The sequence below is a fragment of the Passer domesticus genome, chromosome Z, assembly GCF_036417665.1.
Source record: "Passer domesticus isolate bPasDom1 chromosome Z, bPasDom1.hap1, whole genome shotgun sequence".
NCBI lineage: Eukaryota > Metazoa > Chordata > Aves > Passeriformes > Passeridae > Passer > Passer domesticus.
The window spans coordinates 48462008-48603265 of NC_087512.1; the positions used below are offsets into that span (position 1 = coordinate 48462008).

At 44.5% G+C, this 141258-nt stretch overlaps 2 protein-coding genes and 5 long non-coding RNA genes across 17 annotated transcripts; 5 read left to right on the forward strand and 2 right to left on the reverse strand.

Annotated features, from left to right (window-relative positions):
• The first annotated feature begins 4483 nt into the window (after nucleotides 1-4483).
• On the forward strand, nucleotides 4484-70813 carry LOC135289292 (mucin-17-like). 4 transcript variants are annotated; one of them, XM_064402787.1, is made up of 77 exons: nucleotides 4504-4620; nucleotides 6093-6163; nucleotides 9539-9677; nucleotides 10930-11104; nucleotides 13238-13419; nucleotides 16226-16372; nucleotides 17536-17628; nucleotides 18946-19067; nucleotides 20487-20616; nucleotides 22683-22856; nucleotides 23330-23475; nucleotides 25223-25277; nucleotides 26541-26657; nucleotides 29674-29806; nucleotides 30356-30427; nucleotides 31939-32518; nucleotides 32624-32775; nucleotides 32914-32973; nucleotides 33242-33295; nucleotides 33833-33895; nucleotides 34422-35360; nucleotides 35499-35558; nucleotides 35827-35880; nucleotides 36418-36480; nucleotides 37007-37945; nucleotides 38084-38143; nucleotides 38412-38465; nucleotides 39002-39064; nucleotides 39591-40529; nucleotides 40668-40727; nucleotides 40996-41049; nucleotides 41586-41648; nucleotides 42175-43113; nucleotides 43252-43311; nucleotides 43580-43633; nucleotides 44171-44233; nucleotides 44760-45698; nucleotides 45837-45896; nucleotides 46165-46218; nucleotides 46755-46817; nucleotides 47344-48282; nucleotides 48421-48480; nucleotides 48749-48802; nucleotides 49339-49401; nucleotides 49928-50866; nucleotides 51005-51064; nucleotides 51333-51386; nucleotides 51923-51985; nucleotides 52512-53450; nucleotides 53589-53648; nucleotides 53917-53970; nucleotides 54508-54570; nucleotides 55097-56035; nucleotides 56174-56233; nucleotides 56502-56555; nucleotides 57092-57154; nucleotides 57681-58619; nucleotides 58758-58817; nucleotides 59086-59139; nucleotides 59676-59738; nucleotides 60265-61203; nucleotides 61342-61401; nucleotides 61667-61720; nucleotides 62257-62319; nucleotides 62846-63679; nucleotides 63818-63877; nucleotides 64146-64199; nucleotides 64736-64798; nucleotides 65325-66263; nucleotides 66402-66461; nucleotides 66730-66783; nucleotides 67320-67382; nucleotides 67909-68847; nucleotides 68986-69045; nucleotides 69314-69367; nucleotides 69905-69967; nucleotides 70494-70813. In XM_064402787.1, the coding sequence occupies exons 2-77, from the start codon at nucleotides 6126-6128 to the stop codon at nucleotides 70706-70708; spliced, it is 18366 nt and encodes a 6121-aa protein (XP_064258857.1). In that variant the 5' UTR covers nucleotides 4504-4620; nucleotides 6093-6125; the 3' UTR covers nucleotides 70709-70813. The 4 variants fall into 4 exon arrangements, with proteins under 4 accessions (XP_064258856.1, XP_064258859.1, XP_064258857.1 ...); XM_064402788.1 differs by lacking the exon at nucleotides 6093-6163 and adding an exon at nucleotides 6234-6386 and having other exon boundaries at nucleotides 4554-4620; XM_064402786.1 differs by lacking the exon at nucleotides 6093-6163 and having other exon boundaries at nucleotides 4484-4620.
• Nucleotides 22822-34792, reverse strand: LOC135289294 (uncharacterized). 3 transcript variants are annotated; one of them, XR_010352080.1, is made up of 4 exons: nucleotides 32881-34792; nucleotides 30380-30505; nucleotides 29708-29879; nucleotides 22822-22927 (listed from the first exon to the last, which is right to left on the reverse strand). It is a non-coding gene; the product is annotated as an uncharacterized LOC135289294 (long non-coding RNA). The 3 variants fall into 3 exon arrangements; XR_010352081.1 differs by lacking the exon at nucleotides 22822-22927 and adding an exon at nucleotides 26649-29232; XR_010352079.1 differs by lacking the exon at nucleotides 22822-22927 and having other exon boundaries at nucleotides 26649-29879.
• Nucleotides 70814-74879: 4066 nt separating the features above from the next.
• On the reverse strand, nucleotides 74880-77644 carry LOC135291197 (uncharacterized). Its single transcript, XR_010354059.1, has 3 exons — nucleotides 77575-77644; nucleotides 76909-77073; nucleotides 74880-75574 (listed from the first exon to the last, which is right to left on the reverse strand). It is a non-coding gene; the product is annotated as an uncharacterized LOC135291197 (long non-coding RNA).
• Nucleotides 77645-99297: 21653 nt separating this feature from the next.
• Nucleotides 99298-111733, forward strand: LOC135291475 (uncharacterized). Its single transcript, XR_010354263.1, has 3 exons — nucleotides 99298-99651; nucleotides 110617-110720; nucleotides 111652-111733. It is a non-coding gene; the product is annotated as an uncharacterized LOC135291475 (long non-coding RNA).
• Nucleotides 111734-113495: 1762 nt separating this feature from the next.
• Nucleotides 113496-124606, forward strand: LOC135290512 (trichohyalin-like). 5 transcript variants are annotated; one of them, XM_064404444.1, is made up of 12 exons: nucleotides 113496-113608; nucleotides 113807-113976; nucleotides 114787-114858; nucleotides 115165-115305; nucleotides 115579-115692; nucleotides 115960-116043; nucleotides 116260-116401; nucleotides 118365-118455; nucleotides 121920-121986; nucleotides 123469-123640; nucleotides 124101-124145; nucleotides 124290-124606. In XM_064404444.1, the coding sequence occupies exons 1-10, from the start codon at nucleotides 113545-113547 to the stop codon at nucleotides 123535-123537; spliced, it is 1014 nt and encodes a 337-aa protein (XP_064260514.1). In that variant the 5' UTR covers nucleotides 113496-113544; the 3' UTR covers nucleotides 123538-123640; nucleotides 124101-124145; nucleotides 124290-124606. The 5 variants fall into 5 exon arrangements, with proteins under 5 accessions (XP_064260514.1, XP_064260513.1, XP_064260515.1 ...); XM_064404443.1 differs by having other exon boundaries at nucleotides 124285-124600; XM_064404445.1 differs by lacking the exon at nucleotides 115960-116043 and having other exon boundaries at nucleotides 124285-124599.
• An 8653-nt stretch (nucleotides 124607-133259) lies between these two features.
• On the forward strand, nucleotides 133260-135186 carry LOC135290544 (uncharacterized). Of its 2 annotated transcripts, XR_010353306.1 has the most exons (4): nucleotides 133260-133457; nucleotides 133712-133896; nucleotides 134027-134147; nucleotides 134732-135186. It is a non-coding gene; the product is annotated as an uncharacterized LOC135290544 (long non-coding RNA). The 2 variants fall into 2 exon arrangements; XR_010353305.1 differs by lacking the exon at nucleotides 133260-133457 and having other exon boundaries at nucleotides 133464-133896.
• Nucleotides 135187-135679: 493 nt separating this feature from the next.
• LOC135291133 (uncharacterized) lies at nucleotides 135680-136451 on the forward strand. The gene is made up of 2 exons (XR_010354001.1): nucleotides 135680-135784; nucleotides 136137-136451. It is a non-coding gene; the product is annotated as an uncharacterized LOC135291133 (long non-coding RNA).
• Nucleotides 136452-141258: the final 4807 nt, after the last annotated feature.

The window sequence follows — 141258 nt, forward strand, 5'->3', positions numbered from 1 at the left end:
GAAGTACTCACTCTGTATCACTCAAACAGAAACAAATCAGATAAGAATCTTCCTCACCATTAGAGAGTGTGAACTCAATGACAGTGGGCAAATGCTACTACAATGCTGATATTTAGGGGAGAGACTGCTGGAGCTGGGTCCTGCTGATCCCAAATGCAGTGGGGCGAGATTCACTGTGCCAGCCAGAGGCACATCACCTCTCCAAACTGATTCCAAAGGAGCTGGGATGAGGGGCTCAAAGCCCATCCACAGGGCCTGGGGACACCAGAGAATCCCTCTGAGCAAATCTGCTTGGAGCTGCCAGGACTGAGCCTTGCAGGTGACACAGGCACTGAGAGCACCTGGAATACAGCCCAGGGAAACACTGCAACTGCAATCTTCCTCTGCAGTAAGAAGGACAACTTCTGCCTCTCCACAGCTGCCATCAGCATGACATCTGCACTGCTGCCCTCTACCTGAGCAGAAAAATAATGAAGAACTTTCCTGAACAAAGGATCCCTTGCAAAGGTGGGCAAGACCATTCTGATGACTCATTTGGTCTGCAGGCCTCTACATACATTGGGAGCTGTCTGTGCCAGGGCTGCAGGAAGGACACTGACCTCCTGCCACAGTTACAGGAACTGCTGAGTGGTAGAATTCCCCCAACATCTTCAGCAAACTCCTGTAAATTCTTGACCATGGTTCTACCTGGGTCAATCCCTATTCAATGTCACGACCAACCATCTGAGTCCACCAATAATCCCGGCCCCCTACAGCATTCAGCAGAGAAATAGGGTGAAGCTGGCCTAATGTTCTTTGTTCACAACTGGGCCACACACTCTTGGGTTGAGTCCCCACTCAGCAGGACCTGAAGTGGACAAGCTAGCAAACCAAAAAAGCCAGAGATACAGATAGGGAAAGAAAAACCTCAAATTGCCATTTGAAATGAGCACTCATTCAATAAGAAAACAGATTACACACCCACAGCTCCACATTTCTGCAGGAGGGAAGAAGGGAAAAAACTACTGCAAAGAGCAGGAGGGATTATGCTCACCCAGCTCATCATCAGGCTCAGAGCTCCACCTCGTGGGTGCTGGCCACCAGCAGCAGCCACTGGCCAAAGGGCCTGGAGGGCACAAAATCCCTTGGGAATCTGTAGTTCAGCTGGGCTCTCAAGGCCATGGACATGCTTTCTGGTGGCCTTTCACTTATTACTTTTTAATGGCATCCACCTTGCATTTCTCAGCATTGAATGTCTCTTAATGTCCACATCACTGATGGACAAAGCTGCATGCCTGGCAGGGCTGTCTGTGAGCTTCTCCTGCTCTGTCATGGCTCAGGGCTGCTTTGTCTCAGCACACTAGTGAAGGGGAAAACATTTGTCATCTTTGAGCTGAGATGTTGCTCTGATCCTCCCAGAATCACAGCTCCTCAAGATGTGGGCCTGGCACACTGCTGGTCAAGGCACAAGTGAGTGCAGGGAGCCAGGCCAGGGCTTCATGAGCCATGGAAGATGACAAAGAAAGCCACCTGCAGGCTCAGCTGATAATTAAGAATATCTTGGAAAGGGTCCAGCTGGCTACTTTCTTTAGGGTTTGGTTGGCAGCCAGACACATCTTTGTGACGTGGTAAAATGAGAGCTCTGCTTTTGGGGAGTGTGTGAGCTTTGATGTGTGAACTTTGCTCCAGAATCTTCTCCAAATGCCCTTGTACCCACGGAAGTGTTTCCAGGTGCTGCCAGGTGAATATTTCCTAGGTGTTTGCCATTAACTTCAGTTTCAATTAGAAAACTTTAGCTTCTTCACATTTATTGGTGCTATAGAGGGATGGCTTTTTAATTTTTTAAAAATTCTTTTTTCTTCTGTAAATATTTTACCATGGATTTGTTTAAATGATCCTTAAAGAACTACAGCCATTTTACCTTGGCTGTGCTTTAAGAAAAAATACTCATTGTTCAGAGTGACAGTGTCCAGAGGATTAAATTACACCTTTTGTTTTCCAGGGTAGGGTTTCTTCACTTTGCCCATAATGCCTCCAACTCAGCAATGGTCACCACTGTCGTGTTACTGCCTTGAACATCAACTCAGCTTTTTGCACCTCTTTTCATTGAGAGATTTTCTCTGCAGAAAATGTGCATTGAGTAGTCCATGATACATGGTGTTTCTCCAGCCGCTTTCCACAGATCTCTGCCCCATTGTTATTCCTGGTGCACACATCTGATAGAGGCTCCTTCCCAGTCTCTCATGGCTTTGTCCTGGTTTTCTCTGAAGCAAAGGCTGTAGCTGATGTCCCTACAGCACCATGACATTTAGGATGGACTACTTCACAGCTGACCTATGGACAGTGCACATCTTTGGAAGGCCTGAGTCTGACCTGGTGCCTCTGGAAGGATCAGAGCAACATCTCAGCTCAAAGATGACAAATGTTTTCCCCTTCACTAGTGTGCTGAGACAAAGCAGCCCTGAGCCATGACAGAGCAGGAGAAGCTCACAGACAGCCCTGCCAGGCATGCAGCTTTGTCCATCAGTGATGTGGACATTAAGAGACATTCAATGCTGCCCCTGCTGATGAGGAAAACAAACATGACGAAACAAGGCTGAGGAAAAGAAGAACCAAAGGCCTGGTTTATGTGTTCCAAGGAGCTGTGATTGCAGTTTTGGCAGCTAAATGGCTTAGAGCTTTAGCCCAGTCTTCTTGCTCCCTTTTCACCTGGACAAAAGGGCTTAAAAGGAGGCACTGGATTTTGAATGTGTGTAGGAGATTCCAAACACAGGCATCATCTGCCAGTTTGTGGAAATGAAGGAGCTGACAGCTTTGAAGCACTCAGCTGATTTCCTAGTTAATTTCCGTGCTGCAATAATCAGTTCCATGACTGAACAGCAGAATGTTGTTTAAAAACCAAAGTCCTGGCTTTGTGGACATTTAAAAATAGGTGCAGCCAGAAACTCCTTTTCAGAAATTATGGACAAGCTGAAAGTAAAAATGTTCCACTAGTCAGTTCCACTAGCCCACAGCAAGTGCACCACTGATCTGGAGAAAGAGTCCTTGTCTGGGATGTGGATTGTGTGAAAGACTGTCCAGTATGAAAAACAAAGCATCCTTGTAGAAGGCAATATTTGAATTTACAGGAAGGCTTCATGCAGCGCAGATGGAATACCACTCACTGCACCTACATCTTGCAAAATTCAAATGGAATTCCAGTAAGATGAAAAAAAGAAGCTGAAAAAGCCCAGAGCCTGTGAGAACAATTAAATAGGCTTCAGCAAAAATTCATCACCCTGTGAGAGGGTTGACAGTGTAGGAGAATTAAATAATGCATTACATTGGAGGCATCAGGCACAATCACTTTTGAAAGAACAGGAACAACAGGTACAGGAGTTCAAACAAAAAACTAGAATTGCACTCAAGTGAAGCAGCAGATAAAAGCCAAGCCTTATATGAAACTCTAAAAGAAGACACAGAGCACATGGCCATGGACTGGACCTGACAACTTCTCTTCACAAAAGGAAATAGAAAACAACTGTGAGAAAGTCTGCATTTTATAACTCAATCTTTATTTCAAATATCCAAACTTAAACTTCACTTTTCTGTGATTTGTCCATGGAGTGGGTTTGTTGTCTTACTCTCTACATTTAATATTTTGCTAGTTTTAAAATCCCAACCTTGTGCACTAAATTCCCTTGGAAATAATTACAAAAAAATGAAACAACACACAACACACTCTTCATTCCCCCTTATTTAGTTTGGCACAATATATTTAAAATAACTACATGAGACAGAATTAGCATAACCATATCTGAAAGACATTTACAGAGATCAGGTCACAAATGAGAAATGAAGTTTTGAGACTTATCCCAGAGAGTGTGGAATGTTGTAGAGCTTCTATCTCTTGCAATTAAAACCTGCAGTCTTGAAGGACATATCCCTGGTATCCTGATGGATGTGTGCCGTAAGGCAAAACCTGAAAGAAGCTCAGGATACCGTGGCTGGTGCCAGCAAAGAGCTAAATCATCTGCACGCTAAGTATGCAGAGAGAATTTAGCAGGAACTTTAAAAACAGAGCTACAGAAAGTACAGCAGTGCTCAGAGGAGGAGAAAGTGCTTTTACAGGGTACGCTAAGGTGGGTTTTATTCAGTTGTTGTTTGACACACATGCTCACACCTGGGGCTCCAAATCTCTGGGCTTGAGAGGTTTCACAAGAACCTTTCCCTAACCCTCACTCCTTCCTCATTGAGGCAGATGTGCTCCTGTGATGCTCCCCTGCTTTGAAATCTGTCCACAGATGTTCAAATCTTTCTGTCTGTTTGTTCCTCTCCATAATCTGGTGAGGACACGCACATCTCAGCGTGTGGCTTTGGTGCCCATGTGTGCTTTTGATTTTCTGCAGCTGTATTTGACCCTCGGGAGCCCTTAAGCCTTTAAACACATCTGGGAGGCGGGAGGGGATGGGGAAGCCCCAGCAGAGCCCAGCGCTGGGTTCTGTGAACTGTGACCTCACCGTCCGTATCCAGGCAGCTGTGGAATCCTGTTCAGGGTTCCTCCTTGGTCCCAGCACTGGAATTCCTGCGGCAGTCCCAGCTTGTCATGCTGGAGGACGAGCGCCATCGGGACAGCTCCAGAATTCCGCTCCAGACCGTCGGGTGAGTCTCTGCAGCTTTGCTGCGGATTTGTCCCTCACTCCTGGCTTTGACTGTTTGAGTCAGTGCCCCTTCAGATCACGGGTGGGTTTATTCTTGAGCGGTCTCTATCACCTTCAAATGTCGTGGGACCTTCAAATGTCATCCTGTTCCATGCTCTGCCGTGGGCAGGGACACATTCCACTCTCCCAGGGTGCTGCTCCAAGCCCTGTCCAGCCTGATCCTGGACACCCCCAGGGATGGGGCAGCCACAGCTGCTCCAGGCACCCTGTGCCAGGGTCTCACCACCCCCACTGAGGAGCATTTATTCCTCACACCTAAATCAGTGGCCTATTCTGAAGTATCCAGCATATATTCAGAAGTTTGCAAGAAGAAACTGACACAGCTTTTCAGTGACACATCAAACATAATTTCCAAGCAAAACCTTCCTCTGCTGTTTTGTATTGTTAACTATGGAGTTGCCCCAAGCTGCTCTGTGGCACTGGAAGTTAAAGAACTTCTACTTTTTTAACTTAAACTTTTAACTTTTTTAAGTTAAAAAACTTCCTCTGCTGTTTTGTTTTGTTAATTATGGAGTTCCCACAAGCTGCTCTGTAACAATGGAATTTTTTTTTCCCTAAGTGAAATAGCATGCTTTTTGAATTTATCCCTTTGTGTGCTAGTAAGCTATTGATACATATTTTAACAGAGGAATATTTCATATTCAAAATCTTCAGCATTCTCAAGTGACAGTCTTCAGATTTAGTTTTTTCTTCTCCTAGATGTGACTTCAGAGTAATTTAAAGAAGTTTTAAAACTTTAGAATGATGTGGAAGTGACAGAAAACATTGTGATTCTGTAATGAAACAACAATTTTTTTCCCCTGTTCATTATGATATTTTGGTGTAAGTTGCAATAATAAAAAGAAGGATGTTATGAAAAACTATTTTCTTAGTTCTCAGGGCTACATTTTAATGCAAATATTCTGTGCAATTTGTGAAAGACTTAGCAGCCTTTAACACAGTAAGTGTTCTGTTAGGCAGGCAACCTTGGATATTTGATCTACTTAAAAAATCATAGTATTTTCATGTATCTCCCAGGGAATTGTGTAGAATTGTTTTGAAGAGAAGCAGAGTTTGTAATCTTCTTAGAATGTAGCTCAATCTACACAAACATAACATTTTCTTACTGGTATTCTGAAAACTCTGACAGTGGATATTCTACTCTATTTATATATATATTTATTTCTCTACAATAGTCAGGCTTGGAGGACTAGCAATACAATTCTATTGTCTAAAGCTGATGTCAAACAGCAGTCGTGGTAATTGTTCATGTTGGTAGCATGAGTGGTTAAAAAAAAAATCAATATTTTAGTAGGTTGACAAGTAAAGCATGTCTCTGCTAGAGGCCATGATGGTTTTATGATATAGAAGAGAATCTTTGAAGCTTATCAAGTAAAAATATATATGGTTAACTGTGTTCTTAATTCTCCACAGTTTATAGACTTAAAAAACTGCATATAGGATGCAATGAGTTCAGACAACGTCAATTCCAGAGAAGATAAACGGTGAGGTTCAGTTCTGGATTTTTAAGTCTAGCAGTTTAATTCCTGCTCTTTTGGCTTATTTATTTCCTAGATGGCTGAAATGATACAATCCAGGCTGAGGAAGAACCAGATATGGTGTCACACATGCAAGCTGTCATAGAGTGGTCAGGAGGCAGAGACAGTTTCTGCCAGCATGTAGGAGCACTGCCCAGGAGGCACAGGAGGGTTTTTCACACAAATTGAGGTGGCAGAGATTGGCTTGAAGTCTTACCATGACCCCTGCATTTTATAATTTGATAAGGGTTTGATCTTTGGCACAAACTGTTTGTCTCTCTTTAGTCTGTACAAAACTGCCAGTTGTATGGGAACAGCAAAATTCCACAAATACGGACTTTGGTTAGAAAATCAGAATGCAGTCTGCTCCCTCAGATGCAGAAGTTTAGCAAAATGACACTGCTAGGTAGTAAATGAAAGAACATTTCTCTCTGTTGCAAAACTACACTGCATTTTCTGCCAGCTGTGGAATTGAAGCTAGTGAAAAGCTGCTGTTCTGCAATGGTCAATGCTGACTGTAACCAGTGGACTTGTGAAGTGAAAACTGAGAATTTAAGTTTGGAGCTACAAAATACCTTCTGTGATGTAGAACTCAAGAGCTATTTCACCCGCTCATGTGCTTTATTGAAGATTCTTAAAGTCCTGCTAAAACTGGTGTCTTAATAAAAACGGTGTCTTATTAAAAGCTGTAGTTGGTAAAAAACATATTTTACCTCAAAACCAAGGGTTGATGAACTACTAATATATGAAAATGGAAGTAGAAAACATTCTCTGAATTTTGTTAGACTGCAAACTGTGCATGGTTTGAAATGTTTCAGGGACTTTGTGTGGTTTTGTTTTTGAGTGAATCTTCTGAGAGCTTTGTACTATTTCAAAAGATGTCTAATGCTTTTTTTGCCAGTACTTAATATTATCTTCTCTGTTTTAATGCCCTAATAGACATTTTTAATTTCCATAGCATCCTTAATTTGCTAATGCTTGTGGTGTCATACAATTTGTGTGTGGTACAATTTTGGGGTTTTTGTTCTCCCTCACAACCCCCCCCCGCCCCCCAGATTCAGTTAAGCAGAATAGTTAATTTCATAGTTAGTTTATCCTCTGAGTAAATTTTAATGTGTCGTTGCATTATGATTTTTTGTTGGTGGACATTTCATAGGAGAGCTGTAAGGAACAGATTTCTTTAACTCTGACTGCCATAGAAACAAATGTAATTTAATTAAAGCCTTAAAGGTTTTTACAAAAAGTGGTTATTCTCTTGCTTCCATTCTGTGTAGTCTCCATGAAAATGATATTAAACCTCACCAGGTTTAAAGAAGCCAAATGACTCCCCTGCTGCCTACAGACCAATTAAATGGTTACCCTTTCCATAGCTCTTGTTTCTTGGACCAGGTCTTCTCCAGTTTTCAGTTTGGGTTTTGCTTTTCCTCCTTGGTGCTGTCTGGCTTTTAGCTATTTTCAGCTGAGACTGATACTTCATTCATCATCTCTGAATGAAATTACTTGCCTTTATTTCTTCTGTGTTTTCCCCGGAAAGGGAGAAAAAAGGGTCTCTCAAACATATTATATGATGTCACAAACAAGATTTTATTCAGCTTAGAGATACTCTGGCTGTTCAGGTTATACTTATTTCCAAATCTTCTTACTGCAGGAGCTGAGTTGCACTAAAAATAGTGATTTTAGTTGTTGCTGATCTCTTGCTCTTTGAGTCATGTTGCTGGTTTTGGGTATGGCTCTGGTAGTAATTACTGAAAACTAACAATGAGCTTGTGGTTTTCTTGCAGTGCAGGCAGATTTTAATGATTCTTATCTCCTACATTTATTAAATACATAAAATGTGTTAAGAACAAGGCACCTTGTGGAACAATTTCTGATGTTTTGATCTGACAGATGACATCTGTCTTCTTTTTAAATGGGAATATACTTACTATTTATTAAATTATAAAATGTTTATGGTCTGCAGCTAAAAAAGTGAAATTTCATCCTTTAACAGTAGTAATGTCTTTAAAGGCAAGATTTAATCTAAGTTACTGATCCCCTTGTTGATAGCATTTGTGTATCTTTGGCCAGTCAAAAAAAAAATCATGAGAAAATATATGTCAGCAGGTAAATTTTTGGTCCTGAAAAAGATTAATTGTGCCTATACACAAATCTATGGGTGAAGTGGTCACTTTTTCTTTAGAAAGTTCTATTAATTAAATGACAGTACAGTGTTATTTCTGAAAAAAATACTTCATGTAGACACAGGTATGGTATTTTAGTATTTACGTGTCTGTACTATCTGATACCAGTTTAGTGCTTAATTTAATCATGTTTCTTTTATCAGTGTATTTCACATTTATTGCCCAGAAATTTTATCTGGAGAAAATAACTATTGCAGTCTTACATACTTAAAATAATGTGAAAACAAACATATCAAATAATGTGAACACTGGTAAAAAACGTATTTTTTGAAAACTGGTTTTCAAGAACTGAAATAACTTAAAAGTTTTCCAGTTTGAAGTTACTTACAATTATTTAACTGGTTAATAGATACTTTTTTAATATAACTATTTATATGTACACACATATATATGTATATGTACATATTTATGTGTGTGTATATATACAAATAAATTTATATATTCTATGTATAAATTTTTCACTTTATATATAGAAACTTGGTCTTGACTCTTTTGCTATTGTTTGTGGTCACTGAGGGCTGATTCTGCTAATTGCTAAGTAGATTTTGTTTTAACTGAAATAGTAGTGGAAATTATGATTAAACAGGGTAGTTTGGAGGACTAAATCTTCAATTTGTGTTGTGTTTGTGGTCACTTGCATGTCTGTAATTTGAATGTATGTATCTCTGAAGACAAAGTGGGTGAAAGTGGGGTTTTTCCCACATCTGTGCATTTGTTTCATGACAGAGGTGGTTTTGATATGGTAACTCATGTTAAAGAAATAAGACTTATTGTGAAGACAAAAAGCATGCCAGTTGTTTTAATTTACATAATTGGAATTATGTTTTTAAGCCTCCTGGAGGTTAATTATCAAAAATGATGGAAGTTCATTATTGAAAATGAAGATACTGAAAAATAAAAATGAATGTGTTATGCTTAAATCAACTTTGTTAATCCAAAGTGAATCTCTCTTTTAAGTTCCTGCTGCCACATCTCTCATATCTTGCAAAATAAACAATTCTATATAATTCTTTCTTCAAAGAGCAATAGTAAGATGAATCTGCACAAAATAATTTTACTTATGTGAAGGTTTAAAACTCTGGACCCATGACTGGGTAATTGAAGTAAAGAAGCATTAAAACTTCAAAGCAATGCTCATGTTTTTTCAAAACACATTTTTCAGATCAGATAATGCCATTCAAGGGTCACAGTTACCTCAGGGTATAAATCAAATAGAAATGGACACTGTTGAAGATCTGAGAAGAAAACTCCAAAGTCTGGAGAAAATAAATTTGGAATTAAACCATCAACGTGTTCAAGAGGTAAGGACTGGTTTTGTTTGTTTGTTTGCATTATTTTACCCTTGGAACAAATGTAATTTATTTCATTAAGTGCAATTTGTTTCCTTGAAATAATCTTTTCATCAGGTGAATCAAAATCGCATTCAGTACTTGGAAAATAACAAAGTAGCACTGTACAGACATCTTATGCCTGTCCATAGGAACTGATATCACTTTTAGTGTCATTGCTAATAGTTGAAGGTGTGTGTAAGAAACTTGAGCACTACACAACACTAAAGTCAGGCAGAAGTATATTTTGCACCCCCAGCTTTGGAATTCTCAATGTAAGATTTGGTTTGTTTGTTTGAGTGTTTTAATCCCAGTAATTCCAGGGATCCATTTTAGAGAATCACCCCACCACTGATGGAGCAAAGGGAACATGACAAGGGCAAGCCACTGTGTAAGAAGCAGGAATTTTTAAATAAATGGATAGGGAACAACACACTTGGATTATTGGCTGTATTTAGTAGAAAACAGATGAATGAGCACCCACACCAGCTGCCCCTAACAAACTGCTAGGAGCAGGATCGTTGCTTACAGCAGTAATAAAATTCAAACTAAAGAAAATTTTAATGAAGTATTTTCTCACTGCTACTTCATTTAGGTACTAGTTTGCCACAAGAGCATCAGGGAAAGCCCTTGTAATGGGGGTTAAATTATTTCCCATGAATGGAGCTCCTGTTGATAAGGTTGCTGCTGCTTTGTGAATGTTCTGAAGAAATGCATGTTTTACTTTCCACCTTCTTGAGTTCAAATGGCTTGAACGTGGTTTCCTGGGTCCAGTTTTTGGCAGCAGTGACTAGACTACCTTTCTTAGACCAGACAAGAACCCTTTTGAAGCCTTTCCTTTGTTTTGCTTGTTGTGTTCAATAACATTCTGCTTGACTGCTGAACATCATTGGACAGAAGTTTGTGTTACATAGTGAGTTACTAGGTGTCTGATAATCTAGTATCCCAACACAACTGCTTTTCTAGTTGTTAAATAAAATTACCAGAAAATTGCCTGTGGAATAAAATTGTAGCTTTTATTTTCTTAAGGCAGAGTATGTTTGGAAAAACAGAGAGGTATGGTTAAGGTACATGAAAATGATTTAGGAACAGGATCTGTTTGCATTTAAAAAAAAAAAAACAAAAAAAAACAAAAAAAAAAAACCTATTTAAAATGTGCAGTTTCAAATTCAGAGGGGATAAGATGGCAGCTGTGAATGCAATTTCTGAAATATTTATTTTCTAGATATTTCGCCATGAAAAAGAAATAATAAAATTAAGGCTGGAAATTCAGAGAGGAGAAGATCTTCGTAGACATCTGGAGAGTGCAATGTCGTTTGCTAGACAAGAGGCTCAAATACAGATGTATTCTACAGAGAATGAGCTGTGTGATGTAAAAAGCAAGGTTTTGGAACTTCAAGGTAACTTTCAAAAAAAGAGAGAAATCATAGACCAGAGGCTACATCAGTCCCAAGTCATTAAAACAAGAAGAGATTGCAAAAGGCTTTACAGTTACAGCCTTTTTTGAAGGTCTCTTATTTTCCCACGTCTTATTCATCTGCTTCTGTAAGCTCATAAGAGTTTACAAAACCCTTGCTGCCTCATATGAATTAAATATAACCTGCTAAGCCTATCAATACCCTTGCTCCTTACCTTCTGTTATTCCTTCCCTCAGTGTGTACAGAATTGTAATTAAGGTGTCCCTCTCTACTTCCTGCTTATCACTGTGCCAGTAATTCTTCCTTTCCATTTCAGGGGAAAAAAATAATTGAAACCTGTTCATTTGTTTTTACTTTTTTCCAAAAATTTTTTCTCTCCCCCCAGGAGTTCTCATTGTTCTGCTTTTTTCTTTCACCTTTTCAGATATTTCTAGCTTTTTGTTGCTCATAGCTGGCCTCTTCATGTCATCTTTGGTTTTGGTTTTATACAAATAACATGTGTCATCACAGTAGTGTGTGGAAAGGAAGGGTTTTACCAACACATTTTTCCCCCTACTAGTTTTGCATCAGAAACTCAAATTTTCTTAATTCTTCTCAAACAGAGAGATATTTTTCACATTTAAAAGCTGGGGAGATGCTTTTTTTTTGTTACCTCAGTAAGTATAATAGTGTTTAAATTTAGTACAGGAGATGTATTTGTGAACCTTTGGTGTTCACTGAAAAGACTGGAGCACCCCTGGAGTTTGTAACCTTACAAGGGTGGAAGGAGACTCTGAAACTTGAACGTACACCTATACTGCCAGTTTTTTTTAAAGATAATAAGAAATCTGAACTTCCATTCATTTGGAAAACACACAAATTACAAAACTCTTGATTGGTTTAAATTTCTCAAACTGTTTTTTGTTTGGTTGTGGTTTTTTGTTTTGTTTTCTTCTTTGGTTTTTTGGTTTTGGGTTGTTTTTTTTTTTTTCCCTGGTGTTGTTTTTATTGTGAAAAATACCAAAGAAGCCAAGTAGTTGTAATGTTGCTTCTCATTTCTTTTTCAGTTTTTAGCTTACTGCTTCTTCTTCCTGGTCTCTTGGAGCCTTGCTCACCTCATGTGGTGTTTTTGATACAATCTCAACTTCTTGGACAGAGCACCTCACTTCTGGCCTGTCTTTAGTATTTTCTCCAAACTCTTGTTCTGCTGTTCTTCTTGAGGCTTGACTTCCTGACATTTGACAGGTCTTCCCCATCATTGTGTCCGCTAATTCTCTGTGTTCTCCCAACACGTCTCTTCTGTTTTTTTCACCCTTCTCCGGCTAGGAAGAAACTTCAGAAGAATGGGATGAATTTGAAGTAAAAATCTGTTAGAAAGTGGTGATCACATAAATGCCAACATAGCTAGTTGTACTCAGTAACCACAAAAGCTAATACAAAATATTTTTGACTGAGTTTGTGAAATGAAGCAAAGTTCTTAGTAAAACTGCTTTTAGGAAAAGAACTCTTCCTTGGCATTTAAGCTTTTACAGAGAAGTAGATCCAGTATTTCCCTATATTGAGGCAGATGCTGGTGTGAAGATTTAAATCTCTTGAGCAGCAGTAAATTTCCCCAGAAAAGCCAAGCCTTTGCTCATTAGCCCAACCTGCCTTAGGTTTTCCTAGAGTCACTTTCATGTGACAGGTGTCTGATTTTACTGTTACTTAAACTGAGCTTAAAATTAATTGATACAGACTGAAGTATCTCATAGAAATTTGGGAATAAGCTAACCAAGTGTTGCAGAAAAATGTAATTAAGCTCCCCATGCTATAGAGGCCTCACTTGAAAGAGTTGAATTTTTATTCCTTTCCAAAGGGAGAAGAGCTTTAATTTGTAGAAATCTCCAAAGCATTTCTATGTCCTTGCATGAAAGATGCTACAGGAGCACGAAATGTGATTGTTTCTCTGTAGTGAAACTGGAAGTGTTACTGTTCCAGTGTTTCACAGGATATTGCAATACACAGAGGAACTTATGTTCATCATACTTTTTTTTTCTGAACATGCTTGTTTGCAGTGCTATTTGTCTATTTGTCTTTATATTTTTTTTGTTTTTGTTTTGTTTTTTTGTTTTGTTTTTTTGTTTTTGTAAACATCAGTACTCAGTGACAAACATCAGCAGAAAGCAGCTGAGACTGAGAAAATGGTTCAAAGTGCTCAGCGGCAGTGGGAAGAGGAGCAACAAAGATTTGCTGTGGAGAGGGATACCATCCACAAAGTACACCTATCTGAACTGGAATTCCTTTTGAAAGAAAAGGCTGGAGAAGAAATGGCTTGTCAGGTATGATGGAAAGTTCCATGAGCTGCTGGAACTGATGAAAGTTTTTTGGGTGCAAAGTGTGTGTGGGTTGGAGTTTTCGTGGTTCAAAGGGGAAAAAATCTCCCCCAGATAGGTAAATGCTGCAGAATAGTTCTGAAGATTACAGCTTTATGGAGTTACACTTAGTGTGTACTGCTGGTTTGGGGCTTTGATGGTACCTGGCTGTTTGTCATGGTGAACACGTAAGCCAAGTTATCAGTACACAGTGCTAGTGACAAACAGAGGAGCTTGTGGACAGGACCTAAGGTCCTTCTCAAAACAAGCAGAAACACAAGCCAGTTTTCATTCAAAGCTGATTCTTGTAAAGATAGGGCAGGATATAGGCTGTGAAGAAGCCTACTTTTAGACAGAGTTTTCTTTTTACGTTGCCAGGTGCAGCAGGGTAAGCTCTGAGTTCTGGCTAACAGTAAGGGGCTGAGTTAGTTTGAGGAGGCTCTGGAAGGGTATTGCCTTCTGTTGTGTACAGTGTTTTGTAGAAGCTACCTTCAGAGAGTTTAATGCTGCAGCAAAATATCAGTGTTGAAAAAGTATGTTATGCTCTGTCAAGTGATGTTTGTCCTTGAAAAAGGATAAAAAGGAGCAGTGTATGGCTCAGGACATTGTGTTCTCTGTCAGTTCCCTGGCAGTGTTCTCTGCCAGTGGCTGTAGGGGCTTTGTTGGTCAATGTATTAAAGCTACAAAATTGTAGGAAATGTAATTAACATGAGTTGACTAAGATTGCCATGAATACATCGAGCTTGTTAAACAGGTCTGAGCTGTAGGGTTTCAGAATCTTGACGTCTCTGAACTCAGAAGTCTTTCAGAACTTTCAAAACTCTCTGAAAGATTGTGAATGTAATTCACTGCTAGGTGCCAAAATGTGATTCACTGCGAGGTGCCAAACCCTAACCTGCCTTCGGTAGTTAAAATGTTAAATTTTTCCACTTTGCTTTTGTAGCCATTCCCCTGCCCATCACCCTACTCTTATGTTATGTACAGTTATAAAATTCCGGGAAATAAAAAAATCTTACATCTGGACTTGACTGCATGGAAAGCTGAATTCATTTAAACTTGTCAGATAAACATCAGAAATGTCTGGGTTTGGAAATTATGGCTTTAATGCATTGCAGTCTTCTGTGTTGTGCATTAACAAGCCTGGTTTAAATCTCCTTCAGTTATTCTGAGTTATAAAATGAAAGCTAAGGAGATTTAAATGTGGTCTTAATACGTGCAGAGAAGTGGGATTCTCTGCATGTTGGCAAATTCTGGCTGGAAAAACTGCACTTCACAAACCGTAATTCTGAACTTGGCTGTGAAAAGGCTGAGGTAGGCATGGGAGTGGAGTAATGGAGTATTGAAATGTGTCTCTGGAACACGCAGGGAAAGTCACCCTCTCTGCTTTGTGACAGGTTCGTGATGAGCTCTGTTGGGCATATCCTGGCCTGGGACAGGAGGGGTCGGATTGGATAGGGAGGGCAATGGCATCACCTCGGGGTTAGGCAGGAGATCATATCCCTTCACGGTTTTCTCCTTCGAATACTTGGGAGAGTGTGTCATTTACACATGGGTTAAGGGGAAAAAAAAAAAAAAAAGGAAAAAGAAAAACAAAGAAGAAGAAGATGAAAAAAACAACTGTGTTTTCCATGAGCAAATATTTGCAGCTGGCTACAGGGGTAGTATTGAACAGTTACACCCCCTCCGAAAAGCTCAGAAATTCTTCAAAACTCTGAAATCCTGCAGGTCATGCTGACTTGTTTAACGAGCTTGATATACCCATGACAATTTTAGTTTGCCAATGTTAATTACATTTCCAGTATAAAATGTTTTTAAACTTTTTGTAGTATTTGACAGCAAACTATCTGTTACTTACTTTACATTTCCCAGTTCACTTTTGTTAATATCTGGAAGATAAACCTGAAGAAATAAATATTTCTGTATCTTTCCAGGTATAGAGCAGAAATGTTAGAAAATGTAGAAAAATATAGCTTTGGTTTATTTATTTATTTATTTATTTATTTATTTAGCATTCTGAAGGGAAGAAACCTGTCTTGCTGGACATGCAAAGCTAGAGGACTAGCTTAAATTTAATCCAAATTCCTATGAACTATGAGGATTCTGTAGCAGTGACTTCATAGAGCTGCAGTGCCCAGTATATGTCAGTAATGCCCCCAGCCTGCAGCTTAGTTCAATTTCTGTATGCAGGAACTGAAGTGGGGACCAGATTATTTTATTCTACTGAGGACTTCATATTTCGTAGGGTTGTTTTTAAGTAATTCAGTTTCTAGATAGAAGAAAATCCTTTTCAGAATAGCAGAAATTAAAAATATGTCGTCTGTGGGCGTAACTGTTTCTAAAAACATTTGATTTGAAGTTTCAGCAATTAAAATCATAACAAGAATGAACTTTTGTCCCCATGCATAACTTTACCAAATGCACTCTGTTTCTATCATTGCCACTGAGGTGGGAGACAGATGAGATTGGAAGGGCTGTACTCTTTCTAGGGAAAGATTTCATGTGGAGATCTGGCTCTGAATTTAGTGTTACCACAGAAGGTCATGTTCACAATAATTTTTGGGCCAACACAGATTTCTTGGTGGTGAATCAAAAGCATTTCTGCTGCTGGGTAAGCACTTCTGTTGATATGTGCTGGCATTTTAGATTTTAAAATTTCTGATACCATCTTCTGATGCAGTCTCCATTCCTCTGTTGAACTCTCCACTGCAATAATTTATCTCAGAAAAAGTACCTCTTGATATATTTATTTATTCATGTACCTATTTATCTTTAGAAAACTAATGTTGCCCTGCAAAGGACAGAGAGGATGCTTAAGAATGTGGAGGCAGAGCAGCATGGCTGCAGCAAGATGCTGAAGGTCCAGGCCAGCCGTCTGGATTTCAAGGCCAAACAGCAGGAGAGGCTCATCCAAGACCTGAAGGTAAAGCTTTCTGCCTGCTGCTGGGAGTGGCAGCAAGCACTGGCACACCTGAGCAGTTTCATTTCTGAGGGGTGAAACCTCTGAGTTAGGCTATGAGTGCCTTGTATTTGATTAACAAAATGTGGAGCATCAGTTCTCAGGAAAGGTGGATTCACAGGTGGATGCTGCGAGCCTGACCTGAGACTGGTGTTTGAACTGCAGATGGGAAGAGGTTTATGTCACTGGGAAAGTACTCTTAGCAATACTAAGAGGTATAGAGGAGTATTTGTGCAGGATTTGTGAATTTTTTTATTTATTTTATTTAAGCATGTTAAGCAGATACATCTTGTGGGAGGAGGCACAGCTTAAGCCTTTTGGCTGATGCTGTTGTGGAGGAGGTTTGGTAAGCTCTGTGCTGTGACTTCTTTTTAATAGGTCTTCCAGAGATCTCTATTTCTCAATTATTTTCCTTTTGTGAATGTGTGAGCTTATACAGAATTTAAATGTATTGCCAACAACTCGTATGTTAAAATCTTTGATTTATTTATTTATTTTTCAGTTAATATTTCCCTAACTGAAGTGCTTAGAGTCAGGATTCAGTCTCACATACTTGCTACTTCGCTTTACCTGTCCAAAATTAATGACTTCCCTTGTATCTGTGTAATCTTAAGTGTCTTAAATTACTTTTAATATTAAAGACCTTTCCTTGATCTTTCTTGCATCACTTGAAGGCAGGAGTCATTTTGGGGTGTATTGTTCTTTTCAAATCAGTCATTAGTCAAAGTGAGAAGATGTTTTTGATAGGAAAGAGTGTAGTTAAAATTGCATGTGAATTTCTACTATAGCAGCTCTGTAGTTACTGCTTTTGCTAAAAGCATTTTTTCAACTGAAATACCATGTCCAGGCCTTTATGTGGAGATAGGTACCTGTGAGTATAAAAATGAGCAAGGACATAATCCTATGTCAATTTCTTTAACTAAAGAGAAAATGTTACTTTAATATTCTAGATATATAATTGTTTCCTTTTATTTATTTATTGATATGAGTTTTCACTGTTTCAAAGTGCAAGAAATTCAGGTACCAGAGGTTGGTTTTTGGAGACCTAATAAACCGAACAAATAAAGTTGTCTTTGTATGATGTTCTCATCTTTCTGGACTTAAATATTTCCAAACTGTACTTTTAGGCAGCTGCAGTGAAAATAAAGGAATTGGAGGACAATGCTGCAGCAGCAAGACTAGCACATATAGACTGTAAATACACTACAGAAATCATGCAGGTAAGCTTTTAATTAAATATTTGGTAGCTGTTTGCAGTAAAACAGGAGATGAACTTGCAAAGGTTCTGAGTGCAATCTTCCAAAAATGTTAAGACTTCCTTGCTCCAGTGAAAACACTGAGTAGATTTTTTGCAATTACTGTCAAGACTGTAAAAGGTAATAGAAAAATATCTCTTTTTTTTCAGGGAACTATCAAGTTAATAGAATCAATATTAAAATAAAATGTCACATTCTTGTGTTTGAGAATGCAAAGTAGCATTGAAACAGTGAGGGGAAAGGAAATGTTTCACAATAGTTAAACTGCTGATTTCTTCTGTCCTATATCATTGGAATGGGCACTTAGGTAATTTCGGGGGAATAGCTCATACACCCAGCTTCTCTAGGTGTGAGATATTAATGCATCCTGAGACTGCAGCTCCAAATGTAATTATTCAGAGTACATTTCAGCTATTACATCTGCTGTTACCAGAAAAGTTTGAATATGCAAAAAAATCTTATATGTGTACTTGAATATTAAATTCTTATATTATTAAACTGTGCCACACAGGGTTTGATCCATTAAAGTAATTAGGGTTAATTTTTTTTTTAAAAAGTGAAAAATTTGTAAGATGACTTCTCAGTGCTCATGTACTGACTAACAAAGCCTTCATAGTGGATTTTTTAAAAACTAAATGAGAAAACAAAAGGGAATGTCATGGGCTTTTTCTTGTTTTCTGAGGAACACAAAGAAGCACTGACTTCTTCAGTCAGTTATTTTCTTAGGACATTCTCTAAGTACAGGCACATAGATTTCTGAGGTGATGATTAAATAAGTAGTGATGATTCAGTTTTTTAATTCCTTCTCTACTTTTACAACATACAAAGGAACTGGGAGGGTAACATTCCTAGAAGTTAGAGATTTATCTTTTATGGGTGAAGAACTAGGAAGGTTTTCTTCCTTATTTATGAACATGAACAAGCTCCACATGAGCTTTGTTCTGAGTGCAAGTGTAGCTTTTACTGTTAATCCTACCCTTTTATGAGTCTACTTAATGAAGAGAATGCCCCTGGAAAACTTCAGTAGTATAAATAATTTAAAACAGGAAAATCCGAACACCATGAAAAGACAACAAAATGTGCTTTTGGTCAGCATATCTATTTCTCTCTGTTTGGAACTCTATGTATTAATACATTTTACATGTGTTCAATGCTTTCTAATTCCATATAGAATTAATAGAATATATTCACCTGTAAAAAGCAGAACAGAACAGTGAACAGCATTAAAGACCAAGGTAGTCTTTCCTAACTTCCATTAACTGCTTTCTTGCCATTTGGTAGTTGAGAATTCAGGAACTTGAAACCATTTTGAGGGAAAACCAACTTGGGACGAGAGGTTTTTCAGGGGGAGCATGGAATAATTCCAGAGAGTCAGAAAATGCACAGGAGAGAGGAAAAAAAGGGTAAGTTTCCTTTTAAAGCCATTGCAAAATGGCAGTAGACAGCTTGAGTACAACTCGTAGTTTACATTCCCTGCAATTTTCAGTCAGCAGAAAATCTAGTGTGATGTGCCAAACCAAAGTAAAGGTTCAGAACCTGGCAGTCCATTAATAACAGGCCCTTATCACTAACCAAAGGTGTTGTCAATGGGTACAGATAAAAACTGGCCTTCTACAGATTATTTGCCAAACCAAAAATTTTGAAAATTGTAGTTATGGTAAGGTCCAGCCTCCAGTAGTGGTTGGGATGAGTGTAGGAAAACATATCCAGCAGGTCTAGAATATATCTTCTACATACACTTAGATTATTATGAAAACATTGTTTTCCAGTTCGGTGAGTCAGGTGAATCTCTAAGACTTCTGTCAAGAAATTGTGTATCATTTATAGTGGATAGCTTTTGTTTTCAACTTTTGAATGGCTGTAGAAAGCTTTAAATGGTTAAAAGATATTGAAACGTGTGAGAGCAGAGGAAACCTCTTGGGAGTTTCCTGCCCAGCACAGTCTGCTGTGTCTGTGGTAACAGAGCTTGGGTGACCTCTCTTTCAGCCTAGAACTACATGGGTCTGTATACACAGGGGTTTATGTTGACTTACTCACACAAGGAGCAGTGGAGAAGGAAAAAAAATCAGTTTTCCTACAAGAAAGGAAGTTTGTGGCTTGAGCAACTCATTCAAGACTCACAATTAGGAAGGTGTTTTTAGTAAGAGACTTAAAACTTGAGCTGGAAAAGTCTTTATCATCTTTTGCAAGCATCAATTTTAAGTAAGATTTTGGCTTTCCTGCACCTAAATACTCAGGCAATCTTTTTGAATTCTTCCTTGAATTCCTGTCCCTGCTTCTGTCTCCTTTATGCTGTTGTTTGGTCTTATAGTTTCCTCATCAGCTGCCTGTTTAGTCATGCCAGGTTCTTGATCTATCTGTTTTCCTGACTGACACAGTGCAAGAACAGATTAAAATTCTGGCTAGTCTGCTTTAAAAGTCATGACAGAGTAGAGTCAGGCATGTGAAAACCTTAGGACCAAGAACTGTACTTGAAATCAGGTTGATGATGCAAGAAGTGACCATGGTCTCTCTAAAGACAACTGTTGTGTTAATTAAAATATGAAGAATTCTCTTTTTTATATGTAACTTTGAGGCCATATCCAAATAATCTTATGAATTGCTTGACACGAGGCTTGGTATCTGAAAAGATAACCACTTGAAAAATCTTTCTTAGAAGGAATATAAATTTCTTCATTCAATTATGAAAGGCAAGCAGCTTCAGAAGCTGTGTGATGTGCTAAAGTGGTATTTGCCATATCCATTGATTATCCTTTAAAAGAACACAGTGCATTTGACAGAAGTAATTTTGGTTCAAGTATCTTACTGTGGAAACTTTCCAGTTCACGAAGACAGCATTCATCCTCAAGTGTGCAATGGAAAGACCAGGTTGAAGAAAGGAACAAAGCTGAAGAATCCTCTGAGATATTTGTGAATCCTCCAGCCAGCTTCAGCCTGCAGGAAGGCTCAATAGTAAGGAAAAAAGCCTCAATAGTAAACAGACTAGAAAAAAGCCTCAATAGTAAATACTAAATAGAAAAATCCTCTCAACAGTAAGGAAAAAAAAGCGGCACGCATTGTTTAGGTTTTTTAAAACACACTGTCAAAATATTTACTATGCTGAAAATTTGCTGCATTGTTGTGCTGAGCTGTGGAAGAACTCTGCCATTCTCTTACCCTTTTTGTAATTATGCTACCTTTAAAAAAATTAATACATGAATAAATGTAACCAACACCTTGGAGAAGATAATTTGAAAATGGTTTTTAAGTATGGGTAGGAGGTACTGGCATTCCTAATTAAGGCATTTTGTAGATACGGATTATCATTTCATGTGAGGAATGTTCTGTCTTTCTACCCAACTTTTTTGTCAAGCTTCATTAGCTACCATTGTAGAAATGTTTATTTCTATTTCATACACTCTTTTAGTTTTAGTGTAAGTATTTGACTGTAAAAATGGCTTGAAAATTGTTTCAAGCTTTCAGGTAGAAAAGCAGAGGGGATTTTTTTGTTGTTGTTGTTTTGTTTTTTGCTTGTTTTGCTGTGGATTTGGCACACTGGATGTATTTCACTGGATTATTTTCTGAAGACTTTCTCCTCTTATGTGACCACTTTGGGCCTTTCTACTGTCCTTACCCAGCTACACCCTGAATAACAATTTTGCCATCTTTTTGCAAGGCAGCAGGGACAAAGGAAAGTTTTTGGTATGTTGAGAAGATCTCTCATTATGTGGTAACATTTGCTCTGTTTCTATTCCTAGCAATATGAAATATTTTTGGTGTTGGGTTGGAAACTTCTCTTTCTCTCTCAGAGCTGTGAGCATGGAAGCTACATGAGGTTTGTTCCCTGTTGACAGGAGCAGAGAACTGCATAAGAGAGTCTTCAGATTTGTGGGTGTCTTTTGTTCAGTTGATGGAGTTATTCCACACTTTGACTTAGTGTTGTCCACTGCCCAGGCAGATCTGTGATTCATGAACTGAAGACAAATAAAATCAGGATCTTCTTTTTCCTTTCTGGGAGGACAGCAGCTTCTTCCATGCAAGCACTAATGTATTAAAAGACATGTGCTGGCCTAGTTATCCTGAAAAAGTCATTTCATCAGGCACAAAATGAATACATAGAGAGAAAAGCAACTGTCTGCCCTAACTATAGGCATTAATGATTGCTATTTATAACTACAAAACAGAATTACAAGCTGAAAATATTCTACTATAGAAACCTAAAGTGCTTTCTAGCTGTTACTGTGGTTGGAGTTTTCCTTTTTATTTGTACTCCTTAGTAAAATATATGTTATCCATGACAAGAATTCAGGAGAAGATTCCATTCACAATCAAGATTTCTGGTAATGGAAACAGTGTTTAATGGTGGACTCAAAAGTAATGTTATGTTACTGAAAGTTTAAAAAAAAAAAAAAGGATTGTCTCACTGTCACATTCATAGAGCTGGTTGTTTTAATCATTTTACTCAAAGGATTTCAAACCACAAGACAGTCCTGAGCAGGTGATAAAAATAGTCATTTTTGGAAGATTGTATTAGTGGTTTCCTTATGAGATCAGGTATTTCTTGCCTTGGATGGCCTTGCATTTTTCCCAAAGATGTTTGTATTTCTTTGGGAAGCAGAAATGCCTGTATGTGATACTGTTTACTCCATTGAGATAGTTTGATTTTGCTTCCCAAAATGTATGAGAAGAACACTCCACAAAGGTGTTTACAAGGGTTAATAAGTTATCCACTAAAATTTTGAACATTGATCTGCATATTTTTCCTTCTAAATGTCAAAGTTTTGCATCCTATAGTGCTAATTAGACTACAATAATAAATGCTAAGACTTTACATGAATGTTCTTTATGAAAAACACAGCAATTAGCTGCTCTGCCACCTTATTGTTCAGTGATGTCTTCATGTTAAAAAAACCTCTCAATACTAATCCTAAGCATGTGTTTATTTTAGAATTTGATATGTTTGTAAGTGGAACTCACTCAGTGGTAGGGAAACCACTGAATACAGTTCAGAATCAGGCACAACTTGTTTCTCTTTCCAGAGACTCAACGAAGACAATATACGCAAGGAGTTAGAGAATGCTTTGCAGCGTGAGCACGAGGCAAGATTGCTTCTAGAAGAGCACCAGCAACGGCTTCAGGAGCTGAGTAGCAGACTGGAATCACTCTCATTTACTGACATAGATAAAAGCCAAGTCTCCAATTTATCTCTGATGGTAAGATTATTCTTCTGGAACAGTCACCAGAGCTTTACCTTTCATTAAATAAGCCAAATAGTGCAGTCCTTCTGTAAATAAAATAACAGGAGTAAATACACACACACTACTCAGTCTCTGGGAATGTTAGGTTACTGAGAAAACACTTCAAAGGCTCCTTTTTAATTTTTTTTAAGCTATGTTTTATTTTTAACAATTTAAGAAAAAGTCTTCAATGGCTGTTTGTTTTGGGGTTTTTTTTTTGCCTACAATAATTTTGTTTTCTAAAACACATTTATACATAGCAAATATAATAAAAACTAGGGGGATTCCAAGTCAGTAATGTTTTTGCTAGGAAATTCGTAAAACCTTAGTATGCAGTGGTCCAAATCTAACTTCACAATCAATTTGTCTTTCACATTGGTCAGTGGCCAGTGGCATAAAGTGAAGTTTATTTTGGCTAAAGAGTAACTCGGCTCTCTGTCTGCTGGCAGAGCCTCCCTAATGCAATGGAGGAGCTGAGGAAAAGAGAGCAAGTCCTGGATCACCAGAAGAGACTCCTGAAAGACATGGAGCAAGACCAGCAGCAGCTGTGGAAGGCTCTCCAGGAGGCAGAATTTGCCCTTGATCAGGGAGTAAAGTGAGTGCTGGGGCCTAGGGGATGTCACTTAAAATGAACAAAATGTTAAATTCCTACTTCCATGGGCAGGGCTTTAGCCCTGGACAGTGTAAGGTTAGAAGAGAAAAGTAGATATGTCTCTTTTATTTTTAAATTCAGGGATAGTCTTCTTAAAACAAAAGTGTTAGTTCAAAATACTAGGTCATGCATTTTATGCAGTTATCCCATAACGTTGCTCCAAATTCTAGGTGCTGAAATAACTGCCAAACAAAATACCTCTGCTATCTTAGTGATCTGACAACACCTCTATGGCACATCCTTAAAGTTCTGTTAATTTAAGAAATTACTGTTTGTTCTCTGTGTTTCCACACCATCTTTTTATAGACAGATACAATTTATTTATAGTAAATACAGAAGCATCAGTTAGGGGACAGGTCTTCACTGCCAAAGGGACTGAAACCCATTTTGGACCTAGCCTTTCCTGTGGTACAAGACAGGTCTTCCAGCTGATTTCAGGGAGTTTTGGATTTAGACCTATTCCCCACACCGCTTACACCACAACCTGGAGTGGAAGGAAAGGCTCAGGCACTGGTCTTGAAAAGATTGGTAGTCAAAAGGAACCCCCTTGATTTGAAGGGGCTTATTATTAACCTGTTCTTATACCATATGAAAAACATAAATCTTTGCAGACTTTGTTTTCTAATACTTATCATAGTATGAAATACGTATTATGAATATTGCTGTTCCACGGCTAGGATCTAAAAAAAATTAGTTCATTAAAACTTCTCATCATACCTGGGACCATTCAACCTCTGGAGAAAAACATCTCAGGAGCTTTAAGGGTTTTATGCACCAGGGAAATAATGCAATTTGTATAGTCCTTAATGAAATGTTTAGCAAGCTAATTAAAATGACCAATGTTGTTTGGTAGGTTTTGATCAAAGTGGGTGTCACCTGCAGAAGGATTTCTTCTAGAAAGCTTGCCCTTTTCATCCTGCCCCAATTATTTTGGGCATTTCAGTAAAGGTCATTGCTTGTGGCCATACATATATCAAAAAAGGTTATTTTAATGTGAAGTAACTTTAAAACTAATTGTTTTTTTTTCCTTGTATATAGCAGCTGAACATCAAAAAAGAAAGCTGTTTTTCCCTCCTTTATTATACTAACTCTTCACAACTAATAAGGTTTTTTCTCCCTTTGAAACATATAAACAAAGCAGATTGAATAAACAGAATCTGTCCATGTTTTCCCATACAAGAACATAATTGTTTTAAAACTTAATAATGATCTGGAATGTCTTGGCTTTTCAAGAAAAGAAAAGAAAAAAAACAAACAAAAACCAACCAACAAACAAAAAAATTAAAGTCTGTTTTTTAATTATTTGCAATCATCACAAACTTTGAAAGGATATATTTGGATTAGTAATTTACTAATTTATTAAAACTTAATACTTTTTATGGTTCTATATCAAAGCCATTATGGTTGTTCATTGATAGGCCTATAATTACATCCATTTTAATTGCTTATCCTCAACAGAAGCATCTTTTATATGGAAATGCACCAAATAGTGGTACATTAATTATTTTTAGAGTTTGCATTGGAGATTTTATGAAAAGGGAGAAAATACTAATAGTTTGAGTTATCAACAATTATTTTACAAGACATGACAGCCATAAAGTAGCAGAAAATTAATTTCTACATTGGTAGAGCTTCAGTTCCATAAAGTTACTCCATTGTTCTTGTTTTGTTTTGTTTTCTTTTATAATAGAGACAAAGAGTTGATCATTAATCACATGAAAGCTGTGGAGGCTGCCCTGAATGAGGTAAGAATTTGAAGTGCTCCCTCTGATTTTTTTCCAAACATGCTAGAGCCTTAGAACTGCTGACTCTCAAGGGAGGAGAGAAGTTGTTGCAAAGCAACTTCCTTTCCTTAGTGTTGAAGTTTCCCCTCTCAACTTCTTCCATCTTAAAAAAACCACAGTGAAATAAAATGCAAGTTTGTAGTACATACACAGCTTGTTCTAAATGTAGAAGTTATGACAAAATTCACTTTCTCCCTGAGCACTGTTTCTGGTTGACAAGTAAAGACTAATGGAACACACCAAAAATTGGCAATTGTTGTGGAGTTACCCCTCCACTGAATGATGAGAGGTCACATACTTGGTGGCCCTAAAACATTTGGCTTTGTGTCTGCTGCTTTAACCTATGAAACATCATAAATAGGAAAAGAAAAGGCACGAAGTCATAATCTGTGATCAGAAACTTCCATGATATTTTTTAAAATTATATTTTAAACTTAATAGTAATCTCAAATTCTCCCTGTGACTTGTAAAGTTGTGGCCTGGTATAGGACTATTTGAAGGTCCAACCAAGCTGTACATATTGATTATTTAGGAGAAAGGACTATTTTTCCAACTATAGCTCTCATGGCAGATGGTTTTATAACTGTTTTTAATCTAGAGCAGCACAGAGCAAAAGAAGTGATTTCATTACCTTGGAGTGTTAATTTCCCTTACTATATCTTTATTTCCTAGCAACATGGGAATCTCTTCTTTATTATAGTTTCTGAGTTCACCAAAACTGTTGTTCATTATGTTTTCAGGTATCTTTTTGAAATCTCTTTTCTTTAATGGTCATGGAAAATGACAGAACCTAAACTGCATGTTTCTCCTACAGCAAACGGTGCAGATAGAAAATTTCCTTTGTGCCACCACCATCTCCACACTGGCTTCTTTCAAACTTTGGAAGTGAATGTCATGCAGCAAGTGCTGGGTTTTTACAGTAATACATACGTGCCATGTCCTTGGCCTTTCTCTTTTCACACCAGGGCAAGGTGTTGTGGGGTTTTTTTTGTTTGTTTGTGGTTTTTTTTTGTTTGGTTGGTTTTTAATTTTTTGTAGCATTCTCTCCCAGCACTGTGAATGACAGTTTTATTTGCAATGAAAATTCAGTCATACTTTATTCATGGATGATAAGGTCCAGGGATCAATGCAAGTCCACTCAACGGGCTCAAGGGGACACGGTTCATCCCAGCTGGTGTGTCTGAAGGAGAATTACCACTGATGCTGGGGTATTTTTCCCTTTAGGCCAGAGAGCAGGCCATGGCATCACGTGCTGCAGCAGCCGCGCCACTCCCCAGCCTGCGGCTGGAGACCCTTCCAGAGGAAGCAACAGCAGGCAGACCAGAGGCTGCATCATTCCAGGTTAGAGGCTAAAACAAATCCTCTTTAATTTTTTTAAAATTCTCTTTCATTTTTTGCATCTGAGCTACAACAGGCAGATAGACTGCTCTGAGCATGTGGAGAGCAAAAAGCTTCAAAACTATTGCAGTCAATGGATGAAAGACAATTTCATGTATTGCACGTGGTATTTCAGAGATGATGGTAACTTTTAATTTTGCAGTTACAGTGTTAACTAACTGATGGGAATACAAACACGGACAGAAGTAAATATACCTGAAAATTAATATCTCTCTACCCCCCTCCCTTTTTTTCCCATTAATATGCACAAGACTAATTTTAAAAAACCCAAAAAACCACAAACAAAACCAAAACCAATTAAAGTCCCCACAAACAAACAAAACCAACAAGACAAAGAAGACAAGATTTTCCTATTCCTTCTTGGTCAGTATCAGACTTTTTTCAACCCACAGTTCTAGAATCAATTGTGGGCTTTTGAGCATTCCTCATTTAAAAGAAACTGCTATTTAGAATGTTTAAATATAGAAGCTATTTTGCTCATGTAGGTTTAAGACTTGCACATTTCAAAATACTATTTTTTTTAGGACAAAACAATGAGTGGGAATAAAGGGAAATTAACAGGAAATGTGCCATATTTTCAGCTCTGAACATAGATTCAGTACAATGCCTCCTTATTGTTTCTAAATTTGACGTCTTCTACAGAAACTTATTAGTTTTTATAACTGTGCAGAATCTATTAGTGCCAAGACTGATGGTTTTTTCCCAATGAGAGAACAAAAGGCAGAGTGAGTACATATTTCTTTTATTGTGCTTCTCTGTCTGAATCAGTGAGAGAGCAGGTAATCAAGTCAAGTGCAAGGAAACTTAGGCAGAGTAAGTATTGCATACAGTGTGTGAGTTTCTGCAGTAATTCCTTTCCACTTATTGTAGATTTTTTTCTGTTCTAATGCAGTATATAATTGCAGGATCAGGGTCACAGAATCAACATTCAAGAAAGGCAGGTTCTAAACTGGAAGTTTTTCACTGTTGCCCTCTTGCATGCATACATATATTTCAGTATGATAAAGATATAAATTATGTGTGCATTATCGTGTTTCCACACTAAAATATGGAAATATGGAATATGTAATGCCTTGAGATTCCCATGAAACTTAATTAGCACAGATGAGCTTATCCATCAAAGGGTAGAATTACAAATGTTTCCCCAGTACAGTGATGATCCATTTTAGAGCTGCACAAAAGGTCCCACAGGTGGCATCTTTCCACAGAAGGCATTGTGGCAATCTCCAGCTTTTAAATCCTGCTTTTCTCATTTGGTAGTGAATGATGCTTCTTTTTTTACTTTTTTTTTAGCCCCATTTATCCCAACTCCCTTTTTTTTGACCTCACAATGATAGCAGAAGCATCTGCAGCCTATTCTCTCTTTCTCTTCAGAAGAGAATCATAAACACAAAAAGTTGCATTTCATATTTGCACAAAGTGTTTGTGGTATAAATAACATAGTACAGCATGTGCTGGGGAGCTTGCTGGTGGGGCAGAATTGCAAAGTTCTTGTTCACCTGGCAGCCTCAGGTGCACTTGGTAAATCAGGACAAACAGCACCAATGGCTCACAGACTGTGTCACTGTGAACTTCCTTTTCTCTGTACTTTTTCCTCTTTCTCCCTTTCCCCATCTCTGTTTTCCCCTTTTCCCTCTCTCTCTCCTCAGCCCTCATTTCAATTTCCTGTTTGATTCCTTTCCAAGCTCCTTATTGGGGTTTTATTACACAATTTGCCCTTTATGGACTGAGGTCACCTAATGGATTTTAGTTTTACTCTGTGCCAAACTGTATTAAGGGCAATCCTGCAATCTTGAGTAAGGTAAGCAGTTAGGAATGACTTTAGGGACACTTGTCATTAAAAGCAGTGGAGTTCTTTGCAGGCACATCCTCTAGAACTGCCTTAGTTAGCCTAAGGTGATGAGCACATTTCAATTAAAAGCCTTATAATCTGCAAGAATCCTCTTTTAGGACTAGAACCACAGCACCAGGATGTTTTTGGAGATTCTTTCTGATGAGAAAAGATGTGATATTGGTTAATTTGCCACTTCTGTTTCCTAGACACTACAATGAAACAACCTATTGATTTTAGCTGTGTTAACATCTATTCTGAAAATCAGCAATGTGAAACCAATCAAAGGAAAACTGCAGAAATCTTTGCAAACCCCTGTTTGTGATGATAAGCTGATTTTTGTCTGTATCACACGTTTACATTCAAAAGACCAAAGTCATACTATCTGAAAGCAAAAACTGAACATATAAAATGTGATTAACCATTGTAAAGAAGATCAATCATTTCAACAGTTAGCTGAGACTACTTGGGGTAGATATAAAGTTACCAGCACTGCCGAATCATCTGTGCTTTCTTGTGCTTCTAAATTTATCATCAATACAATCAATATAACAAAATTGGGACATTCTTCTGCTGCATACATGGAAACTCTTCCTTTTTTTCAGTTATAGTGCAATCAGATTATTTGTTTTCAGAGGTCTGTAGGTTTCTGATGTTTCTTTTGTTACTGCCAAGTTATTTTTTTTGCTGTGGAGTGGAAAGATTAGTAAATTGACTAATCTTGGAAGTGTGAACATTGTCCTGAAACTATGTGGTAATTTTTTGTGAACAGAAATTGAACCTGCAGTGAATCTTGTATTGAAATAAAATGAAAAAGTTGCATCAAGAGCTCAGTGCTGTAGTGCATGCTTGAAAACATTTCGTCAAAGCATCTTCTAACTAAGGGGTGGAGTAATTCCCTTTTCCTCAATGACATTAATATTCAACATTTTAGAAAAAATACAAAACCCAGTGTGAGATGTTTTTGATGTTTTAGTCCTGGGACTGACATTCTGCCTGGCTTACAAACTCTATTTGATTTCTCTGCTGAAAAAAATTCTGTCTTTTGTAAAAAATTTGGATGTGTGCTATTTGGCATTTAAGCGTAGCTTGCCTGTCACTAATGATTCCTTCTACTTTTATTTAAAGCACGTGCTTAGAAATTTTGTGGATCTCTACTCACTGGCATCTTCCAAAGTTGACGCATTATCAGGAAGGGACTCTCCGCAGTTTCAATTTCAACCCATAACAGCTGTTCAGGCTCTTACTCCTAGTGAAGATCGTAAGTCTGCTTTTCAAGCAAGTCACTGGGATGTGGGTTCCTAGCCAGCAGCTCCCTTCCTGCTGCTCAGCTTCTGTAGGAAAATACAACAACACTTGATTGTAACCATAATGGAGAGCAATAAAATTAGTGCAAAGAGAAACGTCCTGAGACATTTTCCAGAAGAGAAAGTGAATGGTGAAAGCTAACACAGGGATTGACATTACTACTGTGTATTTTTTTTCTAGTGGTTGCTATTTGATTGTGGGTTTTTTGGTTTTAGTTTGGATTTGTTGCTTGATTGGTTGGATTGTTTTCTTGGTTTTCAGGAGTGGTGGTGGTGGGTGTGTGCTGGTTTTTTTGATTTGTTTTTAATATTACTTTTCTTTCTGTTCTTTTTTCTCTTTCTTTCTTTTTCTTTCTTTTTCTTTCTTTCCTTTTTTTACCAAAGGATTTTCCTTTCTTTCTATTATAAATCATTAACATTTCTATAATAGGCTTTCCTTGCAACCATAACCCCTTCAGTTCTGTCCATTTCTTTTCATTTTAACATTTACTTTCTCTGAACAGAATCCTCACAAGTTCACTTTGCACCTGAAGCAGCTGGTTCACCTCCTGCTATTCCTGCTCTCCCTCCTGCTGGTAAGTCTGCTTTTTAGGCAATTGTAGTCACTGGGATCTGGGTTCCTAGCCAGCAGCTCCCTTCATGCTGCACAGCTTCTGTAGGAAAATACAACAAACCTTACTTATAAACATAATGGAGCATGAAAACTAGTGCAAAAAAAATATTGTGATACTTTTTTCAGAAGAGAAAGGTGATGGTGAAAACTAACACAGGGTTTAAAATTCTTAAAGGAATGTTTTTTCTGTTCATCCCTATTTGCTTGTGGGAATCTTTTGGTTTTAGTTTGGGTTTGGATGCTTAGTTGCTTGGACATTTTTTGTATTGGGGAGTAGTTGAAGTGGGTGGGAGGGTGGATAATTGATTTTTGAATTTTTTTATTATTTCTTTTAATTGCAATATTACTTTTTTTTTCTTCCTTTTTTCTTTTTTATTTAATAGCCAAAGGCTTTTTCCTTTCTTTCTGTAATAAACCATTAACATTTTGGATTAGGCTTTCCTTTCAATCATAACCATTTCCATTCTGTGCATTTCCTTGGTTTTTAAAACTTACTTTTATTCAACAGATATTTTTCAGCCTCGTGTTTCACCCCAAGCAGCTCGTGCAACTCCTGCAACTGCTCCGGTTCCTATTTCTGTTCCTGCTCCTATTCTTACTACAACTCTTGCTCCTACTCCTACTCTCGTTCCTGCTACTATTGCTACACCTGTTCCAGTTCCTGCTCCCGCTCCTGCTGCTAAGTCTGTTTGTCAAGCAATTGTAGTCACTGGGATGTGGGTTCCTAGCCAGCAGTTCCCTTCCTTCTGCACAGCTTCCATAGGAAAATACAACAATACTTGATTTTAAACATAATTAATCAAAAAAACTAGTGCAAAAGATATGTTCTGAAAATTTTTAAAGAAGAGAAAGGGGATGGTGAAAGCTAACACAGGGTTTAAAGTTATTACTGGATGGTTCTTTTCTATTGGTCCTCATTTACTTGGAAAATTATGGTTTCCAGTTTGGTTTAGGTTGCTTCGTTGGTTGGATTTCTTGGTCTTGGGGAGTGGTGGTGGGTGGTATGGAGTATTATTTTTGAATGTGTACATTTCATATTTCATTTATTCTTTCTTCTTTCTCCTTCCATTTTTTCCCTACTACAGGCATTTATATTCTTCCTCTAATAAATCAATAATATTTTTGTAATACCCATTCCTCCCAACAGTAGATAATTCAGTTTTGTGTATTTCCATCCATTTAAAAATGTACCTTCTCTGAAGTAATTTTGATTCCTCTCAAATATGTCTGTAAGAATATATAAAACTTCAAACCTCGTGTCAGTACAATACTTCAAGGGCAAAAGAATACTGCCAGTGTCCTTTGTCTATTAAAGATTAATTTATAATAATTATGTACAGTGTGAATCAAATAAAGAGTTAAGACAAGAAGCAAACAGTTGCAAGGATTTCACATACGTACTCTAGTGAGAGGTCTTAAACAGCAAAAGCAGATGCTATTCTGATTTGGTTATATTCATTCATCTTATTCCAGAAAGATGGGGAGAGCGAAGAAAGACAATGGACATTTCGTTTGGGAGTAACGCAGGTGCCAGCATGACATCTGGCATAAGCTATCTTTCACCTGGCAGTGACTCAGTCTTCAGGAGGTCACCCAGCATAAGCTGTACTGTGTCTGGCAGTGATGCAGGTGCCAGTATGCCATCTGGCATAAGCTATCTTTCCTCTGGAAGTGACTCAGTCTTCAGGATGTCACCCAGCAGAACCGACAGTTTGTCTGGAATCAACTCAATCTCCACTATTGCTCCCAGCAGGAGCCATACTGCTTCTGGAAGTGACTCAGTCTTCAGGATGTCACCCAACACATCCTATTCTTTTCCTGGAAGTGACTCAGTCTTCCTTATGCCACCCAACAGAACCTATACTGTGTCTGGAAGCGATTCAGTCTTCAGTATGCCTTCCAGCATAAGCTATCCTTCCTCTGGAAGTGTCTCAGGCTACTCCAGTATGTCACCCAACAGAACCTATACTGTGTCTGGAAGCGACTCAGGCTCCAGTATGCCATCCAGCATAAGCTATCCTTCCTCTGGAAGTGACTCAGGCTACTTCAGCATGTCACCCAACAGAACCTACACGGTGTCTGGAAGTGACCCAGGCTCCAGTATGCCATCCAGCATAAGCTATTCTTCCTCTGGAAGTGACTCAGGCTACTTCAGTAGGTCACCCAACAGAACCTATACTGTGTCTGGAAGCGACTCAGGCTCCAGTATGCCATCCAGCATAAGCTATCCTTCCTCTGGAAGTGACTCAGGCTACTTCAGCATGTCACCCAACAGAACCTACACGGTGTCTGGAAGCGACCTATCCGCCGGTGTGTCATCCTACAGAACCTTTACTCTCTCTCGAACCAACATTGCCTTTCCTTCCAACCATAACCATTTCCTTTTCATGCGTCTCCTTGGTATTTAAAATTTACCATCTCTGAAGTTAATTTACTGTCTCTCAACAGATTCCTTCCGGCGTCCCCAAGGACCCATTTCGCCTCGTGGTCCTATTCCTGCTGGTGATGGTAAGTCTGCTTGTCAAGAAATTATAGTCATTTGGATGTGGCTTCAGAGCCAGCATCACCCTTCATGCTGCACAGCTTCTGCAGACAAATACAACAAGTCCTCATTGTAAACACAACGGAGCAATAACACTACTGCCAACATTTAGAAACCGCCATGTCTTGCAACATTTCAGTTCTGTGCATTTCCTTGCTTTTAAACATTTACCTCTTCTGAAGTAATTTTGCTGTCTCTGACCGGAGTATATTTGTATTCCTATTCCCTCCCAAGCCCTTCGTGCACCTCCAGCTCGTGCTCCTCTTCCTTCTCCTCTTCCTCCTGCTGGTAAGTCTGTTTTTCAAGCAATTGTACTCACCGGGATTTGGGTTCCTAGCCAGCAACTCCCTTCCTGCTGCTCAGCTTCTGTAGGCAAATACAACAACACTTAATGGGAACCATAATGGAGCAATAAAGTTAGCGCAAACAGAAACATTCGAAGGTGCTCTTCAGAACAGAAAGGGGATGCTGAAAGCTAACACAGAGATTAAAATTACTGCTGGAGGATTCCTTTTATAACGAGTCCTTCATTTGCTTTGATAATTTTGATATTGCCCTGAGTTTAGCTGCTGGGTTGCTTGGATTGTTTTGCTTTTGGGGAGTGGTCGTGGTGAGTGGGTGGGGGTTTGGTTTTTTTTGAATAGCGGGGGGGTTTTTTTCTTTCTTTTTTTTTTAAGAACCAAAGGGTTCTTCCTTTCTTTCTCTTATAAACCATTAACATTGTTGTAATAGCTTTTCCTTCCAACCATAACCATTTCAGTTTCTTGTATTTCCTTGCTTTTAAAAATGTACCTGCTCTGAAGTAAATTTCCTTCCTCTGAACAGGGCCTTCTGCCTTTCTCTTTCAACCCCAAGGAGCCAGTACGCCTCGTGGTCCTCCTCCTGATGGTAAGTCTGCTTTTCAAGAAATTATACTCACTTGGATATGGGTTCAGAGACAGCATCCACCTTCATGCTGCACAGCTTCTGTAGGCAAACACAACAGCGCTTTAGTAGAATGGCTTTGGAGCAACACATCTAGTGCAAACAGACATCTTCAGAGACAATTTTCAGACAACAAAGGGGTGGTGTAACTAACACAGGAATTAAAGTTTTTTCCCAACTGTACAAGCTTGTTTCCTTGCTTAAAAAACACACCTAGAAATTATCATGATGGTGTGTAAAATATGTCTGTGAGAATACGTGGAACAATGTGTCGTTACAATCCTGCCTAGGGCAAGATACTTCTGGTAATGCCCTTTGTCTCTTAAAGATTGATATATAATAATTATGGCTCCTGTGTTTCAAATAAGCAACTAAGACAAGAAGCAAACAGTTGCAAGTACCTCACATACGTACTCTTGTGAGGGGTATTAAACAAACAGCAAAAGTAGATTCTCTCCTGATAAGGTTATATGCATTGTTTTTATTCCAGGACACTGGGGAGGGCCAAGGTACAGAACCTATACTGTGTCTGACTCAGGCTCCAGTATGCCATCCAGCATAAGCTATTCTTCATCTGGAAGTGACTCAGGCTACTTCAGCATGTCACCCAACATAACCTATACTGTGTCTGGAAGTGACCCAGGCTCCAGTATGCCATCCAGCATAAGCTATCCTTCCTCTGGAAGTGACTCAGGCTACTTCAGTAGGTCACCCAACAGAACATACACTGTGTCTGGAAGCGACTCAGGCTCCAGTATGCCATCCAGCATAAGCTATCCTTCCTCTGGAAGTGACTCAGGCTACTTCAGTAGGTCACCCAACAGAACCTACACTGTGTCTGGAAGTGACGCAGGTGCCAGTATGCCATCTGGCATAAGCTATCTTTCCTCTGGAAGTGACTCAGTCTTCAGGATGTCACCCAGCAGAACTGACAGTTTCTCTGGAATCAACTCAATCTCCACTATTGCTCCCAGCAGGAGCCATACTGCTTCTGGAAGTGACTCAGTCTTCAGGATGTCACCCAACACATCCTATTCTTTTCCTGGAAGTGACTCAGTCTTCCTTATGCCACCCAACAGAACCTATACTGTGTCTGGAAGCGATTCAGTCTTCAGTATGCCTTCCAGCATAAGCTATCCTTCCTCTGGAAGTGTCTCAGGCTACTTCAGTATGTCACCCAACAGAACATACACTGTGTCTGGAAGCGACTCAGGCTCCAGTATGCCATCCAGCATAAGCTATTCTTCCTCTGGAAGTGACTCAGGCTACTTCAGTAGGTCACCCAACAGAACCTATACTGTGTCTGGAAGCGACTCAGGCTCCAGTATGCCATCCAGCATAAGCTATCCTTCCTCTGGAAGTGACTCAGGCTACTTCAGCATGTCACCCAACAGAACCTACACGGTGTCTGGAAGCGACCTATCTGCCGGTGTGTCATCCTACAGAACCTTTACTCTCTCTCGAACCAACATTGCCTTTCCTTCCAACCATAACCATTTCCTTTTCATGCGTCTCCTTGGTATTTAAAATTTACCATCTCTGAAGTTAATTTACTGTCTCTCAACAGATTCCTTCCGGCGTCCCCAAGGACCCATTTCGCCTCGTGGTCCTATTCCTGCTGGTGATGGTAAGTCTGCTTGTCAAGAAATTATAGTCATTTGGATGTGGCTTCAGAGCCAGCATCACCCTTCATGCTGCACAGCTTCTGCAGACAAATACAACAAGTCCTCATTGTAAACACAACGGAGCAATAACACTACTGCCAACATTTAGAAACCGCCATGTCTTGCAACATTTCAGTTCTGTGCATTTCCTTGCTTTTAAACATTTACCTCTTCTGAAGTAATTTTGCTGTCTCTGACCGGAGTATATTTGTATTCCTATTCCCTCCCAAGCCCTTCGTGCACCTCCAGCTCGTGCTCCTCTTCCTTCTCCTCTTCCTCCTGCTGGTAAGTCTGTTTTTCAAGCAATTGTACTCACCGGGATTTGGGTTCCTAGCCAGCAACTCCCTTCCTGCTGCTCAGCTTCTGTAGGCAAATACAACAACACTTAATGGGAACCATAATGGAGCAATAAAGTTAGCGCAAACAGAAACATTCGAAGGTGCTCTTCAGAACAGAAAGGGGATGCTGAAAGCTAACACAGAGATTAAAATTACTGCTGGAGGATTCCTTTTATAACGAGTCCTTCATTTGCTTTGATAATTTTGATATTGCCCTGAGTTTAGCTGCTGGGTTGCTTGGATTGTTTTGCTTTTGGGGAGTGGTCGTGGTGAGTGGGTGGGGGTTTGGTTTTTTTTGAATAGCGGGGGGGTTTTTTTCTTTCTTTTTTTTTTAAGAACCAAAGGGTTCTTCCTTTCTTTCTCTTATAAACCATTAACATTGTTGTAATAGCTTTTCCTTCCAACCATAACCATTTCAGTTTCTTGTATTTCCTTGCTTTTAAAAATGTACCTGCTCTGAAGTAAATTTCCTTCCTCTGAACAGGGCCTTCTGCCTTTCTCTTTCAACCCCAAGGAGCCAGTACGCCTCGTGGTCCTCCTCCTGATGGTAAGTCTGCTTTTCAAGAAATTATACTCACTTGGATATGGGTTCAGAGACAGCATCCACCTTCATGCTGCACAGCTTCTGTAGGCAAACACAACAGCGCTTTAGTAGAATGGCTTTGGAGCAACACATCTAGTGCAAACAGACATCTTCAGAGACAATTTTCAGACAACAAAGGGGTGGTGTAACTAACACAGGAATTAAAGTTTTTTCCCAACTGTACAAGCTTGTTTCCTTGCTTAAAAAACACACCTAGAAATTATCATGATGGTGTGTAAAATATGTCTGTGAGAATACGTGGAACAATGTGTCGTTACAATCCTGCCTAGGGCAAGATACTTCTGGTAATGCCCTTTGTCTCTTAAAGATTGATATATAATAATTATGGCTCCTGTGTTTCAAATAAGCAACTAAGACAAGAAGCAAACAGTTGCAAGTACCTCACATACGTACTCTTGTGAGGGGTATTAAACAAACAGCAAAAGTAGATTCTCTCCTGATAAGGTTATATGCATTGTTTTTATTCCAGGACACTGGGGAGGGCCAAGGTACAGAACCTATACTGTGTCTGACTCAGGCTCCAGTATGCCATCCAGCATAAGCTATTCTTCATCTGGAAGTGACTCAGGCTACTTCAGCATGTCACCCAACATAACCTATACTGTGTCTGGAAGTGACCCAGGCTCCAGTATGCCATCCAGCATAAGCTATCCTTCCTCTGGAAGTGACTCAGGCTACTTCAGTAGGTCACCCAACAGAACATACACTGTGTCTGGAAGCGACTCAGGCTCCAGTATGCCATCCAGCATAAGCTATCCTTCCTCTGGAAGTGACTCAGGCTACTTCAGTAGGTCACCCAACAGAACCTACACTGTGTCTGGAAGTGACGCAGGTGCCAGTATGCCATCTGGCATAAGCTATCTTTCCTCTGGAAGTGACTCAGTCTTCAGGATGTCACCCAGCAGAACTGACAGTTTCTCTGGAATCAACTCAATCTCCACTATTGCTCCCAGCAGGAGCCATACTGCTTCTGGAAGTGACTCAGTCTTCAGGATGTCACCCAACACATCCTATTCTTTTCCTGGAAGTGACTCAGTCTTCCTTATGCCACCCAACAGAACCTATACTGTGTCTGGAAGCGATTCAGTCTTCAGTATGCCTTCCAGCATAAGCTATCCTTCCTCTGGAAGTGTCTCAGGCTACTTCAGTATGTCACCCAACAGAACATACACTGTGTCTGGAAGCGACTCAGGCTCCAGTATGCCATCCAGCATAAGCTATTCTTCCTCTGGAAGTGACTCAGGCTACTTCAGTAGGTCACCCAACAGAACCTATACTGTGTCTGGAAGCGACTCAGGCTCCAGTATGCCATCCAGCATAAGCTATCCTTCCTCTGGAAGTGACTCAGGCTACTTCAGCATGTCACCCAACAGAACCTACACGGTGTCTGGAAGCGACCTATCTGCCGGTGTGTCATCCTACAGAACCTTTACTCTCTCTCGAACCAACATTGCCTTTCCTTCCAACCATAACCATTTCCTTTTCATGCGTCTCCTTGGTATTTAAAATTTACCATCTCTGAAGTTAATTTACTGTCTCTCAACAGATTCCTTCCGGCGTCCCCAAGGACCCATTTCGCCTCGTGGTCCTATTCCTGCTGGTGATGGTAAGTCTGCTTGTCAAGAAATTATAGTCATTTGGATGTGGCTTCAGAGCCAGCATCACCCTTCATGCTGCACAGCTTCTGCAGACAAATACAACAAGTCCTCATTGTAAACACAACGGAGCAATAACACTACTGCCAACATTTAGAAACCGCCATGTCTTGCAACATTTCAGTTCTGTGCATTTCCTTGCTTTTAAACATTTACCTCTTCTGAAGTAATTTTGCTGTCTCTGACCGGAGTATATTTGTATTCCTATTCCCTCCCAAGCCCTTCGTGCACCTCCAGCTCGTGCTCCTCTTCCTTCTCCTCTTCCTCCTGCTGGTAAGTCTGTTTTTCAAGCAATTGTACTCACCGGGATTTGGGTTCCTAGCCAGCAACTCCCTTCCTGCTGCTCAGCTTCTGTAGGCAAATACAACAACACTTAATGGGAACCATAATGGAGCAATAAAGTTAGCGCAAACAGAAACATTCGAAGGTGCTCTTCAGAACAGAAAGGGGATGCTGAAAGCTAACACAGAGATTAAAATTACTGCTGGAGGATTCCTTTTATAACGAGTCCTTCATTTGCTTTGATAATTTTGATATTGCCCTGAGTTTAGCTGCTGGGTTGCTTGGATTGTTTTGCTTTTGGGGAGTGGTCGTGGTGAGTGGGTGGGGGTTTGGTTTTTTTTGAATAGCGGGGGGGTTTTTTTCTTTCTTTTTTTTTAAGAACCAAAGGGTTCTTCCTTTCTTTCTCTTATAAACCATTAACATTGTTGTAATAGCTTTTCCTTCCAACCATAACCATTTCAGTTTCTTGTATTTCCTTGCTTTTAAAAATGTACCTGCTCTGAAGTAAATTTCCTTCCTCTGAACAGGGCCTTCTGCCTTTCTCTTTCAACCCCAAGGAGCCAGTACGCCTCGTGGTCCTCCTCCTGATGGTAAGTCTGCTTTTCAAGAAATTATACTCACTTGGATATGGGTTCAGAGACAGCATCCACCTTCATGCTGCACAGCTTCTGTAGGCAAACACAACAGCGCTTTAGTAGAATGGCTTTGGAGCAACACATCTAGTGCAAACAGACATCTTCAGAGACAATTTTCAGACAACAAAGGGGTGGTGTAACTAACACAGGAATTAAAGTTTTTTCCCAACTGTACAAGTTTGTTTCCTTGCTTAAAAAACACACCTAGAAATTATCATGATGGTGTGTAAAATATGTCTGTGAGAATACGTGGAACAATGTGTCGTTACAATCCTGCCTAGGGCAAGATACTTCTGGTAATGCCCTTTGTCTCTTAAAGATTGATATATAATAATTATGGCTCCTGTGTTTCAAATAAGCAACTAAGACAAGAAGCAAACAGTTGCAAGTACCTCACATACGTACTCTTGTGAGGGGTATTAAACAAACAGCAAAAGTAGATTCTCTCCTGATAAGGTTATATGCATTGTTTTTATTCCAGGACACTGGGGAGGGCCAAGGTACAGAACCTATACTGTGTCTGACTCAGGCTCCAGTATGCCATCCAGCATAAGCTATTCTTCATCTGGAAGTGACTCAGGCTACTTCAGCATGTCACCCAACATAACCTATACTGTGTCTGGAAGTGACCCAGGCTCCAGTATGCCATCCAGCATAAGCTATCCTTCCTCTGGAAGTGACTCAGGCTACTTCAGTAGGTCACCCAACAGAACATACACTGTGTCTGGAAGCGACTCAGGCTCCAGTATGCCATCCAGCATAAGCTATCCTTCCTCTGGAAGTGACTCAGGCTACTTCAGTAGGTCACCCAACAGAACCTACACTGTGTCTGGAAGTGACGCAGGTGCCAGTATGCCATCTGGCATAAGCTATCTTTCCTCTGGAAGTGACTCAGTCTTCAGGATGTCACCCAGCAGAACTGACAGTTTCTCTGGAATCAACTCAATCTCCACTATTGCTCCCAGCAGGAGCCATACTGCTTCTGGAAGTGACTCAGTCTTCAGGATGTCACCCAACACATCCTATTCTTTTCCTGGAAGTGACTCAGTCTTCCTTATGCCACCCAACAGAACCTATACTGTGTCTGGAAGCGATTCAGTCTTCAGTATGCCTTCCAGCATAAGCTATCCTTCCTCTGGAAGTGTCTCAGGCTACTTCAGTATGTCACCCAACAGAACATACACTGTGTCTGGAAGCGACTCAGGCTCCAGTATGCCATCCAGCATAAGCTATTCTTCCTCTGGAAGTGACTCAGGCTACTTCAGTAGGTCACCCAACAGAACCTATACTGTGTCTGGAAGCGACTCAGGCTCCAGTATGCCATCCAGCATAAGCTATCCTTCCTCTGGAAGTGACTCAGGCTACTTCAGCATGTCACCCAACAGAACCTACACGGTGTCTGGAAGCGACCTATCTGCCGGTGTGTCATCCTACAGAACCTTTACTCTCTCTCGAACCAACATTGCCTTTCCTTCCAACCATAACCATTTCCTTTTCATGCGTCTCCTTGGTATTTAAAATTTACCATCTCTGAAGTTAATTTACTGTCTCTCAACAGATTCCTTCCGGCGTCCCCAAGGACCCATTTCGCCTCGTGGTCCTATTCCTGCTGGTGATGGTAAGTCTGCTTGTCAAGAAATTATAGTCATTTGGATGTGGCTTCAGAGCCAGCATCACCCTTCATGCTGCACAGCTTCTGCAGACAAATACAACAAGTCCTCATTGTAAACACAACGGAGCAATAACACTACTGCCAACATTTAGAAACCGCCATGTCTTGCAACATTTCAGTTCTGTGCATTTCCTTGCTTTTAAACATTTACCTCTTCTGAAGTAATTTTGCTGTCTCTGACCGGAGTATATTTGTATTCCTATTCCCTCCCAAGCCCTTCGTGCACCTCCAGCTCGTGCTCCTCTTCCTTCTCCTCTTCCTCCTGCTGGTAAGTCTGTTTTTCAAGCAATTGTACTCACCGGGATTTGGGTTCCTAGCCAGCAACTCCCTTCCTGCTGCTCAGCTTCTGTAGGCAAATACAACAACACTTAATGGGAACCATAATGGAGCAATAAAGTTAGCGCAAACAGAAACATTCGAAGGTGCTCTTCAGAACAGAAAGGGGATGCTGAAAGCTAACACAGAGATTAAAATTACTGCTGGAGGATTCCTTTTATAACGAGTCCTTCATTTGCTTTGATAATTTTGATATTGCCCTGAGTTTAGCTGCTGGGTTGCTTGGATTGTTTTGCTTTTGGGGAGTGGTCGTGGTGAGTGGGTGGGGGTTTGGTTTTTTTTGAATAGCGGGGGGGTTTTTTTCTTTCTTTTTTTTTAAGAACCAAAGGGTTCTTCCTTTCTTTCTCTTATAAACCATTAACATTGTTGTAATAGCTTTTCCTTCCAACCATAACCATTTCAGTTTCTTGTATTTCCTTGCTTTTAAAAATGTACCTGCTCTGAAGTAAATTTCCTTCCTCTGAACAGGGCCTTCTGCCTTTCTCTTTCAACCCCAAGGAGCCAGTACGCCTCGTGGTCCTCCTCCTGATGGTAAGTCTGCTTTTCAAGAAATTATACTCACTTGGATATGGGTTCAGAGACAGCATCCACCTTCATGCTGCACAGCTTCTGTAGGCAAACACAACAGCGCTTTAGTAGAATGGCTTTGGAGCAACACATCTAGTGCAAACAGACATCTTCAGAGACAATTTTCAGACAACAAAGGGGTGGTGTAACTAACACAGGAATTAAAGTTTTTTCCCAACTGTACAAGCTTGTTTCCTTGCTTAAAAAACACACCTAGAAATTATCATGATGGTGTGTAAAATATGTCTGTGAGAATACGTGGAACAATGTGTCGTTACAATCCTGCCTAGGGCAAGATACTTCTGGTAATGCCCTTTGTCTCTTAAAGATTGATATATAATAATTATGGCTCCTGTGTTTCAAATAAGCAACTAAGACAAGAAGCAAACAGTTGCAAGTACCTCACATACGTACTCTTGTGAGGGGTATTAAACAAACAGCAAAAGTAGATTCTCTCCTGATAAGGTTATATGCATTGTTTTTATTCCAGGACACTGGGGAGGGCCAAGGTACAGAACCTATACTGTGTCTGACTCAGGCTCCAGTATGCCATCCAGCATAAGCTATTCTTCATCTGGAAGTGACTCAGGCTACTTCAGCATGTCACCCAACATAACCTATACTGTGTCTGGAAGTGACCCAGGCTCCAGTATGCCATCCAGCATAAGCTATCCTTCCTCTGGAAGTGACTCAGGCTACTTCAGTAGGTCACCCAACAGAACATACACTGTGTCTGGAAGCGACTCAGGCTCCAGTATGCCATCCAGCATAAGCTATCCTTCCTCTGGAAGTGACTCAGGCTACTTCAGTAGGTCACCCAACAGAACCTACACTGTGTCTGGAAGTGACGCAGGTGCCAGTATGCCATCTGGCATAAGCTATCTTTCCTCTGGAAGTGACTCAGTCTTCAGGATGTCACCCAGCAGAACTGACAGTTTCTCTGGAATCAACTCAATCTCCACTATTGCTCCCAGCAGGAGCCATACTGCTTCTGGAAGTGACTCAGTCTTCAGGATGTCACCCAACACATCCTATTCTTTTCCTGGAAGTGACTCAGTCTTCCTTATGCCACCCAACAGAACCTATACTGTGTCTGGAAGCGATTCAGTCTTCAGTATGCCTTCCAGCATAAGCTATCCTTCCTCTGGAAGTGTCTCAGGCTACTTCAGTATGTCACCCAACAGAACATACACTGTGTCTGGAAGCGACTCAGGCTCCAGTATGCCATCCAGCATAAGCTATTCTTCCTCTGGAAGTGACTCAGGCTACTTCAGTAGGTCACCCAACAGAACCTATACTGTGTCTGGAAGCGACTCAGGCTCCAGTATGCCATCCAGCATAAGCTATCCTTCCTCTGGAAGTGACTCAGGCTACTTCAGCATGTCACCCAACAGAACCTACACGGTGTCTGGAAGCGACCTATCTGCCGGTGTGTCATCCTACAGAACCTTTACTCTCTCTCGAACCAACATTGCCTTTCCTTCCAACCATAACCATTTCCTTTTCATGCGTCTCCTTGGTATTTAAAATTTACCATCTCTGAAGTTAATTTACTGTCTCTCAACAGATTCCTTCCGGCGTCCCCAAGGACCCATTTCGCCTCGTGGTCCTATTCCTGCTGGTGATGGTAAGTCTGCTTGTCAAGAAATTATAGTCATTTGGATGTGGCTTCAGAGCCAGCATCACCCTTCATGCTGCACAGCTTCTGCAGACAAATACAACAAGTCCTCATTGTAAACACAACGGAGCAATAACACTACTGCCAACATTTAGAAACCGCCATGTCTTGCAACATTTCAGTTCTGTGCATTTCCTTGCTTTTAAACATTTACCTCTTCTGAAGTAATTTTGCTGTCTCTGACCGGAGTATATTTGTATTCCTATTCCCTCCCAAGCCCTTCGTGCACCTCCAGCTCGTGCTCCTCTTCCTTCTCCTCTTCCTCCTGCTGGTAAGTCTGTTTTTCAAGCAATTGTACTCACCGGGATTTGGGTTCCTAGCCAGCAACTCCCTTCCTGCTGCTCAGCTTCTGTAGGCAAATACAACAACACTTAATGGGAACCATAATGGAGCAATAAAGTTAGCGCAAACAGAAACATTCGAAGGTGCTCTTCAGAACAGAAAGGGGATGCTGAAAGCTAACACAGAGATTAAAATTACTGCTGGAGGATTCCTTTTATAACGAGTCCTTCATTTGCTTTGATAATTTTGATATTGCCCTGAGTTTAGCTGCTGGGTTGCTTGGATTGTTTTGCTTTTGGGGAGTGGTCGTGGTGAGTGGGTGGGGGTTTGGTTTTTTTTGAATAGCGGGGGGGTTTTTTTCTTTCTTTTTTTTTTAAGAACCAAAGGGTTCTTCCTTTCTTTCTCTTATAAACCATTAACATTGTTGTAATAGCTTTTCCTTCCAACCATAACCATTTCAGTTTCTTGTATTTCCTTGCTTTTAAAAATGTACCTGCTCTGAAGTAAATTTCCTTCCTCTGAACAGGGCCTTCTGCCTTTCTCTTTCAACCCCAAGGAGCCAGTACGCCTCGTGGTCCTCCTCCTGATGGTAAGTCTGCTTTTCAAGAAATTATACTCACTTGGATATGGGTTCAGAGACAGCATCCACCTTCATGCTGCACAGCTTCTGTAGGCAAACACAACAGCGCTTTAGTAGAATGGCTTTGGAGCAACACATCTAGTGCAAACAGACATCTTCAGAGACAATTTTCAGACAACAAAGGGGTGGTGTAACTAACACAGGAATTAAAGTTTTTTCCCAACTGTACAAGCTTGTTTCCTTGCTTAAAAAACACACCTAGAAATTATCATGATGGTGTGTAAAATATGTCTGTGAGAATACGTGGAACAATGTGTCGTTACAATCCTGCCTAGGGCAAGATACTTCTGGTAATGCCCTTTGTCTCTTAAAGATTGATATATAATAATTATGGCTCCTGTGTTTCAAATAAGCAACTAAGACAAGAAGCAAACAGTTGCAAGTACCTCACATACGTACTCTTGTGAGGGGTATTAAACAAACAGCAAAAGTAGATTCTCTCCTGATAAGGTTATATGCATTGTTTTTATTCCAGGACACTGGGGAGGGCCAAGGTACAGAACCTATACTGTGTCTGACTCAGGCTCCAGTATGCCATCCAGCATAAGCTATTCTTCATCTGGAAGTGACTCAGGCTACTTCAGCATGTCACCCAACATAACCTATACTGTGTCTGGAAGTGACCCAGGCTCCAGTATGCCATCCAGCATAAGCTATCCTTCCTCTGGAAGTGACTCAGGCTACTTCAGTAGGTCACCCAACAGAACATACACTGTGTCTGGAAGCGACTCAGGCTCCAGTATGCCATCCAGCATAAGCTATCCTTCCTCTGGAAGTGACTCAGGCTACTTCAGTAGGTCACCCAACAGAACCTACACTGTGTCTGGAAGTGACGCAGGTGCCAGTATGCCATCTGGCATAAGCTATCTTTCCTCTGGAAGTGACTCAGTCTTCAGGATGTCACCCAGCAGAACTGACAGTTTCTCTGGAATCAACTCAATCTCCACTATTGCTCCCAGCAGGAGCCATACTGCTTCTGGAAGTGACTCAGTCTTCAGGATGTCACCCAACACATCCTATTCTTTTCCTGGAAGTGACTCAGTCTTCCTTATGCCACCCAACAGAACCTATACTGTGTCTGGAAGCGATTCAGTCTTCAGTATGCCTTCCAGCATAAGCTATCCTTCCTCTGGAAGTGTCTCAGGCTACTTCAGTATGTCACCCAACAGAACATACACTGTGTCTGGAAGCGACTCAGGCTCCAGTATGCCATCCAGCATAAGCTATTCTTCCTCTGGAAGTGACTCAGGCTACTTCAGTAGGTCACCCAACAGAACCTATACTGTGTCTGGAAGCGACTCAGGCTCCAGTATGCCATCCAGCATAAGCTATCCTTCCTCTGGAAGTGACTCAGGCTACTTCAGCATGTCACCCAACAGAACCTACACGGTGTCTGGAAGCGACCTATCCGCCGGTGTGTCATCCTACAGAACCTTTACTCTCTCTCGAACCAACATTGCCTTTCCTTCCAACCATAACCATTTCCTTTTCATGCGTCTCCTTGGTATTTAAAATTTACCATCTCTGAAGTTAATTTACTGTCTCTCAACAGATTCCTTCCGGCGTCCCCAAGGACCCATTTCGCCTCGTGGTCCTATTCCTGCTGGTGATGGTAAGTCTGCTTGTCAAGAAATTATAGTCATTTGGATGTGGCTTCAGAGCCAGCATCACCCTTCATGCTGCACAGCTTCTGCAGACAAATACAACAAGTCCTCATTGTAAACACAACGGAGCAATAACACTACTGCCAACATTTAGAAACCGCCATGTCTTGCAACATTTCAGTTCTGTGCATTTCCTTGCTTTTAAACATTTACCTCTTCTGAAGTAATTTTGCTGTCTCTGACCGGAGTATATTTGTATTCCTATTCCCTCCCAAGCCCTTCGTGCACCTCCAGCTCGTGCTCCTCTTCCTTCTCCTCTTCCTCCTGCTGGTAAGTCTGTTTTTCAAGCAATTGTACTCACCGGGATTTGGGTTCCTAGCCAGCAACTCCCTTCCTGCTGCTCAGCTTCTGTAGGCAAATACAACAACACTTAATGGGAACCATAATGGAGCAATAAAGTTAGCGCAAACAGAAACATTCGAAGGTGCTCTTCAGAACAGAAAGGGGATGCTGAAAGCTAACACAGAGATTAAAATTACTGCTGGAGGATTCCTTTTATAACGAGTCCTTCATTTGCTTTGATAATTTTGATATTGCCCTGAGTTTAGCTGCTGGGTTGCTTGGATTGTTTTGCTTTTGGGGAGTGGTCGTGGTGAGTGGGTGGGGGTTTGGTTTTTTTTGAATAGCGGGGGGGTTTTTTTCTTTCTTTTTTTTTAAGAACCAAAGGGTTCTTCCTTTCTTTCTCTTATAAACCATTAACATTTTTGTAATAGCTTTTCCTTCCAACCATAACCATTTCAGTTTCTTGTATTTCCTTGCTTTTAAAAATGTACCTGCTCTGAAGTAAATTTCCTTCCTCTGAACAGGGCCTTCTGCCTTTCTCTTTCAACCCCAAGGAGCCAGTACGCCTCGTGGTCCTCCTCCTGATGGTAAGTCTGCTTTTCAAGAAATTATACTCACTTGGATATGGGTTCAGAGACAGCATCCACCTTCATGCTGCACAGCTTCTGTAGGCAAACACAACAGCGCTTTAGTAGAATGGCGTTGGAGCAACACATCTAGTGCAAACAGACATCTTCAGAGACAATTTTCAGACAACAAAGGGGTGGTGTAACTAACACAGGAATTAAAGTTTTTTCCCAACTGTACAAGTTTGTTTCCTTGCTTAAAAAACACACCTAGAAATTATCATGATGGTGTGTAAAATATGTCTGTGAGAATACGTGGAACAATGTGTCGTTACAATCCTGCCTAGGGCAAGATACTTCTGGTAATGCCCTTTGTCTCTTAAAGATTGATATATAATAATTATGGCTCCTGTGTTTCAAATAAGCAACTAAGACAAGAAGCAAACAGTTGCAAGTACCTCACATACGTACTCTTGTGAGGGGTATTAAACAAACAGCAAAAGTAGATTCTCTCCTGATAAGGTTATATGCATTGTTTTTATTCCAGGACACTGGGGAGGGCCAAGGTACAGAACCTATACTGTGTCTGACTCAGGCTCCAGTATGCCATCCAGCATAAGCTATTCTTCATCTGGAAGTGACTCAGGCTACTTCAGTATGTCACCCAACATAACCTATACTGTGTCTGGAAGTGACCCAGGCTCCAGTATGCCATCCAGCATAAGCTATCCTTCCTCTGGAAGTGACTCAGGCTACTTCAGTAGGTCACCCAACAGAACATACACTGTGTCTGGAAGCGACTCAGGCTCCAGTATGCCATCCAGCATAAGCTATCCTTCCTCTGGAAGTGACTCAGGCTACTTCAGTAGGTCACCCAACAGAACCTACACTGTGTCTGGAAGTGACGCAGGTGCCAGTATGCCATCTGGCATAAGCTATCTTTCCTCTGGAAGTGACTCAGTCTTCAGGATGTCACCCAGCAGAACTGACAGTTTCTCTGGAATCAACTCAATCTCCACTATTGCTCCCAGCAGGAGCCATACTGCTTCTGGAAGTGACTCAGTCTTCAGGATGTCACCCAACACATCCTATTCTTTTCCTGGAAGTGACTCAGTCTTCCTTATGCCACCCAACAGAACCTATACTGTGTCTGGAAGCGATTCAGTCTTCAGTATGCCTTCCAGCATAAGCTATCCTTCCTCTGGAAGTGTCTCAGGCTACTTCAGTATGTCACCCAACAGAACATACACTGTGTCTGGAAGCGACTCAGGCTCCAGTATGCCATCCAGCATAAGCTATTCTTCCTCTGGAAGTGACTCAGGCTACTTCAGTAGGTCACCCAACAGAACCTATACCGTGTCTGGAAGCGACTCAGGCTCCAGTATGCCATCCAGCATAAGCTATCCTTCCTCTGGAAGTGACTCAGGCTACTTCAGCATGTCACCCAACAGAACCTACACGGTGTCTGGAAGCGACCTATCCGCCGGTGTGTCATCCTACAGAACCTTTACTCTCTCTCGAACCAACATTGCCTTTCCTTCCAACCATAACCATTTCCTTTTCATGCGTCTCCTTGGTATTTAAAATTTACCATCTCTGAAGTTAATTTACTGTCTCTCAACAGATTCCTTCCGGCGTCCCCAAGGACCCATTTCGCCTCGTGGTCCTATTCCTGCTGGTGATGGTAAGTCTGCTTGTCAAGAAATTATAGTCATTTGGATGTGGCTTCAGAGCCAGCATCACCCTTCATGCTGCACAGCTTCTGCAGACAAATACAACAAGTCCTCATTGTAAACACAACGGAGCAATAACACTACTGCCAACATTTAGAAACCGCCATGTCTTGCAACATTTCAGTTCTGTGCATTTCCTTGCTTTTAAACATTTACCTCTTCTGAAGTAATTTTGCTGTCTCTGACCGGAGTATATTTGTATTCCTATTCCCTCCCAAGCCCTTCGTGCACCTCCAGCTCGTGCTCCTCTTCCTTCTCCTCTTCCTCCTGCTGGTAAGTCTGTTTTTCAAGCAATTGTACTCACCGGGATTTGGGTTCCTAGCCAGCAACTCCCTTCCTGCTGCTCAGCTTCTGTAGGCAAATACAACAACACTTAATGGGAACCATAATGGAGCAATAAAGTTAGCGCAAACAGAAACATTCGAAGGTGCTCTTCAGAACAGAAAGGGGATGCTGAAAGCTAACACAGAGATTAAAATTACTGCTGGAGGATTCCTTTTATAACGAGTCCTTCATTTGCTTTGATAATTTTGATATTGCCCTGAGTTTAGCTGCTGGGTTGCTTGGATTGTTTTGCTTTTGGGGAGTGGTCGTGGTGAGTGGGTGGGGGTTTGGTTTTTTTTGAATAGCGGGGGGGTTTTTTTCTTTCTTTTTTTTTAAGAACCAAAGGGTTCTTCCTTTCTTTCTCTTATAAACCATTAACATTTTTGTAATAGCTTTTCCTTCCAACCATAACCATTTCAGTTTCTTGTATTTCCTTGCTTTTAAAAATGTACCTGCTCTGAAGTAAATTTCCTTCCTCTGAACAGGGCCTTCTGCCTTTCTCTTTCAACCCCAAGGAGCCAGTACGCCTCGTGGTCCTCCTCCTGATGGTAAGTCTGCTTTTCAAGAAATTATACTCACTTGGATATGGGTTCAGAGACAGCATCCACCTTCATGCTGCACAGCTTCTGTAGGCAAACACAACAGCGCTTTAGTAGAATGGCTTTGGAGCAACACATCTAGTGCAAACAGACATCTTCAGAGACAATTTTCAGACAACAAAGGGGTGGTGTAACTAACACAGGAATTAAAGTTTTTTCCCAACTGTACAAGTTTGTTTCCTTGCTTAAAAAACACACCTAGAAATTATCATGATGGTGTGTAAAATATGTCTGTGAGAATACGTGGAACAATGTGTCGTTACAATCCTGCCTAGGGCAAGATACTTCTGGTAATGCCCTTTGTCTCTTAAAGATTGATATATAATAATTATGGCTCCTGTGTTTCAAATAAGCAACTAAGACAAGAAGCAAACAGTTGCAAGTACCTCACATACGTACTCTTGTGAGGGGTATTAAACAAACAGCAAAAGTAGATTCTCTCCTGATAAGGTTATATGCATTGTTTTTATTCCAGGACACTGGGGAGGGCCAAGGTACAGAACCTATACTGTGTCTGACTCAGGCTCCAGTATGCCATCCAGCATAAGCTATTCTTCATCTGGAAGTGACTCAGGCTACTTCAGCATGTCACCCAACATAACCTATACTGTGTCTGGAAGTGACCCAGGCTCCAGTATGCCATCCAGCATAAGCTATCCTTCCTCTGGAAGTGACTCAGGCTACTTCAGTAGGTCACCCAACAGAACATACACTGTGTCTGGAAGCGACTCAGGCTCCAGTATGCCATCCAGCATAAGCTATCCTTCCTCTGGAAGTGACTCAGGCTACTTCAGTAGGTCACCCAACAGAACCTACACTGTGTCTGGAAGTGACGCAGGTGCCAGTATGCCATCTGGCATAAGCTATCTTTCCTCTGGAAGTGACTCAGTCTTCAGGATGTCACCCAGCAGAACTGACAGTTTCTCTGGAATCAACTCAATCTCCACTATTGCTCCCAGCAGGAGCCATACTGCTTCTGGAAGTGACTCAGTCTTCAGGATGTCACCCAACACATCCTATTCTTTTCCTGGAAGTGACTCAGTCTTCCTTATGCCACCCAACAGAACCTATACTGTGTCTGGAAGCGATTCAGTCTTCAGTATGCCTTCCAGCATAAGCTATCCTTCCTCTGGAAGTGTCTCAGGCTACTTCAGTATGTCACCCAACAGAACATACACTGTGTCTGGAAGCGACTCAGGCTCCAGTATGCCATCCAGCATAAGCTATTCTTCATCTGGAAGTGACTCAGGCTACTTCAGCATGTCACCCAACAGAACCTATACTGTGTCTGGAAGCGACTCAGGCTCCAGTATGCCATCCAGCATAAGCTATCCTTCCTCTGGAAGTGACTCAGGCTACTTCAGCATGTCACCCAACAGAACCTACACGGTGTCTGGAAGCGACCTATCCGCCGGTGTGTCATCCTACAGAACCTTTACTCTCTCTCGAACCAACATTGCCTTTCCTTCCAACCATAACCATTTCCTTTTCATGCGTCTCCTTGGTATTTAAAATTTACCATCTCTGAAGTTAATTTACTGTCTCTCAACAGATTCCTTCCGGCGTCCCCAAGGACCCATTTCGCCTCGTGGTCCTATTCCTGCTGGTGATGGTAAGTCTGCTTGTCAAGAAATTATAGTCATTTGGATGTGGCTTCAGAGCCAGCATCACCCTTCATGCTGCACAGCTTCTGCAGACAAATACAACAAGTCCTCATTGTAAACACAACGGAGCAATAACACTACTGCCAACATTTAGAAACCGCCATGTCTTGCAACATTTCAGTTCTGTGCATTTCCTTGCTTTTAAACATTTACCTCTTCTGAAGTAATTTTGCTGTCTCTGACCGGAGTATATTTGTATTCCTATTCCCTCCCAAGCCCTTCGTGCACCTCCAGCTCGTGCTCCTCTTCCTTCTCCTCTTCCTCCTGCTGGTAAGTCTGTTTTTCAAGCAATTGTACTCACCGGGATTTGGGTTCCTAGCCAGCAACTCCCTTCCTGCTGCTCAGCTTCTGTAGGCAAATACAACAACACTTAATGGGAACCATAATGGAGCAATAAAGTTAGCGCAAACAGAAACATTCGAAGGTGCTCTTCAGAACAGAAAGGGGATGCTGAAAGCTAACACAGAGATTAAAATTACTGCTGGAGGATTCCTTTTATAACGAGTCCTTCATTTGCTTTGATAATTTTGATATTGCCCTGAGTTTAGCTGCTGGGTTGCTTGGATTGTTTTGCTTTTGGGGAGTGGTCGTGGTGAGTGGGTGGGGGTTTGGTTTTTTTTGAATAGCGGGGGGGTTTTTTTCTTTCTTTTTTTTTAAGAACCAAAGGGTTCTTCCTTTCTTTCTCTTATAAACCATTAACATTGTTGTAATAGCTTTTCCTTCCAACCATAACCATTTCAGTTTCTTGTATTTCCTTGCTTTTAAAAATGTACCTGCTCTGAAGTAAATTTCCTTCCTCTGAACAGGGCCTTCTGCCTTTCTCTTTCAACCCCAAGGAGCCAGTACGCCTCGTGGTCCTCCTCCTGATGGTAAGTCTGCTTTTCAAGAAATTATACTCACTTGGATATGGGTTCAGAGACAGCATCCACCTTCATGCTGCACAGCTTCTGTAGGCAAACACAACAGCGCTTTAGTAGAATGGCTTTGGAGCAACACATCTAGTGCAAACAGACATCTTCAGAGACAATTTTCAGACAACAAAGGGGTGGTGTAACTAACACAGGAATTAAAGTTTTTTCCCAACTGTACAAGCTTGTTTCCTTGCTTAAAAAACACACCTAGAAATTATCATGATGGTGTGTAAAATATGTCTGTGAGAATACGTGGAACAATGTGTCGTTACAATCCTGCCTAGGGCAAGATACTTCTGGTAATGCCCTTTGTCTCTTAAAGATTGATATATAATAATTATGGCTCCTGTGTTTCAAATAAGCAACTAAGACAAGAAGCAAACAGTTGCAAGTACCTCACATACGTACTCTTGTGAGGGGTATTAAACAAACAGCAAAAGTAGATTCTCTCCTGATAAGGTTATATGCATTGTTTTTATTCCAGGACACTGGGGAGGGCCAAGGTACAGAACCTATACTGTGTCTGACTCAGGCTCCAGTATGCCATCCAGCATAAGCTATTCTTCATCTGGAAGTGACTCAGGCTACTTCAGCATGTCACCCAACATAACCTATACTGTGTCTGGAAGTGACCCAGGCTCCAGTATGCCATCCAGCATAAGCTATCCTTCCTCTGGAAGTGACTCAGGCTACTTCAGTAGGTCACCCAACAGAACATACACTGTGTCTGGAAGCGACTCAGGCTCCAGTATGCCATCCAGCATAAGCTATCCTTCCTCTGGAAGTGACTCAGGCTACTTCAGTAGGTCACCCAACAGAACCTACACTGTGTCTGGAAGTGACGCAGGTGCCAGTATGCCATCTGGCATAAGCTATCTTTCCTCTGGAAGTGACTCAGTCTTCAGGATGTCACCCAGCAGAACTGACAGTTTCTCTGGAATCAACTCAATCTCCACTATTGCTCCCAGCAGGAGCCATACTGCTTCTGGAAGTGACTCAGTCTTCAGGATGTCACCCAACACATCCTATTCTTTTCCTGGAAGTGACTCAGTCTTCCTTATGCCACCCAACAGAACCTATACTGTGTCTGGAAGCGATTCAGTCTTCAGTATGCCTTCCAGCATAAGCTATCCTTCCTCTGGAAGTGTCTCAGGCTACTTCAGTATGTCACCCAACAGAACATACACTGTGTCTGGAAGCGACTCAGGCTCCAGTATGCCATCCAGCATAAGCTATTCTTCCTCTGGAAGTGACTCAGGCTACTTCAGTAGGTCACCCAACAGAACCTATACTGTGTCTGGAAGCGACTCAGGCTCCAGTATGCCATCCAGCATAAGCTATCCTTCCTCTGGAAGTGACTCAGGCTACTTCAGCATGTCACCCAACAGAACCTACACGGTGTCTGGAAGCGACCTATCTGCCGGTGTGTCATCCTACAGAACCTTTACTCTCTCTCGAACCAACATTGCCTTTCCTTCCAACCATAACCATTTCCTTTTCATGCGTCTCCTTGGTATTTAAAATTTACCATCTCTGAAGTTAATTTACTGTCTCTCAACAGATTCCTTCCGGCGTCCCCAAGGACCCATTTCGCCTCGTGGTCCTATTCCTGCTGGTGATGGTAAGTCTGCTTGTCAAGAAATTATAGTCATTTGGATGTGGCTTCAGAGCCAGCATCACCCTTCATGCTGCACAGCTTCTGCAGACAAATACAACAAGTCCTCATTGTAAACACAACGGAGCAATAACACTACTGCCAACATTTAGAAACCGCCATGTCTTGCAACATTTCAGTTCTGTGCATTTCCTTGCTTTTAAACATTTACCTCTTCTGAAGTAATTTTGCTGTCTCTGACCGGAGTATATTTGTATTCCTATTCCCTCCCAAGCCCTTCGTGCACCTCCAGCTCGTGCTCCTCTTCCTTCTCCTCTTCCTCCTGCTGGTAAGTCTGTTTTTCAAGCAATTGTACTCACCGGGATTTGGGTTCCTAGCCAGCAACTCCCTTCCTGCTGCTCAGCTTCTGTAGGCAAATACAACAACACTTAATGGGAACCATAATGGAGCAATAAAGTTAGCGCAAACAGAAACATTCGAAGGTGCTCTTCAGAACAGAAAGGGGATGCTGAAAGCTAACACAGAGATTAAAATTACTGCTGGAGGATTCCTTTTATAACGAGTCCTTCATTTGCTTTGATAATTTTGATATTGCCCTGAGTTTAGCTGCTGGGTTGCTTGGATTGTTTTGCTTTTGGGGAGTGGTCGTGGTGAGTGGGTGGGGGTTTGGTTTTTTTTGAATAGCGGGGGGGTTTTTTTCTTTCTTTTTTTTTTAAGAACCAAAGGGTTCTTCCTTTCTTTCTCTTATAAACCATTAACATTGTTGTAATAGCTTTTCCTTCCAACCATAACCATTTCAGTTTCTTGTATTTCCTTGCTTTTAAAAATGTACCTGCTCTGAAGTAAATTTCCTTCCTCTGAACAGGGCCTTCTGCCTTTCTCTTTCAACCCCAAGGAGCCAGTACGCCTCGTGGTCCTCCTCCTGATGGTAAGTCTGCTTTTCAAGAAATTATACTCACTTGGATATGGGTTCAGAGACAGCATCCACCTTCATGCTGCACAGCTTCTGTAGGCAAACACAACAGCGCTTTAGTAGAATGGCTTTGGAGCAACACATCTAGTGCAAACAGACATCTTCAGAGACAATTTTCAGACAACAAAGGGGTGGTGTAACTAACACAGGAATTAAAGTTTTTTCCCAACTGTACAAGCTTGTTTCCTTGCTTAAAAAACACACCTAGAAATTATCATGATGGTGTGTAAAATATGTCTGTGAGAATACGTGGAACAATGTGTCGTTACAATCCTGCCTAGGGCAAGATACTTCTGGTAATGCCCTTTGTCTCTTAAAGATTGATATATAATAATTATGGCTCCTGTGTTTCAAATAAGCAACTAAGACAAGAAGCAAACAGTTGCAAGTACCTCACATACGTACTCTTGTGAGGGGTATTAAACAAACAGCAAAAGTAGATTCTCTCCTGATAAGGTTATATGCATTGTTTTTATTCCAGGACACTGGGGAGGGCCAAGGTACAGAACCTATACTGTGTCTGACTCAGGCTCCAGTATGCCATCCAGCATAAGCTATTCTTCATCTGGAAGTGACTCAGGCTACTTCAGCATGTCACCCAACATAACCTATACTGTGTCTGGAAGTGACCCAGGCTCCAGTATGCCATCCAGCATAAGCTATCCTTCCTCTGGAAGTGACTCAGGCTACTTCAGTAGGTCACCCAACAGAACATACACTGTGTCTGGAAGCGACTCAGGCTCCAGTATGCCATCCAGCATAAGCTATCCTTCCTCTGGAAGTGACTCAGGCTACTTCAGTAGGTCACCCAACAGAACCTACACTGTGTCTGGAAGTGACGCAGGTGCCAGTATGCCATCTGGCATAAGCTATCTTTCCTCTGGAAGTGACTCAGTCTTCAGGATGTCACCCAGCAGAACTGACAGTTTCTCTGGAATCAACTCAATCTCCACTATTGCTCCCAGCAGGAGCCATACTGCTTCTGGAAGTGACTCAGTCTTCAGGATGTCACCCAACACATCCTATTCTTTTCCTGGAAGTGACTCAGTCTTCCTTATGCCACCCAACAGAACCTATACTGTGTCTGGAAGCGATTCAGTCTTCAGTATGCCTTCCAGCATAAGCTATCCTTCCTCTGGAAGTGTCTCAGGCTACTTCAGTATGTCACCCAACAGAACATACACTGTGTCTGGAAGCGACTCAGGCTCCAGTATGCCATCCAGCATAAGCTATTCTTCCTCTGGAAGTGACTCAGGCTACTTCAGTAGGTCACCCAACAGAACCTATACTGTGTCTGGAAGCGACTCAGGCTCCAGTATGCCATCCAGCATAAGCTATCCTTCCTCTGGAAGTGACTCAGGCTACTTCAGCATGTCACCCAACAGAACCTACACGGTGTCTGGAAGCGACCTATCCGCCGGTGTGTCATCCTACAGAACCTTTACTCTCTCTCGAACCAACATTGCCTTTCCTTCCAACCATAACCATTTCCTTTTCATGCGTCTCCTTGGTATTTAAAATTTACCATCTCTGAAGTTAATTTACTGTCTCTCAACAGATTCCTTCCGGCGTCCCCAAGGACCCATTTCGCCTCGTGGTCCTATTCCTGCTGGTGATGGTAAGTCTGCTTGTCAAGAAATTATAGTCATTTGGATGTGGCTTCAGAGCCAGCATCACCCTTCATGCTGCACAGCTTCTGCAGACAAATACAACAAGTCCTCATTGTAAACACAACGGAGCAATAACACTACTGCCAACATTTAGAAACCGCCATGTCTTGCAACATTTCAGTTCTGTGCATTTCCTTGCTTTTAAACATTTACCTCTTCTGAAGTAATTTTGCTGTCTCTGACCGGAGTATATTTGTATTCCTATTCCCTCCCAAGCCCTTCGTGCACCTCCAGCTCGTGCTCCTCTTCCTTCTCCTCTTCCTCCTGCTGGTAAGTCTGTTTTTCAAGCAATTGTACTCACCGGGATTTGGGTTCCTAGCCAGCAACTCCCTTCCTGCTGCTCAGCTTCTGTAGGCAAATACAACAACACTTAATGGGAACCATAATGGAGCAATAAAGTTAGCGCAAACAGAAACATTCGAAGGTGCTCTTCAGAACAGAAAGGGGATGCTGAAAGCTAACACAGAGATTAAAATTACTGCTGGAGGATTCCTTTTATAACGAGTCCTTCATTTGCTTTGATAATTTTGATATTGCCCTGAGTTTAGCTGCTGGGTTGCTTGGATTGTTTTGCTTTTGGGGAGTGGTCGTGGTGAGTGGGTGGGGGTTTGGTTTTTTTTGAATAGCGGGGGGGTTTTTTTCTTTCTTTTTTTTTAAGAACCAAAGGGTTCTTCCTTTCTTTCTCTTATAAACCATTAACATTTTTGTAATAGCTTTTCCTTCCAACCATAACCATTTCAGTTTCTTGTATTTCCTTGCTTTTAAAAATGTACCTGCTCTGAAGTAAATTTCCTTCCTCTGAACAGGGCCTTCTGCCTTTCTCTTTCAACCCCAAGGAGCCAGTACGCCTCGTGGTCCTCCTCCTGATGGTAAGTCTGCTTTTCAAGAAATTATACTCACTTGGATATGGGTTCAGAGACAGCATCCACCTTCATGCTGCACAGCTTCTGTAGGCAAACACAACAGCGCTTTAGTAGAATGGCTTTGGAGCAACACATCTAGTGCAAACAGACATCTTCAGAGACAATTTTCAGACAACAAAGGGGTGGTGTAACTAACACAGGAATTAAAGTTTTTTCCCAACTGTACAAGTTTGTTTCCTTGCTTAAAAAACACACCTAGAAATTATCATGATGGTGTGTAAAATATGTCTGTGAGAATACGTGGAACAATGTGTCGTTACAATCCTGCCTAGGGCAAGATACTTCTGGTAATGCCCTTTGTCTCTTAAAGATTGATATATAATAATTATGGCTCCTGTGTTTCAAATAAGCAACTAAGACAAGAAGCAAACAGTTGCAAGTACCTCACATACGTACTCTTGTGAGGGGTATTAAACAAACAGCAAAAGTAGATTCTCTCCTGATAAGGTTATATGCATTGTTTTTATTCCAGGACACTGGGGAGGGCCAAGGTACAGAACCTATACTGTGTCTGACTCAGGCTCCAGTATGCCATCCAGCATAAGCTATTCTTCATCTGGAAGTGACTCAGGCTACTTCAGTATGTCACCCAACATAACCTATACTGTGTCTGGAAGTGACCCAGGCTCCAGTATGCCATCCAGCATAAGCTATCCTTCCTCTGGAAGTGACTCAGGCTACTTCAGTAGGTCACCCAACAGAACATACACTGTGTCTGGAAGCGACTCAGGCTCCAGTATGCCATCCAGCATAAGCTATCCTTCCTCTGGAAGTGACTCAGGCTACTTCAGTAGGTCACCCAACAGAACCTACACTGTGTCTGGAAGTGACGCAGGTGCCAGTATGCCATCTGGCATAAGCTATCTTTCCTCTGGAAGTGACTCAGTCTTCAGGATGTCACCCAGCAGAACTGACAGTTTCTCTGGAATCAACTCAATCTCCACTATTGCTCCCAGCAGGAGCCATACTGCTTCTGGAAGTGACTCAGTCTTCAGGATGTCACCCAACACATCCTATTCTTTTCCTGGAAGTGACTCAGTCTTCCTTATGCCACCCAACAGAACCTATACTGTGTCTGGAAGCGATTCAGTCTTCAGTATGCCTTCCAGCATAAGCTATCCTTCCTCTGGAAGTGTCTCAGGCTACTTCAGTATGTCACCCAACAGAACATACACTGTGTCTGGAAGCGACTCAGGCTCCAGTATGCCATCCAGCATAAGCTATTCTTCCTCTGGAAGTGACTCAGGCTACTTCAGTAGGTCACCCAACAGAACCTATACCGTGTCTGGAAGCGACTCAGGCTCCAGTATGCCATCCAGCATAAGCTATCCTTCCTCTGGAAGTGACTCAGGCTACTTCAGCATGTCACCCAACAGAACCTACACGGTGTCTGGAAGCGACCTATCCGCCGGTGTGTCATCCTACAGAACCTTTACTCTCTCTCGAACCAACATTGCCTTTCCTTCCAACCATAACCATTTCCTTTTCATGCGTCTCCTTGGTATTTAAAATTTACCATCTCTGAAGTTAATTTACTGTCTCTCAACAGATTCCTTCCGGCGTCCCCAAGGACCCATTTCGCCTCGTGGTCCTATTCCTGCTGGTGATGGTAAGTCTGCTTGTCAAGAAATTATAGTCATTTGGATGTGGCTTCAGAGCCAGCATCACCCTTCATGCTGCACAGCTTCTGCAGACAAATACAACAAGTCCTCATTGTAAACACAACGGAGCAATAACACTACTGCCAACATTTAGAAACCGCCATGTCTTGCAACATTTCAGTTCTGTGCATTTCCTTGCTTTTAAACATTTACCTCTTCTGAAGTAATTTTGCTGTCTCTGACCGGAGTATATTTGTATTCCTATTCCCTCCCAAGCCCTTCGTGCACCTCCAGCTCGTGCTCCTCTTCCTTCTCCTCTTCCTCCTGCTGGTAAGTCTGTTTTTCAAGCAATTGTACTCACCGGGATTTGGGTTCCTAGCCAGCAACTCCCTTCCTGCTGCTCAGCTTCTGTAGGCAAATACAACAACACTTAATGGGAACCATAATGGAGCAATAAAGTTAGCGCAAACAGAAACATTCGAAGGTGCTCTTCAGAACAGAAAGGGGATGCTGAAAGCTAACACAGAGATTAAAATTACTGCTGGAGGATTCCTTTTATAACGAGTCCTTCATTTGCTTTGATAATTTTGATATTGCCCTGAGTTTAGCTGCTGGGTTGCTTGGATTGTTTTGCTTTTGGGGAGTGGTCGTGGTGAGTGGGTGGGGGTTTGGTTTTTTTTGAATAGCGGGGGGGTTTTTTTCTTTCTTTTTTTTTAAGAACCAAAGGGTTCTTCCTTTCTTTCTCTTATAAACCATTAACATTTTTGTAATAGCTTTTCCTTCCAACCATAACCATTTCAGTTTCTTGTATTTCCTTGCTTTTAAAAATGTACCTGCTCTGAAGTAAATTTCCTTCCTCTGAACAGGGCCTTCTGCCTTTCTCTTTCAACCCCAAGGAGCCAGTACGCCTCGTGGTCCTCCTCCTGATGGTAAGTCTGCTTTTCAAGAAATTATACTCACTTGGATATGGGTTCAGAGACAGCATCCACCTTCATGCTGCACAGCTTCTGTAGGCAAACACAACAGCGCTTTAGTAGAATGGCTTTGGAGCAACACATCTAGTGCAAACAGACATCTTCAGAGACAATTTTCAGACAACAAAGGGGTGGTGTAACTAACACAGGAATTAAAGTTTTTTCCCAACTGTACAAGTTTGTTTCCTTGCTTAAAAAACACACCTAGAAATTATCATGATGGTGTGTAAAATATGTCTGTGAGAATACGTGGAACAATGTGTCGTTACAATCCTGCCTAGGGCAAGATACTTCTGGTAATGCCCTTTGTCTCTTAAAGATTGATATATAATAATTATGGCTCCTGTGTTTCAAATAAGCAACTAAGACAAGAAGCAAACAGTTGCAAGTACCTCACATACGTACTCTTGTGAGGGGTATTAAACAAACAGCAAAAGTAGATTCTCTCCTGATAAGGTTATATGCATTGTTTTTATTCCAGGACACTGGGGAGGGCCAAGGTACAGAACCTATACTGTGTCTGACTCAGGCTCCAGTATGCCATCCAGCATAAGCTATTCTTCATCTGGAAGTGACTCAGGCTACTTCAGCATGTCACCCAACATAACCTATACTGTGTCTGGAAGTGACCCAGGCTCCAGTATGCCATCCAGCATAAGCTATCCTTCCTCTGGAAGTGACTCAGGCTACTTCAGTAGGTCACCCAACAGAACATACACTGTGTCTGGAAGCGACTCAGGCTCCAGTATGCCATCCAGCATAAGCTATCCTTCCTCTGGAAGTGACTCAGGCTACTTCAGTAGGTCACCCAACAGAACCTACACTGTGTCTGGAAGTGACGCAGGTGCCAGTATGCCATCTGGCATAAGCTATCTTTCCTCTGGAAGTGACTCAGTCTTCAGGATGTCACCCAGCAGAACTGACAGTTTCTCTGGAATCAACTCAATCTCCACTATTGCTCCCAGCAGGAGCCATACTGCTTCTGGAAGTGACTCAGTCTTCAGGATGTCACCCAACACATCCTATTCTTTTCCTGGAAGTGACTCAGTCTTCCTTATGCCACCCAACAGAACCTATACTGTGTCTGGAAGCGATTCAGTCTTCAGTATGCCTTCCAGCATAAGCTATCCTTCCTCTGGAAGTGTCTCAGGCTACTTCAGTATGTCACCCAACAGAACATACACTGTGTCTGGAAGCGACTCAGGCTCCAGTATGCCATCCAGCATAAGCTATTCTTCATCTGGAAGTGACTCAGGCTACTTCAGCATGTCACCCAACAGAACCTATACTGTGTCTGGAAGCGACTCAGGCTCCAGTATGCCATCCAGCATAAGCTATCCTTCCTCTGGAAGTGACTCAGGCTACTTCAGCATGTCACCCAACAGAACCTACACGGTGTCTGGAAGCGACCTATCCGCCGGTGTGTCATCCTACAGAACCTTTACTCTCTCTCGAACCAACATTGCCTTTCCTTCCAACCATAACCATTTCCTTTTCATGCGTCTCCTTGGTATTTAAAATTTACCATCTCTGAAGTTAATTTACTGTCTCTCAACAGATTCCTTCCGGCGTCCCCAAGGACCCATTTCGCCTCGTGGTCCTATTCCTGCTGGTGATGGTAAGTCTGCTTGTCAAGAAATTATAGTCATTTGGATGTGGCTTCAGAGCCAGCATCACCCTTCATGCTGCACAGCTTCTGCAGGCAAATACAAGTCCTCATTGTAAACACAACGGAGCAATAACACTACTGCCAACATTTAGAAACCGCCATGTCTTGCAACATTTCAGTTCTGTGCGTTTCCTTGCTTTTAAACATTTACCTCTTCTGAAGTAATTTTGCTGTCTCTGACCGGAGTATATTTGTATTCCTATTCCCTCCCAAGCCCTTCGTGCACCTCCAGCTCGTGCTCCTCTTCCTTCTCCTCTTCCTCCTGCTGGTAAGTCTGTTTTTCAAGCAATTGTACTCACCGGGATTTGGGTTCCTAGCCAGCAACTCCCTTCCTGCTGCTCAGCTTCTGTAGGCAAATACAACAACACTTAATGGGAACCATAATGGAGCAATAAAGTTAGCGCAAACAGAAACATTCGAAGGTGCTCTTCAGAACAGAAAGGGGATGCTGAAAGCTAACACAGAGATTAAAATTACTGCTGGAGGATTCCTTTTATAACGAGTCCTTCATTTGCTTTGATAATTTTGATATTGCCCTGAGTTTAGCTGCTGGGTTGCTTGGATTGTTTTGCTTTTGGGGAGTGGTCGTGGTGAGTGGGTGGGGGTTTGGTTTTTTTTGAATAGCGGGGGGGTTTTTTTCTTTCTTTTTTTTTAAGAACCAAAGGGTTCTTCCTTTCTTTCTCTTATAAACCATTAACATTTTTGTAATAGCTTTTCCTTCCAACCATAACCATTTCAGTTTCTTGTATTTCCTTACTTTTAAAAATGTACCTGCTCTGAAGTAAATTTCCTTCCTCTGAACAGGGCCTTCTGCCTTTCTCTTTCAACCCCAAGGAGCCAGTACGCCTCGTGGTCCTCCTCCTGATGGTAAGTCTGCTTTTCAAGAAATTATACTCACTTGGATATGGGTTCAGAGACAGCATCCACCTTCATGCTGCACAGCTTCTGTAGGCAAACACAACAGCGCTTTAGTAGAATGGCTTTGGAGCAACACATCTAGTGCAAACAGACATCTTCAGAGACAATTTTCAGACAACAAAGGGGTGGTGTAACTAACACAGGAATTAAAGTTTTTTCCCAACTGTACAAGCTTGTTTCCTTGCTTAAAAAACACACCTAGAAATTATCATGATGGTGTGTAAAATATGTCTGTGAGAATACGTGGAACAATGTGTCGTTACAATCCTGCCTAGGGCAAGATACTTCTGGTAATGCCCTTTGTCTCTTAAAGATTGATATATAATAATTATGGCTCCTGTGTTTCAAATAAGCAACTAAGACAAGAAGCAAACAGTTGCAAGTACCTCACATACGTACTCTTGTGAGGGGTATTAAACAAACAGCAAAAGTAGATTCTCTCCTGATAAGGTTATATGCATTGTTTTTATTCCAGGACACTGGGGAGGGCCAAGGTACAGAACCTATACTGTGTCTGACTCAGGCTCCAGTATGCCATCCAGCATAAGCTATTCTTCATCTGGAAGTGACTCAGGCTACTTCAGTATGTCACCCAACATAACCTATACTGTGTCTGGAAGTGACCCAGGCTCCAGTATGCCATCCAGCATAAGCTATCCTTCCTCTGGAAGTGACTCAGGCTACTTCAGTAGGTCACCCAACAGAACATACACTGTGTCTGGAAGCGACTCAGGCTCCAGTATGCCATCCAGCATAAGCTATCCTTCCTCTGGAAGTGACTCAGGCTACTTCAGTAGGTCACCCAACAGAACCTACACTGTGTCTGGAAGTGACGCAGGTGCCAGTATGCCATCTGGCATAAGCTATCTTTCCTCTGGAAGTGACTCAGTCTTCAGGATGTCACCCAGCAGAACTGACAGTTTCTCTGGAATCAACTCAATCTCCACTATTGCTCCCAGCAGGAGCCATACTGCTTCTGGAAGTGACTCAGTCTTCAGGATGTCACCCAACACATCCTATTCTTTTCCTGGAAGTGACTCAGTCTTCCTTATGCCACCCAACAGAACCTATACTGTGTCTGGAAGCGATTCAGTCTTCAGTATGCCATCCAGCATAAGCTATTCTTCCTCTGGAAGTGACTCAGGCTACTTCAGTAGGTCACCCAACAGAACCTATACTGTGTCTGGAAGCGACTCAGGCTCCAGTATGCCATCCAGCATAAGCTATCCTTCCTCTGGAAGTGACTCAGGCTACTTCAGCATGTCACCCAACAGAACCTACACGGTGTCTGGAAGCGACCTATCCGCCGGTGTGTCATCCTACAGAACCTTTACTCTCTCTCGAACCAACATTGCCTTTCCTTCCAACCATAACCATTTCCTTTTCATGCGTCTCCTTGGTATTTAAAATTTACCATCTCTGAAGTTAATTTACTGTCTCTCAACAGATTCCTTCCGGCGTCCCCAAGGACCCATTTCGCCTCGTGGTCCTATTCCTGCTGGTGATGGTAAGTCTGCTTGTCAAGAAATTATAGTCATTTGGATGTGGCTTCAGAGCCAGCATCACCCTTCATGCTGCACAGCTTCTGCAGACAAATACAACAAGTCCTCATTGTAAACACAACGGAGCAATAACACTACTGCCAACATTTAGAAACCGCCATGTCTTGCAACATTTCAGTTCTGTGCGTTTCCTTGCTTTTAAACATTTACCTCTTCTGAAGTAATTTTGCTGTCTCTGACCGGAGTATATTTGTATTCCTATTCCCTCCCAAGCCCTTCGTGCACCTCCAGCTCGTGCTCCTCTTCCTTCTCCTCTTCCTCCTGCTGGTAAGTCTGTTTTTCAAGCAATTGTACTCACCGGGATTTGGGTTCCTAGCCAGCAACTCCCTTCCTGCTGCTCAGCTTCTGTAGGCAAATACAACAACACTTAATGGGAACCATAATGGAGCAATAAAGTTAGCGCAAACAGAAACATTCGAAGGTGCTCTTCAGAACAGAAAGGGGATGCTGAAAGCTAACACAGAGATTAAAATTACTGCTGGAGGATTCCTTTTATAACGAGTCCTTCATTTGCTTTGATAATTTTGATATTGCCCTGAGTTTAGCTGCTGGGTTGCTTGGATTGTTTTGCTTTTGGGGAGTGGTCGTGGTGAGTGGGTGGGGGTTTGGTTTTTTTTGAATAGCGGGGGGGTTTTTTTCTTTCTTTTTTTTTAAGAACCAAAGGGTTCTTCCTTTCTTTCTCTTATAAACCATTAACATTTTTGTAATAGCTTTTCCTTCCAACCATAACCATTTCAGTTTCTTGTATTTCCTTGCTTTTAAAAATGTACCTGCTCTGAAGTAAATTTCCTTCCTCTGAACAGGGCCTTCTGCCTTTCTCTTTCAACCCCAAGGAGCCAGTACGCCTCGTGGTCCTCCTCCTGATGGTAAGTCTGCTTTTCAAGAAATTATACTCACTTGGATATGGGTTCAGAGACAGCATCCACCTTCATGCTGCACAGCTTCTGTAGGCAAACACAACAGCGCTTTTGTAGAATGGCTTTGGAGCAACACATCTAGTGCAAACAGACATCTTCAGAGACAATTTTCAGACAACAAAGGGGTGGTGTAACTAACACAGGAATTAAAGTTTTTTCCCAACTGTACAAGCTTGTTTCCTTGCTTAAAAAACACACCTAGAAATTATCATGATGGTGTGTAAAATATGTCTGTGAGAATACGTGGAACAATGTGTCATTACAATCCTGCCTAGGGCAAGATACTTCTGGTAATGCCCTTTGTCTCTTAAAGATTGATATATAATAATTATGGCTCCTGTGTTTCAAATAAGCAACTAAGACAAGAAGCAAACAGTTGCAAGTACCTCACATACGTACTCTTGTGAGGGGTATTAAACAAACAGCAAAAGTAGATTCTCTCCTGATAAGGTTATATGCATTGTTTTTATTCCAGGACACTGGGGAGGGCCAAGGTACAGAACCTATACTGTGTCTGACTCAGGCTCCAGTATGCCATCCAGCATAAGCTATTCTTCATCTGGAAGTGACTCAGGCTACTTCAGTATGTCACCCAACATAACCTATACTGTGTCTGGAAGTGACCCAGGCTCCAGTATGCCATCCAGCATAAGCTATCCTTCCTCTGGAAGTGACTCAGGCTACTTCAGTAGGTCACCCAACAGAACATACACTGTGTCTGGAAGCGACTCAGGCTCCAGTATGCCATCCAGCATAAGCTATCCTTCCTCTGGAAGTGACTCAGGCTACTTCAGTAGGTCACCCAACAGAACCTACACTGTGTCTGGAAGTGACGCAGGTGCCAGTATGCCATCTGGCATAAGCTATCTTTCCTCTGGAAGTGACTCAGTCTTCAGGATGTCACCCAGCAGAACTGACAGTTTCTCTGGAATCAACTCAATCTCCACTATTGCTCCCAGCAGGAGCCATACTGCTTCTGGAAGTGACTCAGTCTTCAGGATGTCACCCAACACATCCTATTCTTTTCCTGGAAGTGACTCAGTCTTCCTTATGCCACCCAACAGAACCTATACTGTGTCTGGAAGCGATTCAGTCTTCAGTATGCCTTCCAGCATAAGCTATCCTTCCTCTGGAAGTGTCTCAGGCTACTTCAGTATGTCACCCAACAGAACATACACTGTGTCTGGAAGCGACTCAGGCTCCAGTATGCCATCCAGCATAAGCTATTCTTCCTCTGGAAGTGACTCAGGCTACTTCAGTAGGTCACCCAACAGAACCTATACTGTGTCTGGAAGCGACTCAGGCTCCAGTATGCCATCCAGCATAAGCTATCCTTCCTCTGGAAGTGACTCAGGCTACTTCAGCATGTCACCCAACAGAACCTACACGGTGTCTGGAAGCGACCTATCCGCCGGTGTGTCATCCTACAGAACCTTTACTCTCTCTCGAACCAACATTGCCTTTCCTTCCAACCATAACCATTTCCTTTTCATGCGTCTCCTTGGTATTTAAAATTTACCATCTCTGAAGTTAATTTGCTGTCTCTCAACAGATTCCTTCCGGCGTCCCCAAGGACCCATTTCGCCTCGTGGTCCTATTCCTGCTGGTGATGGTAAGTCTGCTTGTCAAGAAATTATAGTCATTTGGATGTGGCTTCAGAGCCAGCATCACCCTTCATGCTGCACAGCTTCTGCAGACAAATACAACAAGTCCTCATTGTAAACACAACGGAGCAATAACACTACTGCCAACATTTAGAAACCGCCATGTCTTGCAACATTTCAGTTCTGTGCATTTCTTTGCTTTTAAACATTTACCTCTTCTGAAGTAATTTTGCTGTCTCTGACCGGAGTATATTTGTATTCCTATTCCCTCCCAAGCCCTTCGTGCACCTCCAGCTCGTGCTCCTCTTCCTTCTCCTCTTCCTCCTGCTGGTAAGTCTGTTTTTCAAGCAATTGTACTCACCGGGATTTGGGTTCCTAGCCAGCAACTCCCTTCCTGCTGCTCAGCTTCTGTAGGCAAATACAACAACACTTAATGGGAACCATAATGGAGCAATAAAGTTAGCGCAAACAGAAACATTCGAAGGTGCTCTTCAGAACAGAAAGGGGATGCTGAAAGCTAACACAGAGATTAAAATTACTGCTGGAGGATTCCTTTTATAACGAGTCCTTCATTTGCTTTGATAATTTTGATATTGCCCTGAGTTTAGCTGCTGGGTTGCTTGGATTGTTTTGCTTTTGGGGAGTGGTCGTGGTGAGTGGGTGGGGGTTTGGTTTTTTTTGAATAGCGGGGGGGTTTTTTTCTTTCTTTTTTTTTAAGAACCAAAGGGTTCTTCCTTTCTTTCTCTTATAAACCATTAACATTTTTGTAATAGCTTTTCCTTCCAACCATAACCATTTCAGTTTCTTGTATTTCCTTGCTTTTAAAAATGTACCTGCTCTGAAGTAAATTTCCTTCCTCTGAACAGGGCCTTCTGCCTTTCTCTTTCAACCCCAAGGAGCCAGTACGCCTCGTGGTCCTCCTCCTGATGGTAAGTCTGCTTTTCAAGAAATTATACTCACTTGGATATGGGTTCAGAGACAGCATCCACCTTCATGCTGCACAGCTTCTGTAGGCAAACACAACAGCGCTTTTGTAGAATGGCTTTGGAGCAACACATCTAGTGCAAACAGACATCTTCAGAGACAATTTTCAGACAACAAAGGGGTGGTGTAACTAACACAGGAATTAAAGTTTTTTCCCAACTGTACAAGCTTGTTTCCTTGCTTAAAAAACACACCTAGAAATTATCATGATGGTGTGTAAAATATGTCTGTGAGAATACGTGGAACAATGTGTCATTACAATCCTGCCTAGGGCAAGATACTTCTGGTAATGCCCTTTGTCTCTTAAAGATTGATATATAATAATTATGGCTCCTGTGTTTCAAATAAGCAACTAAGACAAGAAGCAAACAGTTGCAAGTACCTCACATACGTACTCTTGTGAGGGGTATTAAACAAACAGCAAAAGTAGATTCTCTCCTGATAAGGTTATATGCATTGTTTTTATTCCAGGACACTGGGGAGGGCCAAGGTACAGAACCTATACTGTGTCTGACTCAGGCTCCAGTATGCCATCCAGCATAAGCTATTCTTCATCTGGAAGTGACTCAGGCTACTTCAGTATGTCACCCAACATAACCTATACTGTGTCTGGAAGTGACCCAGGCTCCAGTATGCCATCCAGCATAAGCTATCCTTCCTCTGGAAGTGACTCAGGCTACTTCAGTAGGTCACCCAACAGAACATACACTGTGTCTGGAAGCGACTCAGGCTCCAGTATGCCATCCAGCATAAGCTATCCTTCCTCTGGAAGTGACTCAGGCTACTTCAGTAGGTCACCCAACAGAACCTACACTGTGTCTGGAAGTGACGCAGGTGCCAGTATGCCATCTGGCATAAGCTATCTTTCCTCTGGAAGTGACTCAGTCTTCAGGATGTCACCCAGCAGAACTGACAGTTTCTCTGGAATCAACTCAATCTCCACTATTGCTCCCAGCAGGAGCCATACTGCTTCTGGAAGTGACTCAGTCTTCAGGATGTCACCCAACACATCCTATTCTTTTCCTGGAAGTGACTCAGTCTTCCTTATGCCACCCAACAGAACCTATACTGTGTCTGGAAGCGATTCAGTCTTCAGTATGCCTTCCAGCATAAGCTATCCTTCCTCTGGAAGTGTCTCAGGCTACTTCAGTATGTCACCCAACAGAACATACACTGTGTCTGGAAGCGACTCAGGCTCCAGTATGCCATCCAGCATAAGCTATTCTTCCTCTGGAAGTGACTCAGGCTACTTCAGTAGGTCACCCAACAGAACCTATACTGTGTCTGGAAGCGACTCAGGCTCCAGTATGCCATCCAGCATAAGCTATCCTTCCTCTGGAAGTGACTCAGGCTACTTCAGCATGTCACCCAACAGAACCTACACGGTGTCTGGAAGCGACCTATCCGCCGGTGTGTCATCCTACAGAACCTTTACTCTCTCTCGAACCAACATTGCCTTTCCTTCCAACCATAACCATTTCCTTTTCATGCGTCTCCTTGGTATTTAAAATTTACCATCTCTGAAGTTAATTTGCTGTCTCTCAACAGATTCCTTCCGGCGTCCCCAAGGACCCATTTCGCCTCGTGGTCCTATTCCTGCTGGTGATGGTAAGTCTGCTTGTCAAGAAATTATAGTCATTTGGATGTGGCTTCAGAGCCAGCATCACCCTTCATGCTGCACAGCTTCTGCAGACAAATACAACAAGTCCTCATTGTAAACACAACGGAGCAATAACACTACTGCCAACATTTAGAAACCGCCATGTCTTGCAACATTTCAGTTCTGTGCATTTCTTTGCTTTTAAACATTTACCTCTTCTGAAGTAATTTTGCTGTCTCTGACCGGAGTATATTTGTATTCCTATTCCCTCCCAAGCCCTTCGTGCACCTCCAGCTCGTGCTCCTCTTCCTTCTCCTCTTCCTCCTGCTGGTAAGTCTGTTTTTCAAGCAATTGTACTCACCGGGATTTGGGTTCCTAGCCAGCAACTCCCTTCCTGCTGCTCAGCTTCTGTAGGCAAATACAACAACACTTAATGGGAACCATAATGGAGCAATAAAGTTAGCGCAAACAGAAACATTCGAAGGTGCTCTTCAGAACAGAAAGGGGATGCTGAAAGCTAACACAGAGATTAAAATTACTGCTGGAGGATTCCTTTTATAACGAGTCCTTCATTTGCTTTGATAATTTTGATATTGCCCTGAGTTTAGCTGCTGGGTTGCTTGGATTGTTTTGCTTTTGGGGAGTGGTCGTGGTGAGTGGGTGGGGGTTTGGTTTTTTTTGAATAGCGGGGGGGTTTTTTTCTTTCTTTTTTTTTTAAGAACCAAAGGGTTCTTCCTTTCTTTCTCTTATAAACCATTAACATTGTTGTAATAGCTTTTCCTTCCAACCATAACCATTTCAGTTTCTTGTATTTCCTTGCTTTTAAAAATGTACCTGCTCTGAAGTAAATTTCCTTCCTCTGAACAGGGCCTTCTGCCTTTCTCTTTCAACCCCAAGGAGCCAGTACGCCTCGTGGTCCTCCTCCTGATGGTAAGTCTGCTTTTCAAGAAATTATACTCACTTGGATATGGGTTCAGAGACAGCATCCACCTTCATGCTGCACAGCTTCTGTAGGCAAACACAACAGCGCTTTAGTAGAATGGCTTTGGAGCAACACATCTAGTGCAAACAGACATCTTCAGAGACAATTTTCAGACAACAAAGGGGTGGTGTAACTAACACAGGAATTAAAGTTTTTTCCCAACTGTACAAGTTTGTTTCCTTGCTTAAAAAACACACCTAGAAATTATCATGATGGTGTGTAAAATATGTCTGTGAGAATACGTGGAACAATGTGTCGTTACAATCCTGCCTAGGGCAAGATACTTCTGGTAATGCCCTTTGTCTCTTAAAGATTGATATATAATAATTATGGCTCCTGTGTTTCAAATAAGCAACTAAGACAAGAAGCAAACAGTTGCAAGTACCTCACATACGTACTCTTGTGAGGGGTATTAAACAAACAGCAAAAGTAGATTCTCTCCTGATAAGGTTATATGCATTGTTTTTATTCCAGGACACTGGGGAGGGCCAATGTACAGAACCTATACTGTGTCTGGAAGTGACTCAGGCTCCAGTATGCCATCCAGCATAAGCTATCCTTCCTCTGGAAATGACTCAGTCTACTTCAGTATGTCCCCCACTAGAAGCCATACTGTGTCTGGAAGTGACTCAGTCTACTTCAGTATGTCTCCCAATGCAGGAACCCCTGGGCAGGTTCTGTCTGGGTGATCGCCTTCCCGAGGGCGGTCTCCTGCCAATCTGGATAACCAACTCCCCCAGACCACCTTTTGCTCAGTGCTGGATGGAATAAATATACGCTCAAGCAGAACATGATGGATGGCTCTTGACTGAAGCATTCAACTGGCTTTTATTGGAGGAACAGTCAAATTTCCAGGGAAGGTAGGGTCCAGGTGATGTGGAGGGGGCTAGGAGGTCCACAACCGTAATTGAAGGGTCTCAGGATCATGGAGCTGGGGAAAGAGGGTGCTGCTCTCTCTCACAGAAGCACAGGACACCCAGGCACAAGGCACTGAGAGCCCCCAGCAAGGGTTGGGGTCATGGTATATAACCAAGGAAGAGTGGGAGGGGTGGGGGTACAAACAAAGCAGTAACGTTAGGGTCAAATGGAGGAGCTGGGAAGGAGTGAAACCACCACATCCAAGGGGGAACAGAGTGGGGAGTGGTTCTGAACAGAGACCAATGGGTGAACAGGGTGTACAGAGCTTTCTAGAACAGGGGAGTGAGTTCCATTTGCATGACAAGGCTAGATTTACATGAAGGAATGGAGAACCTTGGGAATATGTTAAGAGTTTCTTATCCTGACTTAGAAGGGCATTCATTCCTCGGGCATTCCCACTTCAGTGACTGACCCATGGTCTCCCACGTCTCCCACTTTCTTCTTTCTTAAAAATGCTTTGCCTGTTATGATTTGAAAAGCCTTCTTAAAGCATGAATGGCTATCATGATGATAGTGATGATAATAAGAACCCAGATGAGACTCTTTAAAATAGAGCCAGCCCACCCCGGGACACTCCAGCACTCAAAAATTTATCAGTCCAGTCAGCCACCTTCTTTTCAGTTTGTATGTCTTTAATTTGGTTCTGAGGCTCTTTGATGATGGCTTGTCTAGATGTATTGTGGGTAGATAAGTTAAAACCACAAAGTCCTTTGAAGTCTTCACACCCATGGCCATGGGTGAGCAGCAGAAAATCTATGGCCACTCGTTTCTGCAGCATGGCATGCCTGGTGGTCTCCTCATCCGCCAACAGATCTGCTAATGCAGCGGACGTAGCGTTGGCCTGCTTACTAAGCCAGCAGCCCAGGTGAGAAAGCTCACCAAGGGCCTTCACGGCAGCAACCCAAGGCAAGAAGATAGATGCCATGACCCTCTTAGTTTTACTCGAATTTTAAATTTTGCTACCACAATTTGCATCAAATTCGGTGTATGTTCTTTTTTGGTAGGCCAGTTTTGTGCTTTGTCTCCAATCATATAATAGAGAGAGGTTTGGGGTGAGTCAGCTGGCCAAGGCTGCAGGGGCCCCCTTGGATCATGGAGGGGATCCCTGCCCACACTCTGTCACCATAGATAAGAAACACCCCCAGTGGGAGCAGCCTGGGATAATGGGCGGCCTCAGATAGTATGGTGCTAGTGTAATTGCACCATTCTGCCGCATTGTAACATTTGTCATTTGGAGAAACATTCTTTCTGTTTATACTTTGAGGTACTGTTGAATCATGCCAATTTTGTTTCACTCCATAATGGAAGTTGATACAATAACTCACCCTGGTGGAGCCCAGCAGATCTAATTCCTGGGGCTCCTGTGGTGCATGCAGAGGATCTTTGTCCATTAGATGACCCAGGTGTCCACAGGTTTGGGTTTCTTACTTACGTACAGATAGTCATTTGGTGATGGGGGACTCCTACCAGGCATGTTGAGAGCGGATCATCTACGCTTCCCATGGCCATGCAAAGACTGTCTTGCTGTAATGACTTTGCTGTTTTGTTTTGGCTGAGGAACGATCCAGCTGGTGGTCCCTTGTATGCAGGCAAGGGCACTGATGACAACGACAGCAATAGTGGCACTGGTACTGCTGTAGGGTGCCCTGGAGGGTATCACAGAAAGAGCCATGCTTCTTCTTTCTCACTGGGTAGTGTTTGCTTGTGGATGGTACAAACACACATTAATTTTACTTATTTTAAGACATTCTTAAATATTCTTAAGCTCTAACTGACTTCTCCAAGTCTCCCCCTTTTCAAGGGAAGTTTGAGGGAGGGAAAAAGGACCAGTTTTAGGAGGGAAAAGAGGGAGGGGGTAGGGATAAAGGGTTACTGGTAGAGGGATGGTGGAAAAGGCAGGGGTATGTCTGCTTTTGAAATTGACGTAGACGATATTGGTGGGATATATCTATGCGTAGTAAGTGTCCTTGCCACAATGTTGGGGTATGTGAATTTCTTTTTCCTTCATTTCCAAGAGAAAGCTGCTCCTGTGGTCTGGTGGGAGAGAGAGCTAACTTGACATTCATTCAAGGGGTCGTCTTCAGATCTGTGATCTAAGTAGGGCTTGACAAATCTTCTGAGAATCCACCGGGGTCCTGTATCTGTAGAAACACAAGCATACCCTCTCTCCCACGCAATGAGAGGGTGTAGCCCTCCAATAATTTTAGATTTGGGATTCCAAACAAGTACCAGAGGTCTTTCTTTGAGGTGTGTATATGTGTTGTTGTGAAAGTGCCTTAAGACAGGGGGATTGGGTTCTTTTTGAGAGCAATTCATAAAGTTCATGACGTAAAGTACTTTGCACAGTCTCTCTTGGGAAGACATAGTGATTGTAGAATCGTGGTGCTGTTCTAAGATTTTTTTTTAATTTCTTTGTGCAGTCTTTCTTCTATGGATTGCCCTGTTGGATTGTGGGGAATGCCGGTGGTATGGGCAATTCCCCACTGTTGGGTAAAGTCCTTAAAATTCTTGGATGTGAAAGCAGGACTGTTATCAGTCTTAATGTTCTTAGGGACACCTAAAGTTGTGAAAGCCACGTAGAGGTGTTTAATGACATCCCTGGTCTTTTCCCCAGCATGGGGTGACACAAACACTGCCCCTGAAAAGGTGTCTACATTTTAGTTTACCAAAAGGTGGGAAATGGTTTATGTCTGATTGTCATATCTCAAGGGCTCCCAAGCCTCATGGACTGATGCCAGCTGCCATCGTTGACAGAGAGAGGGATTGGCAGTTTGGACACAATTGCCTTGGCCTGTGCTCTGGAGATTTTAAATTGTCAGCTCAAGGCTGGGGCGTTCTGGTGGTAAAAGCAGTGGCTTAATTGAGTTTGTGGAAATATGTCTGGTACAATGTGCGTGGAAGAAGTTGTGTTCGTGGCCATAGCTAGCAGGTTGGCTCTCCAATTGTCCTGTGTGATGGGCCCGGGTAGATCAGGGTGTGACCTGATGTGCATGATATGGTACAGTTGTTCTTGGTAGGAAAGCAGCCAGATAAGTTCTCAGAGCAAGGTGAACATTCTTTTGTTTTGAACCCCTTAACAGGGCATATTCTGCCCACTTGGGTATCCCAGCTACATAAGCCAAATCTGTAACTAAATTGAGAGGCTGCTGGAATTTTTTGAATGCTCTCATGACCACAGGAAGCTCAGTGATCTGAGGGGAACCTTCAACAACCTGGACATTGGATTCCCACCTTCCAGGGTCCAGATCTCTCCAAGTGAACGCTGACTTGTGCGATTTTCCCAACCCGTCAGTGAACACGATGAGAGCATTCTTGATTGGAGTTTTATTCTTAAAGGATTTCAGATCCAGATGTAGAGAATCTTTGAAAAACCTGTGTTTTGGGTAGTGGGTTGAAATCTGGCTGGGATAGCTAACTAGTGCAATTTCAAAGTGCTCGTTAGTCTGAATAAAGAGTCCACTTGATCTAGATTGAACAGTAAAAAGATGCATACTGGGTCACACCCTGCAAGGATTTGGAAGTGACATCAGGCTTTGGTAATTAGCTGAGATACCAACTCCTGAGGAGTGGTTGTTTCTTCCGTGGCTGATGCAGAAGAAACAACCACTCGATAATAAGCAATGGGTCCTTGGACACGTCATCCCATTGGAAAATGAGAGTGTGATATGTGGTGGCTTACCTAGGATTCCCACGTTCAGCAGGAGGGACCGGTCTGTGCAATGGGCCTGACAGGACAATACAGCAGCGGCGACCTTCTCCAGGGCCTGGCACGAGGTGTTAGGGCACGAGGAGAGGCGAGGTCATGGTCGCCATGCAGGAGATCAGAAAGGGGCACCAGCTCCTCAGTGGTGAGGCCCAGGAGTGGTCAGATCCAGGTGCTGACTCCAGAGATCTGCTGCAGGTCCCGCAGGGTGCGTGGGTGGTTTTGGATGGTGAGGTGCTGTAGTAGGGCAGTCTTTCCTGTAATCTGGAATCCTAGGTATTTCCAAGGATTGGAGAGCTGTATCTTGTTAGCTATGATTTGGAACCCAGCTTTTTCCACAGCTGCTACTGTCTTTTTGAGTGCGGTCCTTAAATATGTTTCAGTGGGTGCGCACACAAGTATATCGTCCACGTAGTGTAAAAGAATTGCCTCGAGGAAGAGTTTCCTCACTGGGGACAGTACTTGGGCAACAAAGGTTTGGCAGAGCACAGGGCTGTTTTTCAAGCCCTGAGGCAAGGTGACCCAGTGGTAGTGTTTGTAAGGCTCTTTGCGGTTGATAGACGGTACAGAAAAAGCAAACCTGGGAGCGTCTCCGGGAAACAGCAGGATGTTAAAGAAGCAGTTCTTGATTGCAAGCTGCCAATCTCTTGGAAGCATAGAGGGGGAGGGAAGGCCAGGTTGTAGGGTCCCATGTCTTCTATCACAGCATTTAGTCTGTGCAAGTCTTGGAGCAGGCACCATTTGTATTTGCCTGGTTTCTTAATGACAAAAACTGGGGTGCTCCAGGGGCTATTCAATGGTACTACGTGCCCCAGGTGCAGCTGCTCTTCAACTAAGTTGTTGAGACATGTAACTTTTCTTCAGGAAGTTCTCGGGATTTCCTCTGCTCAAGATGATCACGAGGTGTGTTAAAAAGTCTCTTTTCCCCAACCAGCTGTCAAAGAAGAGATCAGGAGTCTGTGCCTGTTTTTCTCAAGGCTGTTTGTTATTTCTTATCAAAAATGTTCTCTGTCTGGCCTGCCGAGGTCTGTTCTGCAGCTCAGTCTGAGGCACACTCCCCACCCACAGGGCTGGTGTTGTCTTTTATACTATAAACTATGTATTCAATATTTACAGTTATGTCCCAATACCTATCACCTGTGTTAGACAGTGACTTTCTACTCTAAACCAATCCCAAAGTGCACCATCACCAAGAAGATGGAGGCTAGGAAGAAGGGAGAAGAACAGGACTGCAGCGGCTACTGCTGACCTCTTGGTCTCTGACTCGCCCGGCTGCACAGGCCAGCACCGCCGGCAGCAGTGAGGGGGGAAGGGCACTCTCCCGCTAGGAGACTTCCTAGGGAGAGTATTTAAGGCGGAATGCCTTCAGAAGGGCGAGAAACCCCCAGAGCCGTGAGGAGAGAAGCTGGGCTGCGTCCCGCAGGAGAAAAGGCTTGGACCGCGTCGACAGGGAAAAAGGAGGTGTTTTATTGAAAGTGCGTCGGGCGCGGACAAAAAAGCTTGTCCGGCAAGGTCTTATAACTAGAACACAGCGACCAATCTAAAATTTTGAGAGGAGGGAATAACTCGTAACAAACAGCTCGGATGTCCAGTGTAAATAAATTAGGGGTTGAACCCTGACCTCTAGTCCAATCATTCAATGTCCAGGTCAGAATGTTCTGGATGAGTGGGCAAGGACCATGAATAACAGACAGACAGTCAGGGAGGAATTTAGGAAAGATAAGAGTGTAAACTGACGGGACAATTCAGAAGAGGGAGAGAGAGAGAGCCCGGGCAAAACCATAAACAGGAATGGGGGGTACAGGAATAAACCAACTTAAAACTAATGCACCCCAACACAGGACAATGCCCAAATCCCTCCATCTTGTCTCCTAAACCCCCATAGTCAAATGCTTCAAAATTCCACCTTTCACCCTGTGACAACTACTGTTAGGCTACTTAAACTTTTGTGGCTTATAAATCTTCATATAAAGTTGGCAATTTGCTCCCATGGGTTGAGATTGAATTCCCAAGTGTCTTTGGCTTCTTGCTGGGTTTCCGAGCCCCTGCCAGGATTTTGAGCGATCCAGGGCATCCAGAGGAATGTCCTGGGTTCTGACATCTCCCCCTTCTCTTTGCCTCAAAAACACCTCTTTGGCAGCCTCATTCAAGGCCTGCCCCGTGCACTGAAAAATGCATGGCCAAAAGGAGCAGAAGAATTACACGTCCCATTAAAATGTAAAAAACTATCATCTAACAAAAATTCTGCAACATCACTGATTCTCATACCCATGAAGAAGCCCGAAGTCCACAACCCTCTGTGCGTGAAGCACAAGGGTTGGAATCTCTGCACAGTCCACATCTGTCTGTCTTCTCTGCTTGTCAAATGGTCAATGTTTTCCTGCTCTTGACAGAGTTTCACATTCTTCACTGAAATCCACCTGGACTTTGCACCTGTTAAAACACAAACAAATCCACGTCCCCACAGAGACTGGGGATTTTCTCAAAATCCTGGAGGTGAAGAATGGGTCTTGTTTCCATTTGCAATGTTACATAGAGAAATGTAAGACAACAGTAATTAGGAATGAATTAGATAATACACATAATCAACACCACATATAAAATCATAGAATTACTAAACACTACAAACTGAACTCTTATCCCAGAGTCTGCGACAGCTGACAGAAAATTGGAGAAATCATGTCTGGATTCATGTTTCTCCAAACTCCCTCTGAAAATAGGCTCAGCTGTCATAGATGGTCAAATTGCCAAGTCAAAAGGACTTGAATACTTTTTGCTGCAGAAAACATCTCAGTTGATTGTCAATCACTCCATCCAAATAGAGCTAGAGCTTGGCCAGAGCCCAAACTCTAATTGGTGGGTATCACTTAACACACTTTTAAACAAGACTCTTAAAAATAACAGTTATAAACACGAAACCTTAGGGTTACAAACCAATCAAACCATCAAATAATTGAATCCTTCTGAAGCTTCTGTTAAGATAGAGATTCTTCAAACACAGCAAACCTCTCGAATTCTCTGCTGGAGTACTTCTGAAATAATAATTGAAAAGAACCACAAGTCAATCTGGATAAAAAACCCTCATAAACATACAAATCATTAGGAAACAAAAACATAGGATGCTGAAGAGACACATATCTTGCAGGTGATCACGCAAAGAGATAGGAAAACACACGAAAGCCAGCTGCAAACACCACAACAACACCTCAACAACAATTCTCATCATAAAAATCTGAAGACTCACTCCACCAAATCAACTCATCAACAAGAAGTGCTCGAAGGGGTTAAGACAACTTTCCCAAAGCATTCATCTAACATTAACAACAATCACCGTCTATCAGCATTACTTACAAAACCCAAAAATAATAAAGGTTATAAACACAATACTAACAATTCTTAAAACTTTGAATCATTGGGGAACAAACTAATGACCCCGCAGATAGAATCAGATTGACCTTTCCCAAATGCTCTGTCTTCCAAGACCTTGGGTAATTGAATCACTACTAATACTTTCATCTTTACATGACATTTTTTCTCCCTGGGAATTATTTTTCACAATATAAGATTTCTATCTATATCATATTTAGAGTTAACATTAATTTGCATAGGGTTCTCTTTTCTGTCTTTCTGAATCTTGGGCAAAGATGTGGTGCTTTCTCACTTTTCTAATGAAGATTCTGGACAGTTCATTTTCCACCTGTCCATGTCTTCTACATTTGAAGCATGGCCCCCCCAGCAAATGCCATCACTTCTATGGAATTGGCCTGTGGAAGAGCTGGGTGAAGTGCCCCATATAACATCTGCCGCATTTTCTGTGGCGTTGCCGTGTTAAAAAGCTGGATAAAACACTGTGAGAATTCTCAGAAGTTTTCCATCCTGCTCTTGAAGAGATTTCCTGGCCTGTTTTTGCTCAGACGCCTGTTTGGATTGCTGTGATGTGCTGGCTGCTGTGGCTGCCTGCAGCTGTGACCGGGCGGTGCCTCAGGACCGTCTGCCCGCGCCCGTCTCCGCCTGCTCAGGCCCAGCCTCAGCCTTCAGAGCCACCTCGGGGGTGGGGAAAGGAACGCCCTGGCCCGGCCGCGCCCGCCTGCACCAGCTCTGGAGCAGCCGCGCCCTGGGAACGCTCCCCTCCTCCCGGGATTGCCATCCGCGCTGCCCGGGGCCCATTCAGGATCCGCCGGGACCCGCGCAGCCCCGATCTGGTTTGGGGTCCGCTCCGCCTGGATCTCCGCTCGGGCTGGCTCCCCCGGCCCTGCGCCAGCACCCGCAGCCAGCGGGAGCATGTCCCGCACCGCCGGTGTCCCTGCCGCGCCCATGGAACGGGAGAAAACCCTCCCTGCTCCGACTTCCAGGTTTCGCGTCATCAGCATGCATCCGCTGTGTCCCGCGGCTGCCGCCGCGCACTGCGGTCCCGCAGTCCCGCGCTCCGCTCCGCCCGGCCCGGCTCCGCTCGGCGCTGCCCCCGCAGCATCCCCCGGACGGGCGCTGGCTGCCCGCCGCTGCCGCCGCTTGTCACCGCTGCCACCGCTGCCGCCTCGCCCGCCCCCGCGGCCCCTCCCGGGCTGCTGCCGGCTGTCCAGTGCCGCCGTCACCATCGCGGCATCCCCAGGCATCCCCGCGGCTGCTCCACGTATTTATTGTAGGAGGCACAGGGCCTGCAAAGGCTCCCTGGTGTTCAGCAGCCTAGGAAATGCTGAGTCATGATGACTGGACCTTAGAAGCCCCTCTCTTCTGCCTTTTGGCTTATCTCTCTGTAAGCCCATGGGTCACTTTTCCTTGACCCTTACTACTGGACAATTTCCAAAACTCCTGTACCCTATATAAAGATCTGCTTTTGCCCAGTTTGTTGGAAGATGCTGTCCCTGAGACCTTTGCAGAAGATCAATAAAGGATGCCTCTGTGGAACTTCACACAGCGCTTCTCCTCCCTCTCCCTGCATCTACCAAAGGCACCTAGCAAGCTAAAGAGCTGAAATTACTACTTTATTCATGAGCTGATAATCACCAAAAGAACTAATCACTTAAGAGCTGAGCTTGCTAAGGTTGCCTGCGGCTGGGAGCTGCCTATGAATTTGGACATGCTGTGCTGAACAGGACTGTGTTATCCGGAACCAAGGCAGCCAGCTGTGGATACCCTGAAACCCGGCCAAGGCCCACCTTATAATTTATGGGCAGGATTGTTCACCCAGAACCTGACTCACACCACTGCTTAATTAGGAACAACATCTTGTGTAAAATATCTTTCCAAAAACATCACATACAAACATTCCACATGTTCACAAACACCAGGTACAGAGATTAAGATAAGTATTGTTTCAATTCTTTCTCTGAGTGTTCTCACAACTTCCCTAGGACAATGCCTGGGAAAGTTATCTGTTCCTCTCTCTGACTAAACTGTCGCATCCACAGGTCCCTCTTTCCACAGGTTCCTCTTTCAAGCAGAAAGATGCATTTATAATCCTGGGCAGGGCGGGCCCCTTGCAGGAAGGAGAGCAAACACAGCTCAAGCTGGTCCATTTAGCAATATGCCAGTTATCAATCAGACCCTCAATCAGATGCTGACTTAGAATGGTCAGGGAAATTCTCCAACACATATAATTGAATTCTTTGCAATCACATCCTTGCAGCCACACAGTCTGCAAGGCCTCCCTGGCAGTCAGTTGCCTAAGATAAGAAATGCCTAGTCACGATGGACCAAAGAAACCCCTCTTCCAGATTTCTGCTAAGAATTACCAAAAGCATCTTACAATCTCTGCTTTTCATACAGCATATTAAACATCCAAGGCAACAGGGAACTGATTAAGCTACCTTCCCAACCTATAAGATATCACTAATCTTGTCACAGGGAACCTGTGGTTCCCTTCCTTCACCCTGCTTTGTGCTGTCACAGCAGCCCTGCCACAGCACCCTGTGTACCCATCCTCTACACGTGCAGCACCAGGTGGTCCTGCCCTGGGGCCCTTCATTGGTACAGAAAGCACAGCCACCTCGTGGAAAGGGACCACGGAGACATCAGTACTGGGGCCAGGAGGGGAATCCTGCTCTCTCCCTGCTGTCGCTGTTGCCAGGGACCACGGTGCTTCTAAGCTGGTCTGTTCCCTCTCCTTTTATCAATAGTGTAGCTGTGACAATCCCATCAATCATCAGCTGCAGCATGGAGATGTGAAAATGCCTTCTCTGCTCCTGTTCCTTCTTGACCTTATTCATCCTGTCACTAGGCTGCCTTCCAGTTCCCAAACACGTGTTTGGCATTCCCACCTTGGTGTTGTGACCGAGCTGTGGTGTTCAGAAGCACACAGGATCACTCAGCAGCCACTCAAGCATTATTACGGCTTGGGGCTTTTGGGGTCTGTCCAACCCCAGCTGCCGTAGGTGTCCCGGATAGCGAAGTTCCGCTAAACACAACCTGGGCTTCTTTGTGGCAGCTGGGACTGTCTGCGTTTCAGGCTCTCGTGGGTGCCCTTTGCACTGCAAAAGTTTTGAGTTTACTGGGATACTTCAAAACTTCAGAAGAGTTGAACACTTGGTATCAAATTGCCAAGTGAGAGTCTGCCTTTCAGGCCATCTTTTACAGTCTTTGACAGAAGGACAGTTACTTCCAAAAGGAAAGATGCACAGAGGCCGATATTGACCCAGTGCTCCCTTTGCTTCCCAGATTTCCATCTGATCTACCTCACCAGGAGGGCTACCCTGTGTAAGAAGGATCTCCCTGCGTAAGAGAGGGAGCCTGTGACCATCAGGGAGGTGGAATCACTTTGTGTATACATAGACTTATCAATTTCTATAATTCTATTTATATATCCATATAGTTACATTTATAGATGTATAGAGGTGTCTTTACATGTGCATATATATACATCTATATAGTTAAATCTATATCTATCGATATAGATGAGATAGAGTTACATTAGATGGAGTTATAGAGTTATCACAGATATATCACATCCATATAACTCTATCCATAGAGTTATATGGATGTAGTTGCATTTCTAGATTTTGAGATTTACATTTATAGATTTATAGAGTAACATTTAGATGCCTACATTTAGATGCTTACATTTACATGCTTACATTTACATGCTTACATTTAGATGACTACATTTGGACACCTATATTTAGAGCTCATATTACATGCTTAGACATAGATTTAGAAATGTGCATTGTTATTTAGTTAGAGGTATGTGAAAGTTTAGATACATACACTGAGCTGTATAGGTCTAGCATGCATTTTTACTTCTTTCCCCCTCGGCTGCCTTTTTCACCTCTTGCTTTTCCCCCTGTGCCCCCTGTGTCCCCTCTCCCTGGGCTGGGTCCGAGCTGGTGGCCGGGCCGGGCGCAGCAGCAGTTCCAGCCCCGGGTGTCCCTGGAGCGGTGGGAGCTGCTGGTGGCCCCAGGCACTGTCCCCTGAGGAGCTGCTGAAGGACGGTGAGACTGAGGGGGCTGAGGGGGCTGAGGGGGCGGTGGCGCTGAAGGGACGGTGACCCTGAGCTGCTGCTGGGGCTGAGGGCTGTGGGGCAGCCCAGGGCCATGGTGGCACTGAGGTGACAGGCAAGTGGCACAGGCTGAGGGGGTGGCGGGTCTAAGGGGACGGGATGTCCCCTCTCTTTTCATGACAACCCTTGCAATAGATTTCACCCAAATAAGTGGAGTGTTCAGAACTTTTTCTCCAAAGGCATTCCTCTCCAATTATTTCAGATCTCAGGTTCCATATCTCTTCTTCCGGTCTATTATCTAGTCCAAGTCCTTCCCTGTCTAGAATTCTAAGTACATTCTGTGAACTCAAAGGGATCCCTCCTCACAGCCAAACTTCTACCATATGAGTGTCCCTACAAATCCAACAATTAGATATGTTAAACTCATTATTTATTTTCTCCGCTAAACCTAGGAATAGGTTTTTCTCTCATAGAATCTGGATCTCCGCCCCCTTCTTGATTACTCCTTTGATCTCTTTTTCTTTGACTAAATCTGTTTCATAAGTCCCATATCTTACTCTTCCCTCAATAGGTTTCTTTTCTGAGTGTATCCATTTTTCTTCCATAGGGCATTGTCCCAACAATTTTTGTTTTAAATTCCCTATATTTTCGAATAGCCAATATATTTTACTGTCCTCTTTATAGGTTGTTAGTGATAAAAAGTTGATAAAATTAGGGCTCGGATTGGTGTGAGTTCGGAGGACAGCAGTCCGAGAGTCTCCTGCATATAGAGGATAGTAACATTTCTCACAGGGTGGTGTTTGTTTCCTCTTTAGTAGCATTCATAAGCAGGAGGATTAACAGAAATGGGGGTCTGGTACACACCACTCTCCCAACCATGTCTCCCCTCTACAGAGGACCAGCAACTTCCTGTGGCAAGAGTGTAACCTCATCCAGTACTTTTTCACCCTTTACCATGTTGTTCTTACTCGTTACTGGTTACTGTTGCAGGAGTCTACCAACCCCTTTTTTATAAACCTGTTTCTTCCATCTTTTAGGGCCTAATTACTAGGTGCATGGGAGGATGCTCTATCTTTCCTCAGAATCTGGAATAAGAAATACCAGAGGCTATTACATATTTTTGACAATACACACTAAAAGTTAAACACCATTTCTCCGGTTTTGACATTAACAATTCATACAATTTTACTGTTACAGGCTAACAAAGTTCTAGTATTACGTATTGATTCAATATCCTACAGTATGTTTAACAAAGTCCTGTCATAATTTGTTAATTAAATTTTCAGATGGTGTCATTTGGTTGTAGTAGGCAATGGTTCCTCAGGTGCAGTAACTGGACCTTTTACTCAAGGAATAAGAGTGCATCCTCGTTCTTGTGTTCGAACTGCAGTCTTGGTGATCAACAGCACTTGAAATGGACGTTCCCACTTTGGGATTAGCAGCTGCTCTTTCCAGACTTTTATTAACACCCAGTCACCAGGTTGGAATTTATGGATTTTAAAATCATGGGAGTAGTCTGAGGAAGGTACCCTTTATTCCTTAATTCTTCTAAGGTACAGACTATGGTCTTTATATATTTTCTTACAGCCCACTCTCCTTCTTCATATGTTCCTGTATTACCTGGAGTTGGTAAGAAAGGTAAGCCGAACATCATCTCACATGGAGAAACCCCTATATCCACCCGTGGTTTAATCCTTATTCTCATTAATGCCAGAGGGAGACATCTTAACCAATTCATTTTTGTTTCTTCTGTTAATTTTGTGAGAGTTATCTTAAGAGCCTGGTTCATTCTCTCTAGTCTTCTGGAGCTTTGAGGTCTCCATGGGCTATGAAACTTCCAAGCGACATGTAGAGCATCTGTGAGTTGTTGTAATATTTTTGCCGTAAAATGTGGACCCCTATCGGAATCAATGGTGTTAATTATTCCGTATCGGGGTATCATCTGTTCTAATAAAATCTTGCTCACTGCTTCCGCAGTTGCTCTCCTTGTTGGATGTTCCTCTACCCAGTGAGTTAGATGGTCTATTATTACAAGTAAGTGCTTATACCTCTGTACTTGTGGCAATTCTGTAAAGTCTACTTGTATACTTTGAAATGGTCTTTTTGCAAAGTGTCTCCCTCCCTGAGGTAATTTTCTCATTACTTTTCTATTTATTCTCTGGCCTATCATACAATCTCTGGTTATTAGTTTTAGAATTTCCCATATACCAATACATACATAAGTTCTTGTAAAGTGATCATGCAGAGCCTGAGTACCCCAATGGGTTGAGGCATGTAAATCCTCTGATATCTGCCTGGTTAAGGCTTTGTTTAATACTTGCCTACCATCTGGCATTCTCCCTTCCCCTTTTTCATTCTTGGTTGCACCATGGTTTTTTTGTAATTCCTCCTGTTCTTTTTCATTAAATATAGGAATCTCTTCCCTTCCCCCTTCCCTTCCCTTCCTCATCCTCGTTTCCCATTTCCTTTAACTTGAAGATCTTTTCTGAATTTTCTATAGCAGCCCTTTTTGCAGCTATTATCTGCTAGATCATTTCCTCTTATTTTCCTGGAATCGCCTTTTTGATGTCCCTTTATATGTACTACTGCAATTTCTTTAGGTCCTTTAAAGGCTTCTAACACTGCCCTTATGAGGCCCTCATGAATTAGGGTTTTTCCCTTTGTGTTGACAAATCCTCTCTCTGCCCAGATTTTCCCAAAAGTATGTACTACGCCATAAGCATATTTAGAATTGGTGTATATGGTACCACTCTTTTGATCAAGCCATTTTAGCCCTTTTAATAAAGCATATATTTCACAGCATTGTGCAGACCAACTATTGGGAAGGTTCCCTTTTTCTGTAGCTGTCATCATATGTCCATTCACGACAGCATACCCTGATACTCGCTTACCATCTACTGCCCGTGATGAACCATCTATAAAAAGTATATCTCCTTCAGGTAAAGGTAGTTCTAATAAGTCTTTTCTAACTTTTATCTACAAATCTATGGTTTCAAGACAGTCATGTTCCAATTCTTCTTTTGGTTCTCCACATAAAAATTGTGCAGGATTTTGAATCCTTGTTGTAGCAAATTCTATATTTTCACTTTTGTTTAATATCAATGTATATTTTGAAAGCCTCCTATCTGAAATCCACCGGCAGGCTTTCTTACTTAGTATACTTTTTAAATCATCAGGGGTATACACCTTGATCTTGTTCCCTAATGTCAATGTGTAACCTTCCTCCACAAGAGTTACAGTTACAGCTACTGCCTGGAGACAAGTGGGCCAACCTCTAACTACTGGATCCAGCAATTTGGAAATATAAGCAATGGATTTTCGCACTCCACACCATTCTTGTACAATGACACCATAAGCTATTCCTTCTTCTACATTAACAAATAGTTCAAATAGTCTATTTAAATCTGGTTGAATCAATACTGCAGCGTTTTCTTTCTAGAAACAATTTTTCTTTTAGATCTCCTAAATTTTTCTCATCATCTTCATTCCAACTTATGGGCTCATCTTCAACCAATTTATCATATGGGAACTTGACTAATTTTGTGTGACCATCTAGCCATAATTTACAGTACACAATCAAACACAGTAATTTTCTCACATCTGTTTTTGTTTTAAGTGCTGGCAATGATAGTATTCCCTGAATTCAGTCAGCATTTAATTTCTTATATCCTTGCCCAATTATATGGCCTAGATGCTTTACTTCTGGTTCTACAAATTGTAACTTCTTTTTAGATACTTTTAACCCCTTTTCCCCTAGGAAGTTCAGTAAATTAACAGTTGTTGTTTGTACCTCTTCTTTCTGTTCCCCAGAAATTAATATCTACATACTGTAGGATCTGAGATCCTCGTTCAGGTGTAAACTGTGTCATTAGTTCTTCTAAGATTTGGCTGAATAGGTTTGGTGACTCTGTGAATCCCTGAGGTAACCTTGTCCATTGCAACTGTTGCTTTCTCCCAGTTTCCTCATCTTCCCGTTCAAATGCAAACCATTTTCTACTTTCTTTCTCAAGCGGGCAGGAATAAAAGGCATCTTTTAAGTCTACAACACTAAACCATGTATGTCTCCATGGTCCTTTGCTCAATAAATTATACGGGTGGTCTACTGCTGGATACCGAGTAACAGAGTTTATTTACTTCCCGTAAATCTTGGACTAATCAGTATGTACCACCAGGTTTCTTTGTAGGTAATATTGGGGTGTTATATGGAGACATGCATGGTTCTAAAATTCTTTCTTTAATTAAGTCTCTAATTACAAGTGTTAATCCTTGTTTCCCTTCTACAGAAATTGGGTATTGTTTAATTCTTATTGGAGGAATGTCAGGTTTCATTTTAATTTCGACGTGTGGAATTTCTAAAAATCCATGACCCCCTCCTTCTGCTCACACTCTCGGATCTATCTCTTTCTCATCTTCTTCTTTTAAAGCCATCGTTCTCACTACCATGTGTTTTTCTTCAGGGACTACCCCTATTTTTAACTGCCCTTGTAAATCCCGGCCTAAGATGTTAGGGTCTAGTTCTGACATATACAGCAAATCTGCATGGCCTTCTCTAAAACTTTCTTTTACAGATACTTCTTCGATAATGGGTACTTCAAAGGGGTTGTTTTCAGCACCTTTAACTTTACATGTTCTATTACTTAATTTACATCCTTTGGGAGTCTTTGAAATACTTGAATGATCTGATGCAGTATCCACTAAAATTTCCATTTCCTTACTCTGAGGGCCAATTTCTAGGTTTAACAGAGGCTCTTTTTGGTGACCAATATCATCCCTCAGAGCGTAGAGCCCCTGACACCCCTCTTCTCTTAGCCTTCTCTCTAAGGTGTCTTGTTCCTGTGCAATAGCTTCATCCAGCCTTCTTTTTCTACAAAAATTCCTGGTGTGTCCCTTCTTACAACAATAAAAGCATATGATATCTGCCCAAGGTGGTCTTCTCTCTGACTCCTTATCTCTGACTGGCTCATACGTTTCTACTTGGCTGATCATTAAACCCACTTATTCTAGGACCTGTGTACTCACCTTTTCCATTTCCCAGTAACTGGCTGTTTCCAAATCCAGCACTCTCCCTAGACACTGCTACCATAAATTTTGCTTTTTTCCTGGTCTTTTCCTCATCCCTCCTTAGATATACTTTCTGTGCCTCTCTCAATAACTCATTCATTCCTCTTTTTTGCCAATCATCTACCTTTTCCAATTTTCTCCATATATCTACCCAGGCCTTAGTTACAAATTGAATTTTAACTAAAACTTGTCCTTCTAGACTACCTGAATCCACACTAGAATATAATTGAAAGTTTATTTTTAATCTTTCTAACCAAGTGCTGGGTGATTCATCTAGTTCCTGTTGACTATCAAATGCCAATTTTGTGTTATTCATTCTAGGGATAGCCTCTCTTATCCCTCTTACAATTCATATCCTATGTTGCCTCATACTCGCTCTTCCCTCCTCCTGGTTTGGATCCCAGTTAGGTGGGTTAATAATGGGCATCTTATCTTCCCCTCTAGGACCCCCTCTATTTTCTTTTTCCCAAATCCTCATACCTGCAGTACGGATCATTTGTATTTCTTCGGAAGAGAACAATGTTTCTAGGATTGAATTTAATTCCTCTCACATAAAGATGTTGGGCCGTAGGAATTGGTTTGTTGGGAGATGCCTATGGAATCTTCTAATAAAGCTTTCATTTCTTTCTTACAATTTCTAACTTCAGAGGCGGTTAGTGGTGTGTTTACAAAACCAATGCCACCCCTGACTCCTCCCATAGGCACTTCTCTTAAGGGAAACAATTTTCCAATCTTTCCTACATCAGTCTGAGTCTTTCCTGCTTGAAACCTCGTATTGTAGTGATGACCTTTATCCTGCTTGTTTAATTCTGCTAACCTTTTATCTTTTGGGCTATTACAGCAACAGATCTTTTCTACTGCCTGATCTTTTGCTTGTACACTCTCATTCTGTTCCTGATCCTCTACGGGTTGATAAACAGATCCAGGGACAGTAATTGGAGAAGAGATGTTTGGGATAATAGGCTGCAGGATAGGGGAAAAATAAAGTGGGGGTGGGGAGGTACTTTGGAAGGTTTTAGGAGCCAGGATAGGGGTAGGAACACTTATAACAGTTGGGTTTATGACACCAGAAGCTGGTGCCTGGTGTCGATTTGAGGTAGAGAACAATACAGAAGATGAAGGGGTAACAGGTTCTGGACAATTTGAAGTAAAGGGTTGAGATGGCTGTGAAACACTTACAGGAGTCAAAACTGGAATCCATTCAGGATGTTGTACTGAGGGAGACAGTACAAGAGGAGGAGGAAGAGGGAGGTGGTCAGTAGATGGAGTAGGAGTAGGAGGTAGTGGAAAGTAGTCTAAGGGATCAGGAAGGGGAGGCGGAGGGAGGTAATCTAAAGGATCCCACCTCCTCTCTGGTAATTTAGCCTCCTTTTTATCTGTTTGCCATGTCATTTTATATACTCTTACTTCTTCATCTTGTTCCTCTTTCTCTAGCCAATATTTAGCACATTGTATCTCCTCATTACAAGGTTCCCCTCGGGTGTTAACATGTCTATTCAAAGCTACACATAACCACTTTTCCCTTGTGCCATACCAGGGCCAGTAGACAGGTCCTTTCCCTATACTTTCCTTTGGCCAGACTTCCGTACAATACTTTATTATCTTTATCCTATCTAAGGGTTTTCACCACCTCGCTATTATCCCATCCATTTAACATTTCACCTAGAGGGCTACTAGGAGGAATATTCTTAAATGATTCCTTTCCTTTCTTCCCTTTGCGGGCACTCTTCTCCGCACACTGCCCCATATTTCAGATTTTAGATAGCACTGAACTAATTTATTTACTGATTTAAATAATAAAGTTCCAGGAATGGAATTGCCTGGGAAATATTAATTATTAAAGTAATTATTAAAAGGACGTATGTATTAAAAAATGATGATTTAGAGAAAATATTTAGCATGGGAAATAAAATAAATATGGCAGTTTTCAATGTAGGAAACAATAAAGACGGCAACTTAAAGGAATGAAATAAATATGGCAGTGACTTTCATGTGGAAAACAGAATAAAGATAGTGACTTAAAGAAATAGGAAACCAAAATAAAGACTCAAAGAAATGAAATAAATATGGTGACTTCAATATGGGGTGGTTTAAGGATGGATTTTAAAATAAAAGGTGCTAATACCATTAATTTTTTTTTTTTTTAAATAGAGAGTTAAAAATACCAGGAAGAAAATGGAGAAATGGTAATTAGAAAACTAAATAATGATGGTGATTCCAAGAAATAAAAAGGCTTTCACTTATACCTACTACTAATAATAAAAATACGATTTTAACCCTAAGTATATGTTGTTTAACAGGATAGCTAGTCAACAACTAGCTGCAACCTCCTACTCAAAATGTCATGCTATAAACTTAAAATGGCTGCCTCCCAGCCGATCATACAAGGAATTCAAAAATGGCTGCTTCTTGGCCTGCTGCACAAGAAATCTAAAATGGCCGCTTCTCAGCTCGCCACACAAGAAACCTAAAATGGCTGTTTCTCAGACTGCCACACAACAAATCTAAAATGGCCGCTTCTCGGCCTGCCACAAAAGAAATTAAAAAAAAAAAAAAAATCCCTTAGGAGCAGGCAGAGGACTTTTGGTTCCCCTCACCTCTGAACCTCACTCCTCAAGGGTCCCGGTTTCCATCACACAAAAAAGAAACTCTTTTCCTAACATGAGCTGGTTCTAATCTCCCCTCCAGTCCTAGTGACTGAAAGGACCCTTGCACAGCCAGCGGCCCACCTCCCCCCGTGGGTCACCACCCCTGCAAAGTCTGTTTCAGCCACCCCTACGACCCCCTTTAGCTCAGGGTGAGCCTACTTCCCCTCTATGACCCCCTTCCACTGGGTCCTCGTTCGAGGGGGCCCTACTCCCCTTGGGATGGACACCCTCCCCTTCCCCAGACTTCAAAAGGGGCACTCCTCTACACGGTGGCCACTTTCTTAGGTGATCTCTGTATAGGAGTATTTTCTCCCACCCCCAAGGTCCTAGTTCCTCAGAGACTAGACTCCCCTGGTCTATCCCTGAGGAACAGCCCTCCAGGTGGTTTGAGCTAGTAGTCGGAGCTTTACCCCTCAGTGGGCAAGTCTGCCCCCACTAACCCTCCTTGGATACCCCTACGACTCCCCCTCAATGGGATCCTGGCTTGGGGTACAGAGTATGTCCCCCTCTATGACCCCCCAATGGGATCCTAGTTTGAAGGGTGCAACTCGGGCTAATGGCTCAAACCACCCCTAGGAGCCTCCAATCACCGGAGGAATGGGAGCCTGAGTGGGTCAGGGCGGCTATGGGTAGGCACTCCCCATCTCCTCTATTCCCAGGAGTCCATAGGGGTGCACACACTCTACAACACTTGCTTCCCTCTGCTCCCGGCCAGCCCCCCTCAGGGGAGTCCGGAACCATGGTACTAGGAGGTCTGCACTCACTTCGGGGGTCTGTACTCACAGCCCCCGTCTCAGTCACACACATGCACTTCACACCCCCTATTACCTTAAACCCCACTCACGTTACTCAGAGGTAACATGAGCCCCACTCCCTCTCGGAGCGTTCTCACCTTTTGAGTTGCTGTGTTCCCTGCAGCCTCGGATATAGGTGCAATCCCTTCCGCAGTCCAATGTAATCCAAAATCCAGCAGCCAAAAAAAAAAATGTGGCTGGATGCGTCCCTTGGCTCCTGGGCTACCCCAGACTGTTTCAGGGGCGTGGCCTATCCTGGATGAGTCCCCAAAGTTGTTATGAATGAACGAGGCCAGATTTCGAGGAAACATGAAAAAGGCTTTCGTTTATTTGAAAATAAGCCCTGAGGAATGGCGGGTCCAAGATAAGCTTGAACCCCCTCACAAAAGCTCAAAGATATCAGCGTGTTACGAACACGCTGGGTTCTCCCTCCTGCAAACCGATGTCACCGCCCACAGCACCGAAAGAGCCCTGCCCAACTGAAAACTCCCCTTTTTATAACACTCCTTAGGTGCAGGATTGGTGGGGTTTGGATCTGCGCACTGATTGGTGGAATCTCGGTGCTCTGATTGGCCCTTAGCGATGTTCATTCTGGGCCAATCATTTCTTCAGGGCGTCGAATGATTGATTTTTGCCTTGGTCCAATCACCCTTCGCCTTGTCTGTCCATTGCCTCCACCAAATCCTGGACCCCCTCCCCCCTTACAACAAACAACTCCCTATTTTTCCCAAACCCAATTGAACCAAATTCATAACAGCCTGGCCCGCTCGGCTGCTTTCTCTTTCTGACCCTCCTGGGGAGGCTCTGACATTTCCTCTTCCCTGATGGAAGTGCAGCTGCTGCCAAGGGAAACGTGCCCCTACTGACTGAGTGTTCCCTTTGCTTCCCACATGTCCCATCTGCTGTCCCTGTCCAGGAGAGCTGCTCTGCACGGGAGGAAGGGACCAAGGGAGAGGCTTTGAAGATGGGACAGCTGGGATCCCTCTGCTTGGAGTTCTGTTTAAAGATACATGGACTTGCAGGTGGACAGGGATTATTATATGGATATGGATACATGTAGCCTACTATTTGTACAGGAATATTTCTGTACATATGGTATTATATGTATTAATGTATTATGTATTTATGTACATAAAGATACCTGCATACATACAGGTTTGCAGTTACATATTTGTGTGTATCTGTATCTAGTTCTTTATGTATATTGTAATATCTCTGTTTGGATTTCCATATGTATACAGTTGTGTAGGTATCTATTTGTATTGGTTTTTATTGTGGTTTTTGGTATATGCCTTTTAAAATAAGTACATTGGTATTTGTATCAGTATATATGTTTGGTTTTATATTTTTAGATGTATATTGATCTATTTCTAAATATATTATATTTACATATATATCCAGATGTATAGCTGCATATTTGTATTGATGCAGTTGTACAGATACTTAGATTGCTACTGCTAAAACTGATGGGTTTGTTTTATGTATCTGTTTCTTGAATGTAGTATGTAACATTGAATCAATATTCACATCTGTATATTGTGGTCATTATATATGTATTCAGTTCTATTTAAATGTGTATGGAGTTGTACAGTTGTGTAATTTTATTTGTTGAGTTTTGGGTATTAGAGATACTGATATTTTTTGTATTTATATATGGGCTGTGTGCTTGTCGTAATATGCAATAAATAAGTTGTTAATTTTCCATTGATCTTTGTGTATAGTGAGTATTTGTGGAGGTTTGCAATAAGTTAGTTTTTGTTAACAGAAATTGATATTTGTAGGTTTTTAAATAGTGTGGTGGAACAACCAAATAAACATCTTTTTTAACTTTAACTGAGATCTATAGTCAGATCTTATATAATGTCACCGCTGGTGTAGGAATTTTCAAGAAATGCCATTTGCCAACTGAGATGGGTGTCTTGTAATTTGTGCTGCCCAAAGCCAAGAGCAGATGGAAATGCTGCAGGATTTGGGCCATGGAAATTCCCGGCCATGCCCAGCACATGCCCCACCTGCACTCAGGCTGGGCAAGGGAAGCGCAGATTTGGGATGGCAGCAAAGCCATACATTGGCTCAGAACTTGCTGCAAAGGCCTGCTGGCTTAGAAAAAGATCAAGCATATATTTTATATATTCTGTTTATTAAAGTCTATATATTAAAATATGTATTATGTAGCATATTGTGGGAATACTTAAAATCAGAGAGTTTTGGGAAAGCTGCTTCTCAGTGAGGAGGATTTCTAGTCTAGAGGAGCCTAAAAATAAAAAAGAAGACCGTGGACAGTGCCACTGCCGGAGGCCCAGGCTGTTAAAAGAGGGAAGGGATCATCCCCTTTGTTGTCTGTAGCTGACATCCTTGTAAATAATAAGTAGCAACTTTAGGGGCTCCTGGGCAATGAGATGGGAAACAATCTATCTAAAACAGAATAGGAATCTTTTACCAGTTTGAGACAATTTTACAGGACAAAGGTCGTTGATACATCTCAAAACATGAACTAAAAGTTTTGTTAATCGGCGTAAAGCGAATACTCAAAATATAAACTTGAAATCTGCTTTTACCTTTGATTTCTGGGACCAGATAAAATGTAAAATTTACAATCTAGTCTCTGTCAAAATGGAAGAGACTTTGGTCAAACTAATGCCTGTCTCCAGAGCTTTAATGGAGAGCTTTAAACAGAATGATCGTCCCTGACCTCCCCACCACGGCCCCCCAGGCGCTCCATGCCGGGCATCCCCATCTGAACGGGGCACCGGCGGCTCGGGCTGGGTGGCTGCTTTGTCGAGTGGCAGAGCTCAGTCCGGGGAAAGCGCTGCTCACTCCTCTATGGACTCGCTTCATCATTTGAGCAATGCTGCTCCAGTCTGTGGAACATGAAACAAAAAGGGAAAAATCACCCACTTGCAAGAATGCCCAGAGCGTGCATTGAAAAGAAGCAAAAAATGGACCCTTGCACAAGTCCCCAGACTATGCAACTAAAATGGAAAATTAGGGACAACTTTGCAGACCGTGCAGAAAAAGGAGAATGAAAGGACACTTGCACAAGTTCTCAGAATGTACAGCAAACAAGGGGGAATAAAAGGGACACTTGCACAAATCCATAGACTGTACGAGAGAAAGGAAGAAAAAGTGAGACCTGCATGTGTCTGCAGATTCTACAACCACAGAGAAAAAGAAAGGATGCCTGCACACACCCTGCTGGGCAAGAGATGCCCCCTTTTCAGCTGAAGCTGTTGGCAGGAGCTTTACCAAACATATGGCATCTTTAAGCCAGTTTTGTTTCTGTTTCCAATATGCTGGCCCAGTGAAGAAACTTCTACTTACCCACTGGACCATTAAAAACTTTGTGGGATGACACCAGCAAGAAAGTCTTGACAACTGCTCTGTGGCTTCAGTCCATCATTTGATCAGTGCTGCTCGAGTCTGCAGGCCAGGAAACAAAAATGGAACAAGAACCCACTTGCACAAGGAAAAGGGGACACCCACAGCAATTGGCCAATTGTAAAAGAAGGCAAAAATAAAACACACCTGCATATGTCTGCAAATCCTACAATCACAGGGGGGAAAAGAAGGATGCCTGCATTAGTCCACAGACTTTACAACATCAGGCAATAAAAAGAACTCCTTTGACAGGGCGCACACTGTCCCAAAGCAGTGCAAAACCTACTTGTAGCACATAACCCTTAGCTCAAAGGATCCGAGAGTAACGCAGAACAGGCATCAAGCCCACACATCCTGTCCTTTGGCCACCAATGCTTCTGAGTAAAACTAGTTCCCTGAATTGGAATGCCCATCATTCCCACCCATTGCCTACACAGATAACATCAACCAGCACATCATAGGATTCATTGAAGGAAGAACGATTTTTTAGTGAGGAAAAAATGCCGACTAATAGACCACCCATATGTGTTTGCATGACACTGGAGCAGCGTTTGTGTTGTCAATATGGCAGGGACACGTCCCTTGCACAGGGCAGTGCCCATGTCCTGTGCATGGCAGGGGGTGCCCTTGGAGCAGCCCTCACAGTGTGGGTGCACCCGTTTCTATTATGGCAGGGGTTTTCAGGGTATCTTTGACCCCAGCTGCTGTAGGTGTCCGGATAGCGAAGTCTTGCTAAACACAACCTGTCTGGGTCCCTCAGGCAGGCTCCCAGCCACAGGCAATCTTAGCAGGCAGCTCAGCTTTCAAGTGAGATCAGCTCTTTGGTGAATTCAGCTCTTTAGTGATTGCAGCTCTTTGCTTACTAAGTGCCTCAGCAGATGCAGGGGGAGAGAGAGAGAAGAAGTGCTGTGTGAGGTTGCACAGAGGTGTCTTTATTGGCAGCTTCTGTGAAGGGTCACAGTGACAGCTCTTCTGCCAAACAGCACAGAAATAGGGTTTATCTAGGGTTTCGGGGGTTTGGGAAACAGTCCAATAGTAAGGGTTTAGGCGAGTATGACCTATCAGAGTCATACAGAGAGATAGCAAAGGATGGAAGGCGGAAGAGGGGCTTCTTTGGTGCAGTCATCATAACGAGGCACTTCTTCTCTTAGGCAACTGACCGCCAGGGACGCCTTGCAGGCCCTGTGGCTTCTACACACCCATGGGCGCATTTGCCTGTTCTCTCCGCTTCCACCAGCTCCCAAGTCAGCCCTGCTCTTGAAAAAGTTCTCTGTCCAACACTGAACTCCTGGTGCCTTTGCAAAAAGCCACTCCCTTTGGCTTGTGGGAAATCTGCAAGGTCACACTCCTCCATGGATGTGTGTTTCAAGTCTCTGTCATGCCCATATGTGCTGCATAGTACTGCATTTTTCTGTCATTTTCTGGACTCATTTCTGGCTGGCAGGTGCTGAGTAAATTGGTTTTCCTCAGCTAACTGATTATTTTCTTTTCTGGGCCACATAGCTCAATGAACCGCAAAATCCACATCTCCTGGGGACACTTGCAAGCACCAAATGGGGCAAAAGATCCAAAGTGCAGGTTCTGTGGAATTCTTCTCCATCATTTGGTTCTAGACCTCCTCATAACATGCCTCAGGTGCCAGCCTCACGGGTAACAGGAGAAGGCCGCAGGTCAAGAACAGGAGTTCAGCCAATGGCTGGAGGAAGCAGAGGAATTTGCAAGGCAGGTGAGTGCTGGAGATGGTGGAGGCTGCCAAGCTGCCTGCTCTTGTCTTGCTGCTGAAACCTTGAATTTCAGTGCTCTTGAGAACAACACTTGGGCCTAAATCCCACTGGAATCAGCATTTCTTAGGGAGATTGGCATTTACTGAGCAATGGCTTACAATGCTTATCCTCTTGGCAGTTAACCCGGGCCGTGTCTTAGAAAGGAGGAAGCTGAGTGAGTCTGTGGAGTTTCCTGGAAGGAACAAAGCCCTGTGACAGCAAGCAGCATTCTCAGGCTGCTCTCAGGAGAAAATCCCAGCAAGTTAAAGACCCCTGGGTAAAGGGGTGAATATGATTGTGAGCTACGCTGGCCCGCAGTAGCAAGGTCCTGGACATGAAGGTAAGGGGCACATAGTGTCCTTGTGTCCTGTTTCTGCACCTTTCTGGGAGCCAGAGGAATCCTGCCTCCACCTGTGAGGAATTCAGCTTAGCAACAAATAGCTCCTTTCTGGTTTGGCTTTTGTCTTTTTTTCTTTTGGACAGCAGTGCTTTGTAACATCAGCTGAGCCTGCCCCCAGCCTGGCTGATTGGACCCTGTCAGCAAAGGAAGTGCAGGAAGCCTGGAGAGGAGGCACCGGTGCTTAAGGCTCTGTGCCCTGTCAGCTCAGCACAGGACTGGGAATCAAACCACCTGACTCCTGCACTCCATGGGAGCATTCCCTTCCTGGCCAGGCTGCGCTGAAGTTGTGCTGTGCCCTGGCGCTGTCCATTGCCCTGGCGCTGTGCCTTGCGGACGGACAGTCCCGTTTGTGGCTCCGCAGCTGCCCGAGGCTCTCCCCCTCACACAGGGGCCCCACCCCGCCCTGGGCGCCCCCTGGCGGCTGCCCGGCCCCGCCCGCCCCGCGCAGGCGCGCTCCCTGCCCATGGCGCCGCCCAGCGGCAGCCGCCCCTCCCTGCAGGCCCGGGCCGGGATCGGGCCCTGCTGATCGTCCTGTCCCTCGGCTCCCTTCTTTACGAGAGAGAGGAAGGCTCGAAAGGAAGCGTTTGCCAGCTGTGACCCTCTGCTTTACTGTGTGGGGCCGAAAGTCTCCCCTGAAGGTGGCCCTGATGTATCCATGAGTGCTGGTGCAGGCAAAGGCCCGTTCCCTCTCCCGCCAGCTGTCATCATTGGCTCAAAAGCACTGCCCAGCTCTGGAAGGAGAAACAGCCCGTGGCACAGTGGTGCCATCCCTGCCCAGACGGGGCTTTTTGCCACAGCAGCAGCAGGGCTTGCCTTGGCTTCACCTGGAAAGCCAGAAGCCTCTGTAAGTCAGCAGGTTCCCAGGCTGCATCAGCTCCTGGTGGGGGTGAATCCTGCTAGCTCTGACCATTTCCAAAAGGTTATAAAGGCAGCAGTACAGACATACATGCAGAGCAACCAGCATCCAATGAATGTGTAAAACTGTGGGGGTTTTGTGGCATTCTTAGGGCTGTCATGCTGACAGTGCCTCCTCAACAGCTTGTGTGCCATGCCACTGCTGGGCCAGCCTTGTCCCCAAGCTGTCACCCCCAGCCTCATTCTCTGGATGCTGTTGCATCTCAAAGCACAGTTGCCCAATTGCTGAGTTCCAGCTCTCAGGCTGGAGCACCAACCCGTGCTGTTGCATGGGAATGAATGGTCTGTGTCCACTTCATTGTGCTGGCAGAAGCCACTTTTGCTGAGACACAGGACAAATAAAGTAGAGGAAAAAATCAGTTGGAAACTCTTGTATAGAAAATCAAGGTGACTCTGACATTGTGGAGAGGGAGAGAGAATGATGCATCTGACTCCACCTTATCAGAAAGCTAAATAATTACTTTGCTATACCATACGATATACATTGCATCTAAACTGAATCTGCCACACGCTCACCCTTGCTCACAACTGCACAGAACTGCATCCACTCTGATTCTCTCATGACTGTCTCATGGCAGTCCCGACACACACATTCTCCTGGCCCTGATCAGCCAAGGGAATAAAACATCCTCACTTTGGGTAAACAATCTCCATAGTGCATTGTACTTTGGCACAACACAGTCATAAGAATTGTGTTTTCTCTTTCTCTGATGTTCAGAAAATGTGGAACCCAGAAGTATTCCTGGGAAGATTTGTGCCTTGCTTTTCTCTATGAAGAGAATGTGGCAACACTCTTGGGCTGGGGGCAGGCTGCTGGAGCTTTCTGTTGTTTTCGTTTGAGGAAACAGCAGTGTTTTGTGAATGGTGGGCAGAAAACGGTATGTCTGGCTCTGCGGACTGTTTTGTAAGCAGTGCATGTTTGAAACTATTCCCTGATCTCTAGCCTGGAGGAAATTAGGGTCAGCCAGCAACATCTTAAAGCTTCAGGATTATAACACCAGTAAGGCACAAATGTGGGGTCTGTAGATCCAAAGGCATTCCTCATCTAATCAGACATTTCTTGAGAAATGTCCTGACTTCCAGTGTGACACGCAGAGGGAATTTGCATCAGGACAATATGTAGCCTCCCAGCTGTCACATGTGGCATCTGACCAGCTGCTCTCTCCACTCCACTTGCTGGGCTCATGCCAGTCTTGGGGCTGGGAAACACCTGGACTTGTGTAGAGCCCTTCCAAAATGCTGCCATGGCTGCAAGAGCAGGCAAACAGCAAAAGCCCAAATCTTTCTCCATTTTTTTAGTTGGTAGTTTTTCCAGGCACTTGATGTTAATGCTCAGGAAGGTATTTTTAGGAGGGAGAAAAAAAACTGATTTCAAGGGCAGAGGAGAGGAGGGGGAAAGAAGTTTCTGAACTTTGGAAGGCTTGTGGTTGCTCTGTTTTCCTGAGCCTGCCTTCTGAGGTGTGCCCAGCAGCTGAGCTATTTGGTCTCTGCCTCATAACTCCCTTTTAGGTGGGTCTTGCCCATTTTGGTGGTTTTCTCTCCCCGCACCAGCTTCTACATTGTCCCACATTGGGATTTAAGATTCTTTTCCTTCTTTCTGTGTGTCCATTAGAGTCAGATCTCTGTGACTGCCAGATGCATACTGCAGGGAAGCTGCCAGAAGTGAGGCACAGGCCACAAAGGCTTCGTTGAGGTGCTGTAATTGTGCAGCAGCAGTGTGCTGTGTGTGCAGCAGGTTGGTACTTGGCTTTTTCTCCCCACTTTGGTGTCATTCTTCAGCAAGCCCTACAGTTTGCTGGTTGATGTTAGCCATGCAGCAAATGGGTGGGAATGACAGGCATTCCAGTTGAGGGAACTCTCCAGGATATTAGCAAAGCACAATTTCATCCACAGCATTTAAACAAATGTTCTTGGTTTTAGTCAGAAGTGCTGCTGGGCAAAAGAGCACGTTCGCTTTGGTTTCCTCACATGCTGGCTCTTTCTCAGTGTTCAGCTTGGCGTACAGGGTGTATGGGCTTGGTGCCTGTTCTGTGTTACTCTGGATCCTTTGAGCTGTGGGTTATGGACTGCAAGGGGGTTTTGTGCTGCTTTGGGGCAGAGAAGAATTTTCTGGGCTGTTCTTTTGCGTTAGCTGTAGGGAAGGTTTGGTTGCCATGCATGAATTCACAGAGCAAGCCAGAGCGGCTGCTATTGTGATGTCAGCAGAGGGCTGCCACGTCACAGCGTTGTCAGCAGGAGGTTTTCCTGGTGCCTGCGAGGCCTCAGCGTCCAGAGCAGCTCTTGGCACGCTCCTTGCAGGAGGATCACCTCGACTGAGCTGTTCTCAGATTACAGCTGCTGTCCTTTTGTTTCTGTATTTTCTTGCACAGTCCTTGACTGGTGCAAGTGTCCTGTTTTTCTGCTTTTTACTTGCACAGTCTCAGGACTTGTGCAAGTGTCCTGTTTTTCCCCTTTTTACTTGCAAAGTCCTGGGAGTTGTGCAAGTGAGTTTTTTTTTTCATTTTTGTTTCCTGGCCTATGGACTCGAGCAGCACTGCTCAAAGGATGGAGCGAGTCCGTAGAGCAGTCAGCAGCGCCTTTTCATTGGTGGCTTCTCGGAAAGCTTTTCTTCGTTTGGCTGGTAAATAGAAGGTTTTTTTTCCCTTTGGGGCAGCACGTTGGAACAAAAATGGCATAAAGATGCCATCTGTTTGGTAAAGCTCCTGTCAACAGCTTCAGCTGAGAAGGGGGTGTCTTTTGCCCAGCAGGGTGTAGGAACCTCCAAAATGCAGACTGGGAGAGCCTTGCATGCATCCTTCTAAAAACTGTGCAGGTCTCTCCAGAACTGAGGAAAAGCATCTTTTGATTGCATTCCATCCTTAAAGGATGTGCCTGTCTAACTGGACTATGGCCCCGAGGGGCAGCAGCCCAGCGGGGAATGCCGGCCGGCCAGGATAGCTCAACGAGGGTCCAGGATCGCCCAGCGGGGGGCTCAGGCAACCCAGGCAAGCTATAGTGATTTGCAGCTCAGCTCTTTAGTGATTTCAGCTCTTTTAGCTTGCCTGGAGCCGTCGCCCTAGGTGCCGCCGCAGCAGACGCAGAGAGAGAGGGAGCAGCGCTGTGTGGGTTCCGCAGGGTTCTTTTATTGGGGTCTCTGCCAAGGGTCCAGTGACAGCTCTCCTCTGCCGAACCGGGCAGAGTTTAGGGGTTTTTATACCTTACAGGGGTATTGAAAACTGTCCAATAGTAAGGGTCAGGGGAAAAGTGACCTATGGATATACAGGGAGATAACAGGGTCCGAAAAGGCGGAAGAGAGGGGCTTCCAAAACCTTAGTCATGCTGACTTTGGTATTTCCTAGCTCAGGCTTCTGATCTCCAAGGCCTTGCAGGCCTTGTGCCTGCTACAACTCCACTTTCTGTATTTAGAAAAAAGGCATTCCCTATGGTTCTTTTAAAACAATGGACAAGGCATGAGAACATAAGTAACACGATGACAATTACAAGAAAAATCCACAACATTCCCTTAACCAAAGATGCAACCCATCCCGTTAATCCCCATTGACCGAAGAGGTCATTGACCCAGTCTGGGGTCTGTTCTACTTTTAAGTCCTTCACAAGTCCCTTCAGTTTCTGGATGTTGGCGTGGATGGATTCCGAGCGTGAAGAGAGATTGAAGCAGCACATCCCTTCGAAGTCCTCGCAGCCATGTCCGTGGGCAAGCAGCAGGAAGTCAATTGCTGCCCGATTTTGGAGTGAGGCATGTCTTGTGGTTTCTTCTTCCTTTAAGAGATCGCTCAGGGCAGCAGAAGTAGCGTTAGCTTGCTTACTGAGCCAGCACCCAAGGTGATTTATGTCACCCAGGGCCTTAGCCGCAGCTACCCATGGTAGGAATATAGAGACCGCTATCTTTTTAGGTTTGTTCCAATCGTATAATTTGGGATCACAATTTTCATCAAATGCTGTGTAGGACCTTTTGTGGCGTTTTAACTCGCTCTCTTTTTTCCAATCGTGCAACAAGGTGATATTTGGAGTAAAGGTGGAAAGTTTTCCTAGGGTACAGGGACCTCCCTGGAGTCGTGAGGGGATCCCAGCCCATACTCTGTCACCACAGATGAGAAACATTCCTTTGGGTAGAACTTTGGGATGGAGAGAGGACACAGAGATCACACGAGCAGTGTAATTACACCAATCGTGAGGGTTGTAGGCTTTGTTAATTGGCGATATGTCTTTTCGGTATGTGTTTTTGTTCAGATCAATTTCAGGCAAATTATTCTTTGGACGTCTAAAGTAAAATTTGACACAGAAGGTGGCCTTAGAGGACCCCAATAGATCCAATTCTTGAGGTTCCTCAAGAGCATTGGGCAGTATTTTTGTCCACTCGTCCCAAGTTTCTACCTGGCGGGGTCGCTTACCTGTGGTGCGGAGAAGCTCTGAATTATAGGTGGGCCAGTCATCAGCTATGAAAGGAACTCCTACTAGACATGTGGAAAGTGGGTTATCAACGCTCCCCACGGATAAGCACATGTTATCCTGTTTTAATGTTCTTGCTAAGGTTACCCAGACATTATGGCTCGGCTGTGGGCCGATCCAACCGACGGCGCATGGCACGGTGAGGAATATCCAGGCAGCAGTGAGGACAGCGCCAACAGAGATATTTTTCATCTTTGGGCAGGAATGGGGCTTCTGATAGGGAATATAAGCAAAATTTGTTATTTTTATGGTAGGAGGGGAGGGTTAGGGTTCCTTTCTTGTTCCTTTCCTCTGTTCCTTCCACCTCCCCCCTTTATTTTTAGTTTTTTACTGTTTGTTTTTTTTTTTTTTTTTTCTATGGTGCTAAGGGTGGGGGAGTAGGTAAAAGTTAGAGGCTTTTGGTAAGGGTTGATAAAAGGGATAATAGGGTTTTTTAGGGTAAAAAGGGTAATAACATCTAATTCAAAGAACAGTTTTGTTTTCAGGCTGTGCCTGGCCTAGGGCTTGATGCCTCAGAATGTTGTTCAGCTTTCTGGTTTGTCTGCTGCTGTGTGATGGGACAGTCGTCTCCTCCACCTGTGGATGTTTGGCGACGTCTTTGTCTCCAGGCCGAGCTGGTCTGGTTTTGAGGAGGTCTTGTGTTTGACTCAGGAGGATTCTTGTCACTGCTTGTGGAAGTGGTATTTGCAGTGCCTAGGTATGGTTTTATGTTTTTCCCTGGGTACCATCTTGGACCAGATGGTAGCAGAACACACACATATCCTCTTCCCCAGGTAATGAGTTCGAAAGGTCCAGAGACTTTATGTGTTTCTGGGTCCTTCACCAGCACAGGTGGTTTCTCTGTGAGCTTTGCTTGGGTGGTATTTGCAAAGTGGCGAAGTACTGGTGGATCAGGCTCTGAGGTTGTACAGTTCAGGAAGTTGATGACATAGAGAGCCTTGCAAAGTCTTTCAACTGGAGAGGTGATTTTTGTTCCTCTCTGTTGCTGATTGAGGACTCTTTTGAGAGTTTGATGTGTCCTTTCCACGATGGATTGTCCTGTGGGGTTTGCAGGTATACCTGTCTTGTGTTGTATTCCCCACTCACTGAAGAACTCTTTTAACTTACGAGAGGTATAGGCAGGTCCATTGTCTGTTTTGATCTCCTTTGGTACTCCCAGGGTTGCAAATGCGAGGAGAAAATGTTTTATGGTGTGCTGCGCAGTTTCTCCTGTATGTGTTGATGCAAATACTGCTCCTGAGAATGTATCAACCGATACATGCACATACTTTGACCTTCCAAAAGGTGCAAAGTGGGTTACATCTGTCTGCCACAGCTGGCAGCTGTTTAAACCTCGGGGATTGACTCCCGTCCCCACAGATGGTATCTGGTAGTTTTGACAGTTCGGGCATGTGGCAACAATAGCTTTTGCCTGATCTTTTGAAAGCTTGAACATTCTGATAAGGGCAGGCACATTTTGATGAAAAAATGAGTGTGACAACTTTGCCTGGGCAAAGATGTTAGGGACATTAGCAGTCTCTATTGCCATGGCTAAGGTGTCTGCTTTCCTGTTCCCTTCTGCAATGAAACCTGGGAGGTCAGTGTGTGACCTCACATGCATTATATAGTAAGGTTGTTTTCTGTGGGAAATTAAGCGTGTTAGTGTGGAAATCAATTGGTATAACTTTGGATTGGAAACCTCTTTGAGAAGAGCATGTTCTGCTCTCATAGCTATGCCAGCAACATAAGCTGAATCTGTGACCAGATTAAAAGGTTCGTCTTTGAATTTCTCAAAGGCTCTGACAACAGCTGCTAACTCCGCAATCTGTGGAGATCCCTCCACTATTTTTATGTCAGATTCCCAATTTTGGGTCTTAGGGTCCCTCCATGTCATTACCGACTTGTGGGATGACCCTGAGCCATCTGTAAAGACGGTTAGAGCTTTGAGAGGTGTCCTACTTTGGACTAATTTCGGGGTCAGATGAAATGTCACATCACGATTAAAAAGCTTATGTTTTGGGATATGTACTGAAATTTGGCCTGTATAGCTATCTAAGGCATACTGGAGACTCTCATTGGTCTGGAGCAAATGTTCCAGATCCCCAGTGGTCATTGGCAAATATATGCATGTGAACTCACACCCTGCAAGGGAACGGAGGCGAGTTCTAGCCTTTTTTATTAAATGTGCCATAATTTCTTGGAAGGTGGTAACTGTTTTTGTGGGTTGGTTATTTGTAAAGATCCACTCCAGGATTAGTAAAGGGTCTCGAAGTTGAGTGTCCCATTGAAAAATCAGTCCATGGAACCTAGGTGCTTTTCCCAGAATGACGAACTGGAAAGGCAGGCTGGGCTCGAAGCGATGGGCTTTGCGTGAAGACAGGGCTTCCTGGACCTTGGTGATGGCATCTCGGGCCTCTGGTGTTAGAGTGCATGGAGAGTCCAGATTCTCCTTGCCCCGGAGAAGGCTGAACAGTGGAGCGAGGTCCTCTGTTGTAATTCCTAGCAGTGGACGTACCCAGTTGATGGATCCACACAGACTGTGTAAGTCTCTCAGGGTTTTTGGGTCGTCTCGGATGGCGAGCTGCTGGGTTACGATGGTCCGTTCCCGGATCTGGAGTCCAAGGTAAGTCCATGGATTGGTGTACTGTATTTTGTCCTCACGGATCTCGAATCCTGCCTTTTCTATGGTTTCAATAGTCCTTTTAACTGCTTTGTCCAAGTACGTTTTTTCTGGTGCACAGACCAGGATATCGTCCATATAGTGATAGATGATCGCACCTGGGAATAGGTTCCGAACAGGAGACAGGATGTGAGCAACATACCACTGGCATATACTGGGACTGCACTTTAGTCCTTGAGGAAGGAAAAGCCAATGATATCTTTTGAGTGGAGCCTCTCTGTTAAGAGAGGGAACGGAGAAGGCAAACCGTGGAGCGTCCTGGGGATGCAGCAGGATGCTGAAGAAACAGTCTTTAATATCAATGATAGCAAGTGTCCAGTCTCTAGGCAGCATCGATGGTGAGGGCAGGCCAGGCTGAAGGGGACCCATGTCCTCGATGACCTCGTTGATTTTGCGAAGATCGTGGAGGAGCCTCCACCTGTCTGTTCCAGGCTTTTGTAGTATGAAGACTGGAGAATTCCAAGGGCTAGTGGTCTCTACGATGTGGCCTTTGGCGAGCTGTTCATCCACAAGGGCATGTAGTGCGCGCAGTTTGACTTTAGAAAGGGGCCACTGCTCGATCCAGATCGGGTCATGGCATTTCCAGGTGAGACGAGGAGTGTCTGGCAGTGCGCGCTCCTCAGTGGCCCCAATTAGAAATCCGGACTGGGAATACGTAGGGAGGCTCCCCACTGACATAAAATGTCCCGTCCATACAAGGTGATGGGGGCCCTTACCACAAACGGGCGGATGGTTGCCAACTTGCCTTCAGGCCCTTCGACGAGGATGTTGTTCTTGCTCCGCATGGAAACTGTAGCTCCACCGATCCCTGTAATCATGCCTGCCACAGGTTGTAGTTCCCAGTGTGCTGGCCATTCAGAGCGGGCGATGATGGTCACGTCTGCACCGGTATCCAGCATCCCTGGTAGGTGGAACTTCTCTCCTCTGCAGGTAAGATCGCACTCGATGACAGGCTTACTCGGTCCCACAACTTGTATCCACATTGCTGTGGGGTTGAGAGGAAGCTGTTCCCTGTGATTCTTAGGGAGTAGAAAGGCCTGTGCAAATGGGGTACCCTTTGGAAGAAAATATGGTAAGTCTGTGCAGTACACCTGGACAAAGATTTCTTGTCCCGGGTGCACTGTTTGTACTTCTGGAACAACAAATATTTCCTTTGGGCTATGGAGAGAATCACCTAAAATTAGGATGTTAGAAGGACCACCTTTTGGCCCACGTTTGCCTGTGGGAACATGATAAACATTGTCATTTTTAAAGTCAATGGACAGTGCAGTTACCAGCTGACGGCGCGTTCCCTTTGGTATCGCTCCATGTGTTGGGTCCTCCTCATGTGGTCTGGAATCTCCTGGGATGGTGCGTGGCTGGGTCTGGATGGCCTTTGATTTGGTGTCTTTGCGTGGGGCCCCACCACGCTCCGATGGAAGTTTCCCGGACACTGCTGATAGTGCTGCTGATTCTGGGGCCTTTGGTAGAAATTGCGAGGGTACCTGGGAGGTGACCTCTCTGGACAGTCCTTTATAAAATGCCCAAAATCTCCGCAGTGGTAGCAGCGGACCTGATCTTTAGAAGCTATTACTGCATATGCACTAGAAACTCCTTCTGCAACACCCTTAGTAACTGCTTGGGCCACTGTGTCTTCAGTGGACAGGTGGCGTGTGCAGCTTTCCAGCATTTGCTCTGTGGTAGGTTCTGTGTCTAAGGGTAAGGCTCTCAGAATTGCTTTACATTTTTCATTCGCATTACTCAAGGCAAGTTTACACAACAGTTCTTTTCTTGCCTCTGTGCTCTCTATCTGTTTTTCCAGAGCATCCTTAATTCTATCCACAAATTTGATAAAGCTTTCATCTATTCCTTGTTTGATAGTAGAAAAATATTGGGTGGGGGTAGAATCATCTGGGGTGAGAAGTAAGGAGATTTTTGCTGCTATAGCCACGTCTTGTAATGTTGCCTTAGGTAAAGTATCAGCTTGGTCAGAGGGTTTCTGCAAATCCCCTTCACCAGCCAGCTGTTCGAGTGTAAAATTTGACTTATCAGCATCTGCAGCGTAGTTATCTGATAATGTTTTTAATTGCTTTTTCCAATGCCTTTCCCAAAGCATGTACTCGGCGGGAGAAAGGAGGCACTGGGCAATATTTTTAATATCGTGGGGTACCAGAACAAGTGCTGAGAACGTAGCCTCTAGGAAATTTCTAAAAATATGTGAACTTCTACCATGTTCTGTGGCTGTATTTCTTAATTGCACAAGTTCTTTATTTGTAATAGGTTCCCATGTCTTTCTAGTGGTGGCACCTCCTCGTTTTCCCTTCTTATAATCTACTGGAAAGGCAGTAATTCTCTGAGCTAACTGCCAGTCCCCTGCCTGTGTGGCTTCCATTTTTATTTTTGCCCAAGGATCTACATATTCTATTTCCAAATCAGAATCGCTGTCACTGCTGTCATCAGATGATGAGAAGTGAGAGCTATCAGGCCTTGCCTTATGTTTCTTATGGCTGGCTGGAGCTGCATTTGGCAGAGGTGCCTGTGGCTGTGGAGAGTGTAAGGCAGCACATGGCAGAACGTGGCTACAGGAAGGCCGCATGGCCGGGGTGGCCGTGCAATGCGTGATACAGCAGGCACAGGACTGGGGGGCGTGGGGAAGGGGGGCAGAACTGAAGGAAGTCTGGGGGGTCCCGACCGGGGGCTGCGGAGCGTGGGTATGGGGTTGCGCAGCGAGGGTATGGGGGCAGGGGAGGTGCGGGATGTAGGAGGTGGCGGGACTGAGGGAGGGTGCGGCGGATACAGGGTGGCTTGGGTCTGGGGCCGATATGCGAGCGGGCATGATTCCGGCGGCAGGCAAAAGCGCGGTGGTGGGGGGGGGGGCGTGGGTACCCAGGCGGGCTGATCCCCTGCCGCAGCAGGGATGATGCTGGGGGCAGGGAAAGACGCGATGGTAGTGGGGGGGGTGAGGGCGGGGGAGGGAGTGGGGGCGGGCGCGGCAGGGACGGGAGGGACGGAAAAGGGGGTGGGGGGGGCCCCAGCAGGGTCGGGGGGAGCAGGGGGAGGGGTGGGGTTTGGGTCGGTCCCGGCGGGAACTGGCGCAGATGCTCTCGGAGATAACGCAGGGCAGGGAGGCTCCCGAGGGGCAGGCGGGGGGGGAGGAGGGGGTGGGCAGGGGCCGTGGGCGCCCTGGGGTCGGGGAATTGCGGCGCAGATAGCGCGGCCCTAGGACCCAGAGGAGTGCTGGATTCCAGGGTGGAGGGGGTGTTATCTCCTCCATTAGCATTTGAAATAGGCGCTTCTGTTGAGGCAGATAAGAACTTTTCGTTTCTTTCGACAGAATTTAGCCCTGAAGTTACAATCTTTTTGTTAGTTTTTTCTACAGCTTTAGTGATAGCATGAAACATAGGTAAAAACCGGGTTACAGAAAAGTCTTGGTTAATTTGAAACTTATATATCGTGGTCCCAATTGTATCCCAAAAGGAGTCTAAGGTAATAGTCTGTGTATTAGTATCTGGGAAGTGGCAGAGAATCCACTTTATAAATTTTTTCAGGTTAGTTTTTGAAAGGTTACCTTTAGAAAAAGAAAAGTTGTTAGAAGATAGGATTTCTAGGATTAGGGAATATAAATCTCTCTCATTCTGGGATCGTTTACTAAGCTTTGATCCCATTTTTCAGTTCCCACCAGCAGAAAAAAGAGAAAAAAAAAAGAAAAACAAAAAAAAAGGACCCAAGGAAAAATATCTTTGCGCGCAAGAGAGGCTGTATTAAACTTACACTTTTCAGCCTGTTGTGGGTCAAAGTTCTGCTGGGGGTCGTCTGCTCGTCAGCCTCCGCGAACACTCGCGTGCCCAGGTGTCGGGGTGCGGGTCGGCTGACCTGTTCAGAAGAGTCCTTCTAAAACGGAGAGCTTCTCCTTCCAGGATTTCTGGCGAGCGGAGGCAGTGACAATTTCACGAAGAAATGCTGCTCGTCTGAGATTCCAGGTCCGGCATTCAGTTTCGCGGCCAGGCCATCGCGGCGGTTCAGATGTCGGCCCAGGGGCCCCTCGCTGTTCGGGCGTCCGCTATGTTCGGTGCGCCAGTTATGGCCCCGAGGGGCAGCAGCCCAGCGGGGAATGCCGGCCGGCCAGGATAGCTCAACGAGGGTCCAGGATCGCCCAGCGGGGGGCTCAGGCAACCCAGGCAAGCTATAGTGATTTGCAGCTCAGCTCTTTAGTGATTTCAGCTCTTTTAGCTTGCCTGGAGCCGTCGCCCTAGGTGCCGCCGCAGCAGACGCAGAGAGAGAGGGAGCAGCGCTGTGTGGGTTCCGCAGGGTTCTTTTATTGGGGTCTCTGCCAAGGGTCCAGTGACAGCTCTCCTCTGCCGAACCGGGCAGAGTTTAGGGGTTTTTATACCTTACAGGGGTATTGAAAACTGTCCAATAGTAAGGGTCAGGGGAAAAGTGACCTATGGATATACAGGGAGATAACAGGGTCCGAAAAGGCGGAAGAGAGGGGCTTCCAAAACCTTAGTCATGCTGACTTTGGTATTTCCTAGCTCAGGCTTCTGATCTCCAAGGCCTTGCAGGCCTTGTGCCTGCTACACTGGACCCCCTCTCTGTGCTCCAAGAGCCACTGGCTCTGCGCTGAAGGGCAAACTGCCGAGCACTTTGTGTGTGCTCCTGAAGCCCAGAGCTGGGCCTGTGCTGTGTCCCAACAGAACTGCAAGCGCTGAGAGGGGTTTGGTGGAAGCTTTTGTGGGAATTGTTTACAGCAACTGCGTGGGACATGCTGCATGCAATTTACAAAAAGAAAAAGCAAGTCCAGGAAAGAGAGGAAAAAAAAGCTGCTTTAGCTGTAGGCTGGACAACGAGCTCCAATGTAGGCACTGCGGGCTAAGGAACAATTTGCATCTTCACGGCCAAGTTTCTAGTTCCTTAGTGGCAAAGCTGAACAAAAGGTAGACACAGCCTAGGGGATTGTCCTGCAGTCTTGCTTGCTGTGTTAAAGAAATGCTGCTCCTGGAGGGATGTTGTGAAAGGCGAATGCTCTCTGCTTGGGTGGACTTGTTCTGTGGGCTTCCTCAGCACAAACAGCTTTCTAACAGCACCTGGTTCATTTTCCCTTGCCCCCGGCAGCTCGCCTCAGAGGTGGAAGGAGTCAAGCGCGCGCTTCGGTGAGTGGGACGGGCACCCTTGACATTCCTGGTGTCTGAGGAGTGTGGAGAAAGCTGTGGGCTTGGCCTGTTGCAGTAGAGTGTCAGCCTGGCAGGCCAAAAGAAAGTCCATGTCAATGTCTGCATGAACACTACCAGAGGGATTCCATCCCTTTCCTCCTTTTCCAGTGAAGAGGTTTTAACTAATGAAAGTCAAGCTTTGCAGACAGGAGGCTGCATGCTGATTGTAGCCAGCCTGAAATATCTCCTGCAGAAGCATGCACAATCCTGTCTAAACATTAGACTAATCAGCCCTTTTTAATTGAGTTGTAATGCCTGAGCATCTCACTTTTATCCAAATTCATGACTTCTGTTTAGGACATCTGGGAATAGAGCTCAGGAGAAATCAGGTTCTAAATGACAGGTTACTCCCTGTCCCTCACGCTGCTGCCTGTCTGCAGAGCACCACAGCAGCAGCAGAACCTCCTCTGGCTCACTCTCTTCCTCCCGAGGCTAAAGGGGACACAAAGGACAACAAACCTCCAGGTGTTGTCAGTCCAGGGCCTGAGCATCCTGCAGCAATCAGTGGCAGCTTTGGTTGGTTGAGTGCAAAGCTTTGGGGCAGTGCAGAGCTGCAAGTTTCTGAGCAGGCAGCCCTTGCCCTTTGAGGCTGAGGATGCTGTGGGCTGGAGTCCTGCCATGACCTCGCTCTTCAGCCCAGCCACTGATCCATGGGAAATGGCATCTGAAAATTCACATGCAGACATCATTTTCCTGGCATTCCCACAGGGACTGTGAACTTCCCTTGGTGTCAGAGAAGCGGTAGCATGATGTCCTTTAGTGCTACTGGTGTGGAAGTCAGCCCCTTTGTGCAGAGTCTGTGCAGGCTTCCTGCTGTCAGCAGAGAGAGGTCCCCAGGTGCAGTTCACAGCCTTGTGGGGTGCCGAGGAGCCGCTGTTGTCGGCAGGGACCCACCCCTCTCCACGCCCTATCTAGGTAGCTACAGGCACTGCTTTGACTGCCCCCTTAACTTTGATATGACCCAAGTGTCGAGAAGACTCCTGAGCAGCTCTGCATGGCAGAGACAAAATCTGTCTGTGAAGGGCTGGAATGCAGTTCCTGTTGGCTGCTCTTGAAGGCCTGAAATCCTGAGGGGAAGCCAGTTGAGCAGAGCTGAGCAGGGAAATGTTCCCTGCTTCTATTCAGACACTCCCAGAGCAACTCCAGGGTTAGTTGGGACATAAACAGCCCCATACAACAGCTTTTGCCTTCAGGGGAGCTGCTGCTTGCTGCTTCTGCCAGCTCTCAGGAGCCAACTTCCCTGCTCCTGATTGCTTGTTTGTGCTTTTTCCCTGCCTATTCCTTGCAGGTCCCGCTAGGAGAGGATCTTGCCAGTCAGGACTCCTGGGCCCAGGCAGGAAAGGCGGAACGGCAGGAGAGCACGGACAGAGTGCACGGTGCCCAGGAGTTCAGGTGTGTGTTGAGCTTTCTCGCTTTCTCTGAGCAGGAGTGGGCATTGCTGGGCTTTAGGAGGCCCAGTGTCAAAGAACAAATTTGGCTTTCTCATTGCTGGACTTGCTCAGCACAGACAGGGAAAGGCAGCCCAGGGCAGGTCTGGCTGCTGACCAACCTAGAGCACAGCTGCCTCCTGGGACTCACTCCTTAAACCCTGACAAAAAGCATTCCTAACTAGACCAGAGTAAAAGCAAGGGAGGATCAGGCTGGGCTTAAGGAGAGCAAAGCATTGACCTGCAAAGGCAGTCATGCAGCAGAACAAGTGTCTCAGAGAGCTTGTGTAGATTGTACCCCTGGAAATTCAGAAGCCCCAGCTGGATAGGGCCTTAACCAGCCTGTCCAGATGCTGACCCCAAGTGCTTGGAACTGAAGCCTGGGCCAGAGGCTTCCCGGGATCTCTGCCAGCCTAACCATACTTTGATAACTGGATTGGAAAATTGTCCCCACCTCCTCCCCAAGCTATGGCTTGCAGGCTCTTTCCTTGTTTCACTAGTGAAAGCAAGAGTAATTGTGGCAGTACTCATCTCGACTTAGCAAGTATGTCTTAGCCAAAGAAGAACTTTTGCAAGTCCAGTATCCGCTGTAATCAGAAAGGAGTGTAAGAGCTAGCAGGCAGGAAGCTGTTATGCTGAGAGTACCTGAGCTTTCTGGAAGTGTTCTGTGGCTTCTGGAAGCTTGTTTGACTTCCTCAGTGGTGACTCTTTCACCTGCATGAACAACAAAGAGAGATGCTGGTCTAGGAAGGGAATTACAGCATTCTCTTGAGGTGGAAGTAGAGGGCTGTTGGAAGCCCCTGAGACTGCCTTGTGTGAGACATGGTATGCAGTCCTGGTCTTGCAAGGAGACTGTGTTGCAATTAAAGGCTTGTTTGTCTGTCTGCTTGCCGTAGATGGAAGGAGTTGGCTGCATTTGAGAGAAAGCGCCACTCCTCACTAGAGAGGGCGTCTGAAGTGGCGGCACCGACAGCGGAGGAATGGCAGCCTCAGAAGGATCTGCTGAAGGAAGTGGATTCTCTGGCAGTGCCAAAGGTACGCTCACCTTGTTCCTAGGCAGCACTTGTGGGAGAGGAATTTGTCCCAGCAAGACCCGCCCCCACCCCGAATGCTGCTTCTGGCAGCAAGTTGAGACCAAGCCTGTGTTGTTGTTGTTCCTCTTGAAAAATGGTGCCCCTCCACTGCCAGGTTTTCCGCCGGCAGCGGCCAGCCCACAGGGGCCTGGAGAAGCTGCTACAGGAGTTCTCTCACCAAGGGCACACCCTGTCCCAGGTGTGCGGAGAGAAGGCGGTGCTGGCACAGGAGAATGCTGCCCTGGAAGTCCGACTGGCAGCCACGGAGCGGGACCTACGAGGCCTTTCAGAGCAGCTGGCAGAGGCCAGGTAAAGGCAGGGAGGAGACCCTGGGTGGGACATTACTGAAGGTCGGTAATTACAAAGGTGGTGAGCATTGTATCAGGATTTACTGCCTGCTGTGTGCTCTCCAGATATTTCTCGGGCAGAGAAGCAAAGAGATACAAGCAAAAAGGGAAGGATACTGTGATGTGAATATTACTTTTCTGCCAGCTCAAGCTCTCAAAGCTTTTTTTGGGTGCCTGCTTGGGACCCCTTGCACATTCCTGTGAAAACTGCAAAGCAAGCCAACTTGGTACTGAATTGAGGACCAGGGACACTGTGCAGATGTTTGCTGAAACCAGAAGTTTCCCTCTGGTTTTGCTTTCTCCTTCAGTGCATCTGACCATCAATCTTTGCTTGCCAAGTCGTTTGACATGGCGTTTTTGGAATTCAAGGCTCTTAGATGTGAATGTTGTGAGTAGGGTGCTGACGCTTCAGGTGAAGCTGGAGGGTCATGCTGAAAATTTTGAGAGCCTGCAGAGCTGACTCTTGTGAAGGATGGTGCAGAACCTAGAGCTACTTACAAACAGCAGCAGCAGCAGAAGGGAAAGGTCTTGTGACTTCTTGACAGTGTCTGGGGATTCTTGCTGAGCACTGATTCTTGCCCACTTGTCCAGCCACCTCTGTAACCTGTCAAGGATCTTTTTGGCTGGTCCTTCTTCCTTTTTAAAGAGTGCCCAGATATTTGGGCACTGCAGCTTAGTTAGGCAAAAATAAAGGTAGCAAGTGGTCTTGTTCATCCAATTCCAGTAATTTAATTGGCAGGATATCTGTCCCTCCTCCTAGAGAGTTCTTGTGCAGATAGAAACTAGTTCTGGTTTCCTACTCATGCTGCTAGAAGCCAGAGGTTTTGCTATATGGTTTGGTGAATTCCTTTAGTCCCTTTTACTTAGAGAGTGCCTGGCCAACAAAGTACCTATACGTCCACTATGAATGGCATGAAACATTGAGGAGTCAGCCAGGAGAGCCCTGTTCTGTCCTGCACCTGCAGAGTGACTTGGAAGTGCTGATGAGCTCAGGGCTGTGAGCAAAGGCCCTTTTGTCCCTTTGCAGATACTTGGTGGGCACACCCGTGTGTGAAAGGTCAGGCAACAGCAATTTCAGCTTTGGTTGCTGAGACCAAACTCAGCTGGGCTAGGTCATAAGGAAAGGCTGCCCAGTCACCTGGAGGGGCCTGCTTTGCTATGTAAAGTGGCAAAATAGTCCTGCTGTATGTGAGTTTCCATGCAAACCAGTTTCCATACTAAGGTGTAGGATCTTAAGGCACATCTTACTGGAGAAGCTGCCCCTGTGTGCCAGGAGGAATTGCTCTTCATCTTCACGCCTTGTAGGTCAGAGAAGGGGAGCCTGCAAAGCAGCCTGCTGGAGGCTCAGCAGCACATATGGGAGCTGGAGATGGCCAGGAGCCGTGTGGAAGCCCAAGTGCGCAGGGCCAGGCAGGCCAAGGAGGCGATACTGGGTGAGAGCCTGGTGCGCTTTGTTTCTGCTGATGGCCCTGCCCAGTGCAGTGGCTGCGAAGGCAGCTCTGTCCGCAGGGCTTCTGAGCAGTGAAGCAGCTGAAGGCAGGTCCCTCCTTGCCTGAAACTGAAAGGGCTTAAGGCCAGCAGATTCCTCTGCTTGTGGAGTCTCTGACTGCTGCCATGTGTCATGTTTGCAGAGGATGTGAGGGGCCTTTGTCGTGAGCTGCTGGCTGTAAGAGCTCTCAGCCAGCAGCAACGTGAAGACATGGCTGAACAGCTCCGCTGGGCACAAGAGCAGTGCTGCAAGGCTCTGAGATTGTGGCACTCTGCTCAGGAAGAGGAAAAAAGGAAGCTCATGCAAGAACTGGTAAGAAACAATAGGCACCTGAAGATTTCAGTCAGGTTTGGTGGGCTGTCTCAGCAGAAGAGCAGCCTGAGTATGTGACATGGCCGCAAGCATCTGCTGTAGGCCACACGTTGCTGGGCCAGGCAGCAGGGCCTTCAAGGGCTCATACTTGAAGGCCTGTGAAGAGCCAGAGGACAATGCTGGGACAGTAGATGCAGCCACAGGTTCAGGATGGGCATCAGCCAAGTTCCCCAGGAGGCTGGGTGGTCGCCACCCAAAGCATGGCAGCGAAGGGGCAGGATCTTCCCCACAGCCTTGTGCCATGCAGCAGGCGGCTGCTGACCTTGCTGCCAACTGCAGTCCCAGCAGCTGGCTTCCTTGCTTTCTGTCCTCCCATGGTGGACAGATATCTTTGGACCTGAATCATACGCAAGAGGCCCCGTATTGCTGGTATTTCAGCTGGTGGCCTGCCTTGTGACTGGATCATTGAGGCGCTGGCCTCATTCTCATCCTGCAGTCCATGTGCAGCTCTTCCTTGATCAAAGGGCAGGCTCAGAGGCACAGAGCCTCTGAGAACAGGCAGAAATGCTGAGGAGAGAGGGGTCAGAAAACAGGCAGCCATGGGAGCAGGGAAGGAAGGTGGCATCTCCTTCCTTCCACCTGCTGACACTCCCTCTAAATTTTGGGTTAGAACAGCATTGCTGGAGGGCACAAATTCACGACTCATGTGCACTTTCCAGGTGGGAGGGTTGTTGGAGGGATGAAGCTTCCATTTCTTTCTTTGGAGATCATTGCTGGACTTCATCAGGAAGTGTCTCTTCCCCTCATCAGGAGAGACAACTGGAACAGCAGCATGTGGAGGCACAAAAGCAGCTGGAGGAACGGGCAAACCTCCTGGCAGAGGTACAGAGGGAGCAGGAGAAAAGGCTGCTTGAGATGAAGCAGAGAATTGCCATCATGCAAGCTGAAGAAGAAAAGCTACCAAGCCAAGGCAGTCAAGAGGCACAGAGTGTGGAAAGAGAGTTTGTGTGCTGTTTTGGACTCCTCTGGGCTCCTTATGGGCACTGCTTCTCTGGGCACTGTCTGTCTGGGTGGCATTGTCTCTTGGCTGGCCCCTTAGCTTTTGGAAAGCGAGACCACATCAATCTTGGTTGCCACACAAGTGGAGTGTGGGAAGTTTAAAGCCATCTTCTCTTCCTTTGTGTGCAGGTGCTGCAGGAAGAGCAGCGTCAGAAGGCTGCTGTCATCCACAGGGTGTACCAGCTGCAGAGAGAGCTGAAGCAAAGTGAGCAGCTGAGGCAGGAGCTGAATGAGGAGTGGCAGAATGGGCAGATGAGCCTGAGTAGGCAGGTAGCAGAGGGAAGGGCAGTGATGGGGGCAGGAACTGGAGATCTCAAGACAGTGGAGGCAAGGACTACTGCAGGCACTGGAAGCACAGAGCCTGGCAGGCTCCAGTGCTGAGCAGCAGGAAGAAGAGCTGGGATGGAAGGGTTAGAGCTGGGTAGAGAAGCAGAAAGAAGTGGCTGAATAGAAGTGCTTTAGAGACTGGAAAAGAGGAAACCTGAGTGTGATGGCAGGTGCCAGTAAGATTTCTCTTGATGGAATATCAATGTCATGCTGTAGGCAGAGCTGCAGGAAGCTGAGAGGAAGATGAGGGCAATGGAGAAGAGGCACCAAGAGGAAATGAAAAGGATGCACAAGGTCCTGCTGCAGTACAAGCTGGCTGAAGAAAAGCAAGTGAGTGAAAGAGCAGGAGGCACTGCAGTCCTGCAACAAGTGGTCTCTGCCCTTGTTGCCTTTCTCCTACAGAGCAGCAGTGGATGGGGGCAATGTCTCTGACCACCGTGCTCTGTGGGCTCCATGGCAGCTGGACAGAAGGACAATTCCTGGGCTGCTGAATCTCAGCTGCTGCCCTGGGCAGCAGGGCTAGTGCTTTGGCCAGTGAGCCAGCAATCCTGTGAATGTATTTCTGCTGGCCTCTTAGTGCTCCCTTTGTTTTTTGAGGGGTTTGTTCAGGTGAGCATGGTGACCCACACAGATTCTGAACAAGTTCTCCCTGTCCATGGTGACTGCAGTCCTCAGAATGGGGTAAAGTTGCTCTTTCCCTTTCACGCTCTCCTCTACGGCTGGCTGTGACAAGCTGTAGTCTCTGACTGCTTGTGTGGGTTTGACTTGAGGAGGAAGAGTTGACAGCTCAGCTTGCAGCCTAACACCAGTGCTGTTCCTAAGGGCTTGCCTTTGAAATGCTCTGTCCGGGCATCTCTGCCAAGCACCTTTCTGACACAAACAAATTTCTCGTCCCAGGTGGATGTAGGATCTGCCATCGAAGCTGCTGGTGCAGCAGCATCCTGCCAAGAAGCCTCCTCTCTGCAGCCTGAAAACTGGAGTATGAGCAGCTCTGCCCGCTCAAGCCAGGAGAGAGAGAAGCAGTTCCTGAAGCTGCTGAGTACGTCCTGGGGATTTCTTGTGTGACTGAGCAGTGTTTTATAGTGTGTGTGCCTCAGCATGGGCTGGAGCACATGTTCCTCCTGCCTTTGGTGTCAGACAGATTTTGGATCCCTACAGAAGGCAGAGTTGTGCTTGGGAGCAGCCAGGAAGTACTTTGGGGCATTCCTTTTGCCTTTGAGGGCAGCTGAGAGTGGGTGGGCTTTGCCTGAGCTTGCCTGTGCAGTGAAGACAAAAGCAGGGATTGTTTTGCAAGCAGCAGAAGGCTGCAACCCAGCCAATGACTCCGTGAAGGTGTGTGTGCTAGTCTAGCCAAACTGATGAGAACACTTGGCTTCCTGGATTCCCTTTAGATTCTGACTTGTCACCAGTCATTGGAGACAAAATACTTTTGAGAAATTGATTGTCTGTGGGGCTGGTTTAATACTGGTGTTGTTTTGATGACTGTTAGTACATCTACTATCCCTTCTACAGTTTGGGTTTGATAAGAATTCTACATTTTGGTTAGCCTGACCTCCTGGAAGATAACATGAGGTGACAGCACAAATAAGAGAGGAAGAGGTCTTTTCAATGTGCCCTAAAAGTTAAAACATTACATTCTTAGAACAATCCCGAGATATCAGAGAGGAAGAGTTGTTTTCAAAGTGCCCCAAAAGAAGAAGGACCCTTTTTTTACAATCCCTGTTTGATATTTTAGTTGTATGCCTAGGAAGATGCATCAAAGAGACACATCCATGTGGCATTTCCAGATAGAACTGCCCTGCAGGCAATTCTCAGGAGGAAGCCCGCAGCCCCTCTGCTGCATGTTCCTCCAGTACCAGGCACTTTGTCACTGCTAATGCCCAGCTGATAAACACTCTTGGAATACTTAGCACTGGTCTCAATCCCTGCACAGATTCCTGCACTCTAGGAAAGCACACCAAGGCCTTGGTGACTCTGCAGTACAGCTGAGTTGCTTCTTACAACTAGTAATAGCTGCAGAGAGGCAGAGAGGCCTTTTATAAAGTCACTTCCAGCGAAGTTTATTTGACCATGGCAAAGGGGAACCAGAGACAAAAGATGAGCCATGTCCTCTGCACAAGGTTTAAGCAGGGGCAGGTACAGGGTTGGTAGCAAGGGGCAGGGCAAAGGGAATTAGCTCTCAGGGAAGAAGGGGCTGTCCACCAGGGGTACCATGACCCCCTCTCCTTACACATTGTGGCTAAACCACTAAATGTGTTTTTTTCAAAGGAACTCTTGCTGAATATGAATGGAGATACTTGGTGGTTTCCAACTGGTGAAACATTAATATGGCTTAAAACTCATGCGACAGGGGAATAATTCAGCTCTGTGCAAAAAGACATTGTTGAGCTCAAATTGGGTGCTCACAAACAGCTGTTCAGCAACAATCATATTTCTGTAGTGTGCATGCAGCAACCATAATGAAGATTTGTTTTCTGAAATGTCTGGGCATAGGTAGCCAAGTGGAATCCAAAAGAGAATTCCTTCAGTCTGAAGGAACATCTATTTCAAACCCATCAGACTGACAGGCCTGGCTACACTGACATAGACAGAGAGAATTTGTAGTTAATACTTTCTGGGTAAGTTCAGTCTTTGGGAGAAAAGGGAAAAAAAGGCTCTGGAAATGAAGCCAAGATTCTTAGAATATGCTGAGGTAGCAGGGACCTGCCAGGATTCTGGTCCTCCACAGGACACCACAAGAATCACACCCTGTGCCCAAAGAGTTGCCCAAACACTTCTTGAGCTCTTGCTGCAGTGACCACTGGCCTGGGGAGCCTGTTGCAGTGCTCAAGCACCCTCTGGGCCATGAATGTTTTCCTGATATCCTGCCTAAAGCTCCCTCAACTCAGCTTCATGCTGTTTCCTTGAGTCCTGACACTCAAGGTCTGTTTTCTATGCATGGAAAGAACTATGGCAGTTGATATTTAGGCTTTTTAACATGAAATATTGGATTATCCATACAGAAAATCAGCTCCATCTCAGAACCCCACCAACACCAGCCAAGCGACATCTCTGGGACCTTCTGAGAGAGACACTCCAGCAAGAACTGCTCAGGTATTTTATGCATTTTTAACATTCTGGACTGTATGGTAAATTTTGCCAGACTTGCTGGTGGTATAAAAGCTGTGATGTGGATGTGCAGGACCTTCCCTTTTGGGAAAGACTTTGTTGGATCTCCTGAATGGGAGTGTCTTTCTCCCAAAGCATTTTAGCTCCAGACTTGAAGTAGGACTTGCTAAGTGCTAAGATGAGAAAGGAGGAATGAGATAGAGCCTGTATTTACCTGCAGTACTTGCTGGTTGGAATGCTCTTTTTAGTTAAGAAAGATGTGTTTTCAACCTTGGCCAGTTCAGAAATGCTTCCTTTTCAGAATGGGAGCAAAAGCTGACCCTGCTCATAGGTTCATGAACAAATTATGTTGTTATTGTTGCAGAAAGGGCCTCTGGCTTCCAACTTTACCAGTCCTGTGATGAGCAAGAAGAGGAGAATTGGTCACCAGCCCAGTCATGTCCAGGCAGAAGCTGGTGGCCACTTTTCTTCCTTCCTTCTGCCTTCCACATCCCTTTGCTTTTTGGACATGCTTCCAAGTGTTGGCTCCATTTCCCCCTGCACTCATGTGGTGCAAAACCCAGAGAAATTTCAGTGTTCCATCATCTCAGGACCCTCCAGGGTGCAGAAGGAGATCCCCAGTTCAAACAGGAAGAAAAATGAATTGGGGAGGCTGAAGCAGTTGCATCCCTTGGATTTCGATGAAGGTATTAATGTGCTGGTTTTCCTGACTCCTGTGTACATAACTGTGGTGTAAAGATTTCGTTATTAAGTGAAGCTTCTGCCTGAATTAAGGTGCAAGCGCACATCTTTCCACAGTCAACAGTAAAATGTTATTGAATAGTAAATGCAAAACTAGGGAGATAGAAAGAAATAAGAGAAGAGAGGCAGGGTGAGGGGAAGAGAGAGACATTCAGCAGGAAGATATCATCCCCACATGGGCCCTCTGCCATCCAGCCGGTCCTTCTTCCTCTTTGCTCTTCTCGGTGGTGGAGGCCCCAAGCCTCTCTGGAGGTACCACCTTTCTACTGTCCAAGACTGGGGTATCCACAGGGTGGTCACAGCTGTCCCCACATCTTGGGCTAGAAGCCATGGAAGCAGTGATTCTCCTTACCCACACTCTCTACAGTGGAGCTTTTGTCTGGTGTCCTAATTCCAAACCTTCCCCTCTGCTAGGCCAAGGCTTAGTGCTTTTCTTCCTGCCATCTGTGCTTCTCTCAGATTCCTCTTGTGGTGGTTCATCTTATGGAAACATCCTTCTTTGACAGTGTTTGGAAATAGTTAATTTTGCTCTTGCACCTTGTGACAAGGGAGCTTTGAAAGCTGGCTCTGGATACACAAAGGCACTGCTCTGCATCACGGCTGTACAATTACCCCTGCTGTGTGGTCATGAAAAATCAAGACTCTTTTTTTTTCTGCCATTAGATTAGATTGTAACTCTTGCTTTAAAAGACAACAACAGCAAAGCCCAGAACCTGTGCTGCTGGAACCTTGTCTAAAATGACATTAATTTTTAGAAATTCTCCCTCTAAGTAGTGCAAAACCAGTCGAGGACAAAGAAATGTGAAATTGCTTGCTGTTGGGAGAAGCTGATTAAAAGGAAGAGCCAGGCATTACAAAACCACAGGGAATGGGTTATTTCTTTCCATTTGATTTCTAGTAAACTGACAGTTGACTGAGACACTACTTTTTCCATCAGCAGATTTCCAAGACTGCATGCTGAATGCACAAACCTGTCACACATTGATTTCAGACTAGTTTACTGAAACAGTCAAATCTCCGTGATTCCATGGTTTTTCACTGAACTTAGCCTTTTCATGGAAACTCCAAAAGCTCAAAACCTGGGGTGTGGTATTCTGGAGATCTACTTTGAACTGGGCTGTGAGTTCCTCTCCATTCCAGCTGCAGAATTTCTTTCTTCAAAAGCTGTGGAGATGGTACAGACTGAAAACAGTGCTGAAAAGCTAAACATAAAGGCATAAAGAACACTTGATTTCTGATGACAGGGACACAGGCAGTAGGGCAGAGTTCAGTTGCTTTGTTAAATCTGTGGCTTATCTCTTTTGGAGGTTGACCTTGCAAATTCCAAGTTGGGTTTGGCGTGGAGGCAGGTTTAGAGTGTGCAGATGCCTCTTGCAAGTGCTGGTGTGCTTGTAGAGACAGGTGCTTTGAGATGGTCTTCCCACATTTCTTCTGGACATGCACACGGTACCTGCAAACCTTGGGATGCTTTTGGAAGGATTTCTGCTTGAATCCATAAGCACATGAGCAGCTTTTATCAGGCGGCAGTAACAAAATTCTGCCCAAATGGTGAAGGAAAAATCTGTTTTGTGATTCAAGTAGGGCTTAGGCTTTTGTGTGGACTGAGCCATGAGAGCAAATGCACTTTTGGAAATTAAATGCTCACAGCAAATCCAAGTTGTATTGAACATGCTCTGACTATTGGTATTTCTGTCCAGTTTTATTACTATATTTACACTTCTTTTTATCCTTCTGCTATACCATGTAATAGTTTGAACACTGAAATCAACAAAAGCAAATGGAACATCACATGACAGCTCTCTCCTCAAGAATTAAAGCTCAGGTGGCCTAAAGATTGGCAAGAATGGCTGAGTTTGAACAAGATTACTTTGTGTAAATAAGGGCAATGGAAGCTCATAAGGAATATAAAGGATCCTGTGGGTCTTTGATGCTTGGCACAAAACCTCAAGTGGAAAGCAGAGATTACCAAGATCCTGAGTGTTTCTTCCTGTTTCAGCTGACTTTTCCTTATGGCAGCTCTTTTTATTATCATCGTAGTTCTTCAACATTTCTTTGGAAAGAGGGCTTTGAGGTTATATGTGCAATGCTTCCCAAATGCCTTTGAGATGAGACAAAGGTTAATTCACAAGTGCAGAGCTGTTTCCAACCCCATCCTGCCACGTTAATCTGTTTTGGCTGCAGGTCATTGGAGCCTTAGTGCCAGTAAGCCCAATAGAATGGAATTGGCTTTCCTGGTGACAAGAGTGCAGGCACTCCTCCAAACTTTGGGCCTCTGGAACTGGCAGGGAAGTGGGGATATAAACATGGTGTGAGAAGAACTCAGCTTCCTTCTTCATTTCTTGTTAGAACCTCAATGTTGGTCTCTCTTAAGCTGTTGTCTTTTGTGAAGCTGCATCTGTTGTTGCAAGAATTGAATGGCTCTGCAGATGACACCTCATGCTTTATATATGAGAAAATATATAGCTGGGGCTAACACTGTAGGAATGCACAACCTGTAGGATAAAGTGGCCATTCCCTCTTTCTAAACCCCAGGACAGGCTACTGTGGAAAACGTTGTGTGTGCCCCATTAATAAATGTTACTGCTTCTTCTGAATAATTTATTGTGAAAAGAAAGGTCTGAAGGACTTTTTCAAGACTGTCCAATGGGGATCTTTTGACCTTTTAATGATTTCCTGATGAAGAATGTCAAAATTCTGCTTTTCTGCAGGAACAAGAAAAGATCCTTCCATTGCCTCCACATGCTCTGCAACAAGCAACCAACCAGACTACTTGAGGTGAGTCAAATAGCAATTCACTCTTGCCACTCTCAGTGGGGTGCAGTGTCCATCTCTTTGCTGTGCTGAAAGGATGAGTTTGAGCAGGTTTTGTTGGGCCTCCAAGGCTCAGAGCAGAGATGAACACCGAGGTGGGTCAGGCCTGGACGGGCCCTCCCTTCCTGCAGTGCAGCTGCACAGGCTCAGCTGCAGCAGTGCTGCTGCATCCCCTCTTGGCATTTGCAGGAGAGGAGGGAGAAGTGTGTGTGTGGTATAAAGCCCTGGAAATTGCTCGCAGCTTGTGTCAGGGCAGTGATGTTGGCAGGGGCAGCCAGGCCTCCTGCAGCTCTGAGGCTCTGGGGCAGCTGCGGCCTTTGGAGCAGGCGCGGCAGGGCCCCAGGTCACATTGCTCCGGGACCTCCCAAAATGTGGAAAGGCATCTGCAGTTTACTTTTCAAAATTATCCTGCATATTAATAAGGTGTATCAGGCCTAGCAAGCATCCTTGGCACAAGTTGTTGTCTGTCCTACTACTGAGTTTCAACTTGTTAGCAATTTACTGCTTGTCAGTATTAATCTCAGGGTGGTTTGAAGGAATTGATTCTGATGTGGAGGGAGTTTTTGTCATCCAATAAGAACCAGACCTTCAGGCCCAGAGGTGCAGAAGCATTGGTGTGAGAGTGTTGGCAAGTGGCATCTATTATTCTCATTGCCACTTCATCTTGGATTTGTATCATGAGCTTGATAAACCTCACACCTGCTGATTTGAGGGAGAAGGGAATGAAGAAGGTTTGACTCCCATCAGTGGCTTGAAGCATTAATGAGTTTTGGCCTCCTGAGGAGCTGATGTGCTTTGGGTATTTCTTCTTGTAGTTTCTGACTTGTCTAGAGTTTCCTTTTGTGGATTTGTTTCCTTTTGTGTATTAGAAATGCCTCAGTTCCCAGGTCAGTGATGTAACTGCTATCCAGTAGAAGAATCAAATATTATCATTGACTCTGCTTTACTGTTATGTCTACAGAAAAGAATGCAGCTCAAAAGTTCACCCATCTCCATAAATACATTCCTTTACAAAAATATTTTGCAGATGAATTTTCGCAGTTATTACTACATAGGAAGAGATTATAATTTAGTAATGTTTCTTCTCTTCCTGAAGCTGCTGTGTTTCTTTTTCCTTTGACATTTGAAATGAGGACACATAATTTCTAAATGTGCTCCACCTGCTCATGAAGGAAACCTCTACATTGTCAGCGATCAGTAACTAGAAATGGGCCACATAGAAATGTGTCAGATTCCCAGAGTTATCTGACGACATTCTCTTGATGCACATGAGCTTGAAAGCAGAAACTGTCAGTCCCAGAGCCACTGACTCAAAGCTTGTGTGTCTGTGTTTGACATTACCCTGTGCATGGTGTCAAATTATATGTGTGTTTTATGGAATGGAAATATACTCAAATGTTCTCTTAGAGTTCACTCAGAGAAAAATGGTCTCATTTTTTCCTTTAGAAAATACGGAGCCATTGTCTCCTTGGAGCAACGCCAGCGCTACAAGGATTACTTCAATGCAGAATATGAGGAATATCGGAATTTATATTTTAAGATTGACAAGACCATCAAGAAGTTCAGACATTTTCAGGAACAATGGAAGTCTGTGACTCCAGGCTCCAAAGCCTATCAGGTAAAGAAGGATAAAACCAGGAAGACTGTGCTTCATCACAACAGTGTTTTGGATTCCCTGGAGCTGCTCAGTGAACAGAGGGAAACTGTGGAACTGGCATATATGCTCAGACACTGCTTGGGCTGGGTCTGATTTTGGCAAGACCCTGCCCAAAAGCCTCTGTTTGAGCTGTCTATGAAGAAACAGTTGTCTATGAGAGATGTCCCAAGCAGAATCTTAGAGCATGGGCTGCTGCTGTTGCCTATTGAGAGGCTTAATTACAGATCTTGGGTGATGCTGGGAGATGGAGATTTGTTTTGCAAACCTCCCAGAAGAGTGGTGGCTCACAGAGAAGAAAATCTCTAGAATCAGACTGAGTGTACTTTTAGTGTTTTACCAAAGTGTGCATTTTATGGTGCCAGTGAAACAGTATTCATGGTTTGTATTTGTTTGTTTGTTTTTGTTTTTTTTTTTTTTAAAGACGCTGTGTCATTGAGTCCCAGCAGATTATCAGCAGTTACAACAGGTACGTGTGACACCAGACCTGCAGGGCCATGGCAACTGCTAAGTTTGCCTCAAGGCGTTTTTAAAGCAAAGGACATCAGATTCTAAACTCTGCAGAAGGGTTTGCATGCCCTGATTTTCTTTTGTTTTCTCCTTCACAGGGTAGCCCCAGCTACTCTGAAATGAGGAGCAGGTGCCAGTACCTCCACAAGAAGCTGGCCCATATTTAGAGCTGCATTTCTGAATTTGACCAGCAGTGAGTGGAGTACTGGCACCAGACATCTGCTTCAACAGAGGAACATCTTTGAACTCAGGATTTTTCATTTCAACGGAAGATTAGGGTTTTTAGGATTTCTAAAATTAGTACAGAAGAGTAGGTTATGTTAGTACTGAGCAGTAAATGATTTCTTATAAACGTACGATTAGTTCAAAGAATTTAGGAAGTTTAAGTTGAAGTTGAAATATGATTGTATTGAAATTTAACAATAAAGAAATCTCACTATTGGTAATTCCTTCTCTCATTGTTGATTGTATCATGTTTGGAGTGGCTTTTTACTGGTTAATTCTTTTCTTCAAGACTTATGCTTGTCCATTGAAATAAATTGATCAGTAGAGGGTGGAAGCCCACTACCTCTACTATGAAGTGCTCATTTTAAGAAAATATTGCATTGGGTGGAAATTCTTTATGATAAGTGTAGGGGTGGTTTTTGACCTTTCTTTTAAATTCAAACTCTTTGCCAAAGTTGTCAAAGGCTTAGAAGTTTGGACAACCCTGTCCCCAAATGACCTTGTTTTGGAGGGTTGCAGAGGAGTGCACATGGGCTGCTCTATAGTGTCAGCTAAAACAGCTCTCAGGACTGCTTATGAATCATGGCCTCGCCTTCTCAGTGAGCCAGAAAAGATCTAGATCTCTGCAAGAGTATTGTAAAACACTTGGAGAAATGTTGGAGGCAAGGTACTTAAATGGATTTTAAAAGGAAATTCAGTTCAAGTGTCCCTATGGAAATGCTGTCCATTTCTTAGCATTTTTTAGACTAGTCTGTAACAACCAGCCTTTCTAGAGAGACACAGATCTTGATTCCTGCACAGACCTATGGGGACTTTGAAGACTAGTCCTTTTCCTAAGTTTCCTCCATGTATTCATTCAGCTGACATGGCAGAGGTGTTGCCAGCAAGGCCATAACCTTCTTTAGAGAAAGGATATGAAATTGACTGAGGTAGGATAATATTTCGGAACACTCAAAGGTGGCTGGGAATGCCTCTTTCTCCCTCGGAGAGCATTCTACAAATTCCTCCATTGTCCCCAAGCCAACAATGTTGAGTCCCTGTACCTGAGAGGCCTTGGGGTGTTTTGTGATTGAACACCTGAGCCGTTGTTGCCCTTCTGTTCTCCTTCAAGCCAAGTTGAAGAAAATGTCACCTCCTAAACCCTGAGACTTGTGTCCATTTCTGGCTGGCTCAGGGGGTGCTCCTCCAGCTCTGCAGTGCAGCAGCCCCAGGGACGCTGCCATGGGGGCCATGGGGTGAATTGTGCTGGGGTGCCTCCCTTGGGCCTGCTGTCTGCTGCTGCTTGACAGAGCGTGCCAGAGTGCTGATGGCCAGGGTGGGCTGAGACTGAGGATTTTTCATAGTTACCCCTATCATGACATATCTTTCCCTTGATGGGATTTCTTCTAACTCACTCTATATTGCATTAGAAAGTTTTATTTCCATGCTTTAACAAATTGAGGCTTCAAATTCTCATCTATATTTCCCCCGTCCAGTCTCTTACGTGTTGGGGCTGTCTTCCCTTGGGGGCAGGTGTATCAATGTACTGATCCCATCCCCTTTTATTGCTGCAGGAGTGCTTAGGAACACTTGAAATGGTCCTTTCCACTTTTCTTTAGGTGGCTTGTTGCTCTGCTTTCTGACATAAGACAGTCCCCAGGTTGATAAGGATGTGCCTGAATCACCAGGGATGGTCAGAGCAGAAACTTGTGGAAAGATGAGAGCACTTTCCAGAAAGATGATGAGAAGGGACTGAAATGATAATTTCCTATTATGGGCTTTTTTCTTTAGAACCACTGGAATTCTGGACCTCAATAGAGCAAGGGGAAGCACTGGTGGCCACTTCAGTGAGTTTTCCTGGCCACATTTACTCATTTCTGCTTTTAGACTCTGATTTGTTCTCTCAGCCTTGCTGCTGGGAATGACCTCCATGGGCTGAGTAGGTCCCATTTAACTGGGAGTGTTTTACATAACTTTTGTACAGTTTCAGCTATGAAATGAGAATCTCTATCTGATGACATTCCAAAAGGAATTCCTAATCTTAGTAGTTTTTCTTTTATTATTACTTGAGGTGATTCTTTAGGGGTTTTGTTTGTTTGTTTGCTTGCTTGTTTGTTTTTTGGTGGTTTTTTTTTTTTTTTTAATGACAAGGAAAAGCCTCTGGGCATGCAGAAAATGGGTCTACTAAACTGTAGAAGGATTCATGTCTGGACAAGGCCATGACATTTTTCTGTGGGAATTGGAGAACCTGGCCTGCAGTTTACAGAGTTACTCTGAAGACCATGTACTGTCCCCGGAACAAGACAGACCATGTGCTGTCCTCAAACAGATACACCAAGCAAGAAGGAGCATTGTGCCCAGATGAAGCCAAATGCCAAGCACACACAAGTGGGAACTGCTAATTTGGCACACCTTAGCTGAAGATGCTTATGGTGTGACAGCCAATCAGTAATTAACATGCATGTGTGAATGCAGCTACTGAACCAAGGAGCATTAAGCATTAGTGGCGTGAGACAGTGTCTAGGGAAGGATAAATGTGCCAAAGTTGCTTAACAGAGCAGAACAGCATGTAGCCACAAGGGCTGTGAGTGTCGTTCCTTGGCCGACTCTCCGTGGGACCCTCTTCCCTTTGGCGCCTGTGAACAGGGACTCTCTTTGCTGAAATGCAGTTCGCTTAAATGCAGTTCCCCTAAATGCGGAAGACTCCGAGCATCAGGTTCCCAGGCATAGCAGGAATCTATGGATGCACTAATGGAGCACTAACATTCTCACCCTGCTCTATTTACTTTACATTTGAATACAGGCTGGTAGAAGGAGAGATCTGGCTTTGATTTCTCCCCAAGTTACCTGTTGCACTTTCAGCTTAGGAGTACATGTAAAATGCAGCTAATCACTCTCTCTACCCATGAATATTCCACCAGTGGACTGACATAGAGAAACATCCTTTTTCTCTTTCTACCTTCCCAAGTGGTGCCATAATGAACAGGAGACTTGCAGAAATCACACAGAAAATCACTCAATTCCATGATAAAAGCTTCTGAGAAAAGACTTGGCAGGATCACTGAACAAACTCAAGCTTGGGAGAGAAACATTCATTTTAGCACTGATCAAGGGGAAAGAAAAAGAAATGCTGATCAAATTCCAAGTGGAAGATAAGGAGAAAGCCAGGAAGCACAGGAAGAACAAGGCCCTGTCAGATGAGCTGTGGAAGGTAACTTTGTGCCCCAGCTCTGTCAGAGGACGTTTCCTGTCATTGGTGCAAGCAGCTGGAGACAGAATTACTGCTTGATTTGGAGGCCACAGTCTTGGTAAGTGCAGAGCTGGTTCAATAACGTGACATGAGGGAGTTCCCCCAGAGCAACTGGGATGCCTGAAAGAAGTGAACAGCTCACCACAGCCCAGCCCCTCGGCTGCTTTTCCTTCTGATCCTCCTGGGGAGGCTCTGACATTTCCTCTTCCCTGATGGAAGTGCAGCTGCTGCCAAGGGAAATGTCCCCATACTGACTCAGTGTTCCCTTTGCTTCCCAATGTCCCATCTGCTGTCCCTGTCCAGGAGAGCTGCTCTGCACGGGAGGAAGAGACCCAGGGAGAGCCTGGGAACATGGGGGGCTGCAATCCCTCCTGATCTAGTTCTGTTTATGGATGGGTAGAGTTAGACTTGGATAGTTACAAGTGTAGGGATATTTACATACATTGACTGATATTTGTGTAGGTATCTATGTATGTGTATATTGTTATACTGATGCATGTATATTGATGTGTTTACATCTGTAGTTATATTTACATACTTGTACAGTTGTGTAGCTTTGCAGTTTTATTACTGGGAATGTAAGGATTTTTTAATTGGTCCATTGATAATTGTATATTTATAGATATGTTTGTTATGTGTGTATTATATGTTATATATTGAATTAAATATGTAGTACATATTTACATCTATATATTCTTATGGATATATATGTATTTACTTCTACTTAAATATATATGGAGTTGCATAGTTCTACAATTGTATTTATTTAGTTCTGGATCTGAGATTCTTTAGAGAGGGATATTGATATTCCTGTATTTGTATATGGGGTGTACAGTTGTAGTAATATGTAAAAAATTTAATTGTTATACTTCAATTCATATTTGTGTATAGTGAGTTGTAGAGTTGCAATAAACTATTTTTTAAACTGAAGTTGATATTTGTATATATTTACAAAGCACAAGTCTCAAGAAAATTAGATTTTAAACTTAAATTGATATTTGCATGTTTATACATTGGCAGCACAAGTGTAGCAATTAAAAAAAAAATCATTTTTAAACTAAAGGGTTTTTTGCATATTTCTACATTACTAGTGCAGGTGTAACTATCTGCAATAAATGCAATGATTCAATTGAAGGAAGTGTAGATTTGTGCTACCCAAAGCCAGGAGCAGATGGAAATGCTGCAGGATTGGGCCATGGAAATCCCCGGCCATGCCCAGCACATGCCCCACCTGCACTCAGGCTGGGCACGGGCAGCGCAGGTTTGGGATGGCAGCAGAGCCACACGTTGGCTCAGCACTGGCTGCCAAGGCCTGCTGAGAAAACTCCGGGACTCCACTGAGAGCAAAACTCCAAGCAGGAGCCACCTGGGGAGGACAAATCCACCCCCCCTCCCATGGGCAGCTCTTTAGGAAGAGATGGTCTGTATGACCCACAGGCAATGGCTTAGAGAAAGATCAAGTCTATATTTTATATCTTCTATTCATTATAGTATCTATATTAAAATACATAGTATGTAGTCTACAGATGACAAATTACATATATAATCAATTCATATGTGTTGTGTGATACATATTGATATATTTTGAGAAATATTTTTATTTTGTATAGATTTCTTATATTCCTCCAGCCTGAAGAGTGAAGATGTACTGCAGTCCAAAACCTTCTGCCCACACAGCAGTCAGCCCCGGCTGTGTGCATGCACACCCACCCACTGTCCTTGCTCTCCTCAGCACCTCGGGGCTGCTGTTTGCACAGAACTGGGATGAATTTAACTCAACAGAGCCACGAGTGAGGTGTCCAGCTTGTCATGAACACTCATGTGGCAAGGAAAAACAGAGCTCTCAAATCACATCATCACAGGTCCTTTCATTCCTGCTGGGCACTGAGGAACTCTTAAAAGCACCAAAGACACAGAGAAGAGGTGGAAAAAATTGGCATCATGCTACTGCTGGTATCCTCATGGAGGAAAATCTGCTGGGTTTCTTAAGGATGTAGCTTTCCAAAAACTAGGAAAACTGCTCAGCACCAGTAGGCCAATTGTGAGTGGTTTCCTTGACTTGGCAAAGCTGGGATGTTAACAGTGGACTCTGTCCTTGGTTCAAATCACCTGCCCTCACCCACAGACAAAAGCACCACCACCAGCAGAAGCTACATCAGTCAATTTTCTCAAAAAGCTGGGTTAAATTTGGGAGAGAAAAGGAAAACATATCAGACACTGTGGATTCATGACAGGACTCTGTGAAACAGTTGCAAAGCAAAGGGCAGCAGCTTCTCTCTGGGACACTCCTTGTGCTCCAGGGCAGCCGGGCTGTCCCAGCTGCCCAGGACCCGGCGCTGAGTGAGCTCTGCAGAGCTGCACAGCGGGGAGGCAGCTTCGGGCACCTCAGCCCCTGGCCAGGAGTGGCTTCTTGCTCTGGAGGGCTCCCTGGGGGCAAATGCAGGCTGCTGGCCTTCTGCTCTTGGCCCTAGCCTGGCCTTGCAGGGCTAATCCTGTTCCCTGTCTCAAATGTGCTAAAGACAGACTTGTTTGTTTCCAGCTCTGCACAGCATTGATTTGCACCACAAAATACTGAAGGACTGAAGGCTGATCTTCACACACTGGCTGAAGCCTCAACAACAGAACCTGAGCCAAAGCTGCCTTCTAGGTGACCCTTCCAATCAAATGTGCTGTGTATCTGCTCCTTAACCAAGTATTGCTATCAAAAGGATCAATGCACTGGTGAAACACGTCTGCACCTTTCTGCAGTAGGAAAATGGACAAGGCCACACCTGGCCCTGGCTCCTCCTTGAGCCCTGGGCAGGCTCGGGGAGAAAACCAAGAGGAGAATGAAATCAGATGTCCCCCAGCAGAAGCTGTCACGTTGCCTGTCCAGCACTGTCAAAGCCGGGCTGCTCTCACAGCGCAGTCGGAAGCCTCGTGGCTGGCAAAGGTGGAGGCTCCGCAGGATTTCCCAGTTCCCGGCCGTGGCTCTCCAGGGCTTGGCTGGGACAGCTTCCCCCAGCTGATGTGCGGCTCTGGATGAAGGGGAAAGCATTGGGGTATCTGCTGATCTATCTTTCTTAATCACTAGAGGCAACCTTTTGTAATAATGCTGGGGTGCATTGCTTGGCTTCTCCTCTTCTGACTTTCTTGCATTTTGCATTACAGTAAATGACACTATTCCTCCAGCTGGTGTCTGTGTCTGCATCTCTGACCCTCCCCACCATCAAAACAAACACACAGCCAGTTTAGGACCAGACCTGCCTCTCTGCCAGCCCATCTCTTGGAAAAATCCCTGATGGCCATCTCTGCAAAGGAAATTCTCACTTGGCAACTTCCTTTTCTGCAGGTGGGTGAGAAAAGGAGCCACTCCCAGCTCTGGACACCTCTGGAAACCAGCTTCTTTCAGCAGTCACAGCCCTGAAATATCAACCTCCTTCCTTAACCTGACACTGGGAGCTCCCACCAAGAGGCCTTTTGTCCAAGGATGCCCACAGAAGAGCTCGAGGAGGGAGCAGTTTGGAAGACAACTCCTCCAGAGTTTAAACCTGCCTTTACCTAATGAGCACACACCAACCTGTCCCAAAGGGAAAGTAGGCAGGAAAGAGAAGTGCCTTTCCCACAACAGCAAACATTTTGATTTCTTTTGTTCCAGCTGGAGAGTGGAGAGCATGGCCTACACCTCAGTTTGGGAAGGAACCCTGGGAATTGGCCTGATCTGGGAGCCTAGCAGAGAGAATTTTCCTAAAGACATGGAAAAGATTCTCTGGAAGCAAAAGATTATGACAATATTTCTGCAGGGAAAAAAAAAAAAAAAAAAGAATTGAAGCATTTCAAGAAGTTCCCAGACTGAAATTTGTGTCCCAACATGACAGCCCCAAAGTCTCTGTGGTGTGTCAGGAAGCTCAGGAATGAACCTGCAGGGCTTGGATAAACATCATTGGTGTGCGTCCCCCAGAGCACAGGCAGCTCCCCAACAAGACTTCAAGGCTGAGGGACAAAGCTTCCCCCTTCAGCTCTCCACAGCAGCTCTAGGGAGTCTCTCTCCATTGCAAGGTCTCCTTTGTCAGTCTACAGTGACAAGAGCTGGCTGCAGGAGGCATTTGCATTGGAACTCTCCCCAGATGGGGGGAAGAAGAGGCGATTCCTGAGGAAAGAAACGTGCAACACCATCTGGGAAGACACCAGCATGAGTCCCCCACAACTCTAGGCCATTAATTGGTGCCCAAAAAGTAGGTAATAAAACAGTGCTCCATAGTGTGGGGCCCATAGGGTAGGTATTGGTTTGTTCATCACCAGTAGGGAGGGGGATAGCTCCACCACAAACTCACTCACCCATTCTTCACACAGTACTAGTTTTATACTTTTTTTTTTTTTTTTTTTTTTTTTTACTTCATGGGCACATTAAACTTTCCTAACCTTCATCTTGTAGCATATTTTCTAATTATATGATTTAAAAGCCCTCGTGGCACACTTGCAGTTTCTGCACGAGGTGGTCATCACTCTCCTGCTGGTCGTTTTGGATGAAGGCTCAGAAGGCTTCCTCGGGCTTGAACTTCTCACCTCTCATTTCTGCACAGTCTACATGATTGTCTGCTCAAACACCAAGTGGTTACCATTTGCAGTTAGCTTGCTCTGCTAAATGTGCTGATTTCTAGAAAGCGCTTCATTCCCAATCCCTGTTACAAAGGAAATGCTTTTTTTGGCACAGCTACAGCTTTTAGCATAGCTCAAGCATTTCCTCATTGCCTCAGCACCAAAAAGAAGCAAAGTAGGAGGGGGCAAACCAGGGACGGTGATGGGGCAACATTGTCTTCTTGCCCGGGCATTATAATTCCTTGGGTAAAGCAGCATCCATCCATAGGCCAGCACTTTAGCTTGGATGACAATGCTGACAAACCTGCTGCCCCTTCCTGCTGCTGTAGCTGACTCGAAATCATGAGAAATGTGCCAACTCTGCCAAAGACTGGCAGACACGGTGAGATAAAAAGAGCCAGTCTGCTGAAAAGGAGACCAAATGAATGTTTTCTAATGCCCCCTTCTCATCCTTTCCCCAGCCAAGCCAGAGCAATGTCCTTCCTCTTTGTCACCGATGGTGACCCAGGCACGGGATGCACAGTGGGGACAGAGCCCGCAACTGCTCCCAGTGCCTTCGCCACGGGCTTCCATTGCCCTGAAATGCCGTGCCGGGCGCTGCCCTTCCGTGCCGTGCCGTGCCGTGCGGAGCCCGGCCAGCGCCGGGAGCCGCCCCGCCCGCGCTGTGCCCGCGGCCCCGGCTCTGCCGCGCTCGTCCCCGCCAAGTCCGGCCCGCGCCGGGGCCGCGCTGGGCGCGAGCGCAGCGCCCCCCTCCGGCCGCGCACCGCCGGCGCAGCCGCGGCCGTTGCGCCGCGGGCGTTGCGGCCACAGGCGGCGATCGGAGCCATGGCGGAGCTGCCGCTGCCCGCCGGGCTCAGCGCCAGCGCCTTCCCCGCCAAGCTGTGGCGCCTGGTGAACAGCCCCCGCGTCCGCTCCGTGCGCTGGGACAGCCGCGCCCAGGGGCTGCTCGTCGGCCGGTGCCGGCCCGGCGGGAGGGGCCGAGCCGCTTCCAGGAGCTGTACGGGGAGCGGCCGCCGCCCGCCCAGCGGGAGGTGCTGGCGATCCCGCCCTGCGACTTGCTCGGGCTCCACGGGGAGCCGCCGCTGCCGCTCGGGCGGGAGGGACCCCCCAGCCGCTTCCAGGAGCTGTACGGGGGGCAGCTGCCTCCTCTCGACCGGGAGGTGCTCCGGCTCCAGCCCTGCAGCTTCCAGCAGCTGCACAGGGAGCAGCAGCCCCAGCCCCCGGCTTTTGACCCACGAGGTAGGAAAAGAGTTGTAGTCTTGTTTTTCCCAAACATAATTAAAAGTGACCGTTTGAAGTATTTTTCCACAAGGCTCTGTCATTCTCAGCCAGCAATTGTCAAGCCTATTAGGAAGGGGAACCTAGAAGGCCAAAGAATTCTCTGCCTTTTTTTTCCTGCTTGCTGCCTGTGATGTTTGATCGAAGGCAGCAATAGAGCTCTGTATCCCAGAGCCACATTATGGAGCCTGACCAATGTGTTTGGATTCTTGCAGCCACCCCAGGCACTTCAGCATCCAGTGCTCCACCTGGCACTGCTGGTGCAGCAATAACAGCCTCCAGCTCAGCCCGTAACACACCTGAGGAAGAGCAGTCACCAGCAGTGGATCTTGCCTTTGCTGTGGAGCAAATGATCCGGGAGATCAGGAGATCCCTATCTGAAAGGTCTCCCTCTGCCCAGGTAACTCCATTGGAGGGGAAAGGAAGAGGCTGGGCTTACATGGAGAAGAAGAGAAACTTGCATCCCTGATGTGATTCCAAGAAAATACCAAATGATCTTGAGTTTTCTTTCTTTCCATTGTTCTTTCAAGGGCAATATTAATGCTGTGCCTGAGTCTTCAGGAGGTGAGCCTGTGGACAGAGCTGCAGCAGAGGAAGCTTCATCTGGCACGGAGAGCTGCAGGAACAGTTCCCCAGAGCCCGAGGAGCCTGGTAAGGACAGAGCCCCCCTTGGTTTAGAGAGGTGTGAGATGGCTGCTCGGAGCCTGCCTCTGGCAGCAAGGGAGATGAGCAGAGTTGAGCTCCTGTCTGCAGGGCTGGTGCTTCCTGGTGCCTTTAGTTCAAATCCTGCACGGGCACAACCTCCCCGAGCCCTTGCCTCCACACTTCTCCAGAGGCTCTGACACTGAGTCCTCTGCCGTGGCAAGGGAGCAGGGAATAAAGCTGACCTTGTGGGAGTTGTGTCACCAAGCTGGATGTCCCAGTTTGGTTCATAACTCAGCCCCACCAGCCTTCAGCTTCAGCCATTTCAGTGGGGACTGAGGTCTCTCTGTCACTGAGACTGTGTTTCAAGCTCAAGACTTTGCTGAGACTTTATCAGGATACTTAAACACTTTACACAGTTCAGTTTTGAACACTTGGAAGGATCCCTGTTCTTTAAAGAGCAGGCTTCAAATTGCCAAGTGAGAGTTTGCCTTTCAGGCCATCTTTGACAGTCCCTTGTAGAAGGACAATTGGTGCTCAAGGAACATTTGCACAAGGGCCAATATTGACTCAGTGTTCCCTTTGCTTTCCAGATCACATGTGACCGACCTCTCCAGGAGGGCTGGCCTGTGTGGCAGGAAGAGACAGAGGGAGAGCCTGGAACATCGGGCAAGTTGAATTCCTCTGTCTCTAGTTATATTTATAGATGTATATAGTTATGTTTATTTATCTAGGTAGTTGTATTTATAGATTTATGTGATTATATTTATCTATATAGATAGAGATCTGTACAGTTAATTTATTTTTGGTTTTACTGGTATAGCGTTATAGCTTTAGATATGTTGTTGTAGTTATAGATGTGCACAGGTGCACTTATACCTGTGTATAGTTACATTTACATATATACATTTGTAAATGCCTATTTATATTTGTATATGGGGGTTTAGCTACATAGATTGATATTTATATACACCTTTTTTTAACCTCTTGCCCTGTTCTGCTTCCTCGCTCACCTCTTGCTTTCCCCCTGTGCCCACTGTGTCCCCTCTCCCTGGGCTGGGTCCGAGCTGGCGGCCGGGCCGGGCGCAGCAGCAGTTCCAGCCCCGCGTGTCCCTGGAGCGGTGGGAGCTGCTGGTGGCCCCAGGCACTGTCCCCTGAGGAGCTGCTGAAGGACGGTGAGACTGAGGGGGCTGAGGGGGCTGAGGGGGCGGTGGCGCTGAAGGGACGGTGACCCTGAGCTGCTGCTGGGGCTGAGGGCTGTGGGGCAGCCCAGGGTCATGGTGGCACTGAGGTGACAGGCAAGTGGCACAGGCTGAGGGGGTGGCGGGTCTAAGGGGACGGGATGGGTCAGAAGGGACTGAGAGGGGTGAGAGGACTGTGAGGGGCTGGAGAAGCTGAAGGGGGCTGGGGGTTTGGCGAGAGCATGGCGGGGCTGAGGGGATGGAGGGGCCAGCAGGGAGCACAGAGGGCTCCGGGACTGCAGCTCTGCCAGGCCTTGGAACCAATTCCAGAGCCTCCACTTTTGCCACAGCTGCAGTGACCACAAGGACAGCTGGAGACTGCCAGGAGCCAGCAGGGAGAAGCCGAGGGACAGCAGCAGGAGCAGTGAGCGGGGCCCTGCTGCTGCCAGCCTGGAGAGAGCCCGGGTGAGGCCCCAGGGCCGGGGAGGCAGGGTGGGGCTGAGGCTGGCGTGGGCTGTGGCCGTGGGCCCTGCCCGTGCTGGGGCTGCTCAGTGCAGCTGCCCCGGCTGGCACAGGGGCTGTCCTTGGGCAAGGCAGCTGTGCCGGCAGGGCCCGGGATCTGTGCCGGCTCTGCCGGGCTGCCGGGGCTGCGGGACGGTCCCGCCGCGGCTGCGCTCACCACAGCCCGGCCCGCTCAGCTGCTTTCTCTTTCTAACCCTCCTGGGGAGGCTCTGACATTTCCTCTTCCCTGATGGAAGTGCAGCTGCTGCCAAGGGAAATGTCCCCATACTGACTCAGTGTTTCCTTTCCTTCCCAGATGTGCCATCTGCTGTCCCTGTCCAGGAGATCTGCCAAACTTCATCTGCAGGCTCAGAAGAACCGGTGTCCTTTGGCCACCCTCAGTTCCCTCTGAAGATGGGATCACCTGCAGAGCAGAGGGGACCAGCTGCAGCTCCAGGCCCAGCTCTTGCCGGTCACAGCTGAGCCTGTGGCAAGCTCCAGGAGCTGCTGCCATCTCCCTCCCTGTTGGTAGCTCACTCCCTCCAGTCCCCAGGCCCTGCCCATCCACCTTTTTCCCTCCCAGCTCACCCCTTCGCTTTGCCTTCCCTTATTAAACAGTTTGGCTTTTTCATTTGACTCATGGATCTGTCCATGGAGCTGAAGCAGCACAAATTCTGAGCCTGGGGACACGCAGGACCCTGCTGCCGTTCTCTTCTACGCCATCATCTGTGCACGGGCAGGAAGGAACAAGGGTAGCTCAGGCTACAAAGGTCCCTGTCCTGCTGCTCCAGTTGCACAGCACTGTGGAGTTAAAGGTGGTGCTGAGCACGCTTTATGCAGGTTTTCTAAAACCCTGGGTTTTAGAAAAGCCAGCTTGAGTATGCTCTTCCATGGCAAGCATCCACCAAGGGCAGAGGAGCTTGCGATGCTGGAAGTTCTCACCAAGAGCTTCCTGAAAGTACAGCAATGCTCCATGCATACACAGGGACAGGAAGAGGGCAGAACCAGAGACCATGGTGGCCTAACAGTGAGCTCTGGGTGTGACTCAAAGCAAATGAAGCAGCAGCAGAGGCGCGAGCGTCCCAGTGGCCGCAGCGCTGTCAGGCAGTGCCTGCAGGCTGGGTGCGCTTCTGGCAGCTCTGCTCTCCCCACAAGTGAGGAATTGCAGCCCCTGCCTCAGGCCCAGTCAGAAAGCCAACCAAGTGAGACCAGAGGCAGGGGACCTTCCCAGCTCTCTTGGGCATGGCTGCAAAACAGCCACTGCATCTTCCTGTGCCCGTGTTTGGGGTGTGCTGAGCCCAGAGCCGGCCAGCTTGTGCTCTGCTGTGCCAGGAGCGCTCTGGGCGGGCAGAAGTGCTGTGTGCACAGCGGAGCGTCCTGCAAGGGGCTGACCAGAGCCTCCTGCGGGAACAGGGCTCCGCTCCCTGGCTGGGAACAGCCTGCTTTTGCTGCCCTGAGCGCAGGCAGGAGTTCAGGCACGTGCAGAGGCAGCGGGCAGCTCGTGTTTGTAGGGGCCCGGGGCTGCGCGCCCAAAGCGACACGTGGGCGTGGGGAAGGAAGTGACACAGAGCTGGGGGAGGGAAGATGAGCTCGAGCTGGAGTGCCTGTGCTGCAAGGAGCAGAAGGAATTCAGCCTTGCCAGGGTTTCTGACATTTGTGTTGGTGTTCCCTGGGAAATGCTGACATTTGGGGAAGTGCCTTTGGAGGAGAGGAGCTTGATTCTCAAGGCAACTGCTTCCCCAGGAGCCCCCAGTGAGGTAGGTGCAATTACAATCTGCACCCCAGCTCATGCTCAGTATTTACTACAATCTTAAATAACAATAAAGTCAAACACAACAGATGACTGATGTTCCTACCTTCTGCTTCCCAAACACAGCCAAGGGTGGCAGCAGCTACAGCTCCATTCTCCTGAGCTCACAGCGCAGCGCAGCTGCTCCAGCCACACCAGCACGGGACTGGCCGCAGGTTGTACAGCCTGTGCCTGAGCCAGGATCAAAGCGCGTTTCCTCTCAGGTAATGGGAGCCCTGCGCTCTTCCACAGGAGAATGAATGTCAAGAATGCCAGAGCAAATTGAAGTCTCTTGAGCCTGGTGAAGGTGAAATCTGCTTCTGTCCTTGTATAGAGCTATGGGTTTGTTTACATGGCTTCTCCTTCCCTTTTCTGCCTGGCTTTCTCACCTGCAGTTTTCCATAGAAAAGTGAAGCCATAGGTGGAATAAATAGACTCCACAACCTGATGTAGTTATGAAGTGGGTCTGTATTGTCAGCACCGGGCACAAGTGAGATAGCTCTCCTGAAAACTTGTGCCCTGAGCCCTGGTTTGAGCCCCATCTTTTATTCACAAAGGTGCTCCATATACATGACATTCAACCCCTGGCCCTGCCTGTCCTCGCCTGGCATGATAATTAGATCCATGCCCTTCTGAGCATGCCTTTTTCATGGTGGGGGTGACATAGGAGTCTTTGGTGGTCTCTGAGGCTGAAGATTGTGGTCATCCGTATGGCTGAACTTTTCAACTTTTCTCCTTTGTGCGTGTGCTTTGGTCCCTTGGTGCTTATCTGAGTATGTCTCTCAGTCTTGATGAGCTTGGAGAGAGAGAGGAGCCCTTTATCTGGGTTTCTGCATCCTTGGTCTTCTCCCAGTATTGTTCTTTATGCAAGAAGCTTCTAAAATTGGCGTTTTTCTATTCTATAGAAAACCTCTATAGACAGAGGTTTCTTAAGTAAATGGTTAAAATTCAACACATAATTCTGCAAGCTAAAATTTAAATGCTTAATTCATATTGCTAACTCAAGGGAGTTCCAAAAATCTCTCTTTCAAAAGCAACAAACCTTTGAAAGGTTCAACCTCAACATAACTGTGATCCTCAATCAATACCTCCATCTTCCACTTGCTTAAACTCTCTTTGTCCTGGGCACTCTGTATGGCCTTTTTCCTGGAAGCTCTCTGGCTGTCTTGAATGCTTATGGAGTAAAACGTAATCCCTGATCTATTTTCAACTCTCTGCACAGACAGAGACTGCTGGAAGGGAGGTGGGACTGGTATTGGGGACCTGGCAGCTTGTCCAGGAAACAAAATGATTGAAATTATGGCAATGTGGACAAGGCATGCAAGTCCAGGTGGTAAGCTCAAACATGCAAGTACTTGCAGTTTCCCCTCAGTACTTGACAGTTTAGGGGTATGGTCTCTTCTTATTTCTGTCTCTTAATCCTCAATCCTTGCCACACTCCTTCAACATCTTTTGCATTGTGATCTTCCATGTTTTCTCCCTCCCTTCTTCTTTCTGTGACTTTCTGTACGCGACAGACAATCTGTCATACACTGTCAGCTTGCTCAGTCACCCGAGCAGTGATAATGATGGTGTAGAAATTGTAGTGGCACAGTAGGCAAACGTGTCATGCTTCTGTGTGCCCTCTGCAGGCAAAGCTGCTTCCCAAAGCTTCAGTCAAACTTGGAACAAAGGCTTGTCACCACTGCTTTGTTGTGGTTTATGCATTGATGGAGCAACACTTCTGTCTCAGCCCGCTTAAGCCACTGCAAAGCTGGAATTGTTGCTTTAGCAGCAGATGTGATGGCAGGGTTCTTACTGCTCCATAGTAAGAACTCTGCAGTTCTTCTAGAAGAGGTTTGTGATCTTTGTGCAATAAGAGCGATGCCTTAAACTGCTGCAGTGCAAGTCATGCACTCATGAGATGTGTTTTCAGACACAGGTATTTCTAGATATGCCTAGTGAGTGGCCTCCTGGGGAGCAGGGACAAACGAGGAAGGAAAGTGGGCTGATAAAACATGCTTCTGCTTCAAAAAAAAGCCATGACTTCCCTTCACAGAGAAGGATATAAAATTGTTCTTGATTGGCCTGAAGGGAATAAACAAGTCTCTCTATGTCCTGATCTTTTACTAGTCTGAAATTGTTCAGAAAGGTTGTAATTTTTTTTTTTTTTTTTTTTTTGGTTGGGGGTTGGGGTCTGCATTTCAAGCCTGTTCTCCCAGCAGTCAGGGCCCTGCACAGCTGCTGTGGGTGGGGCAGGTGCTCAGGTAATTACCAACAGGTGCTTGGTAATTACTAACAGCCAGGTGAGAAGTTGGCTTGTGCCTGGTTGAGGGCTTGAGGACTGTGGTGAGAGAAGGGCCAGGGAGTGGAGTGGAAAATACTATTTACACAAGCAGGTATAGGTGGATGTCTGGGGTGTAGGTGGGATTTAACTGGTTTTGGTACTGCATTTATGAAGAATTGAACATTTAACTCTGAGATAGGACTATTTAGTTGCTACTCTAAATGCTGGGTTTACTGACATGGAATGTAGTTTCTTTGTATTTTGCTCTGAGAGTGTCTCAACAACATTGAAGTCCAGTTACAGTCGTCATAAACACAAGTTAATATCTTCCTTTTTGTTGCAAACAGAAGCTGAAAGGCCCAATGGATCTTGCATTCAGTAATGTACACATTTCTAAAAGAAGTGGCTCTCTCCTGTTCCTGTGGCTGGCTGGTCTCTTCAGGCTAGAAAAACATTTCTGGGAGCATTTTCTTGCTGCTCCAATATCTCTATGCCCTTGGAACCTGATGCAAATACTACATGTTTCTAAAATTATCTCTAGGCCCTTCCATTTTCTACTTTGCACCTGTCACCTAGGGGAGAAACCAGTCTGATAAGGTTTTATTTTTTGTAGGCCTCTCAAATTGCAGCCCATTGTATTTAGCTGCAAAATCCTAAATCATGCTATCAGGATACCTGAAATGGACACTGGTAGAGAGTAAAAAAACAATGCCTGATACAGATGCTATCAACTATTTTTAGTTCCTGACAGTCCAGTATTGCCCTTACCCAAGGACTGTTCTTGTTTTTTTCTCTTTTTCTCAGTTCTCAGTTCTGTGATGGCTGAGAAACAAAAATCCCAAGTAAGGGTATCCAGAGTAGATGGACATGATGAGAATTCGGGGCAAATTTGACCATACACTGATCTGTAGGATTGCCCTCCTCCATGGAAGATTGTAGTGGTGTGATTGCAATCATTTCTGCTGGTCAGTGTTTTTAGTGTTAACACAGCTCCCCAGGGAGCCAGCCAGATTTTATGACTCTCTTTGGAACTGAAGGAAAAAGAGAAGAAAATGTGTCTGTGGTGTTTTCCTGCAGCAGTTCCACATGCTATTTGTGGCATGTAACAATTAGCTTCCACACCTAGGAACTGCTTGTGCTGCAGTCTTAAGTGTGCTAGCTGTGAGAGCTGCTTCTGGAGAAAGGTGATTTCTATTACTGCTGTGAAATTCTTCCTCCAGAATGAGAACAACCCAACAACTTCCTAGTTGCTTCCAGATGTTTGCATAAGGGTTTGTATTTGTACCCCTGTTCTTGGATGTTTGAATTCTGTAGTCAAGCTACCCAAAAGGTCCAAGAGCTGTATCCAAGCAAGGGTGTGTTTGGATGGTGGTCTGGGACAGA

Bases quoted from the DNA above. Each gene is read 5' to 3' on its own strand.
- LOC135289292 (XM_064402786.1), top strand. From the start codon at position 4,565: ATGCTGGAGGACGAGCGCCATCGGGACAGCTCCAGAATTCCGCTCCAG. The intron at 46,818-47,343 runs GTAAGTCTGCTT...TTTTTATTCCAG, and splicing joins TCGTGGTCCTCCTCCTGATG to GACACTGGGGAGGGCCAAGG. The intron at 63,878-64,145 runs GTAAGTCTGCTT...TTCCCTCCCAAG, and splicing joins TCCTATTCCTGCTGGTGATG to CCCTTCGTGCACCTCCAGCT.
- LOC135290512 (XM_064404444.1), top strand. From the start codon at position 113,545: ATGGCCAGGAGCCGTGTGGAAGCCCAAGTGCGCAGGGCCAGGCAGGCC. The intron at 113,977-114,786 runs GTAAGAAACAAT...TCCCCTCATCAG, and splicing joins GGAAGCTCATGCAAGAACTG to GAGAGACAACTGGAACAGCA. The intron at 115,693-115,959 runs GTGAGTGAAAGA...TTGTTTTTTGAG, and splicing joins AGCTGGCTGAAGAAAAGCAA to GGGTTTGTTCAGGTGAGCAT.